The sequence below is a fragment of the Schistocerca serialis genome, chromosome 5 (assembly GCF_023864345.2).
Source record: "Schistocerca serialis cubense isolate TAMUIC-IGC-003099 chromosome 5, iqSchSeri2.2, whole genome shotgun sequence".
NCBI classification, from domain to species: domain Eukaryota; kingdom Metazoa; phylum Arthropoda; class Insecta; order Orthoptera; family Acrididae; genus Schistocerca; species Schistocerca serialis.
Genome location: NC_064642.1, coordinates 254,582,514 through 254,726,692, shown reverse-complemented (window position 1 = coordinate 254,726,692; position 144,179 = coordinate 254,582,514).

Sequence of the window (144,179 nt, the reverse complement as noted above, 5' to 3'; positions counted from 1 at the left end):
AACTTCAGACACGTAATAAGACCAAAAAATGCGAAGTCATATACTTGTACCGTTACATCGATGACATGATATGCCTCACAGATGAACCACACATACATGTAGAAAGGCTGCACAATGAAGTAAACAACTTACAACCACAATTCGCTTCGCATTAGAAACAGCAACAGACAACCCACTAAAAATTTTCTGGATCTCACCATAAGAGAACGAACAACAGCCACGACTTCACAATATTCAGGAAACTGATGACCACGAGCTCACCATTCAAAATCTGTCGTACCACCCGCTAGCGCACAAGCATGCAAACTTCAGATTCGTGCTCCACAGATTGAAAAGAACACCCATACGCAAACAGAATTACACACAGGAACTAAACACAATAAAACAGATAGCAGCGGAAAATTGGTGCAAGCCTCATATGATACAGAAATTAAACCGACAAATTTACTAACAGAAAAGGAACGAATGCACATCACACACACAAAACCTTTCACAACAAAGAACAACACAACACACAAACAACGACCACATGCAAGACACAACAGTGCAATAACACACACACAAAACAAATGGCACGTACTCACCTGTAATAAAATTGTCCACAGGATAGGCAACATATTGAAGAAACAGGGACTTCAAATTAGGATAGAGGACAGTCAACACAATATAGAAAAAACTCAGAACACAGAAGACACCCACAAATAAATTCAAGAGTATAAGAACTCACATGCATTATATATAGGACAAACACGCAGTAACTTTAAAACAAGATACGCAGATCACCTCAGAGCCTAAAAGAGTAACAGCACTCAAAGCATAATTGCTGACTACCTAGTAACCAATAACCACCACCCAACTACAATAGCAACAGATTTAAAAATACTGCAGTCCAGCTACAGCCTATACCACGAACTGACAATTGAAGAGAACTTCCACATACAGAAGGCAATAGCATAAGGCAAACAAGTTTTAAAACACTATGTAAAGGCACATTATTTAACACACTAAAGGAAATTTAGAGAAAAGGCAGCACGAACAACTAAAGGAGCTTACACACACACACACACACACACACACACACACACACACACACACACACATAGATAGAGAAAAAGTAAACAATATTGAAATTCGGCGCCGGACTCTCTCGGGAACAAATGAAAGCCAACGGGGTTAGGCAACCCAACAATATAGTTGTGCTCACCGCGTTTTGCGAAGTGGAAATGCGCTCGTAAAACGAAAATACACGAAGTACATTAATATTTGTGTACAGTGTCCTCAGAATTGAAAAAAAGAAGGATCAGTCACAACAAAACTTGAGTAGTGACAAATATATACGCAAAACGTTTTGCCACACCAGAATCACGGTTTTTAAAAATCAAGGGACGTGTTAACTCGCCAATGAAATTCACTTTTTACATCGTTTGGTTTGCAGATGACAAGCTCTCGGAGCAGGGAACTATACAGATGGTCCTGCAAAGCTATATAATTTAAAATCACGCTAAGAACAAAAGCGAACAAAAACTTTCTTTAGGTGTCAGTTTCCTAGATCAGTTACAAAGTAAAATGCGTTCACTGCTTACAGTTTTCAACCAAGAAAACCCACCGATGTTGGCACAGAGGTGCCGAAACATGTTTGGGTAACAGAAAAGACAGTCTTTTGCATAAAAGGCGGAACCTGTTTCCAATAAAGGTTTTGACGGAAAAAAGAGCATCGCAGATACTCACAGGCGCTGGCAGAATGTCGAGAGAGACGTGGCTGTGAACAAAAGTACGGTGAGCCGCTGGATGAACCGCAACAAGGTCGCGCAAATCCTGTCCGAACTCTCGCCTGCGAACCGGCGACACAGCTATGATACCCGAAATATTGGAACGTGCAGACTCTCTCATTCGAGGCGATCGGCGGATCACGATCAAACAACTCGCTGCTCAACTGGACGTTTCTGTTGGCAGTGCTGACACACTCGTCCACCAGTTGGGGCATTGGAAAGGTGTGGCTGATGGGCTTCTCGCCGCCTAACAGAAGACCATAAAGAGCAACGAAGGACTATCTGTCCGGAATTACATGCGTGTTACGAGGCTGATCGTGACAACTTACTGTCGAACATTGTAACAGGTGAGCCGCGCGGGATTAGACGAGCATCATGGACAGTGCGGCTGATCCCGGCGGAGGTTCGAGTCCTCCCTTGGGCATGGGTGTGTGCGTTTGTCCTTAGGACAATTTAGGTTAAGTAGTGTGTAAGCTTAGGGACTGATGACCTTAGCAGTTAAGTCCCATGTTCGATGCCCTCCCTCATGTGACAAAAATGGCTCTGAGCACTATGGGACTTAACATCTATTGTCATCAGTCCCCTAGAACTTAGAACTACTTAAACCTAACTAACCTAATGACATCACACAACACCCAGTCATCACGAGGCAGAGAAAATCCCTGACCCCGCCGGGAATCGAACCCGGGAACCCGGGTGTGGGAAGCGAGACCGCTACCACACGACCACGAACTGCGGACCCTCATGTGTCACGATTAACTCTGAAGTCTATTGTGCTACCGTCAGGAGATTGAAGAAAGACTCTAGCGTGTTCGTCGCCATTTTATGCAACTTCCCGTTTTCAACGACGGCACAAGACCTCACGCAAGTCTGCGCACCCGAGATGAGATCACTTCATTCGACTGTTCTTTCTCATCCATCCTACAGCCCGGATCTAATACCCTGCGACTCCCATCTGTTTGGACAACCAAAGATGCACTCCACAGGAAGCAGTGCGTGTATGATGTGGAGGTTACTGTTGGAGCAAGACTTTGGCTCCGACGTCGACCAGTAGACTGGTGCCGTGCAGGCGTACAGGCCTTCCCAATACGTTGGTGTAAGGTCGGCGCATTAAACGGATCTTACACTACTGGCCATTAAAATTGCTACACCACGAAGGTGACGTGCTGCAGACGCGAAATTTAACCGACAGGAAGAAGATGCTGTCATATGCAAATGAGTAGCTTTTCAGAGCATTCACACAAGGTTGGCGCCGGTGGCGACACCTATAACGTGCTGACATGAGGAAAGTTTCCAACCGATTTCTCATACACAAACAGCAGTTGACCGGCGTTGCCTGGTGAAACGTTGTAGTGGTGCCTCGTGTAAGGAGGAGAAATGCGTACCATCACGTTTCCGACCTTGATAAAGGTCTGATTGTAGCCTATCGCGATTTTGGTTTATCGTATCGCGACATTGCTGCTCGCGGTGGTCGAGATCCAGAGACTGTTAGCAGAATATGGAATCGGTGGGTTCAGGAGGGTAATACGGGACGCCGTGCTGGATCCTAACGGCCTCGCATCACTAGCAGTCGAGATGACAGGCATCTTATCCGCATGGCTGTAACGGATCGTGCAACCACGTCTCGATCCCTGAGTCAACAGATGGGGACGTTTGCAAGACAACCATCTGCACGAACAGTTCGGAGACGTTTGCAGCAGCATGGACTATCAGCTCGGAGACCATGGCTGCGTTTACCCTTGACGCTGCATCACAGACAGGAGCGCCTGCGATGGTGTACCCAACGACGAACCTGGGTACACGAATGGCAAAACATTTTTTCGGATGAATCCAGGCTCTGTTTACAACATCATGATCCGTGTTTGGCGACATCGCGGTGAACGCACATTGAAATCGTGTATTCGTCATCGCCATACTGGCGTATCACCAGGCGTGATGGTATAGGGTGCCATTGGTTACGCGTCTCGGTCACCTCTTGTTCGCATTGACGGTTTTTTGTACAGTGGACGTTACATTTCAGATGTGCTACGACCCGTGGCTCTACCCTTCATTCGATCCCTGCGAAACCCTACATTTCAGCAGGATAGTGCACGACCGCATGTTGCATGTCCTGTACGGGCATTTCTGGATACAGAAAATGTTCGACTGCTGCCCTGGCCAGCACATTCTCCAGATCTCTCACCAATTGAAAACGTCTGGTCAATGGTTGCCGAGCAACTGGCTCGTCACAATACGCCAGTCAGTGCTCTTCATGAACTGTGGTAGCGTGTTGAAGCTGCATGGGCAGCTGTACCCGTACACGCCATCCAAGCTCTGTTTGACTCGATGCCCAGGCGTATCAAGGTCGTTATTACGGCCAGAGGTGGTTGTTCTGGGTACTGATTTCTCAGGATCTAAGCACCCAAATTTCGTGAAAATGTAATCACATGTTGGTTCTAGTATAATATATTTGTCCAATGAATACCAGTTTACCATCTGCATTTCTTCTTGGTGTAGCAATTTTAATGGCCAGTGGTGTATGTTGGAAAGTCGGGTTTTATAGCCAAGAGTGGGGAAGGAATTAGATGGTGTATTGGAATCCTGAATAAACCCAAAATGTACTGCATTACGTACTGAGCTCCTCCAGTAGCAAGAGGTGCGAAGTGGAGGGAGTTGATGTTTAGTAGCTTAGCGAGGCAGGGCTGCCCGGGCGGCGGTGAGCGCGCGTGGACGCCGCAGCCGCTGTTTGATTTAGCGGCCGACGGCGCGCCCAGCCCGGCGTGTTTATGCAAACACGCGCCGCTTAGGCGCCCCCTGCTGCGTCTGCGCTTCGTGTCAAGCACCTGCTGCGGCCGACTCTCACCTTCTGCCGCAGGTCATCTTCCAGCGTTACGAAGTCTGCCGGAAGGGGAACGTGGATTCACAGTGGACGTCAACGGAACTGATCGGAACGCGACATCACCGTCAAAAGGTGGTGTGATTACACCAATCGGAACGTCAGCAGGACGTCACTCCGCGTAACCCAGTACCGAACGGTGAAGTGAGGTTATCGGATACCAAAAGTCGGAATGTAATATCCGAATTACTGAACTGGGAAAAGTAAAAAAATGGCCAAAGCAATATCGTATCCCGGCAAGAATAGTGATACAACTCAAAACTGCAGCAATAGAAAAATCGGATTAAGGAATTCTATAAAACTTATATTGCAGTGGTATTAGCGTCCTTTGAATTTCAAGAAGTAATTTTGGCTGTATATTCTAGTACAGACTACACAACAGTAAAATGAATATGCAGTTCTGTACTCGTCGAATATGAGGGATTATCAGGTAATTATTAATCAATTTATGGGGTTGCGTCAATTTTCTTGATTTTCTCAAAACTTTTTTGTTTTTGTTAAGACACCTCAGGGTGGTCCATTGATAGTGACCGGGCCAAATATCTCACGAAATAAGCATCAAGCGAAAAAACTACAAAGAACGAAACTCGTCTAGCTTGAAAGGGGAAACCAGATGGTGCTATGTTTGGCCCGCTAGAAGGCGCTGCCATAGGTCAAACGGATGTCAACTGCGTTTTTTAAAAATAGGAACCCCCATTTTTTATTGCATATTCCTGTAGTACGTAAAGAAATATGAATGTTTTTGTTGGATCACTTTTTTCGCTTTGTGATAGATGGCGCTGCAATAGTCACAAACGTATAAGTCCGTGGTATCACGTAACATTCCGCAAGTGCGGACGGAATTTGCTTCATGATACATTACCCGTGTTAAAATGGACCGTTTACCAATTGCGGAAAAGGTCGATAGGTTCGCCGGATAGTTACATTATTTAAGGAAACAGGAAGTGTTGAGCCACATGTGAAACGTCAACCACGACCTTCAACAAATGATGATGCCCAAGTAGGTGTTTTAGCTGCTGTCGCGGCTAATCCACACATCAGTAGCAGACAAATTGCGCGAGAATCGAGAATCTCAAAAACGTCGGTGCTGAGAATGCTACATCAACATCGATTGCACCCGTACCATATTTCTATGCACCAGGAATTGCATGGCGACGACTTTGAACGTCGTGTACAGTTCTGCCACTAGCACAAGAGAAATTACGGGACGATGACAGATTTTTTGTAGGCGTTCTATTTAGCGACGAAGCGTTATTCACCAACATCAGTAACGTAAACCGGCATAATGACAGATTTTTTGTAGGCGTTCTATTTAGCGACGAAGCGTTATTCACCAACATCAGTAACGTAAACCGGCATAATATGCACCATTGGGCAACAGAAAATCCACGATGGCTGCGACAAGTGGAACATCAGCGACTTTGGCGGGTTAATGTATGGTGCGGCACTATGGGAGGAAGGATAATTGGCCCCCATTTTATCGAAGGCGTTCTAAATGGTGCAATGTATGCTGACTTCCTACGTAATGTTCTACCGATGTTACTACAAGATGTTTCACTGCATGACAGAATGGCGATGTACTTCCAACATGATGGATGTCCGGCACATAGATCGCATGGAAATTGAATAGCATATTTAATGAGAGGTGTATTGGTCGTCGAAGCACCATACTATGGCCAGCAAGTTCACCGGATCTGACGTCCCCGGATTTCTTTCTGTGGGGGAAGTTGAAGGATATTTGCTATCGTGATCCACCGACAACGCCTGAAAACATGCGTCAGCGCATTGTCAATGCATGTGCGAACATTACGGAAGGCGAATTACTCGGTGTTGAGGGGAATGTCGTTACACGTATTGCCAAATACGTCCAGGTTGATGGACATCATTTTGAGCATTTATTGCATTAATGTGGTACTTACAGATAATCACGCTGTAACAGCATGCGTTCTCAGAAATGATAAGTTCACAAAGGTACATGTATCACATTGGAACAACCGAAATAAAATGTTCAAACGTACCTACGTCCTGCATTTTAATTTAAGAAACCTACCTGTTACCAACTGTTCGCCCAAAATTGTGAGCCATATGTCTGTGAGTATTACAGCGCCATCTATCACAAAGCGAAAAAAGTGATCCAACTAAAACATTCATATTTCTTTACGTACTACATGAATATGTAATAAAAAATGGGGATTCATATTTTAAAAAAACGCAGTTGATATACGTTTGACGTATGGCAGCGCAATCTAGCGGGCCAACCATAGCGCCATCTGGTTTCCCCCTTCAAGCTAGACAAGTTTCGTTCTGTGTAGTTTTTTTGTTTGACGCTTATTTCGTGAGATATTTGGCCCGGTCACGATCAATGGACCACCCTGTATATTGGAGATCACCTCTGAGCAGCACGTTGCAAGGCATCCCAGATATGCTCAGTAATGTTCATGTCTGGGCAGTTTAGTCGTATCTGGACGTACGAGTGGTCCCATATCACCCCAACTACACACGCCCCACGCCATTACAGAGCCTCCATCAGCTTGAACAGCCCCCTGCTGGGATGCACGGTCCATGGATTCATTAGGTTGTCTCCATATCCGCACTTGCCCATCCGCTCACTGCAATTTGAAATGAGACTCGTCCGACGAGGCAACATGTTTCCAGTCTTCAACAGCCCAATTTCGGTGTTGACGGGTCCAGGCAAGGCGTAATGCTTTGCATCGTGCAGTCACCAAGGGTGCACGATTGGGCCTTCGGCTCCGAAAACTCATATCGATGATATATTGTTGAATGGCTCGCACGCTGACACCAGTGGATGGTCCAGAACTGAAATCTGCAGCAATTTGCCGAAGGGTTGAACCTGTCATGTTGAACGATTCTCTTCAGTCATCGTTCTTGCAGGATCTTTTTCCGGCCGCAGCGATGTCGGAGATTTGACGTTTTCTGGAGACAAGATATTCACGGTACACTCGTGAAATGGTCGTACGGAAAATTCCCACTTCATCATTACCTCGGAGTGCTGCGTCTCATAGCTCGTGTGCCAACTATAACATCACGTTAAAACTCACTTAAATCTTGATAACTTGCCATTGCAGCAGCAGTAACCAATCTAACAACGGCGCCAGACACTTGTTTTATATAGGCGATGCCGACCGCAGCGCCGTATTCTCCCTGTTTACATATATCTGTATTTCAATACGCAATACCAGTATCTTTGGGGCTTCAGTGTGTAACTTTTTCATACTCGGGAGCCCCAAAATAAATTTTAATCAAAAATGGTTCAAATGGCTCTGAGCACTATGGGACTTAACATCTCAGGTCATCAGTCCCCTAGAACTTAGAACTACTTAAACCTAACTAACCTAAGGACATCAAACACATCTAAGGCCGAGGCTGGATTCGAACCTGCGACCAAAGCCGTCACGTGGTTCCAGATTAAAGCGCCTAGAGCCGCTAGGCCACAGCGGCCGGCTATCTTTTAATCGAAGCTTACATTAGAACACTTTAGAAGTTTTAAGTGCCATTGAAATATATGGTCTGAGGCATCCAGAATGCTCCAAAAAATGGTTTTAGGTCCTAACTTTCCCAAATCTTTTCAAGGTTATGTCCCGTTTAGACCATCAGTGATCTGTACGCTATCTATTGAGCCTTCCTCCCCACTAATTTAGTGCTGGTGACGCCCGTGCCGCGCACGGGCAGTGTAAGTTAATTTCCGATGTCAGCAGACAATGCCGTAGTTCCACCGTCAAAGTCAACGTCAAAATTTAGTTCACGAGAATCGTTAATGCTGACGTTCCGTTTTGTTCCCTTGACAGCCTGTGTGAATGCCACCGTTTGAAATGCGTTGTGAAATGTTTGGACGTTCAGTATCGTTCCGTCAAATGCGAATCGATCTTGTTCCGTAGGATAGCTAGTAAATATCTGATATTTCCTGCTTTAAATTCCAGGTCCCGTGCTCCATAATACCTTGTTGTATCTCATCTATCTCACAAGCAACCCCTTGAGAGCGAGGTCGCAAAAGGTCAGTGATGTTTACGGCATTCGACGTCCCACATGTGTCTACCACACAACCACTATATTGGTTGTTACGGGTAACACGCGACGGAGTGGAGGTACCCGCCTGTAAGGCCAGCATGAGGCTACGGAGCGCAGTTGAACTGCTTAGTCGACGAGTAACTCATAACAGTGCTATAGTGCTAGTGGTGTTGATACGAAGCAGAGCAATGGCAAAGATAAACGGAGCAAACATCGCATTATATCTACAACAACAGGTGCCGGAGTTGACATTTCGTCAGAATGGAACCAAAGGAATTTCGTAGAGTGAGAAAGAAGTGGCAGATGAAATATTAGCGCTTCTGCAAGGCAAGTCATTGGAATATGTGGTGTCGTATACGCTCGACTGTGCGGACAATGTACCTGAGGAGTACAGAGAGAACGATACGTGCTTAACAAGTAAAAGTGATACTGAAACAGGTGTCGAGCCATGTGGTTCATCATCCTTGTCGGACAGGGAGCCAAAAAACCCGTCTTGAGTGAAACGTAGTAAAGGACAGCCGTTGTCCAAGGAGCAGGTACTAAAGATAATTACGTACATGGGAAATCACACGCAGCATAGTACAAAAACAATTATGAACAGATTTCGAATAGGTCAGCAGCAATACGATCGTGTAATGCGTAATAAGGATTACGGATATTCAAGGCAGGGCAAGGCGCACATGTTACGAAAACTGATGTTTTCGCCTTTTATGGAAGCTGTATACAATTTACAGGATGTGCACAATAGTGACCTGTTACGTTTTGCACATCAAATTGCGCCCGACATAGATTACAGTGATTTCAAGGAAAGTAGTGGATGATTCCATAACTTCAAACAATACTATAGAATTGAAAGACGTAAGAAAACGAAATTTCAAAAAAAGCATCAACTTGGCAATGCACAGCAAACTGTCGAATCGGCCCGAAAATTTGTAGATGAGATAAATAAACTTATCCCATCGTTCAGTAAGGAATTTGTTTTCAACTCCTACTCATCGAGATTTTAAGAGGAAATACATATGAAAGGAATCCTGGAAATTAGAGGTACCAAGAGAGCTGTACCGAGATCAACTAAAATCAATGCCTTAACTCATTCGTATACAATTGTGCCTACTGTTAATCTGCATGGTAAATTGGCTTGAAAGTTATCTGTTGTACTGCGAGAAGTTGGTCACCTACGATTCTCTCTCGCGTGCGTAATATTGCAAGGGCAGTAGGGAATATTTACATGTTCACAACAAGCAAGAGTGGAAAAATGGGCATAAGAGAACTACAATTATGGCATGAGCACTGCTTTTGGCTAATAGCTGGTCAACTTGCTTTTACTTAATCCACAGTCTGCGTATAAAAATCATACTCCTTTAGAGCAAACTATCCGTCCTGAAAAGTGTGTGACGCTGCAATTCCTACCACCTGAACCAGTCGACAAATTCAGCCTCTGGATGTTTGTTTCTTCCGTGCCTATAAAACATACTATCGCATTATCTGCAGCTACGTCTGAAAGGACAACCAGTTTCAAGATAAGCTTCATGGCAGACTGCTTCGCATTCCCTTGTATGCCATCAAATTCCATCAGTACTGATCACCGCGTTACACCAGTAAGATTCTACAGGGTGAAAAGTACTTAAACCGACAAACTCTGGGAGGTTGTAGGGGACATCAAAACAAATATTTTTCCCTAATGCCATTTTTTTCCTATAAGGATTATTTAAACCGGTGGAGGCCGTACTACGCTCGTCAGTTGTTAGAGGCCGTATTACGATCTTCAGTTGTTAGAGGGCGTATTACGCTCTTCAGTTGTAGGCAACTGCTGTCCACCAGCGTAGTAGTGCATTGTCTCTGTTTACTAATGGAGCGATACATATGGAGTGAGTACACTGATGTGGGTGGTGCGTACTACGTAGCGCACCACAACGGACGAGCTGCACGGCGGGTTTATCAACAACAATATCCTAATCGCCGTATCCCGCATCATACGACCTTTGCTGCTGTGTACCAACGTCTGCGTGAGACCGGGTCATTTAGCAGATTACCTGGACAGGGACGCCGTCGCGCGGTAAGAACGCTGCAATTTGAGGAAGCTGTCTTGCAGCATGTGGAGCGGCATCCTTCAATCAGTGCGGTTCTTCGTTAATGTGTGGGTCGGTGTTGTTGGGGACTGTTTAATTGGGCCGTACCTGCTGCCTAGGCCATTAAATGACAGGCACTATTACAATTTTCTCGCCAGAGCTTTGACAGAATTGCTGGAAGACGTCCCGCTCCCTACAAGACAGCGCATGTGGTTCCAACACGACGGGGCGCCGGCACATTTCGGTCGTCGTGTGCGTCGATTCCTGGACCGACGGTTCCCAGAAACGTGGGTCGGCAGAGGTGGTCCTGTACTATGGCCTGCTCGATCCCCAGATATGTCCCCTCTGGACTTTTTTTGTGTGGGGCTAGATGCGCAACCCTGTTTACGCAACTCCTGTTGCATCAGAAGAGGATCTGGTTGCCCGGATAGTAGCAGCAGCACGAACAATTCGGGATACTCCTGGGAGTTTTGCTCGTGTCAGACAGAACATGATCCGACGGTGTAACCTTTGTTTACCTGTCAATGGAGGCATTTTTGAAAATCTACTGTAATTGAAATTGGGTTGTGTTAATGCTTTATCTCTTGGTCATAAAAAATGGAAAAGTGTTTGTTGGTTTAATTAATTTGCGACCAGAGAAATCTTCCTCATAGGAAAAAATGAGATTAGGGAAAAATATTTGTTTTGATGTCCCCTACAACCTCCCAGAGTTTGTCGGTTAAATACTTTTCACCCTGTATAAGCGCTCCTTAAGACTGGATAGCTAGCTGTATGTCCTGGACGGTTTGTAACTCCCACGGAGTTCGCTTCGATCTTGATGGTGCGAACCTTTGTGACTACTGTGGCATGCCATGTTTCATTTCATGTTCGTGGTGCAAGTTAATGGTTTGTTCAGAAAAATTCTTGAATGTCGACGAAGTCCATTTTGTGAAGTGTAATACACACACCCCATAGAAAATTGATCTCGGCATCTTCCGGCTTCTCATTTTCTGTCGCCCTCCTGATGCACATGGTAAGTCATTAGCAGCCAATGACTTTCCTGTCATATTTGTTAACACAACACTTTCAGTTGAGCCTTACTGAAGATTGAACTCGACATAGCACACAAAGGGTTTCTCGTCAGCCACAACTCAAAGCAAAAGCGATGTCTCTCATTTTATATGTAGACACTGTGCCTGTGCTCCTCCATCTCAGGTCGCTCTCATCATTTCGACGAGCGACAGGCTGGTTTATTCTTTTATTTGCTCTACGTATCTTATCACTCGTCGACCTCGTCACCTCCGATCGACCTCGTCATCCCGCTCATTCAACCTCTCCTGTTTTATCCGTCTTGTTTGCTTGTCGGCGCAACTGACACAATCAATTACACAATGCGGTTGTGAAAGCTGTAGTATACAGCACACTCTAGATTTTGTGTTTCATAACCGGTTACGGCTCTTAATAAGTAATTTCAGATATCTTTTAACAGCCCACACAGATAATGAAATAAAAATAATAACTGCGACCCAGAATACTCTATGCACTTGCTACTTACAATTCAGAAAGTTGTCATCTGTTCTTCGACAGGTACACTGCCGAAGATTTCAGAAAGGAGATTTCTCGTTAGGACTCGGATTAATATATGAATCAGATAAAATTAATTCTATTACAAGAAGAAAGAACACTCTATAGACGAGAAACTAATTTAAGAATTCTCCATTAAAGCTCGTTTGACCCTTCCGCAACAAATTTTATACTTGGTTTACAGCGTGTAATAAGATGAGCTTATTCAGCACCATGATTCATTCTGAAGCCCAGTAGGGATGCTATTACTGCCTTTGTACTGAACAGATATGGGTGCACACAATTTTATTGATAAAACATAATATTAAGAGCAAACAAAGACATGTTTAATATATTTAACTTTGTGTTTACTCTGAACGCTTCTTATATCATTGCTTTATTAGGTCGCCAAAATCAACAGAACCCTTATTAAAAATTATATTTGCTGACGCGGTTCGGAGATATCTCATTACAGTAATAGAATCAATAAATGAAACGTTATTAGCATGAAAGTGCAAACCCGTCATATACATGACATTAAGAGGAGAAAGATTTAAAAATATTCTCAATTAAGTTTACATACAATATAAAATGCCTAAATCCCTCTCCACCGAGCAGATCTCTACGTCCAGTCACCTACCAGATTGCATCCAAAGCTCTACTAAATAAGACAGATGACCGAAAAGAACACACAATCGGCGAGTACCAAGCGGGACAAGTTTTAGCTTGAAAACAATCCTAAGGATCAGAACAATGCGGAACCTTAACAAAGTCGTTAAATTCACTGATTTAAAAAAAAAAAGTTTACGATTCTATAGGTATACAGTCAGTATTTCCAACACTGTAAAAAGCAGATATAGACGAAACCACGGGGCAATAAGCGGAACAGACACTTCAAGACACAGCTTCAGAAGTTAATTCCTGGGAGAAGTCTCTGAACCATTCAGAATGAAACTGGTGTTCGGCAGGGCCATGGCGCCTCTCCGAGTCCCTTCGATCTGGTCTTAGACAAGGTCGTGAGAGAGTAGGATAAAGAACTACAAGAGGAAAACGGCGGAAGAATCCATCTTGGACAAGAAAGAGGAAAATTTCAGGTGAAACGTCTCGCTTTTGCTGGCCATATTGCAATAATTTCTAAGGACAAACCAGATGCAAATATAATGATAGAAACACTTCACGAAATTACAGCTAAAACCGGATTACAATTACCGTATGAAGAAACGAAATACATTGAATATAAACACAACAGAGAGAAATACTAACACAACACGAAAACATCAAAGTAGTTGATATGTTTAAGTATTTGGGTCAATGAATACAGTCCTACAGATTACACGCAGATAACACCACAAGTAAAGAAAGTTCTAAGATAATGGAATTAGTCAACAAACTTACCCAAAACCGATCAGTATCATTCCAGGCAAAACTTAAAAAGTGCAAAACGTAATTAAACCGGAAGCACCTTTCGGATCTGAATGTCTGACAGTGAATAAAGAAGGTGAAGGAGAAAAACTGGAAAAGAAAGAAATGACAATAGAAAAAATTTTAGGGCCAGGAAAGAACAAAGATAACAGATGGACGAAGAGGAAAAATGAAGATCCACAGAAACATAGACACAATCAAAGACACAATAAGAAAGAGGAGATTAAAGTTTTACGGTCATATTTACAGAATCAAGACAATACGCTAACGAAGAAAATTTTTAGTTTCATTTCCGAGTTAAAAAAAACACCACTGGATGTCTGGGAGAAACAAGAAGGGATTTCCAGAATGAGGTTTTCACACTGCAGTGGAGAGTGCGCTGACATGAAATTTCCTGGCAGATTAAAACTGTGTGCCGGGCCGAGTTCGAGTCTCGGTCCGGCACACAGTTTTAATCTGCTAGGAAGTTCCAAGAAGGATTTGTGAAAACTTAACATACAGGACAGCGTAAATTTAAGATTACATATAAATACTGCAAAATTTCCTTCCGACAACAAAAAACCACAACCATGGAGAGTGATGTCAAATGAAAAGAAGTAGGCATCAGCCAACGCATGATGAAGTTCAGGAAAGATAAAAAGAAAAAAAAGATTGTACCTTAGCCGTAGGATTTAAGCGGTCTATAACTGGCCATTTTCTATAGTGAAAAAAATGTCTTAATACACAGTTTTGTGTCAAATTGTTAAATTCTCAACATCGGTGCTCAACTGAGGGCGGACTGCCGTTTAAAAAACTAATTACGAATATATTTCACCAAGTGGCATAATTATATAGTTGTACTAGCTTTAAAAGCGTACATAAAAGTAGGCGAACTCAGTTTCGTAAATACCTTTACGGAAAGTGAAAAGATATTAGGAGCGAGCACTGATAAAGCAAATTAAAAAGTACTATTCAAACGTGTATAAACAGAAAAAAATGTTCAAATGTGTGTGAAATCTCATGGGACTTTCTGTATTAGCAGAAGAGCCAACACCGTGTTAAGAATGGAGGCCGAAATGCACGCGTTTTAGCTCACGTAGGCTGGTGTGTGGAGGGAAGACTCGTATACTGACGTGAGCTCTGGAACGTGACAAGAAATGAGAATTCAGAAAGCGGACGAAATTAATTTGATACTTAACTTTAATCCATTAATGATGAACGTCGCTCTTGACGGTACATGATTCACAATATTATCTGCTCAGAATACATTCTTGAAGATAGTTCTTGTAGGAACTGGATATGGCGCCTTGCTAGGTCGTAGAAAATGACGTAGCTGAAGGCTATGCTAAACTGTCGTCTCTGCAAATGAGACCGTATGTAGACAGTGAACCATCGCTAGCAAAGTCGGCTGTACAACTGGGGCGAGTGCTAGGGAGTCTCTCTAGACTAGACCTGCCGTGTGGCGGCGCTCGGTCTGCAATCACTGATAGTGGCGACACGCGGGTCCGACGTATACTAACGGACCGCGACCGATTTAAAGGCTATCACCTAGCAAGTGTGGTGCCTGGCTGTGACACCACAGGACTTTACTGCTAAGGTCATCAGTCCCTAAGCTTACACACTACTTAAGCTAAATTATCCTAAGGACAAACACACACACCCATGCCCGAGGGAAGACTCGAACCTCCGCCGGGACCAGCTGCACAGTCCAGGACTGCCGCGCGCAAGACCGCTCGGCTAATCCCGCGCGGCGTGTAAACAGAATTATACCAACAAATCACTTGGTTCATTTGAGGGTTGTAGGTGCAAGAAAACGTACTGTTTAACGGCCTTTATTCTATAGGACAGATAAGTACGGCTAAATTACAGGCGTTTAAGAAACCTAAATGCATTAAAAACAATCTCAGGTTTGCATGCTGAAATGGATGCAATTTCCCTGTACTTATCAGTTCACTCTGGTTTTCCCTCAGATATTTTCGTAGCTTCTGGATCAAGAGCACCGCTTCGAACGATATGCAATTAGAAATAATTCCATTCCGTCGAGTGAGTTTTGTTTGGAATGCTTACGTCAAACTGTCATAGTATCACGAGAGGTTCGAGAACTCAGCCGGCTGACCCAGTATTGTCCAGCGGGTAGAATAGTCCGTGTGGCCGGCTACCTAACAGGCAAGCAACGGGGCGAATAGGAAGACAAAAAACATCAAGTATTTCTGACGCAGACAAATTGAATGAGCCGTTCCGCCAAATATCGCGTTTTTCCTGCCGTTTTCCCTTCTTTACGGCGTGCGCGGCTCGATAGAGCTGCCGACCTGTTCGGGAAATTACATCCCCCGCGCGGCAAACCCAGTTACACACGGTGGACTTTCTCTCTTCCCGCTGATTACGTTTCTGTTATTTCTTTCTGCCGGTATTCGGTCGGGCCGTTTCCTATTCGCCGGGGCCGGCGCAGACAGGGCACTCGACGCAGCCGCGAGCCTGGGGGTGGGGTATTATTCCTGTCGCTGTCGACGCGGCTGCCGGCCGTGGTATTAACTCGCTCCGGAGGTGATGGACGTCACGACGCAGCTCTCGCCCTGTCCTCGCGCACAGGGATGCGACCAACGCTCAGCCACACGTCCCGGCTGATATTGGACCGTTGGAATCTGACACCCAGACGACAGCGACGCTCTTTACGAATTAAAACTGTGATTCATATGGCCTCTGTACGCACACGCGGTAATCAAATACACACCGCATAACAGAGTCACAGGCTGGCTAGCTTTTCTTTTGTTGCCACTACTGCAAACCAATCCTATAGTCGCTGCAGCAGCTATAAACTAATACGGCATAACCGCAGCTACCACAAAACAGCACGATGGTAGAATACAAGATATGGTTAGTAGCGATAAAGTGGTACGCAACATCTGCACATTATACACTGTTCAAACGAATTATCGGAACATGTGAATCAGTCGGCCGCGGTGGCCGAGCGGTTCTAGGCGCTTCAGTCTGGAACCACGCGACCGCTACGGTCGCAGATTCGAATCCTGCCTCGCGCATGGATGTGTGTGATGTCCTTGGGTTAGTTAGGTTTAAGTAGTTCTAAGTTCTAGGGGACTAATGACCTCAGATGTTAAGTCCCATAGTGCTAAGCCATTTTGAACCATGTGAATCAACATCCGGTATGCGGATACAGGCGGTGCCGTTGGTTTTATTGTATGGCTTGAGATATTTTGTTTGTATGCAACAATTAAAATCATTCGCAATCTACACTGAAGTGACAAAAGTCATCGGATAGCGATATGCACATACAGGGTGTTACAAAAAGGTACGGCCAAACTTTCAGGAAACATTCCTCACACACAAATAAAGAAAAGATGTTATGTGGACATGTGTCCGGAAACGCTTAATTTCCATGCTAGAGCTCATTTTAGTTTCGTCAGTATGTACGCTCAATGGAGCACGTTATCATGATTTCATACGGCATACTCTACCTGTGCTGCTAGAACATGTGCCTTTGCAAGTACGACACAACATGTGGTTCATGCACGATGGAGCTCCTGCACATTTCAGTCGAAGTGTTCGTACGCTTCTCAACAACAGATTCGGTGACCGATGGTTTGGTAGAGGCGGACCAATTCCATGGCCTCCACGCTCTCCTGACTTCAATCCTCTTGACTTTCATTTATGGGGGCATTTGAAAGCTCTTGTCTACGCAACCCCGGTACCAAATATAGAGACTCTTCGTGCTCGTATTGTGAACGGCTGTGATACAATACGCCACTCTCTAGGGCTGCATGAGCGCATCAGGGATCCCATGCAACGGAGGGTGGATGCACGTATCCTTGCTAACGGAGGACATTTTGAACATTTCCTGTAACAAAGTGTTTGAAGTCACGCTGGTACGTTCTGTTGCTGTGTGTTTCCATTCCATGATTAATGTGATTTGAAGAGAAGTAATAAAATGAGCTCTAACATGGAAAGTAGGCGTTTCCGGACACATGTCCACATAACATATTTTCTTTCTTTGTGTGTGAGGAATGTTTCCTGAAAGTTTGGCCGCACCTTTTTGTAACACCCTGTATACAGATGGCAGTAGTAACGTGTACAAGGTGTAAAAGGGCAGTGCATTGGCGGAGCTGTCATTTGCGCTCAGGTGATTTATGAGAAAAGGTTTGCGACTTGATTGTGGCTGCACGACGGGAATTAGCATACTCTGAAGCGGAATAGTAATTGGAAGTAGACGCATGGGACATCCCATTTCGGAAATCGTAAGGGAATTCAGTATTCCGAGATCCAACGGTGTCAAGAGTGTACCGAGAATACCAAATATCATGGATTACACCTCATCACGGTGGCCGACGACCTTCACTTAACGACCGAAAGCGTAGAGTTTTGCTGATACAATAGCCCAATACTTAGCGATCATATACAACTGCTCACTCGTCGAAAGATTCGTACACCGAGCGCGGTGGCGCAGTGGTTAGCACACTGGACTCGCATTAGGAAGTCGACGGTTCGAACTCGCGTCCGGCATTCTGATTTAGGTTTTCAGTGATTTCCCTAAATCGCTTCAGGAAAGTGCCCGGATGGTTCCCTTGAAAGCGGACGGCCGACTTCCTTTCCCATCCTTCCTTAATCAGATGGGACCGATGACCTCGCTATTTGGTCCCCTCCCCCGAATCACCCAATCGAGATCCGTACGTAAAGATCGAAAAATTGCGCAAGTCACAGCAGTACCGAAGAAAGAAATAGGAGTGATCCGGTGAGTTACAGACCCATATCACTAACGTCGGCTTGCGCAGGATTTGGAACATATACTGTGTTCGATCATTATGAGTTACCTCGAAGACAACGATTTATTGACAAATAGCCAACAGGGATTCAGAAAATATCACTCTTGTGAAATTCAACTAGCGTTTTATTCTCACGAAATAATGAGTGGTGTCGGTAGGGGATGTCAAATTGATTCCATATTTTTGGATTTTCGGAAGTCTTTTGACGCCGTTACTCATAAGCGACTCTAATCAAATTGCGTGTGGTATCGTCTCAGTTGAGCGACTGGATTCGTGATTTCTTGTCAGAAAGGTGACAGTTTGTAGTAACTGACGGAAAGCCATCGAGTAAAATAGAAGTAATATCTGGCGTGCCACAAGGAAATGTTATAGGCCCTCTGCTGTTTCTGATCTATATAAACGATTTAGGAGACAATCTGAGCAGCCCTCCTAGATTGTTTGTTGATGATGCGTCATTTACCGTCTTATAAAATTATCGGATGATGAAAACAAACAGGAAAACGGTTTAGACAAGGCATCTGTATGGTGCGAATAGTGGCAATTGACTGTAAAGAATGAAAAATGTGACGTCATCCAGATGAGTACTAACAAGAATTCGCTAAATTTCAGTTACAGGAATAAAACACAGAAATCTAAGGTTGTAAATTAAAGTAAATACTTAGGGATTAGAGTTGCGAATAACTTAAAATCGAACCGTCTCATAGATGATGTTGTGGGGAAAGAAAAGCAAAGACTGCGATTTATTGGCAGAACACTTATAAAATGCAGCAGATTCAGTAAAGAGACTGGTTACACTACGCTTGCCGGCCCTCTTCCGGCATGTTGCTGTGCGGTGTGAGACTCGCAACAGAACGGATTGATTGAGAAAATAAAAAAAAATCAAAGAAGGGTAGCTCGATTTGTATTATCGCGAAACAGGAGAGAGAGAGTACCACTGTTACTAGTGGCAATCATTACAGCAAAGAAGATTTTCGTTGCGGCAGTATCTTCTCATGAAATTTCACTCACTAGCTTTGTTTTCGGAGTATGAAAACATTTTGTTGGCACCGACCTACATGGGGAGGAATGATCACCATTATAAAATAAGAGAAATCATTGTTCTCACGAAAAGATTGAAGGTTTCGTTGTTCCCGCACGTTGTTTCTGAGTAGAACGGTAGAGAAATAGCTTCAAAGTGGTTCGATGAACTTTCTGCCAGGGAGGTCATCCCCGTTTTCAAGAAGGGACGTCGAAGAGATGTGCAGAACTATAGACCTATATCTCTAACGTCGATCAGTTGTAGAATTTTGGAACACGTATTATGTTCGAGTATAATGACTTTTCTGGAGACTAGAAATCTACTCTGTAGGAACCAGCATGAGTTCCGAAAAAGACGATCGTTTGAAACCGAGCTCGCGCTATTCGTCCACGAGTCTCAGAGGGCCATAGACACGGGTTTCCAGGTAGATGCCGTGTTTCTTGACTTCCGCAAGGCGTTCGATACAGTTTCCCACAGTCGTTTAATGAACAAACTAAGAGCATATGGACTATCAGAGCAATTGTGTGATTGGGTTGAAGAGTTCGTAGATAATAGAACACAGCATGTCATTCTCAATGGAGAGAAGTCTTACGAAGTAAGAGTGAATTCAAGTGTGCCGCAGGGGAGTGTCGTAGGACCGTTGCTATTCACAATATATATAAATGAGCTTGTGGATGACATCGGAAGTTTAATGAGGCTTTTTGCGGATGATGCTGTGGTATATCGAGAGGTTGTAACAATGGAAAATTGTACCGAAATGCAGGAGGATCTGCAACGAATTGACGCATGGTGCAGGGAATGGCAAATGAATCTCAATGTAGACAACTGCAATGTGCTAAGGATACATAGAAAGAAAGATCCTTTATCATTTAGCTACAATATAGCAGGTCAGCAACTGGAAGCAGTTAATTCCGTAAATTATCTGGGAGTAGGCATTAGGAGTGATTTAAAATGGAATGATCATATAAAGTTGATCGCCGGTAAAGGAGATGCCAGACAGATTCATTGGAAGAATCCTAAGGAAATGCAATCAGAAAACGAAGGAAGTAGGTTACAGTACACTTGTTCGCCCACTGCTTGAATATTGCTCACCAGTGTGGGATCCGTACCAGATAGGGTTGATAGAAGAGATAGAGAAGATCCAACGGAGAACAGCGCGCTTCGTTACAGGATCATTTAGTAATCGCGAAAGCGTTACGGAAATGATAGATAAACTCCAGTGGAAGACTTTGCAGGAGAGACGCTCAGTAGCTCGGTACGGGCTTTTGTTGAAGTTACGAGAACATACCTTCATCGAGGAGTCAAGCAGTATATGGCCCCCTCCTACGTATATCTCGCGAAGAGACCATGAGGATAAAATCAGAGGGATTAGAGCCTACACACAGTCATACTGACAATCTTTCCACGAACAGTACTAGATTGGAATAGAAGGAGAACCGATAGAGGTACTCAAAGTACCCTCCGCCACACACCGTTAGGTGGCTTGCGGAGTACGGATGTAGATGTAGAACTTAATTGTGACTTGCAGAGTAATCATGTAGATGTAAATGTAGTGAGACTGGAACGGATGATGAATAACAATAGGAGCATTTGCAGCACAGAATGATGTAGGTAAATGTGGTGTTCGCAGAGCGCCGTTCAGCGCGGCACAGATGCGTTGCTGAAGGGTTCGGGTGTGGCGCGGCTGGAGAGGCCCGGATGTGTGGGACGCTTAGCAGGCAGCGGGCGGCGGCGAGCAGCGAGAACGACCCCTCAGCAGCCGCCGCGCTGTCGGCTGGCCCGGCCCCCCTGATTAGATAAACACCGCCACGCTGAGCCTGCAGCTCCGTCCTGCAACAAAAAACCACACACTCTCTCCTTGTACCGCTAGACTGCATTTTTAAAGCGGCGGTACGTCGTGACCAGTCAACCAGTTCACAGTATTGATTCAAAAAGAGAGAATAGATTTCAACTGAAAAACAACAGTATCAGAATAGAGTCCGCCTTGATGCAAAACACCTCGTTATTTGTTTACTTATTTATTTCCCGAACTAATTTCGCCGACAAATATCACCATCATCAGTGGGTTTTTTAAATCTAAAACATTGCACAAAATAGCATGGCCGGCCGGAGTGGCCGTGCGGTTCTAGGCGCTTCAGTCTGGAACCGAGCGACCGCTACGGTCGCAAGTTCGAATCCTGCCTCGGGCATGGATGTGTGTGATGTCCTTAGGTTAGTTAGGTTTAATTAGTTCTAAGTTCTAGGCGACTGAGGACCTCAGAAGTTAAGTCGCGTAGTGCTCAGAGCCATTTGAGCCAAAATAGCATGGTAATACAAACATAGTAACACATTATTACATTTTTACTGTTCGTTTTTCTAAAATATTGTTTTATATGGATATTTTCACAGTACCTTATTTATTGTATGTTATGGCTTTTTTTTAAAAAATTATTGTCGCTGCTTGCGGCATATTTTCTATGCTTTTTTCTGTCGCCGTTTTTTTTCACAGAATACATCATGTCATCTGCAACTGTGTGAGTGGCTGTTAGTAAACAAATACTAAAAGGTGAACTTAGTATGGCAGCAACATACACTTGGTATTGGGGTAGTGTTGTCGAATCCAGTTATGTGCTGTGTACTGGACTGTTACTTAGTTCTTCGTGCATTCACGTTCGTTGGACGGCATTTGGCTGATTCTATACACAGAAAAACAAAACTTTCGCACTTTATTTATGATCAAGAACACTACGCCAGCCGCACGGGATTAGCCGAGCGGTCTGAGGCGCTGCAGTCATGGACAGTGCGGCTGGTCCCGGCGGAGGTTCGAGTCCTCTCTCGGGCATGGGTGTGTGTGTTTGTCCTAAGGGTAATTTAGGTTAAGTAGTGTGTAAGCTTAGGGACTGATGACCTTAGCAGTTAAGTCCCATAAGATTTCACACACACACACACACACACACACACACACACACACACACACAAACACAACGCCAGCTTGCTGTTCGCGTGTGTCGAGAGAGGCGTATCGCAGGTTGGGAGAAGTTTGTGAAAACTGTAGCGGGAATTACGACGACTTCTGTTCCTTATTTATGTCTCTGTGTGTGATGGGAAAGTGGTTCTTTTGCGTGCGTGTGCTTTCTGTTCTGTGTCCTTGGTCAGTTCTCTCAGAGCGGTAAAGAGTATGTTGTTGCGAAGTGTTGTGTTTTCGTTTATAACATTTTTCCCTTCCACTAAAGCCTTTCGCATGTAGTAATTTCCTTCTGCCGGCCGCGGTGGTCTAGCGGTTCTAGGCGCTCAGTCCGGAACCGCGTGACTGCTACGGTCGCAGGTTCGAATCCTGCCTCGGGCATGGATGTGTGTGATGTCCTTAGGTTAGTTAGGTTTAAGTAGTTCTAAGTTCTAGGGGACTGATGACTACAGTAGTTAAGTCCCATAGTGCTCAGAGCCATTTGAACCATTTTTGAATTTCCTTCTGTTGTTAGTTGTCGGTATAGACTGTTGCTGTGTTTCAGAATGTGTAGATCGTTTTCGATATTATTAGTGTTATGGCTTTCGTTCATTAGGTGTTCTGCGGAAGTTGAACGTGTGCTGTCATTCTTTAGAGCTCTCATGTGCTCTGTGTTCCTCGTTCGGAAGTTTCTGCTTGTTTGTCCTATGTTTTGGGCCTGACAGGAGTTGCATGTGAGTTGATATATTCCAGCGTTGCTGAATTTGTCTGGGGTTTTACTGGTTGGTCTTAGCCTTTTCTGAACTGTGTTGTTTGTTCTAAATGTTTTTGGTATCCCTTGCTTTTTCAAGATGTTTCCAATTCCATGTGGTATTTTGTTATTGTATATTAGTGTGTACCATCTGTCTCTTTCCTGGTGTGGTGTGGCCTGCTGTGTTGTCTGTGTGTACTGCCTCTGGGTTTTCAGGTCCCTCAATTGTGCTCTGGAGCGGCTGGCCGCTATTTTTAAGTTTCATTTTTACCTTGTTGTTGAGTTTGTTTATGATGTCTGTTTTGTAGTCTTTTTCAACAGCAATTTGATTACATTTAGTACTTTTATGGTTTAAGAGGTGTTCTGTTTATCCTGTGGAGCATGTGTGTGAAACTGGCATATTTATGCACTGTCGGGTGGTTGGATGAGCTGTGGATAACAGTGCTTGTGGATGTGGTTTTTCTGTAGATGGAGAACTCATGTTGCTGGTTGTTTCTTGTGATTGTAAGAGCCAATAAATTTAATTTCTTGTTTTTTTTTCTGTTTCCATTGTGAAGTCTTGTAGATGAAACACATAACAGAACAGAAGAGCTACACAGTAACATCAACACAGTACACCCACAAATCCACTTCACACACGCGAAAAGCAAAATGGAGTAACGTTCTTTATCTTAAACAAAGTGTGAAAGTTTTGTTTTTCTGTGTATAGAATGAGCTAAATGCTGTCCAACGAACCTGAGTACACGAAGAACTAAGTAACAGTCCAGTACATACCAGATAACTGGATTCCACAACACTACCCCAACCCCAAGTGCATATTGCTGACATACTAAGTTCACCTTTTAGTATTTGTTTACTAATAGCCACTCACACAGTTGCAGATGATATGATGTACGCTGTGAAAAAAACGGCAACAGAAAAAAGCACAGAAAATATGCCGCAAACAGCGACAATAATTCATAAAAACATGCCATGACATACAATAAATAAGGTAGTATGAAAGTATCCATATAAAACTATATTTCAGAAAACGAACAGTAAAAATATAATAATGTGTTACTGTGTTTGTATAACTATGCTTTTTTCTGCAGTGTTTTAGATTTTTAAAAAACCACTGATGGTGATATTTGTCGCCGAAACTAGTTTGGGAAATAAATAAGTAAACAAATAACATGATGTTTTGCATCAAGGCGGACTCAGTTCTGATGTTGTTTTTCTACGCAAACAAGGACCAAATGGAAGAGTTCCAACACAAAGATTTCAACTGCTTATTACAGACAACTATACAATGTAGAAACATCTTGTGCATGTCACTGGTTAGAGGAAGTTTGAAAGTTTTGACGCGGCTATGCTGTTGTTTGAAGCAATATAACGACTACACCACATAAGAAATAATTTTGTGTGTTGCGACGTACGTGAAGTCAATCCAGTGTTCAAATGCAACTTGTATTCTGCCGTCGATTAAGCAAGGAACCGACTCTGCACAAGCAGATTTATGCCTGGCATACAAAATTCCTGGAAGACGATTACATATGCAAAGGGAAGAGCACTGGCCGGCTGTTGTGCGTCTCCGAAATGCGTTCACACGGAGCCCCACGAAGTCCACAAGAGAGGAGGGTCAGAAACTTCAACGGCTTTAAACAAAGGTGTGGCGTGTTGTGAAATCGCGATTATAAAGACGCGTTACAAGTTGCAGTTAATGCAGCAACGGTGTCCCGGCGATCAAAACAAAAGCTATGAATTTTGCATTTTAATTCTCCACCATATGGCAAAGCACACTTTTTACGAACGGCCCATCTTTACGAACAAATCAACTTTTAATCTATGGAGTAAAGTAAACCACCATAATGTAAGAATTTTGGCGTCACAAAATTCTGGTGACGTCGTCGAACATGAAAGAGACTCACCGAAACTGAATGTGTTTCGTGTCGTTTCTGTTCACAAAGTTTATGAACCTTTCTTTTTTGCGGAGAAAACTGTGATAGGAATGTCATACCAGGATATGCTGCAAAATTGGTTGTTTCCTCAAGTTCGCGAAGATTCCGTTGATTTCATTTGCCTACCTGATGGCGCCTCACCTCACCTTCAACTTGGGGTGCAGCGTGATCTTAACAACACCATCCCATAACGTTGGACTGGAAGAGGTAGAAACAAAATCTTGTTCATTGCTTTTGGCCTTCAAGGTCATGAGACCTCTCACATTACGATTTTTTTCCAATGGGTTTACATAAAAGCCAGAGTCTCTGTCCCACGTATGGCAGCTACTTTTCAAGAGCTGAGAAATCGAATTGTTGAAGCTGTCGATCCAATAAACAGGAACCTATTGATTCGTATGTGGAATGAAACTGACAACCGTTTCGATGCTTCTCGACCAACGCATCGTGCTCATGTTGAGTTTATGGTGGAGTGTCTGTGCGAACATAAAACTTTGAAGCTTCCTCTATCCGATGACATCCACAATTTGTTTCTATCTTTCATAGTTTGTCTGTAATAAACAGTTGAAACCTGTTCTTTCTTTTTGAATCATCTTGAAGTAAGCCCACCTGACAAAATACGTCACCTCTTAAAAGAGCACACTGACCGCTTTGGGACGCTGTAGATGGTGTGGAACTGGTACCAAGCGGACATGTGCCCGTCCAACGCTGACGTATGTCTTGGCGGTGAAGTAGTTTGCTTGTGCCAATCGGTTGTATGTAACCAGAGCAATAATGTGGGTAGGAGACCTAACAGAACAGCAGAAAGCAGCTACCATGTTCCACTGTACCCATGATCAAAGGGTGTATGAAGTGTCTTGATTTCTTGTAATATCAAGCAGACTCTCCAACTTGCCTACAAGGAATGGCGCACCATTTGCAGCCATCTAACATGGATTAAGAGCAGTGATCGTAAAACAGTCCTAAACGACACTGACTTGAAACAGATGTCACACCTTGCCAATGACGATCGTTACAAACCCGACAGGAGCTGCTGTTTTCAGTGAATGAAGGTCCATCTCGACCACTTTCCTGGTGAAGTTTCCGAAGGGAATAGCATTCACTGAACATTTGCAGTCGAGCACTCCGAGTAAGCCCATTGCTCACGGCGCCAATGCCTTCAATGGACAAAAAAGCACAGAAACTGAACAGAGGGTGACAGGCGTGTACTGGGATCCAATGAGTCTCCATTTTGCCTCTTTTCAAACGATTCAATGCGTCTATTACACCGACGTTCCAATGAAACCTTTAACATCCGACGTATGAAGGGTGTAGTTCAGGCCGGAAGTGGTTCCGCGATTTTTGGGGGTGTTTTTGGTACCATTATTTGAGTCCAATCATTAAAGTTACCGTAGACGTGAACCAGATGCTGGTTTCAGCATCCTGATTGACCAAGTGTTGTCCTTTCTTCAAAATCTTTATAATGACTATGCTGTTCAGTCGCTTCTTCACAGGGCTGCACGCACATGTTCCAAGACTGACGAACAGTCAGTCGTCCTGTCTCACCTCGGATGGTCGCTAAATCAAGGTTTCAAAAAGCGGCAGGAATGCAGCAATCAATAATTAAATTTGTTTGGCAAAGTCCTTAAGTACATCATTGAACCAAAACTTCACAACACATTTATTAGACAACTTACTGCTACAACAAAAGTTGCCATCGATGTGGCAAAAACTCTAAGACCTATATATTTCTATTGTCTACTGTCAAACAACAATTTATGAGAGATGTTTATATTTTATTAATAGGATTAAGTAGGAATAATTAATATTTGTCATGTTGGAAATAATTGTGGTAGCAGGGAATGTCTGCACCAAAGTATTGTTGGCAAGAGAGGCCGCACATTGATATAATTTTAAAAAGGGCGGAAGAGACAGCGTATGGATACATTTTAAGAAAAAAGCGGGAAAGACCGCTCATTGATACATTTTGTAATGGTAGCAGGGATTGTCTGCTCCAGAAAGCATTGTTGGTAGGAGGGACCGCACTTTAGCGTTCGTAGGAAGTCAGTAGTAAGCGAGATGTGAAACGAGAGGTTGAGAGGAGCGGTGTGCCTGCCAGCCACTAGCTATGATTTACAAGAGATTATAAACGGATGTACAGAGACATCAGCTAACTATTATCATAAGAGGAACTAAGTCCCAGTTGAACGTTTGTAAAATCATTTCATTCAGAATATAATTAATTTTTTGCCAGTAATATTGCATTACTGATTATAATCCATCTCAAAAACCATCAACGTAAAACTTCGAAAAATTTTATTCTTGTCAAGAAAAAGTTTAACAATGAATTACGTAACTTCAGTCAAATTAATTAAAGAATAACGTCAACTTTGCTATTAAAGAATAACGTCAGGTTTGGTAATAAATACAGCCACTTATTATGACAGCCCACCAGCAGCTAATAGAGTATAGTAAAACAGAGTAAGTATATTCATGTCGCAGTCCGATGTAGCAGTCTGATGGCGATCCAGTAACAGTAAAAAAGGTAAGGAACAGTTTTGGGTTATTGCAGGTAACGACTGAGGGCCACGTCGACACATTCTATGTTTCGTCGAAATAATCAGAAAACAACTTTTAATAAGCAGCATTTAAATTTGTATGCGAAGATTGAGAAAGAGAATTAATTTCAATGGGAACATTTCATTTGTTATTATTATGCAAGAGATAGAGATCCTAAGGGAAGGTTTCATAGGTTACTGTGAAAGGGAAGATTGCGTAACAAAAGAGATATAGAGGAGACGGGAAGGTTTCAACTCCAGTAAGAAAACGAAATGAACTGACAGTAGAAGTTGCAAAAATTATTGAAAGGGAATTACAGAACAGAAAAATATACAACAAACAAATGCAAACTAACTGCAATACTCTCAACAGCATAAATCAGAAATTATTAACACAAAAAGCAGTAGTAGTAAAATCTGATAAAGGAAGTACTACAGTTATTATAAATCACAATCAATTTGTAGACAAAGTAAAGACTTTTTTCAAAACTTGCCAAACAACCCCACCAATAAATATGCTGTACAAACAAAGAAATGCATTAAAATTGTAATATAATACCAACAAACCAAGAAAAAGCATCCATGATCATGAACGCGCAACCTAAGATAAATAAACAGTTATTCCAGTCTGCTTGATTATTAACTGTATTGACAACCCAACTTATCTGACACGTAAAAAACTTAACATATTGCTAACTAAGATTAATATGTAGGACATCCGTAACTGAGAGGCATGATAATTGATGTAGAGACATCCGCTTCAGTTTTGCTAATTACTTATTGAAACCACGGGCGGTTTCGGGATTTTAAAATCCCATCATCAGATGTATGAAATTATTTTTCTTTGGTAACGCATAACATGCGGTCGGGCCAGTCAGTGTAAGAGCTCCAATCACTGCACATTGGCGGAGGCCAGTTTTCGCCACCATGCACTGACTGGTCCGACCACATGTTATGTTACCAAATACAATAATTTCACGCACCGGCCGTTGTTTGAATAAATAATTAGTTAAACTGAAGTGGATCTCTCTAAATTATCCTTGCTAGCCAAGCTCTATACCTAAGGCAAAAAGAACCCAAAAAACCATCAAGAATGTTAGCACGTGCCTTTAAAAGCCAGATGGCCACTACTCAAGAAAATTATATGTTACCATACATTTGTAGATGCCACTTTGGTACTACAGATGGAAACGATGAAGGCCTGCAAACAGTTCATCACGAAATCAACAACTTGCATCAGAAAATTAAATTCAAAATCAAATCAGAAACAAATTCATAAACTTTCTCGACCTTAAAATAAGCAATATTAACAGCCATCAAGTGTTTGAAATCTACAGAAAACCAACTTCTACAGACAACGTAAGTGAAGGAAGTTTTTGTCACCCAAAATCGCAAAAATATGCCTATTTCAACCCAACGAGTAATAGATTAATCAGTTTACCACTCGAACACCAAGCAATAGAAAATGAGCCCACAATAGTTCAATGTAAAGCACAAGAAAATAATTTAAAGTCGAATATAGTGCATAATCTGTATGAGAAACAAACGAAACCTATAACTAAACGATATAAAAGGAGATAAAATTAACAAAAGGAAACAAAACTAAACAAAAAGGAATATACGTACCAATAATACATTTGGGGACACACATCAAATAAAATAAACCAAATATTAAAGGAAACATCCATAATATTAGCATTCCGAACAAACAAAAATCTCAAGACGAAAATTCCATCTTGAGAAACCAAACTTCCTGATTTTCTTACCCACGCGGTTTCATGTAACAACAGCAAGAAATTCTATCTCAGTTAAATGCGACGAAACTATACCACTAGATTTAAAGAATACACAAGAAAATGCGACAGCAATCAATCAAGTTTTTACTTACATCTAAAAAACCAGAACCACAAAGCAGAACATATCGAAAGCGCATTGCAACGTCTACAAGAAATACCAAGATGACATTCTATGTACATTTTGAAAGAATCAGAGATACATACGCGCACGAAAAATCATCCCAACGAAATTCTTAATGAACAAATCAATTTTAATCACAAAAAAATTATCTAGAAAATTTTGGCACACACAGTAAACGAAAATAAAATATAACCGTAGATACAAATCACACCAAGGTTATAATCAATAAAGCACAACTAACATCATTGACAAGCAAAGATTACACGTAAACATAAAGCTTCAATGAGAATAAACTATCAGTCTAGTTGTCAAAATATTTAATGGGAATAAGATTATACAAAATAGAAATTACGTGATTTACAACTGTCTAGCAACAAACAGACTGTCAACAGTTTATTGACTGAAGAAATATGGGTGTCTATTCCAGCTAGACGGAAGTATACAGTAAACTGACCTTTTTGTAAGTAGGCTCACTAATTGTAAAATCTAGAGATTCACTTGAGAATGACGTTACACGCGAAACAAGATTGTAGTAAGGAAGAAGCACTACCAATTAAACTATTTGCAGCTTGCCTGGAATAATTCATTATAAAAAGATCTGAAGTTGTTCTAAAATGGAACGAAACCGGTAATCGTTATAAACACAAATGCCACTGTAGACTGAACTAAAAAATATCAAAGAGGAATAAGCAAACAAAAATTTCAGATGACACGAAAAAAGTGATGTACAAGAGAAAATATTAAGAGTAAATGAGAACAGAAGTCAGATCTGAGCTAACAAACCTACTGCGAAACGTTTGTGAGAAAATGTCAGGAAGTACAATGTGAGAATTAAAAGAGAGTCAATCGAGAATAACCGAAGTATAAGGCCTCTATCAGAACGTGTCGGGAAACCATACCAAAGGTGTTTGAAGATTTGAAGAGTCTGAAGTCCGATAATGGGCTCTGAGAATGAGTGCATTCTGCAAGCACTACCAAGGAAGGAGAGAAATAAATTCGAGTTGTGGAAACGAATAAATACCTGGAAATGATGAAATAATAGTAGAGATGTGGTGAAAGCAGTAAAATGTTTAGCCTTTAACCAGAGAGATACACAACTTGGCTTCATTTGAGGGTGCATCACAGTGAATGATCTACAGGTGGCAATGAAGCTATACAAAATAGCAACGAATATCAACATGGGATTTGTATACTACATGGAGGTTGGATTACTGTCATAACGAAGCAAGCACTACAATCATGTATGCGAGATCATAATTATCCAGAAGTTTGGATGAGGCCTAGCTGCAGAAGTGGATGATAAGTGAGTGAGGACGATGATCATTGCAGTTCACTTTTCAATTTAGCTATTCACGCAAGAGCTTCCCCGAGGAGACGAAATCAACATATGTTTCACCGCCAGAATACGACAGAGGAGGAAGTAAAACCAAATGGGACATCATGGTTCCGAGCAGACTTTGAACGAGTGAGAATTTCTCTTAATAAATAGAAAATCGGCTATAAGTTCGGGGTACATCATTTGTGGAAGAGTAGTTGAGCTGTCATAGGAGGCCCTTCAGAAGAACGTTACAGGTAACTGAAACTGACGTCTGTAAATCCACAGTAGATATTTTCGTCACTGTCAGTCATCCATACGTACAAGAACTCGATACCACCACAGGAAACCAGCTAACAGACCAAAGTGTTGCGATACAGCACTTGCCACGAAAGGCAAAGGTCCCAGGTTCGAGTCGCAGTCTGGCACACAGTTTTATTTCCCAGGAATTTCAAAATCAGTGCACATTCCGCTGCAGAGAGAAAATTCATTCTGGAAACAATCCCCCAGGTTGTGGCTAAGCCATGTCTCCGTAGTACCCAAATTTCCAAGAGAGCTAGTCCCGAAAGGCATGCAGGGAACTGCTATGAAGTTTGAAAGATAGGAATTGAGATACTGGCGGAAATAAAGCGGTGAGGGAGGGTCGTGAGTCGTCCTTGGGTAGTAGGCGGAGCCGCCGGCCTCCTGAAATAAAACAATATAAAAAGCACTGAATATAGATTTGTGCGTTATATTTTGAGAGCAGTCCGCACAGAACCGCTCTCCACAAAGAAAAAGGACAAACAACAAACAGTCTGAAAGAAAAGCAAAACGGAAGATAACTAGTCGGTAGAATACTTCCCGCCCAAAGCAAAGGATCCTTATGCTAGTCCCGGTCCAAGAACAGTTTTTAAAGTTTCAGATCAACGGACAATCCGCTGCTGACGGAAAAGTTACTCTGGAAACCAAACTACTGTATAATGGAAATCGTTATATATATATATATATATATATATATATATATATATATATATATATATATATATATATATATATATATATATCGGCGACAGTGATGAAGTACTTTATAAACTTAGTTGTCTCGATCGCATTTATTTATCTGCATAGATTACTACGGCCTGAAAAGCAATAGATAATCAATTAAGAACGAAGATTATGAAATTTCGCCAGAGGGGCTACGTACAGCCTGCAAAGACTAATATGTGAGGATTTATTCGTACAACAATCCCTCTGTGATTAATTTATGAAAAGGTGTTAACACAGGAAATTTACACGCATTCTGTATTTTTGTGCTCAAATACTAACATTTAATTTCGAACAGCGAGAATAGACAAGAAACGGTGGTCCTGCGGCTAAACATTCAGTTACAGTGGCGCGAAGATTTTGACACGATCTCTCCGAAGACAGCTACAAACATTGACCTTATGGAGAAAATTCTTAACAGGCTGGAAAATTTTAATAACCGTAATTGATACAATAATGACATTGGTTGTACGTTGTCAGAAATAGATGTATTCGAGCATTGCACGGTCTATATGTAATCGGTGATTTTTTAATGATCACCTACCGGTTCTGTAGAACGTGGAAATTACTTACATAGACTTTCACTAGATCTGTTTCTATCCACTTGCAGCACCTGTATTTATTCATACGCCTCTTGAAGTAACTCCGAGATCAGGGCCAGTAGATCACTCTTTGTCGACCGGACACCGTGTCATCCTCTGCCATATGACGACAGTATGGAGGGGCTCGTGGTCACCACACCCCTTGCCGCCCTCACAGCTTCTAGACCTTGGGAGGACTTTGGCAGTATTGGGAATCGCACCCAGGCTCTCAGAAAGGCATTCAGAGAGGCTGGTCGCTCAGCCACAGGGACTGACATAAGACTCACAGTCATAATTAACGCTTACTCATATGCATAAGTAGTCTTAAACAGCGTTAGCGCTCATCGAAAGTCTATACTTAGACTGAATACAACAAATAATACAAATTAATCTAAATTCAACATGAATTATAGGTATGATTATTATGTTCATCTACGTCTATATGGATATTCAGAAAATCACATTTAAGTGCCTGGCAGAGGGTTCATCGAACCAGCATCACAATTCTATAGTATTCCGATCTCGTATAGCGCGCAGAATAAACTAGGACCTATATCTTTCCGAGCGAGCTGATTTCCCTTATTTTATTATGATGATCGTTTCTCCCTATGCAGTTCGGCGTCAACGAAATATTTTCGCATTCGGAGGAGAAAGTTGGTGATTGAAATTTCGTGAGAAGATTCCGCCGCAACGAAAAACGCCTTTGTTTTAATGATGTCCACCCCAAATCCTGTATCATTTCAGTGACATTCTCTCCCCTATTCCGCGTTAATACAGAACGTGCTGTCCTTCTTTTAACTTTTTCGATTTACTCTGTCAGTCCTATCTGGTAAGGATCCCACATCGCGTGGGAGTATTCTAAAAGAGGACAGACAAGCGTAGTGTAGACAGTCTCTTTAGTAAATCTGTTACATTTTCTAAGTGTCCTGTCAATAAAATTCAGTCTTTGGTTAGCCTCCTTCACAACATTTTCTATGTGTTCCTTCCAATTTAAGTTGTTCGCAAATGTAGTTACTAGGTATTTAGTTGAATTTACGACCTTAAGATTTGACTGATTTATCGTGTAGCCGAAGTTTAACGGATTTCTTTTAGCACACATGTGGACGACCGCACACTTTTCATTATTTAAGGTCAATTGCCCATGTTCATGGAAAGCGTAAGGAAAGGATATGGAATGCTTTAGATAATGGTTGCGTGGTACCAAAACATAAAGCACGCTGATGTAGCAGGGCAAATGTACACCGAAACAATGAATCTTATTGGACACACAAAATTTCCATCCCTTTTACAAAAGACGTAAATTTGTAACAACTGCCCCTCATACCTCCCAATTTGAGACTTTTTGGGTAATAAGTCGAGTGCTCCTATTTATTATATATTTTATTTCTATGCTATTACACCGTTATCCATCAGTCATGCAGTAGCCTCCACATTTGATTGTATGTTATTTTTACTGTTGCCTTTCCCTCTTCCTCTTGATATCTTGAAGACAGAATTGAACTTAACTCTCTAGACGACGAGGCAGCTTCTTCCGCATGGGGAAATAATGGCCATATACACTACAGGGATCGATGCTGAGAGCACTCTTATTCTTTTTGTGTATGTATATGATCTGAAATCACACATCTAATAAGCATAAATCTCTTTTCTGACGTTTCATGAATTGTAATGAAGCCTAATGGACTAACGTCAAAAATTCAACACGTAGATAAAATTTTCTTGATAATTAATAGGTGGTTCTCTGCAAATGGAATATCATTGAATTAGGATAAAATCCACCACACGCAATTCTGTACTGCCCACAACTTGACAACATCATTAGAAATGATGCATAAGGGTAAATATATAAGCATAAACGAATATTATAAATTATTAGGTGAACTGCACATGTCATGTACAGATCTTCTCAAACGTTTAATCTCTGCAACTTTTGTGTTACAGATACTGTCAGATTATGGAGATTAAAATGCCGAAAACTTGATATAGTTTTCCTATTCTCATTCACTAATGTTTTATGACATATTTTAAGATTACTCAGCACTGACGAAAAAAGTGTTTTTAACACAGAAGCTTGTAGTAAAGATTATATGTGATGTCCACTGTAGAGCCTGTTGTGCACAGCTCTGTGAACAGTTGCGCATACTGACAATGGCCTCACATTGTATTTATGAAATTTGTCTTCAACAATCAATCACAGTTCCAAAACAACAATAAGCCATAAACACAGTACTGGAAGAAGAAATGAATTACACAATTCATTACTCACTTTTAAGAGCCACAGAAAGTAGTAAGGTATTCTGCCCTAAAACACTTCGACCACTTAGCAAGTGATATAGAGTTTATATGTAACAAAATTAACTTTAAATTCTAGTTGAATTCATATCTGCTTGATAACTTTCTACGCCATAGAAGAATTTCTGAAAGCATAATAATGTAGCATGTGTTCTTAAGAGAGAGAGAGAGAGAGAGAGAGAGAGAGAGAGAGAGAGAGAGGTAGAGGGTGAGAGAGACTGAACAAGGGTAAGTATAAATCACTATATATGAAAAGATTAGTTTTCGACGATCATGTAAATATTAAGCATGTTGCCATCTTTTTCACTGAAAAGATGAACTGTGGTTGTAAGCTGTTTCGTTCCACGTGATAACGAAAGATTGCAATTGTTAATGTTCCAAGGAACGCGCAAACAACGGAAACTATACTAACGGGGAACTAACTAACCGGCTGCTGTGACCGAGCGTTTCTAGGCGCTTCAGTCTGGAACCACGCGGCTGCTACGGTCGTAGGTTCGATTCCTGCTTCGGGCATGGATGTGTGTGATGTCCTTAGGTTAGTTAGGTTGAAGTAGTTCTAAGTCTAGGGGACTGATGGCCTCAGATGTTAAGTCCCGTAGTGCTTAGAGCCATTTTGGAACTAACTCAACGGAGTGTCGATGTTTCTCGTTTACAGTGAGCTCTACTACCCGTGCCGTCAGTGTCCCGGGCCCTTTCGCCTGTCTCTGATAACGACTGGCTCCCGGCCCTGATAACCTCCGATACACGCCCTTTCGTCCGCTACAAATAGAAAGGCGGCCATTCCTACGGACGCGTATCCTGTACACATCAAATAGTTCGATTCCTTTCCACGGTTTCCAATGTTGAACTACACGCAGTTCAACACGACTGATACGACACACGCTTCATGTCGGAGCAACGGAATGCTACTTAATCGCGAACGACCACTACTCTTTACCTACTTGCAACGTCATTAAACGATTTCAGTATTTGAACAGAAAACGCATAAAGTAAACTACCATTCTCCTAAAGCGTTTCTCCCTATACGAGGATGAAACATTTGGTTTCTGAACGAAACCCATTCGACCACAGCCTGGCAATTTTCCGGTCGTGAATGCTTAGATTCGTAGAAGAGTGGTTTGTCGCAGCCCGCCACACTAGCAAACCTCTTTATTTCTGGCTAAGTATTACAACTTACATTCATTTCAATCTGCTGACTACATTGATTGAGTTTCACAAGAGATCAGTTTCCACTTTTTCCGATGTTAATGAACGATGGCTGCAATTGCTTATCTTTTGCTTAATTTTGCAGGGCCATATCACTAGATTGACTGTTTTCTGATCATCACGGTAACTCGTAGCAACAGGCGCTAATTCACTGCTGAAGTTTTTGGTTCACTCAACAGTGACGTGGACAACTTTAAAATCACAGCAAAAAAGCGCGCAAGTAAATATTATTGAGCTACCTACATGTTCTCCCACATTGTACCCCATTTGCAGCATTCTTGCTCCCGCCCAGGATACGCAGTCACCACTTTTCAACACATTGGCCTCCTCACGGTTCCGTCCAACTAACGTCATCGAAGCTCAATGTGCGGCGACCTAATAATCCGTACTGATTACGGTATGATCTTCCTACGTGACGAGCAAGTTTTCTGGTTTATAACTTTACAATTTCAGCAACATTCGACCTACTTCTATACTCGATATGGTAAATATGAAAACGTGTGAACCTGCGATGAACAGTGACATAATGTCACTGTTCTACAGGCTAGGAAAGAAGTTCTCCTGTTTCTGTAACCCGTAGTTAGTATCAAATATTACACTACTGGCCATTAAAATTGCTACACGAAGAAGAAATGCAGATGATAAACGGGTATCCATTGGACAAATATATTATACTACAACTGGCACGTGATTACATTTACACGCAATTTGGGTGCAGAGATCCTGAGAAATCAGTACCCAGAACAACCACCTCTGGCCGTAATAACGGCCTTGATACGCCTGGGCATTGAGTCAAACAGAGCTTGGGTGGCGTGTACAGGTACAGCTGGCCATGCAGCTCCAACACGATACCACAGTTCATCAAGAGTAGTGACTGGCGTATTGTGACGAGCCACTTGCTCGGCCACCATTGTCCAGACGTTTTCAATTGGTGAGAGATCTGGAGAATGTGATGGCCAGGGCAGCAGTGGAACATTTTCTGTATCCAGAAAGGCCCGTACAGGACCTGCAACATGCGGTCATGCATTATCCTGCTGAAATGTAGGGTTTCGCAGGGATCGAATGAAGGGTAGAGCCACGGGTCGTAACACATCTGAAGTGTAATGTCCACTGTTCAAAGTGCCGTCAATGCGAACAGGAGCTGACCGAGACGTGTAACCAGTGGCACCCCATACCAACACGCCGGGTGATACGGCAGTACGGCGATGACGAATACACGCTTCCAATGTGCGATGTCGCCAAACACGGATGCGGCCATCATGATACTGTAAACAGAAACTGGATTCACCTGAAAAAATTACGTTTTGCCATTCGTGCACCCAGGTTCATCGTTGAGTACATCATCGCAGGTGCTGCTGTCTGTGATGCAGCGTCAAGGGTAATCGGAGCCATTGTCTCAGAGCTGATACTCCATGCTGCTGCAAACGTCGTCGAACTGTTCTTGCAGATGGTTGTTGTCTTGCAATGACTCAGGGATCGAGACGTGGGTGCACAATCCGTTACAGCCATGCGGATAAGATGCCTGTCATCTCGACTGCTAGTGATACGAGGCCGTCGGGATCCAGCACGGTGTTCCGTATTACCCTCCTGAACCCACCGATTCCATATTCTGCTAACAGTCATTGGATCTCGACCGACCTGAGCAACAATGTCGCGATACGATAAACCACAATCGCGATAGGCTACAATCCGACCTTTATCAAAGTCGGAAACGTGATGGTACGCTTTTCTCCTCCTTACACGAGGCATCACAACAACGTTTCACCAGGCAACGCCGGTCGACTGCTGTTTGTGTATGAGAAATCGGTTGGAAACTTTCCTCATGTCAGCACGTTGTAGGTGTCGCCACCGGGGCCAACCTTTTGTGAATTCTCTGAAAAGCTAATCATTTCCATATCACAGCATGTTCTTCCTGTCGGTTAAATTTCGCGTCTGTAGCACGTCATCCTCGTGGTGTAGCAATTTTAATGGCCAGTAGTGTATTATGCACGTTGGTAGCTATTTTATTTCTTAGCAGTTGTTGGAATCAATTGTTGGAATTCATGTTTACATGTTCTCGGAGTCGCAGTCGAGTTTTAATTTGTAGCCATGGCAGATGTGAGCAGTCATAGATACACTACTGAGGGGCGCTTAGTGACAAGTATGTTGGTGCACGAATGTCAACACACAGGACAGACAATGAAACTCATTATGGGAGCATTACAGAAAAGACTTAATAAGACTCAATTGCTTTTGGAAGTGTTAAAGACAGACCGCGGTATGGAAGGAAGAAGACACAAGAAGAAACATGTGTTGGAGTCTCTGCTTCGATTGAAAATCTGCTATGAAGTCGACACGTAAACGTGCTTGGGAACTCCGTATGCCGAGAACAAGAACGCGAGATCACATGAAAGAAGATCTTAAGGTCAAACCTTTTCGACTGATATTTTTAACCGAGTTATCGGAGAGAGTCCGAAATTAGCGCGTTTTAGCATGCCGTGCTTTTGTTAACTCGGTTTCCAAATGCAGTGAACCGTGCCAAGGTTATGCTTCAGATGAATGTGGTGTCTATCGCAGCGTGTGCTAGAAATAATGTCGTTTGGGCCAAAGAGAATCGTCATTACATAGTCAAGTTAGAAAGGAATCCGTCTCACGTAATGTAACGGGCAGCAGCGACATCACATCTGCTTGGACCGCATTTTCTTGAAGGGACTGTAAATGGCGCGAGTTATATTAACTTGCTGTAAACATGGTTATTAGCTCAGCTTGAGGAAAGGGGCCCCATAGAACGTATATGATTGCGGCGCCTCCCCACTACACTCTTGCAGTGTGCGAGTTGCTAGATGAACACATTCCCGGACGGTGGGTACGCCCTGACCTCACCACGCATGACTCCTCGTAACGGGGACTCATTATGACGCAAGTTTCTGCACGTCGTTATGCTACAAACGGAGAACTGCTCAATGCTGATGAGAATGTTAAAAAAAAAAGAATGTTCAAATGTGTGTGAAATCTTATGGGACTTAACTGCTAAGGTCATCAGTCCCTAAGCTTACACACTAGTTAACCTAAATTATCCTACGGACAAACACACACACCCATGCCCGAGGGAGGACTCGAACCTCCGCCTGGACCAGCCGTGATGAGAATGTTCCACTAACCTGTACGTTCTTCTGATTATGATTTTTCGTAGACCAATTTTCTTTTGCTATTCTTTTCTTGAATCTCTTCATTTTATATTTTAAATATCTGCTTAATGTTTAATATTCTTCTATAACATTTCATTCCTCATGGTACTGATTTCTTCTTCAATGTTTTTCTCTCGTTGCATGTTTCACTTCCACACAATAATGTGTCCCAAACTTATAATTTCAGAAACTTCTTCCCAATATCAATTGCAAGTTTGATACAGTAGTGGTTTTCTCTCTCTAGATCTCACGCCTTTCTTGACTCATCCTGAGGAAAAGTAATATTGCTTCATAATAAATTCTTTCCTCTGTACTTTTTTGTTTTAACTTCTGGCAAGTATTCTTTGTGCTACAGTTTCTTCCTTTTTGTTTATCCTTGTTTCAAATTATATGCCAAAAATCAAACAATTGTACTCAACATTCTATGCATTCATTCGTTTCTTCCAGACAGGTAAAATCATCTGCATATTTTAGCCTAGTTGGTATCTGTTCCCTTTGCAATTTTATTCACTTTTGAAACATTCTTTCCCCCACCTATGCTGCTCCATGCTGACTTACTTACTCTTACTCCTGGCCTGTCCGCCCCCGGTAGCTGAGTGGTCAGTGGGACAAAATGTCAATCCCAAGGGCCCGGGTTCGATTCCTGGCTGGGTCGGAGATTTTCTCCGCTCAGGGACTGGGTGTTGTGTTGTCCTAACCATCATCATTTCATCCCCATCGACGCGCAAGTCGCCGAAGTGGCGTCAAATCGAAAGACTCGCACCCGGCGAATGGTCTATGCGACAGGAGGCCCTAGTCACACGACATTTACATTTATTTTACTCTTGGCCTCACAAAGTGCACTCGGTTTTTGGCCCCGTCGAGTTGCCTTCTCCTCAGCCTTCTGTCCTTGATATCTTCTTCCCTTGCTCCAAGGATCTGAAGGTCTTTGGCCTCCTGGTGTTTCCATTTTATTTCTGGACCGCCTAAATATGTTTCTCTGACACTTCTTTCAGTCTTTATCTTTATTCTCAACTATAGATGTGGCCTATTCCAGTCTCTTCGTCTTAGATTCCAAAACAGCACCTCGTTCATTATGTCTCCCTTAGTTGCCTGTTCTTTCATTTTCATCAATCTCATTCCTCAAAAATTCGTCCAAATATCTTCCGCAGGATTTTATTTTCAAAAATCTTAATCTTTTGCTCTCTATACTTATATGTTCTGCATATTTATGTCCCAGAGAAGCACTAGTCTGGTCAAAGATTTATTTGTCCTTGTTTTAGTTCCTCTTGCAAAAACATTGGATGACGACCTAAATTTCCAGTGATTAATGCTACATCGTCTGAAAAGGCCAGTGCGTTCATTATTATTCCCATGCTAACACCTTCTTCTGCTTCGCTTGATGCAACCTGTGGTGTCACAGCCAGACACCACACTTGCTAGGTCCATTTAGTAGTCGGCCGCGGTCCATTTAGTACATGTCGGACCCGCGTGTCGCCACTGTGTGATCGCAGACCGAGCGCCACCACAAGGCAGGTCTCGAGATACGGAATAGCACTCGCCCCCAGTTGTACGACGACATTGCTAGCGACTACACTGACGAAGCCTTTCTCTCATTTGCCGAGAGACAGTTAGAATAGCCTTCAGCTAAGTCAATGGCTACGACCTAGCAAGGCGCCATTAGCCTTACATAGTTTGATAGTTATCGTATGAAATGTCTCATCAAGAACGATGTATACAACAAGGATTAAAAGTTAAGTAATAGCAGCTACGTACTTTTCTTGCTGCCATTCATTACGTATCCTGTTTCAGACCTCTATCTAGCCTACGTGAGATTACGCGTGCCTTTCGGCTACTTCAGTGTGGCGTAGCTGTCTTGTTACGCCACAACACAACCAGTGGTTCTTGCATTATTATGTTGAACAAGACCGGTCATATTCCATCCCCCTCGCGTGACTCCTGTTTTTATGCCAAAAGCCCTGAAATATTTGCCATCCGTTTCACTACTCGTTGCTTCATATTCATACAAAACAAGGCGTACTTTTTATGGAGAAATGAGACCGGACGGTCGTCCTGTAATTTTCTGTGCCTATTCTCGAGAAATCTCTACGTGTCGCCACGCACTAGACTCGTACTATGGGCGATTGGAGCGCAAATACTCGCTGGCCGTCCCGCCTCACGTCAAGCTTATGTCGTGTTGTTTGTCACGACAGATATCCCTCCCCAATCGAGTGTGTGCTCCGACTCTGATGACGTGTAGTCGATATATCAATGCAGTTTTCCATCCATCCGGAATTTCTTCAGTTCACCAAAGGCTATACGTGACTGGTGTAACTTGTTTTAAGATTTTTGGGCCGGGTGACTTCAGGGGTTCTGCAACAATTATGTATTTGCCTGTTTCTTTTAATGTGTCTGGCAATTTCCTCTTCATTTGGCGGTTGTGCAAATGGATTGGCTCTTAGACGAATTTCCTGCAGAAATATCTCTATGAGCTCAGGCAATTTAGAAGTTTTTTGAAATAGCGGCAAAGATCTCTGCATTCTTTTTTCCTTGTTGAAGCACAGAATTTAGTTGGCAGCTTCGTTTTAATTTTTTAAATAGAAGTTCCTTGGAAGTCTTGAGTTTCACAGAGTTGACTGTTCTAGTATTAGCTTTCTGTTTGTCTAATTGTTATCGAAACTTCTTTTCTATTTGCCAGGAACGTAATATACGTATTTTTTGATTTTTGATTATTCTATGTTTCTAAAGCTTTATGCTGGGATTTTTCTGCCTCTTTACGATCTTCATTCGACCAAGGAGGTGTTTTCGTTTTTTCTAACGGAATTTGGTTTTGAGCAGTTTTCATGAGCTTGTGCTTGAATTGTTTCCAGTTTTGTGCTTGCATTTTGTCGACTTAGTTTGCTAAAAGGAATTGTTGGATTTTACTAGTATGAAATTTAGAATTTACTGACATCCTTTGACTGGTTTTAAATTTAGCTACTCTCGGGTTACGTAGTGGACTATGACAATGTTTACTTCACTGCATAACTGAGTGTTTAAATTTTCATGCGATGTGATCAATTTGTAATTCAACTATGTTTTTGTTGTCCACCATGCTTATTCTTAAATTCGATTGGGTTGAAATTTCTACACAATTCCGCCAGTATATTTCCACTGCGACTGATTTATTTGTGCGCGGGGAATTATCTAATCGTTTTGAAGAATTTTCTCTCTTTCCCTATCTGAGCATAAAAACGCCCATTAGAATTTTCGCACGATTTTGTTTTATTTTTATTTCTTTTGTTTTTGAATGCTTCAGTCAAGGACACCATCCTGGTAAACAGATGGCTTCTCTCTGTTATCTCTCTAGATAGGGAAATTTGGTTTGCAGACAATAATTTATCATTTTATTTAAGCAACGATTAAGTTCTACTGACCTGATATTTTCAAAATGTTTCAGCTTCATTCACCCCTGGGAGTAATACAAGGACAAAACTTCGGCATCCAGTAGCCTCCGTACCTATGAGACGTTAGCTACAAGGGGGAAAAAAATGTGAAGAGGACTTTGAACCGACCCAGCGTGTGAGACTACTTGTCACAACCGTTTTAACGGCCATTGTGTGAAGAATGTATTGTGTTCACAGCTTGGCGTTCAAGGGTGGGAATCTGCAGTGCTACGTTATGCAAGGTGGTAAGGAGGAGATCACTGCACGGCTTCCCCACTGCCGTTCTGCTGAGCAGGTTCTGGAACCGGCAGTGCCCGGGCGGGCAGGCGGAGGGCGCGAGCCGCACACACTACGTGCACCAGGCCGAATCCACGGTGGGTGCGATGTCGCGTCAGCGACCCAGGGACCGATGGGGTCAAGGGACTTCAGATCTTCAGGCAGGAGTCTACTGAAAAAACCGCTAAACATGGATTCAAAAAACATCTTTCATGTGAAACCAAACTCGCACTTTTCTCACTTGACATCCCGGAAGGCACTGATCAAAGCAGTCAGGTAGATGCAGAATTTCTTGACTTCGGAAAAGCATTTGAGTCAGTACCATACCAATGCTTATTAACGAAAGTATGTTCAGCGGAGTGTCGAAATTTGTGATTCAATTGACGATTGCTTGGTACCGAGTACACAGGATGTTAATTGCAAAGGAGAGTCGTTGACAGGTATAAACTAATTCCAGGAGTGCCACAGCGAAGGGTGTTGGGACCCATGACGTTAATGTAGTTTTTTAATGACCTGGCAGACACTGTAACGTTAATAATAACGTAAGACTTTGACACGTTCCCTTTGAAAATTTTTATAAATGACAGTGCTTGAAAACCTCTACGTTATTTGATTTTCAAACATCTGAGCAAAACTGAACGTACTCAGACATTTCTCTCTTTACATATTCTGATCATCACTGAACTGACACACAATATTTTTTTAGCGCAACGCAATCTGACTTTCAGTAATTATATATATATATATATATATATATATATATATATATATATATATATATATATATATATATATCAGTTCATGGCATCCGGTCTTACAAATTTCGTGTTTCTGACAGACACACGTCCAGATCGTCCGCTCTCAAAACTCTACCATTTCTCTTCCCACATCCACCACTGCTGGCGGCTCGCCTGCAACTGCGCAGCGCTACGCGCTGTTCACATCCAACTGCCCAACACCACAATAGCAAATATTCGAACAATGCAAATCAGCTACAGACTGCACACAGCACAGTCAGTGATTTTCATACAGAGCGCTACGTGGCGTTACCAACACAAAAACCTAAACAGCCTACTTACATAGCCCCCATGCTCCCCACAAAAAATTTACAAATTGTTTTGGGCAGTGGCCAATACATATTTGTCAAAAACTTTTATATTAAATGTAACAAATATATCAAATGCACACACTTATCGATACAATGTTTGTCAAAAGCAAAAATTTTCTCACAGTCCATAAAGACCGTTCTGATCATTCATCACAGTAGTAATTGCAGTTTTTTTTCAAATCTGAGCAGTAAAAGAAAATGCACATGGTAGTTGTTGATTTCCATGCAGTATTGAAGAAGTAGTGTTGTCCTTCAAACGGAAAGACAGTGCTAACTCTTGACATGCAGACAGGTAATGGGCGACAACTGAGCAAACACACAGCAGAGTCAGTCGAAGTTTTGAAGAATATTAGTAGGTAGGTCATCACAGAGCAGCCCACTGTAGTCCTGGTAGAGAGTATGGTATTGGTGAGCCATCAAAGGTACAGACCCACTGCAGTCCTTGTAGAGATAATGGTATTGGTGGACCATCAAGGGTGCATGCCCACAGTAGTCCTTGTACACATGGGCAGCAGCCATCTGTTGCGGCTGTGTGGGCGCACAATCACCATCAAAGTGTCTTGCAGACAATATAGCACGTCCATAAACCACCACTTGTGCACTCACAAACTTTTTGGAATGTCCTTAGAACCAGCAGTGGTGTTAACCAGTTCCTTGCTGAATTATCCACATACGTGCAAATGCTAACAGTCCCCTTTTTTCCTCACATGTTGTGCATGTACTATGACCAACAAAAACGTGTGCAGTGAAATGAAACTTAATTTGAAGAACTGGTGTCTATACAATTATAAATTTACAACATAAGAATACAATTACAAAGGTACAAAATACATCATTAAAGAACATAACAATACAGATAATATTTGAAGTAGTACAGGCTTTACAAAAGAATAGAAATAAACATATACATCAGTGTTACAGGAATTATGACATAAGTAAATACATAAAATAAAAGAATAGTTTTCGAAACACTAATTTCACACATGAGCATTGAAACAAAACAGAATTAATAATGTCTAAACATCTTTAAAAAGTAAATAACATAGTATTAGAAAAATTCTACAACATAACTCTTATCAGATAAACATATAAAGACAGGAAGAACACAAATATACAAGGGTACACAAACACATAGCGGAATAACACAAAAGGAAAGGACAGGGTTTGTTTTCAGTGAGACATCTGGTACCGTAGACAAAAAAAAATTCCCTTTCTAAGCCTGTTGTCTCTAATCCCTACTGTTTTGTTCGTATCCTCTTTCAAAATCAATGTTTCTCATTGTACAATACTCATTTCTGCCCAAATATTTTTCATATAACTTCTCAGTGCATTCTTTCCCTATTCTTCATAGTTAGTTTCTTATATAGTGTACCCCTCCCTTAAGCTAACTTACATCTACTGAGCTCAGATATATATACTAAGGGATGAGGCAATGCCGCAACACATAACAAATTAACACAAATAGCAATGACAAAAAAATGCAAATTGGCAAAGCAAGCAGCAGTATATCTAAATTGGCAAAGCAAATGCAACATCACAACTAATATGAGCCAATGTGCAGCAACAAGAAAAATATATCAGTAGTAAAACTGGCTTAACACAAGGTAAAATTCAGTAGAACAGTGCCTGACAAACAGCAGCAGCAAATGCAATAACTTATATCTAAACATGACAAAGCTCAAGCAGAAAAAATATTACTGTAAAGATAGGAAATGTCTAATACCTATGTCAGATCTTAACACTAGAGTGATGCATCACAAAAACTCACTCTGCAAAAAAGTTACCAAATTGTTGAAAAAATTATGTATGCAATTCCTGTGAAGGGAAATGTCTATTTGTGCTCTCTTTTCTAAGAAATTAGATCAGAAAATTGTTCTTTACTGGGTCTGTAGACAGAAAATGGTGATATTAGTACATCTATTAAAGTTTATTTTAGCCAATGTTGCAGTGCAACTAGAAACTAGATATGAAACAAAATGAGCAAATATATACATAAAGCAAGGCATGAAAGGCCAATGGCATCTCATAAGGCAGTAAAAAATCTCTCAACTAGCAAGACAATAGATGTGAAATGTTTCTCATCATTTCAGTAAATATCAGAAAGTACAAGCTCCAAACTGCAATCATATGTTTTCAAGCGTCGTATTTGCGATGCTTTCTACAAAGGAATGTCAATATCGAGGTTCATGGCCTCTCCTTTTTTTGTTGTGCCTCTGAAAGGCACTGCTTTTTTTTCCAGGCGACTGTCACATAGCTGGGCGCCTATAGCGGATTACGTCAAGGTCACTTAACTTTCTTACCGAAATATTTACGACAGCAGGTTCCGCTACAGTGACAGTCTCATATAAAAAAATTTCACAGGTCGAAAAATTACAGTAGAAATGTGTAGAAACGAAATTTCATGAATAGCAGTGTTGTGATACATTCATGCATGGACACACATGGCATAACTCTTAAAGTACGATTCTTGGTTTCCAACATCCTTTTTCACAAACCAGAGTCCCTAACATCTACTCATCATTCATATAAATATACACACGTAATCACATTCCTCATATAGCATCAGCTTATTGATCATAAACATACCTCAACAGCATAATACACATTGTCGTCGTAACAACATCATCATAACAGATCAATCACATCTCAAAATCGTCGCAGCTCCTTTCAATAATTACAAAACCTTCAATAAAGTCATCTGCCTCAGACATACTTCACAAATCATGATTCCTTACCAAATACAACATTCAAAGCTCTCAGAGTATCACAATGGTTCTGAAAAAATATGAAGAGTTCACAAAGTACAGACAAAATACAATTTCATAAGTGTGAAGTTATCCAACTGTGTAATTGCGTAAACATGTGTCACTGACGTAGTAAAAAAAATGTTTGTCTCTCTCAGTTAAATGATCAGATAGCTGTGTAATTCTATGTTAGAGAAATATGGTACCGATGAGTAAAGTTGTAGAAGCAAAAACCATATTAGCTAGGGCCCCTGAGGATTAATGTAATTATACCCTCAGATGTTACAGATTACAGCAATGGAATGAAATGTATTACGGAAAACCTTTTTATCTTTGTAATAAAATAATCTTTAATAATAAATGTTTTAAGTACAAAATTAAATACTCAAATACGTGTAATGTAGCAATAAACTGTGCGTCTTGTTGTAAGATAGCCTCTGTCATTACTTAAGGGTATACAATGGGCCAAGTGTCGTAATTATCGTCGTCCATAAGCAAAGTTCTGTAGAAGTCAATGTACTTACCTCGTAATAAAGAAAAGTGAAATGCTATGCATATTGATATTGTAGTTATTACGTACATTACCGTGATCAAGAAAGTACTATACTGTAACGTATTGTTGTGCTACGGAAAAGGCTGTCTCATTGTAGCTATAACACCAAAGTTACTACTAAAACATGTTTTACTTTCCAGAAGAAATCAGAAAAACTGTGCAGATATAAAACATATACAGAGCAAAAGCAATAATATAAATTGTGTCACTCATTAGTAGTGTCGTGATATAATCGTGTAGCTGTCTAAGAAACTAACCACTGTGTCATCTGGTATCTCTCAGAAAGTACTTTAAATCCAGAATGTATTTTCAAGTAAACCAAAATGTTGCATTAAAATCTCATTAGCAGTACTGGTATATGTTCTAAAGTATGTAAGCCTTATAGTCGTTATGTAATCGTGCAACGAACAGGGAAGAATGCACACACAATAACACCGTGTCGTCTGTTCACTACAGAAATGCATTCGTAATTACTGTCTAAATAAGTTCCCTAGGTTCTTGACTGGATAGTTAACTTAAAACATAGTCGCATGTTAACAGTTTCTAAGTGTGACAAAGCGTACTAGTAACGTGAACTGAAAGATTTTATGGCAAAGTCTAAGTTAAAAAGCAGATTATCTCTCAATAAACGGTTTTACATGTGAAATGTGGTGCAATCCTTTACTCTTCCTAGTACGCGGAGTTTCAACTTCAGCGCAATTGTCATGTGGTCTACGTTGGCTTCTGTAAGGTCGATTGTAAATCAGGAAGAATTTGTGACTCAAGTGTTTCTTCTTATGTGACAATGAATGAGCTTTAATGAGAACTTTCTGACCAATATACAGTTTCTTTGCATTTGCTTTGCCGTGTAGTTTTCTCCTTTTGTCTGCAACAGAATTTATATTTTTAATAGCCAAATCTTTGTGTCGAAGTTTACGTGTGTTCGGAAAATGTACAAGCTCTCTGATTCTGTTCGGTGGTTCTTCGTTCTTCAGTACAAGAATAGGTGGTAAAGCAGTGGAGTCATGAGGCATTTCATTCAGCACGTTTTAAAATAAGTGTAAATATTTGTCCCAATACTGATGCTTTCTGTGACAATAAAGTCTGCAAAGCTTATTGATTTCTTTCATAATCCGTTCAGACGGGTTACAATGTGCTGAGTACAATGAAACAAAAACCCGTTTGATTTTATGATTCCGAAGCATGCCCAACCAAACAGCAGATCTGAATTGCGGTCCGTTATCTGAAATGACGTTACTACCGTGTCCAACTTCACGTAAGGAATTTTTAACAAAGGCGTTGGATACAGACCGTCCAGTGGCTTTACGTAACGGAGTGAAAGAAACAAATTTTGAAGTAAGTTCAACAGCTACTAGAACGTACGAAAATCCATTTGATGTTCTGACAAGGGGTCCCAAGAGATCAACACCAGCAAATTCTTTTAATTTAGAAGGAATGATAGGAAACAACGGAGCACGATGTGAGATAGTAGATGGTTTAGCCTTTTGACAAAGTTTACAAATAGACAAGACTCTTCGAATTATCTTTCCCGTATCGTTAAAATAACAAGTCGTCTGAAGAATATGATAACATTTTCGTGGACCAAAATGTGCGTAGCTGAAATGAATGTACCAAATGAGCTTAATAACAAAATCGTCGTGAATGCAAACTACCCATAGCTTGTCATCAACAGTGCAGCGTTTGAAGAGTATGTTCTTTCTAAGCAGATAATAATGCCGAATCTGCGTGTTTGTCCTTTCATGCCATTTACTTTCGATGTCTTTCCAAATTGGATCCTTATCTTGTTCATGCGCAATGTCCTTTAAAGATGTGGTGATGAAGTTTTCAAACGCAACTTTCTGAATGTAAAGAATACTGAAATTTTTTTCGAGCTTGCCGCCTTCTGTGTTACTTTTCTCAAGCACAGCCGGTGCACGTGATGGTGCGCCTGCAACAATGTTGTCCTTGCCGGGAATGTAAACTATTGTGAAGTGGGATTCTTGCAGAAACTGTTGTGGATTGGCAAGACAGCCAACCCACTATGAGGAAGCCGAAAGGCACGCGTTTAAGCTCACGCAGGCTGGCGTGAGGTCTGGAACAGGACAAGGAATTGAGACTAGCAAAAAAGGTACGTAGCTTCTGGAATACTTAACTTTAATCCATAATTGGTGAACATCGCTCTTGACGGTACATGTTTTACAGCATCAATAGTAACTGGTAATGGCGCCTTGCTAGGTCGTAGCAAATGACGTAGCTGAAGGCTATTCTAACTATCGTCTCGGCAAATGAGAGCGTAATTTGTCAGTGAACCATCGCTACCAAAGTCGGCTGTCTAACTTGGCGAGTGCTAGGAAGTCTCTCTAGACCTGCCGTGTGGCGGCGCTCGGTCTGCAATCACTGATAGTGGCGACACGCGGGTCCGACGTATACTAACGGACCGCGTCCGATTTAAAGGCTACCACCTAGCAAGTGTGGTGTCTGGCGGTGACACCACAGAAACAATGCCCAACGTTTTAACCTGTCATGATTTAATTTTGAAGACATAAGAAACTGCAATGCACGATGATCACTGTATATTTTTACGTGCTTACCAGAAAGAAAGAAACGGAATTTGTTAAATGCCCTAACGATAGCTAAAGCTTTTAATTCAGTAACGGAATAATTTTTTTCAGATTTTGTTAGCACTCGGCTAGCAAAAGCAATGGTTTTCTGAACAGTAGTGTCATTTTCTATAGCTTCTTGAAATAAATGGGCACCAAGACCGACTTTAGAAGAATCTGTGCTAAGGCAGAAATCTTGTGACAGATCTGGATGAGTTTGTATCGGCGCATTAAGTAGCACTTTTTTCAAAGAACTGAATTCCAACTGTGCCTGTTCGTCCCAGTTTCAAATAGTATCTTTTCGAGTGAGAGAACAAAGCTTTGGTGTAACTAGAATTTGTATATTCAGAAAACGACGGTAAAAATTTACGAGACCTAGAAAAGTGCGGACTTGTTTTTTTGTGGATGGAACTGGAATGGCTCCCATTGCTTCTAACTTTTCAAGATTCGGCTGCATACCTTCAGAAGAAATAATATGTTCCAAAAACTTAACCTTTGATCTACCGAATTCAGACTTTTCCAAGTTAACTGTAATTCCAGATTCTGCAAAAATACGTAACACACTGTTGAGGATGCGATTATGTTGTTCCCATGAGGCTTCTGCTAATAGAATATCGTCCACATATAAGATGATGTGACGTTTTAAGAACTCAGGTAATATGGAATTTAGCCCACGAACGAATGCAGCTGAAGAAATGTTCAAATCAAAAGGGAGTTTCCGAAATTGATAACAAACAAAGAAAAGCTGTGTATTTTCTACATTCTGGGTGAAGTTCGATCTGATAAAAGCTGGATCTGAGATCAATGGAAGACAACACTTTTACACCATTAAAATTTTGAAGAAGTTCTTCCAACGTTTGCGGCCTGTCTCTTTCAGGAATGATGATAGTATTGATTTGTCTCGAATCTAAGACAAGCCTGATCGATCCATTTTTCTTCTCAACAACATGTAATGGATTGTTGTATGAGACTACTGCAAGCTCGATAATGCCCTCGTCAAGCATAGATTGTATTTCTGTTCTAACACGGTCCCTATAATGTGCCGGAATTACGTATGGTCTAACACAAAACTTAGTATGCTCACGAACACGAAATTGGTATTGACATTCCTTGATTGTTCCTGTTTCGTGAGTAAAAACTGTGGAATGTGCTTGTAAAATCTCAAAAAGGTCCTACCTATCAGTGTCATTACAATTCTCAATTGCTTGAATTTTATTTTGAATTAACTCATTAGCATCAAATACGCCGTCGATATCATCCCTGTCAATACTTGCAGAGTGATTGTTAGTGTCAAGTTACGTCAAAAATTCCGAACTGTTGTCTAACAGGAGGTAAAGCCGATTAATTTCCACGTCATGGTTTGAGAGCCAATCTTCAAATTTCAATGCTATTGACTTACTTTCTTTCTCTAAATTTATTTCAGCATTGTGAAGGTTTAAGATTGCTTTGTATTCATTCAAAAAGTCTACTCCCAATATAATTTCTGTTGACAATAATGGAACGAGAAGGAAGTTCAGAGGGAAACTGTGGCTTTGACAAAAGAATTCTAAGTTGGTTTGTTGGTGTACATCTACACTTTTTCCAAAGATTGCACCTTATAATTTAATCTTACGTAAAGGAAGCGTGGGGCAATCGTTCGATTTGTTGCATTTGCTAAACGCTGTTTCACTAATTACTGAAATGGGACTGCCAGAGTCAAGTACTGCCGTAAATTTTACGTCATTTACTGTAATGTGAATTACAGGATATGCAATGTTCTGTTTTACGTCGTGTTCCTGGAGTAAGATGTCCCTAATGTCTTCCATTTTTACGTAATTACTAGCCACAGCAGCTACGTCGTCAGCTTCGTAAGTACTTTTTGTGGCTGCCAGCGATGTGAGTCATTGCCTACTGTCTCTTTGTTGGCGTGCGTCGTTATTGGGATTAGGAGACCTAACTTCTATAAATTCACCTTGCCGAGAGGGCCCTGCCCTGTTTGAATCCCGCCAATTCTGATGAAATTCAGGTGTGTCGTTATGATTATATCGTATGTCGTCATGTCGGTAGTTTCCATAGCTTCTTTCTTGTTGGTACTGTGGTGGAGATTTTCTCCCGGAATCGTAACTGTGTGGTGGACCGTTGAGTCTGAAGTTATTCTGTCTCCCTTGATAATAATTATGTTGGTTCCCATATTGTCTGTTTCTCTGATTGTCTCTGTTATAGTCATTACCGCAGAGAGGTGATCTTTCCCTGTAATTATTATTACTCTGCCAGCGGTTGTGGTGTCTATTTTGGTCACGATTTGCATTGTAAGAATAGCCTTGTCGTGTCCAGTTATAATTTCTGTCGTCGCGGAATTGTGACGGATGTGACCTGTAATTGTTGTGTTGCTGTTTTCGCGTCCCGCGATTGTCAGTGTCAATTTCTAATTCTTGTAACAGTCCCTGAAAAGCTGTCGCCTTTGCAACGTCCTGCCAAAATAATATGTCATAAATGTTCAGGCAATTTGATTAAGCAAATGCGAATAAGTTCTGAGGGGCTGTATGGGTTTGACAGATACTGATTCTTGTGCAACATGTCTTCAAAATATTTGACACGACTGGAAAATTAAGATTGTTCGAAATGTTTCATCATTATGATGCTATGTTTTACCCGATCTTGAGTAGCTTGAGACCAATATGCTGAGAGGAATGCATGATAAAATTCTCCTTCACTGTGACAATCGCAAATGACCGATCGCATTCTTACAGCTGGTTCGTTCTTTAAGTAGCCACACATAAATTCTAATCTGCGCTCCAATGACCAGTTGGGAGGAAAACAATGAGAGAATTGATGAAGCCATGCTTGTGGATGAATGTCGTTGCCAGAATTCTTAAATGTTTTGAATTTACGTGTAGTAATGAACAGCATATAGTCAAATTCATCATGTGGGCGAGTCGCATATCGGTCATTGTTACTTCATTTCGGCGGTTCCATCTCAAAATTCGGTGTACCTTGCCAATTTCTTTCTTAATTTCCGAAGTGCCCTGTGTTATTATTTTGTGGCTGTTCCATATTTCTATGCCCCTCTTCCCGTATTGAAGCGCGAGTGTCCTCTGAAATATGTAATTCTTTTATTACCTGTGTCAACTGATCTTGTACTTCCCGGATTTTTCTTTTGTACTGTATATTAATTTGATTCTGATTTTGTTTGAATTTTCTGATTTGTTCATATCCTTCTGTGTCAGTGAAGGCTACCGTCATGTGTCATTCAGATCATCATCTACCTTTGTAGATAAGTTAGTGAACTGATCCGAAAGTTCGGCTACTTTCTCCGATAATGAACTGATTTCCTCAGTGTGTTTTTCTGAACCAAGTTTCAGAGTGTCCATTTGTGTTGAAAGCGTATCTACTATGCCCTTTACGTTTCCTTGGGTTTTTGCAAGTTGCGTAACCGAATCGGTAGATGCAATTGAATCAATTTTAGCTTGCAAGGTGTCGTGATTTTCATGAACAATAGTTTTCAGTTCGTTTATGGCTGCTTCGTATGACATTTCGATTCGATTTTAAGTAACTCAACAGTTAAACCTTCACGTGTTTGTTCAAGTGTGGTGTCTAACTTTTGACGATTTTGTTCCATTGTGTCTAACTTTTGAAGCTTTTGTCCCATTTGTTGCATTAATTGTAATAACAACACACTGGTGTCTGAAACGTGTTCCTCAGTGCTATTCGGCAGTGCGTTTGAACCGGCAATATTTGCATTTTGAAAAGCAGAAAAGATGTCTTGACTTATTTGAGAAAACGGTGAGGACGCAAAACCTGAATCTACAGTATTTGCAAGATTGTGTCCTGTCATTTCGGAATCCTGAGGCGAGCTGTTGCCGACCGATCTATCGAGAATGCTTCCCTGTTCACTAATTGTTTCACTGTCTACACCATTATTTGCTGCCTGGTCCATTTCCCTATGCACGATTACCAAATTACACGCTGCTTTCGTCTTCACTGTCATTTCTCAGTTTACTTTGGAGCATAGTATTACGTTTTTCACACGCCATAATTGTCACAATATTTCACACGATAACACAGAAGAGCACAATTTGAAGAGTAAAATAAGAAAACACATTAACATTGCACTGAAAATAATATCTAATTAATTGCAAGCACGGCTGCGAATTTTTTGGTGCACATCTACATGCATGCCACAACTGTTTTACAGTACAACAATGAAAAACTACAACTACAAAGAAGATTATCTCTACAATTACGCGCTAGCAATAAAGAATAGCTACACTAATTACACAGACTACAACCAGAAGATTCCAGTGAGATATCCTCGGATAAGGGCCGACATATGAAACGTCCCCTATGAAAAATTTTATAAATGACAGTGCTGGAAAACCTCTACTTTATTTGTTTCTCAAACAGCTGAGCAAAACTGAACGTACTCAGACATTTCTCTCTTTACATATTCTGATCACCATTGAACTGATACACAAATTTTTTTTAGCGCAATGCAGTCTCACTTTCAATAATTCCTACAAAAGAATGGCCCTGACTAACAACAACCTATACCTTTCATGAGTCACTTACCTCACAAAAATCTTCATTACTCAAACTACTGCAATACACAATACACTGTGCGCCAATAGTGCCAGCTGAATAAAAGATTCTAACTACTGAAGGGACTAACTACTGATAGGCATAGTTAGCAAATGAAAGATTTTGATAGAGAACAAACAATGTATTTACCTTAATAATGTTGAAAAGTTATAATATGTATATCAGTTCATAACCTCGAGTCTTACAAATTTCGTTTTTCTGACGGACACACGTCCAGATCGTCCGCTCTCAAAACTCTACCGTATATCTTCCCACATCCACCACTGCTGGCGGCTCACTTGCAACTGCGCAAAGCTACGCTCTGTTTACATCCAACTGCCCAACACTACAATAGCAAATATTTGAACAATGCAAATCAGCCACAGACTGCACACAGTACAGTCAGTGATTTTCATACAGAGCGCTACGTGGCGTTACCAACATAAAAACCTAAACAGCCTACTTACAACTTCTCGTATATGATGCAGTTACCTAAAGGGTGGTCCCGTGATGATGTTTCAAACTTTCAGGGATGATGGAGAAGGGTAAATGTATAAACTTGGGATAAGAGACCCTGGTCCGAAAACGACCGTGACGAAGGTTATTAGCGAATATCGGTCTGATGCCCCTGACGGTGGAATATATGTACCGATACTGTTGTTGTTAATATTTTAGGGTAGATAATTTCCATAGGTGCTGGTATGGACCAAAATAAGAAACAAATGTGCAGTAAATATGGGGTCTAAAATGCATACCTTAAGAACAAGGACACTTGTTTATCTTCGCTAATGTCAAACATATGTCTTTCACCGAACAATTGCCCGTACCTCTTCAGATTTGCAATTTATAGCCCCGATTCACTGGACGTTTGTTTCTTTTTTTGGTCCATACTACCGCCCCCAAAAATATGGAACCCAAAGAGCTTGCGGTAGAAGAGATGTGTTTCACAGTTTTGAGGCTGAACAAGTGCTCTTAACTTCTAAGGTATGCATTTTGGAAATCATGTTTACTAGTTGATTTTGTTAATTTTTTTGGTTTTGCCCGATACTACCAAATAAGAAAGTTGACTACCCTGTAATCTTAGCAGCCACGGTACCGGTACATATATTCCAAGAGGTATCACGACGAGTTTTGCTTATAACTTTTGATTCGGTCGTTTCCGTACCAGGGTCCCTCAAGCTTCTCCATCATCTCTGAAAGTTTGTAATATCATCACGCAATCACTCTGTGTAATGATGCACTGTGTGAAAAAAGCTGCCCAGATATTCAATCTGATTTGATACGATTTCAAAATCAGTAGAGATTGGGATCTTGCTTTAAGAGTTGTGAAATGTGAAACTGTGCACTTCAAAAAACTCAAAAACATAAAATGCCACGACTACAAAATCAGTGAGTCACGTATGGAATGAGTGAAGTGGGAATACATGGTTGTAATAATTTGTGGCGAAACGAAATGGTACAATGAAGGCTTTCGCGACCGGATGTTTCAGCTGCCGAGAATTCTTCCGGGTTGTGTGGCCGTGATCCATGGAACTCTTCTGCCCCTGACGTTTCGCTACGTTGGACATCTTCGGAGGTACTCCTGGTTGTGCTGTATCTTGCCGACTGACGAGTCGGACGTCGAAGAACGGCTTAAATACCGTGGAAAGTGGGCGTGGTCTGGATTTCACGTGATAGCAGAGATAAACCTTGTCAAGGATAAAATATAACTATCGATCATAGTACGTCAAAGATAAAAACTTCTCATCGATTCTGTAGCGCCACTGTCCATATATAGCTGAATTTCATAGCTTCTTCTTTTCTGTTAAAATTATCCCCATGTTTATGTATTTCGATGGCTTCTCAATATAGCCGTGGATAATAGTCCGTCATAGTACATAAAACTTTAGTTTTAAAAATTTCACTACGTGATCACCCGACTAAAGAGCATGTTCTGCTCTGTTTTCCCTAATCGGCAAAGACTTTTACGTTCCTTCAACCTTGTAATCACACTTCTCTTTGTAGTTCCAATGTAGTCCCTACCACATGTACACTGAATCTTGTATACAACATTTGCAGACAGAAGGGGACGTTTGTCCTTAACGGACGAAGTGTTTGGCCTATTTTCTTAGTTGGTCTGAAAATCGGTCGAACGTTATGTTTCCTTAAAATCTTGCCGATTTGATCCGTTACTTTTTTGATGAAGGGGAGAGAAACCGTGTCCTTCCATCGCTGTGTCCTACCGTTGTCCTTAGGCCTCCTGTTATTCGGTCGGAAAACTCTATTTATTTCCTTACTAAGGTACCCATTCTTCTCAAAAGCCTGTTTTAGATGTTTTAACTCGGCGTTCAGGTATCCGGCGCACAAATCCTGTTAGCTCTGTCCACTAGACTTTTAATTACACCTCTTTTCTGAAATGGGATGATCACATAGGCTCGATTTTAGTTACGGTAGGTTGTACACTTACTTTTATTTGCAGGAGACAGCTGAGATCCAGTCAGTCTGTAGAGGAGGCGCTGGACGATCTAAAGAGGCAGACACTTGAAGAAAGATTCTAACTTCCCAGCGATAGCTTTCTTACAAATTTTTAAGGACACGGAGATGCCGCGTTCTTTTATGAAACAGCGTCACCATCGCTTGACAGAATTTGACAGGGACCTCATTGAGAGTCTCTTTTTGGCCGGCTGGACGAATTGTATAGCAGTCACCTTTGTGTGGCACTCTCTTATGATGTAAGTAGGCTGTTTAGGTTTTTATGTTGGTAACGCCACGTAGCGCTCTATATGAAAATCACTGACTGTGCTGCTGTGTGAAGGCTGTGGTTGGTTTGCATTGTTGGAGTATATGCTATTGTAGTGTTGGGCAGTTGGCTGTTAACAGCGCGTAGCGTTGCGCAGTTGGAGGTGAGCCGCCAGCAGTGGTGGAAGTGGGGAGAGAGATGGCGGAATTTTGAGAGCGGACGATCTGGACGTGTGTCCATCAGAGAGAGTAAATTTGTAATATTGGATATCATGGACTGATATATATATATATATATATATATATACGAGGCCTGTTCAGAAAGTAAGCTCCGATTGATTGCCAAATTGAAACCACAGTGAACATCAGAAATGTTTTACTTGTAACAATTAGCTACACCTTTCAGCTACTTCTCTACGTAGTCGCCGTTCTGACTTAGACTTTTGTCATAGCGTTGTACCAACTTTTCAATAGCCTCATCATAGAAGGCAGCCGCCAGTGCTTTCCGCCAATTCTCCACGCTGGCCTACACCTCGTTGTCTGTGTCAAAATGTTGTCTTCAAAGACAGCGGTTCATGTGACCAGAGATGAAACTCAGGGGGAGACAATTCCGGACTGTATTGTGGGTAATCTAACATTTCCATTTGAAAACGATGCAGGAGCATCTTCATTGCCCCTGCAGAATGCGGCTGAGAATTGTCGTGAAGACGAAACAGCACGACTGTTATGTAATGTTAGCTGCATAGCTTCAGGCGAAATTTCTCACCAGGCCCTCGTACTTGGCGGCAGACACTATTTTCTAGACATCTTTACGCAGTCACTGCGAGCTCAGAAATGAGAAGAGCGACGTGATGCTAACTGGGGTTATACTAGAGACACTACCCAACACATCTGTGCAAAGCTTTATCGGATTTTCATAGTCGTTTCCATTTCGCGACTGATCGGAGCTTACTTTCTGAACGCCCCTCGTATATATATATATATATATATATATATATATATATATCAGTCCATGATATCCAATATTACAAATTTACTCTTTCTGATGGACACACGTCCAGATCGTCCGCCCTCAAAATTCCGCCATCTCTCTCCCCACATCCACCACCACTGCTGGCGGCTCATGACTTTTGAACACTATTAAGGTAAATACTTTGTTTGTTCTCTATGAAAATCTTTCATTTGCTAACTATGCCTATCAGTAGTTAGTGCCTTCAGTAGTTTGAATGTTTTATTTAGCTGGCAGTAGTGGCGCTTGCTGTATTGCAGTAGTTCGAGTAACGAAGAGTTTTGTGAGGTAAGTGATTCATGAAAGGTATAGGTTAGTCAGGGCCATTCTTTTGTAGGGATCACTGAAAGTCAGCTTGCGTTGCGCTAAAAATATTGTGTGTCAGTTTAGAGTTGATCAGAATAGGTAAAGAGCGAAATGTCTGAGTACGTTCAGTTCTGCTCAGCTGTTTGAAAATGAAATAATGTAAGAGGTTTATCAGCACAGTAATTCACTAATTTTTCTGAGGGGAGGTTTCAATGACAGACGCTCTTTGGTGGACCGCATGGGAACTTGAGGGCTGGCATAGTCGAAGTCAGCGCTCCGGTTGACAACGTCTGACGACGAGAAGCGATGATCGCCGTATTGTACAACAGGCACAACATAAAACACTAGCACCTGCCACACGAAAAGGAATAATGGATTCCTTGCAATATTCTGTACCATTCTACACCATTAATTGGAGTCTAACAGCAACTGTACTAGGGGAATTAATGTTCTCCGCGCAGGCTATCGTTAACACGACAACAGAAATGGATGCGGTTGGAGTGGTGTCATGGCCGGAAAGCATGGGCTCCAGATCAACGGCGTCGCATTGAATTAGGCGATGAATCATGGCCCGTGGCTCTGCACTACTCCAGGTGACCGTCATCGGCGAGCATGACGGCGACCTCAAGAGAAGCCTTTTGGAGAGACACAGCAGTGTTACTCATGGAATCATGGTGTGGGAATCCATCGGTTCTGGCTTCAGACTGAAAGAACTCTGACAGCGCAATGGTACGCCACGGACATCCTGCATCCTCATACACGGATGGAGAAAAAATCGCACCAAGAGGGAGCTGTGCGACATAAACGAAAGTCGGTGGGCGTGTTTCCGCATTCTGAATGATGATATCTGTTCAGATTGGTACGTGGGTCCCTTTTCGTACCATACTTACAAATTCAAATGGCTCTGAGACTATGGGACTTAAACATCTGTGGTCATCAGTCCCCTAGAACTTAGAACTACTTAAACCTAACTAACCTAAGGACATGACACACATCCATGCCCGAGGCAGAATTCGAACCTTGCGACCATAGCGGTCACGCCTAGAACCGCACGGCCACACCGGCTGGTCATACTTACACATCAGATCTTAAATATCATAAAAGAGGAAGCGGGATGGAATCATGGTTGGTAGTCACAATTTATAATTAATACAATTTATTGACATTACGCCTTTTAAGGAATTTGACGGTTACAAATTGTGGATAAGCCACTAGATAAAGCTTTGCAAATACAGTTATAAACCCAACGTACTCAGCACACAAATAAACAGCCCCTTAAGAGACAGTTATAAATAAATTTGCCAGGCATTTATAGAAATGAAAACAATTACCAGTAAAGGGTGACTTAATGACACTTGAACACTAGTCCCAAGCTAATTTCCAATTACATAACATGATAGAACCACTTAAATAAAAAACTACAGCAGAAACACTGATCTTTAATAATAAATGTTCACGTACTCAGACGTGTTAATAAAAAATTACTAGAAAGAGCTGCACAAGGAACTCAGGAGATGGTATGCAGCTTAAGGTTTAGCCAGTTACCAGTCCCTAATATTTAAGGAAAGAGGTTCATATACGAACAGCTTACATACAACATATACTTATATATTTACCAGCTTAATCCGCCTTGGCGGACGGAAGAACTCTGAAACATAGACACACTTAGCAGAACCTTTGACACGATATATGGATAAGCGTCACACTACTGACAAATCGTAACTTTGACCTTTAGCATTTTACACATGGGCGACTGTATTAATAGAATGCAGACTTTGAAAACGCCAACATAAAATCATTTGATTACATGGGACACAAATCACTAGTAAAACTTCTGAGAAAACTTTCAAATAACGGCCACCAATTAACTAGGCCAACTGAACTCTTCCACACCATCTTCAAGATCGACTATGAAAGTCTCACCGAAATAATAAAGTTTAAATGGTTCTGAGTGCGTCGGTCAACAAAACCTAATTTCGGCCACTTACTTCATATCACGTACACAATACGAGGGAGCGGGTTCCACAGCTTCATCGCTTCACTTCAAATTTTGTTCCCAGCGAAGTCACAGAACTTGTATCTTCAAGCTGCCTATGTCGCCAAACCGCCCAACCAATTTCACGCCACAACATGTAACGGTCATCACGCTCGTTCGGCAGCCGTTGACACTCGTCTCCCAGCGAATGACACGAGTTCTCGAGAGTTACCAGTGAAGGCTTACAACCAACTCGCTTCGCCCGCCAACCCGGAAGATAAGACACGCGAAAAGCAAAGATAGCTTAGGTCAACCACAATCGATCTCAACGATACATAAACAAATTAACACTGGCGCCAGCTCGCCACGGCTCACAGATTTCGTACCATTCGCAAAAGAGACGTAGTAGCAGCGTCAGTATGAGGATGCGAATCGGGTTTGCCTTAAATACACGCTGTAACGGTTATGAGCGATAGTTACCTTTGAGATTGGACATGTCAGCCAAGGACGCCTTTAAGACAACGAAGACGCCCTTATCACCAGGTCACCGCGTATGAACGAAATCGTGTGATAGGACTACGAGAAGCTGCTTGTTCCTTCCTCGATATTGCAGAAAGAGGTGACAGTGTACTAGACTGCTGGCAGCGGTTATCTCGTGAGCATACGGTCGCAAGAAGACAGGGCTCCGAACGGCCACGTGGCACTACCAACAGGGAAGGCCACCGTGTGCAGCATATGGCTCTGTCCCATCGTAGCGCATTAGAAGCAGCAATCTGAGCAGCAGTTGGCTCTGCAGTGGGACCACGAACTCCTACAAATCGGTTACTTCAAGGACAGCTCCGAGCCAGACGCCCTGTACAGCGCATTCCACTCACCCCACACCGCCGCCACTTGCGACTTCATTTAATGTATTCGCAGGTGCGAATATGGACAACCATCAGCTGTATGATGGAATGACGACAACAAAAATTTGTGCCGGACCAGGATTCGAACCCGGATAGGCCGCTTATCATCAGCGATCTCCTTACCATTTGGCTACCCGAGCACGACTCACGGCCAGACCTAAAACTTCCATATGTCGTCGGCCATGCGTCTACAACCTGTACTCCTACATCCATTATGTATATTCCCGTACAGGGGAGAAATTTTTACTTGAAAGTAGCTTCCCCGGTGTACATGTACAAGGGAACCTTGCATAGGAAATCGGAATAACACACTTACTGCAATACCGTATTAGCGACTTCAGTGGTGTGAAGAGAGAGTTCATTGGAGGGTAGGGTGGAGGTCCAAATGGTTCAAATGGCTCTGAGCACTATGGGACTTAACTTCTGTGGTCATCAGTCCCCTATAACGTAGAACTACTTAAACCTAACTAACCTAAGGACATCACACACATCCATGCCCGAGGCAGGAGTCGAACCTGCGGCTGTAGCGATCTCGCGGTTCCAGACTGCAGCACCTAGAACCGCTCGGCCACTTCGGCCGGCTGGGGTGGAGGTACGTTGTGTTTTCTGATGAAAGCTGGTTCTGCCTCGGTGCCAGTGGTGCCCGTGCGTTGGTCAGAAGGGCGCCAGGTGAGGGCCTGCAACCAACCTAGCTGGGTGTTAGACACGCTGGACATACACCAGGGGTTTTGGTTTGGGGTACGATATGGTTTGACAGCAAGAGCACTCTCGTGGTTTTCTCACGCACCCTAGTTGCAAATTTGTACGCCAATTTGTTGATTCGATCAAATGTGCTGCCATTCATGAACAGTATTTTAGGGGACGTTTTCCAGCAGGAAACTGAAAAAAAAATCGACAAGAGAAAATGGAAAACGTAAATGGCCAATTTTCTGCAAGTCGTTGCCCCATATTCGATCTTTTGGGGTACTTTTACTTTGTCGAATCAGGTAACTGTTTTTCAAAGACGTCGAAGTGTAATTTATAGAAGCAGCAATACGATAAAATGCAGAACAAAACTCAAGACATAACTCTCCCCTCTTTCCCATAAAAATAGCGACGTTTAAAGTACTGGGTGATCAAAAAGTCAGTATAAATTTGAAAACTAAATAAATCACGGGAGAATGTAGATAGAGAGGTACAAATTGACACACATGCTTGGAATGACATGGGGTTTTATTAGAACCAAAAAATACAAAACAAAAAATGTCCGACAGATGGCGCTGCATCTGATGAGAATAGCAATAATTAGCATAACAAAGTAACACAAAGCAAAGATGATGTTCTTTACAGGAAATGCTCAATATGTCCACCATCATTCCTCAACAATAGCTGTAGTCGAGGAATAATGTTGTGAACAGCACTGTAAAGCATGTTATGGTGAGGTATTGGCCTCGGATGTTGTCTTTCGGCATCCCTAGAGATGACGGTCGACCACGATACACTTGCGACTTCAGGTAACCCCAAAGCCAATAATCGCACCGACTAAGGTCTGGGGCCGGGGAGGCCAAGCATGACGAAAGTGGGGGCTGAACATGCGATCATCACCAAACGACGCGCGCAAGAGATCTTTCACGCGCCTAGCAATATGGGCTGGAGCGCCATCCTGCATAAACAGCGAACGTTCCAGCAGGTGTTTATCAGCCAGGCTGGGGATGATGCGATTCTGTAACATATCGGCGTACCTCTCACCCGTCGCGCTAGCAGTTACAAAACCAGAATCACGCATTTCCTCGACGAAAAAAACCCCGATAACGGTAGATGTGGTAAATCCAACCCATACCGTGAATTTCTCGTCGTGCAATGGAGTTTCCACGACAGTTCTAGGATTTTCGGTAGCCCAAATTCTGCACTTGTGGGCGTTGACAGACCCTCGGAGCGTGAAATGAGCTTCGTCGGTCCACAACACGTTACTCCACCAATTGTCATCTTCCGCCATCTTTTGAAACGCCCACACTGCAAATGCCCTCCGCTTCACTAAATCGCCAGGTAACAGTTCATGATGCCGATGGATTTTGTACGGATAGCATCGGAGGGTACGCCTCAGTGCCAACCAAACAGTAGTGTATGGAATGCCGGTGCGACGTGCGACTGCACGAGCGCTGACTTCCCCGTGCATAGACGAACCTGCTAGTCTCCATTTCTTCCTGAACTATCTCAGCAGCATTACGCCTTGCGCTCGGTCGGCCACTACGGGGTCTATCGTCTAAACAACCCGTGGCTTCGAACCTCGAAATCATTCTCGCCACAGCTGCATTTGTCAACGGACCTTTACCCGTTCGAATCCCCTTCCAACGGCGATAGGATCGTAACGCTGAACTATCGCATTCCCCATTCTGATAATACAGCTTCACTAAAAGCGCCTTTTCAGGTAACGTCAACATGCTGCGACTGCTGGCGCATCTGATTCTCTCTCTCATTACAGCTTCTTTTATACACGATTGTCATGCGCAGTCACTGACGTTTTGCTGTCCAGCGCCATCTGTCGGATATTTTATGAACTTAGTTTTTTTCGGTTCTAATAAAACCCCATGTCATTTCAAGCATGGCCTCGTGGTGACTGGGTGTTGTGTGATGTCGTTAGGTTGGTTAGGTTTAAGTAGTTCTAAGTTCTAGGGGACTGATGACCATAGATGTTAAGTCCCATAGTTGGTTGGTTGGTTGGTTTGGGGAAGGAGACCAGACAGCGTGGTCATCGGTCTCATCGGATTAGGGAAGGATGGGGAAGGATGTCGGCCGTGCCCTTTCAGAGGAACCATCCCGGCATTTGCCTGGAGCGATTTAGGGAAATCACGGAAAACCTAAATCAGGATGGCCGGACGCGGGATTGAACCGTCGTCCTCCCGAATGCGAGTCCCATAGTGCTCAGACCCATTTCAAGCATGTGTGTCAATTTTTACCTCTCTATCTACGTTATTCCGTGGTTTATTAAGTTTTCAAATTTATACTGACTTTTTGATCACCCAGTATATCACTTTTTGCAAATAAGGGACATGTCCCTTCAAACGTTTGTGGCAGGTTCATTTCAGATCGAATACAAATTGTTTATACACTGAGGTGACAAAAGTTGTGAGATATCACCTGATATCGTGTCAGACAGCATGGCATGCAGTCAACAAGTCGTTGCAAGTCCCATCCTGAAATACTAAGGCGTGCTGTCTCTATAGCCGTCCATAACTGCGAAAGTGTTGCCGGTGCAGCATTTTGTGCACGAACTGACTACCCGATTATTTCTCATAAATCGCGAACAATTGTGGCCTGGTAACATGGAGGATTGTCATCTATAAGAACTCCATCATTGTTTCGGAACATAAAGTCCACGAATGGCTGCAAATGGTCTCCAAGTAGCCGAACATAACCATTTCCAGTCAATGATCGATTCAGTTGGACCAAAGCACCCAGTCCATGCAAACACAGCCCACACCATTATGGAGCCACCACCAGCTTGCATAGTGCCTTGTTGGTAACGTGGGTCCATGGATTCTTGGAGTCTGCTCCACAATCGAAGCCTACCACCAACTCTTAACAAATGAAATCGGTACTCATTTGACCAGGCAACGGTTTTCCAATCGTTGAAGTCCAACTGATATGTGAACGAGCCCAGGAAAGGCGCTGTGGGCGATGTCGTGCTGTTAGCAAAGCCACTCGCGTCGGTCATCTCCTGCCATCGCCCATTAACGCCAAATTTCGCCGCACTGTCCAAACGGATGCGTTCTTTGTACACCCCATATTGATTTCTACGGTTATTTCACTCGGTTTTGATTGTTTGTTAGCACACAATTCTACGTAAACTCCACTGCCCTCGATCGTTAAGTGAAGGCCGTCGGTCACTGCACTGTCTGCGGTAAAATATTGTTGTGTACATAGTTCCGCATAGTCAGCGCGTACACAACTTTCCCACTAGAGCGTGCCCCGCTAAGCAGAACAGCGCAGGCGCAGCGCTCGTCCGTCTCCGCTCAAGGAGATGGCGCTGCCATAAAGACGGACCAAATTCTACTTCCGCCGATCCGCGTATTAATATGTAACGCAGCCAATGAGATCGCTGCTAACGTAGAACCTCTTCTCCTCGCGGATCACACCTGAATGCGCGAGGTATTATAACGAGTGTACAGACCTCCGATTAGTCAGTCTGCATCAGTCTGCATTAGTCTGCATTTGTCTGTACCAGTCTTTAGTCAAGTTTCAGTCTGCGCCTAATAAGATTATCATATTCCTGTACATAGCCATGAAACGAAATGTATAGACACTTTGTCAAGTATCAGAGATATGTGAGAATAAGATTAACGTACCAACACCAAAGGGACTTCAGATTGTCAATTGTAAATAGCATCCAGAACCAAGTTAAGTTATTTTTATGCTTGTTATTATTTTAATAAATGTTTGTGAAAATTAATCAAGTTCTGTTTAAAGTTGGTCACCGTCAATCTGCTACTCTAAGCGTGCAAGTGGCATTTCTATCGTGTGACCAAACGGCAGAAGATAAACACACCACGATAAGACCACGGGACATATTGTTGACACTCGCCTACTTCGTTAGAGCGACACGTCAAATAATCTGATGGTGTGTGTACCGAAGGTCTTACAGTACGCACACCACAAAAATAAAGCCTGAAGCTTGGTATTCTTTGCACACCTTTGAGACTGTGGATTCCCTAACGATTTCCGAAATGGAATGTCCTATGCGTCTAGCTTCAAGTACCATTCTACGTTCAAAGCCTGTATCGTGTGGCCATAACCACGCCGCAAATCGTTTCACATGAATCACCTGAGTACGAACGACAGCTCCGCCGATGCATTGCCCTTTTACACCTTGTGAGCGCTTTACAACCGCCATCTGTGTATGTCCGTATCGCTATCTCATGATTTTTATCACCTAGGTGTATGCCTATGAAGCGTGTCTTTTGTATAGAACCTGACGGTACTAAGGGTAGTAATAAAATTGTAATTACAACCTCGTAAAACAAAGCTTGTTTGCAGATCTCTATCTGAAGTGCTGGTACACAATAAATTCCCAGCATCACAGTACCGCAGCACACCGATAGATAGCCGAAATAAAATTGCGTAGGCCCTACTCCATTACGAGCGAGCGGTGTAGACCAGTAATTCGTTTTCTGCATTTGAAGGACAACGACGCTACAGGAGTCCTTGCTAAGTTGGTGAACATGTGCGGTAATAATGCACCGTCATACAACACATTGGTTAGATGGCACAAACAAAATGTGAAATGACGAAGAAGAAGAAGCAAACCGTCTGTCTGTGAGGAACAGGGAATTGCAAATAAAGTGGATGGAGGTCCTGGTGCACAAAGACCGGTGAGTAAAAAGCGAAAATCAGTCATGTATCAGTAATCAAGGTCTGGCGTGACATTTTGAACATGGAAAGATCGCCGCCTACCGGGTTGCGCGACTTCTCACATCCATTCAAAAAGACCACCGAACCGAGGCAGCAGCGGGAATGTTGTGAAAGGAGGAAAGGAAGCTGTCCTATTTGCCATGAAGATTTTCACGAAGTTTTGATCATAAATATGACGAAGTTTCGATTTGATAGATGTACTCAGTGTCTTTATATCGATGTACTGTTTGTAAGACTGTGACTGGGATCAGACCAGAGATGTTGGCAGAGAATTTACTTCATTTTGAAGAGAGTAGCAGAGTTAGTGTGTGTTGGACAGTCTGGCAATGTGACTTGGTTTGGAAATGACGGAAGTTGACCTGGTGTGTAGTGGAGGCGGCATTATTTAAAATTGATTTTGTAATAATATGCATTGAAGAAAGGAATTGAGCAAATATTAAAGGAAGAAAAACAAAAGCCAACCTTTAAGGAAATCCAGTTTTTTTTACGTGTATTTACAGCTGTGTAGTCTCTTATTGTTAGAACATTGTGTATGGTTGAAGTTTCCTGTACAAATTTTATAGTGAAGCACATGGACTTGTTTGACAGGTGAAACAAGTGTCAAGGAAGTTAACTGTACACAGGAAAGTCATTAAGAAATATTTTGCTAACTTGTCTAGGTGTGAAAGCGGTATGAATGGGTTTATTGTTGTCAAGGGTCAATGAAGCGTAGTTAAACCAGGGTCTTTGTTCTCATTTATCAGTCGTTAAGATTAGTTCCCCATTTTCAATTTTCCTTTCATGACTGTGTTTGCATACTCGCATTGGGCATCGGGAGTTGTGTACTGACAAGCATTTTATGAAAAATTGTAAGATACCGTCTTGCACTGCACATCGCAAGTACGGCAAATGGGGTTTCGATTTTTGACAGCCTCGTCATTACCCTAGTAGTGACAGGTTGTAGAACAGACGAACGTTCTGTGCACACAGCTAGGCTAATAAATTTATTTGCCATCGAAGTTCACGTCCACTGTAAGGCACAGTGATTGTCAGATTGTATTTGTGAAAATAATATCGGTATCAATTTAGAGGCTTAATACCAATGAAAGATTTCGGAACAGTGCTATCTACCTTGTGGGTTTTCAACCAGTTTATTAGAGAATCAAATACGTTAATTTTTATGAGCATTTGCTGTGTAATTACAATAACAGTTCTGGTACAAAGATTGTTTGCAGTACTAAAGATAAAGATTAGCAGTATTCAGGGCCAACATTTTAATCAGAATCATTTGTTTTGCAGTCAGACAGCATGCGTAAATGTCATTGAAAACGGACTTCATTATCGTAGACGAATTGTTTCGCGTACCGGTTGGTCTGAATTTCGCTTCGTGTAGCGTGAGCTCCACACATTGCCATTCAAATTTAAATTTTCACATTCTTCCGTAGCCCCTCACCAAAATTTACATAGTTCCATATTACAATAAGTTTTACATTTTTCTCAGATATCAATATGGGACTTAACAAACACGAGTTTAAGTATTACAATAAACTTACAGTTGTAACTGTGTCAATGCAGTCCACATGTGTGTTTAGCTCCCTTATCACCATGGACGAATGCTGTTTATATCGTTTTGATCCCGAGAGTAAATGGGAAAGTAAACAGTGAAAATACCCACGAAGGAGTTATACAAATTGGTCGCAAACTGATATTCATACAGGTTGCGACTGAAAACGCAAAAATGTAAACTCTGGGGGCCAATGAGTGATGTATGGCGCAGAAGCGAAATTTCAGCACACAGCTAGCAAGGATAGTAAACAGACGACATGTCGATACCAGCGCCTAAAGTCTTTGAGAATTTAGAGTGTATATGCGTCATCGAGCAAGGTGTAGTGTTTTGGGGCTGTCGCGCCAACAGATTATTCTTTAAGGGGCTAGCCGTCATACTAGCGAAATCTCCTGGCCAGGTTGCCGAAAGCTGTTTCGTCAAGCCGGAGCGTCGCTTGAACCTGTTTGTGTGGTGGTCGCGGGAGGGGTGGGGGGGGGGGGGCAGGGGGAGAGGGCGAGGGGAGCGAGGTTTACTCCACAACAACGCCCCACCTCATTCTGCATGGGACAAAGTCACACATACTACATCTAATTTTGTCTCGACCCGCTTCTTCCCATTTTCCCTGGCATGTGAACTGGTGGCTCTTCCCCTCTCCTCGGATAACGAGATAGTTGTGTGGAAGGCATCTGCAGATTGACGACAATGTAATTTTTGGGGTGGAACAATTCCTGAACAACCAAAAAGCAGAGTCCTTCAACCAAGGTCTCCACCAGGTCGTCAACTGCTTGGAAGAAATATGTCGCATTGAAGGGTGAAGACGAGGGTGATTTGGTAAGACTGGTAAATTTCCATGAAAGAATTGAACATTTTTGTTGCGTCTTTATGATTAGTAAGCTCGATTATTCCAAGGACCGTAAAAAAATTTCAACAATGTACAGCAAACAGTTCATTGTTGACAGCCATCTGTATTGGTCAGTGTGTCGACTGCGAAAAACCGAGTTTCGTGCTGTTATTAAAGATTTTCATTTGAGTGGTTGCACTGCCGCACAGATCAAAACAGAATTCGATGAAGTTCAGGCAGACTTTGCATCATCACTGAAGACCATTTAGTGGTCGGACAAGCACTGAAAACGAGGAACACTCCGGCCGTCCAACTGAGGTCACCACAAAGAAAACGATTGACAAAATCCATGACTTGGCGCTGTAAGAATGTCGAATAAAAATTCGTGAGATTGCTGGACTGTAGGTATCTCAAGCGAGCGAGTGAATACTATTTTGAATGCAGAACTGGCTACGAAGAAGCTGTGTGTGCAGTGCGTGCCGCAACTGCTCACAGTTGACCAAAAACCAACCCGGCACATCATTTCAGCACAATGTCTGACGATGTTTAATCGCAGTCTGCAAGATGTTTTGCTCCGATTTGTGACTGTTGATGGGACCTGGATCCATCATTACACACCAGAGTGAAAACGACAGTCAGAAAGGGGGTCAAAGGCTCATGAAAGTGCTCTGAGAAAAACAAAGACTATTTTGTCAGCTGGTAAGGTGATGGCCACTGTTTTTTGAGAATCCCAGGGAATAATTCTCACATTTTACTTGGAAAAAGGCAGAACCTGACCCTATTATGCTAGGTTGTTGGATCATTCAAAAATTGTATTGGCTGAAAAAATACCTACGTTGACACGCAAAAAAGCGCTGTTTCACCAGGATAATGCACCATCCTAAACATCACCGATAGCAATGGCGAAAGTGCATGACCTGGGTTTTGAACTGGTTCCTCGTTCATCCTATTCAGCGGGATTAGTCGCATGTGACTTCTTCCTGTTCCCTAATTTGAAACTTTGGGTTGCTAGAAAGAAATTTTCATCAAATGAGGAAGTGATAGTTGCAGTCAACTAGTATTTTTCATAGTTTAACAGAACCTATTTTTCCAGTGGGATGAAAACACTGGAGAATCGCGGGACCAAGTGTATATCCCTTAAAGGAGACTAGGGCGAGAAGTAAGGTGAGCTTCTTCACGAAACAAACGTTTTTTCTCGCTCTTTTGCCAGACTTATCAAACCAACCTCGTATGTACTGGAGGACTACAGAATCACCATCCTTCATGACCGCAGTTTGATGTTCTAAAGGCGATAATAAACTTTTATGTGTACATCGAGTATCGACGATGGAAAGACATTCAAAATCTGAACAGCACTTATGGTACATATTTGTTGACGTTACTGAGGAACCACAGCGATCGTGCTTAATATTTTGATAAAACGCAATTCAGATCGCACTAAATTATTTACTTTTAATTCCGGTAAGTTGAAACGACCATCTTCGAATCAGTGGCTCCAGATGACGTGAGGAGCCGGATCAGAGAGCTGCTGTCAGCAGCAACTGGTACCTGTTATCAACTGCCTAAGTCAAAACCGGTTACCTGGATTACAAATAAATATTTTATTGAAGTTTGGACTGCGTTTTATCAAAAAAAAAAAAGTTTACAGGAAAACTTGGCGACATTCCAAAGTAATGTGACCTAGGAGGAAATGTGTTTTGGCGACAGAAATCCTGCTCTGAACATCTGGATGCTCTTAACACACCTCGGTTTCAAATTCATCGACCTATATTCTTCATTTCCTTGTAAGATAAACAGTGATAAGCTACTTTTTTTGAATTCTGTGCCCGGCGGGGTCAGGGATTTTCTCTGCCTCGTGATGGCTGGGTGTTGTGTGATGTCCTTAGGTTAGTTAGGTTTAAGTAGTTCTAAGTTCTAGGGGACTGATGACCACAGATGTTAAGTCCCATAGTGCTCAGAGCCATTTCAACCATTTTTTGAATTATGTGTTACTCCTTCTTGAGGCATCAGTTTTGTTTTGCTTCAAATGTCACCAACTATTTTCCCGAACTGTTCTTCCTTTGCCATTTCGCTGCCTTAGAATGAGTCATTGCATTTTTACTCCAGATCTATTTATTATATCTTTAGTTTTCATACCGATTCTACGAATTATAATTGTGTTCTTTCCAACTGCCTCCCCATCACCTTTGTTCCTATTTTATTGCTTTCTCGTTCATGCTTCGTCTTTGATTTAGATGTGAAGATACCGTACATTACTGTCGTATTGACGAAGAAATCGATGATTTCTCTCTTAAGCAGTGATGTTTAGCGAACCTTGTAAAACTGATCTTTTGGCATGAATCATGGAATCACCGAACTGCAAACAAAAAGAGAGCGAATAACTGTAGCATCCCTTTCCGTGAAAAAGTGACGAAGTTCGAAACGCAGAACTCATCCAGGAATATTATGCTGACTTCTATCACGGACGCACAGAAATAATCTTAGAAGCGGATCGTATTTTAATAACAGGAGCAGTACGCATAGAAAAAGTTCTAGGCGACTGATGACCTCAGAAGTTAAGTCGCGTAGTGCTCAGACCCATTTGAACCAATCTATACTTACGGATTTTTAAGATAGAGGCAAAAACCTGTTGTGATTGTAAACATTGTCTGTGATTGTGATTAAAATGAAGAGAAGTGTTCATCTATTTGTTGTAGCGTACTGAGAAGGAAACGTCTACTCTCAGTTATGGTGCGGATGTTTCTCTTTGGGCGTACATTAATCAGTAATTTCAGGTCAAGATAATGCATTTAATTAATCCTAACATATTTCACATAACTAGTTTATACGGTACACTATTTAAACGTTTACTAACGGAAACAGCAAGTAGAATATTATCGATTTTTGTCCTTTGTTAGGCTTCGTACCTCAATAGGTAAAAACGGAACCGTTATGGAATCACTTTGTTGTCCGTTGCCCGACTGTCTACCCGATTGTTAAAAGCCCTTTTTCTCACGATCTGGTCGACGTATCAAGTTAAAAGTTATTTCACATACCAAGGTCTACGGTCCATTGCCAGTTTAAAAAATTGAAGCATCTAACTCAATTCAGTCGAAAGATACGGCGATTTATACGACATATTTCGATACTCGCAAACTCAGTCATCAAAGCCTACAGAGTACTTCACCTTGGCCTAGACTCATTAAGTTTGGCAAGAAGCAAGGTTTCACAGTCAAGTAAAGGAAAACATTAGAAATTTGTTATATATAACTATATCTCACGACAAATAATATAACTATATCTCACGACAAATATAATTCTTTTATCATTTGCTATCCAATTCAAATTTAAAATTAAAACATTTTCGAGAGTCTTGGAACTATCGGAACCGATATGTTACCAGTACCAATGTCGATAACAGGCAAAAATCGTCGAGATTCTCGATTCACAGGCTGGATGGACTGTCTATGTACATATTCAAGTTTGTGCAGAACCTCAGAGAGCGAGTCCTATTCGCACTTGGGCAATTTTTGTATGAGAAGTCACAAGCAGCAAACTGGGTGCGTCTCTTGCACTACGAAGACTGGCATGCATACCTGTCTGTACTACGTGTATCAGCAGAGATTAGTAAATGCATTACGTGCGGCGTACTTCTTTGATATACAAGTTATTCGTACAAAAATATTATCTTGTAGAATGAAATTTAACACTCTGCAGCAGAGCGTGCACTGATGTGAAACTTTTTGGCAGATTAAAACTGTGTGCCGGAGCGAGACTCGAACTGAGGACCATTGCCTTTTTCCGCTCAAATGCTCTACCCTCTCAGCTATCCAAGCACAACTCACGTGCCCGCCTCACAGCTTTACTTTCGCCAGTACCTCGTCTCCGCAGTATCCTTCTGGAAGAAGTGCTAGTTCTGCAAGTTTCACGGGAGAGCTTCTGTGAAGTTTGGAAGGTAGGAGACGAGCTACTGGCGGAAGCAAAGCTGTGAGGAGGCGGCGTGAGACGTTCTTGGGTAGCTCAGATGCTAGAGCAATTGTCCGCGAAAGGCAAAGGTCCCGAGTTCGAGTCTCGGTCCGGCAAACAGTTTCAATCTGTAAGGAAGTTTCAATATATTCCTGTAGTTATTTCAGCTGCCCTCTTAGAAAAAAACAAATGGTTACCTGGAAGAGGCTAATAGCCCCGTAAATCTGTGATGACGCGACGCTCGTTAAACACTTCCTGCTACGATGTAAACACTTATCTGTGAGAGCCATAGTTACTACGATAGCCAGGCACAGTGAGATAACATCGTATTACGGTTGATGTTAACGTGACGACACACACTGAGACACACATATGAACCAGTAAAACGTTTCATGGGCGTAAATAAAATTCTTGTTCGTGTTACACCACTATTGAACACTTCTCCTGCAAGTTAAATTACAAAGGAGTTACACTGATGTGACAAAAGTCATGATATACCGCCTAAAATCGTGTCAGACCGACTTTTGCTAGATGTACTGCAATAACTCGGCGTGGCATGGACTCAACAAGTCGTTGTAAGTCCCTTACACAAATTATTGAGCCGTGCTGCCCCTACCCGGGAAGGCTTCGTGATCAGTGGGGTTGGTGAGAGCAGCTCGAGTCTTTTGGTGGTGCGGGGCCCAACGGTCAACCGTGATGACAGTGGAGCGTCTGGTTCACAAGTGGCACTGTCTGTCCCAACAGGTGATTTCTGTTAGAGGCCATCCTAGCGTGGTCTGGAGCAGACGGCTGCTTGGAGTCGTTTTCGCCAGTTCGATCCTAGCGAAGGCGGCCCAACCTCTTGGCGTCTTAAGGAGCCGAAAAACGGTCCCGTCCTGTCCAAGCTAACTGAATTGCCTTTGCCTCTCGCCTCTCCTCCTCTTCTCTCCCCTTCTGGTGGGTTTTGTGCTACCTTCACGCATGATCAATCCCACTCCAATAAGGTTGTTTGTTATAACTAGTCGAGCGGTCTAAGGCGCTGCAGTCATGGACTGTGCGGCTGGTCCCGGCGGAGGTTCGAGTCCTCCCTCAGGCATGGGTGTGTGTGTTTGTCCTTACGATAATTTAGGTTAAGTAGTGTGTAAGCTTAGGGACTGATGACCTTAGTAGTTAAGTCCCATAAGATTTCACACACATTTGAACATTTTTTTGTTATAACTGTTTATTGAAGGCTGTTGTCATGCCTGTCCTCACCCCCGGCCCCCTCCCCTTTTTAAAGATTAGTTGTTTGTTGCTTATGAAAAACGTGTACTTGGTTTCAATGTGTGAAGGGTGTTTTGTAAGTAATGGCAGCTGTGTATGAGATATTATCCTAAATTTATTTAGTGAAGTTAACTGTCTGTTATTGTGCATATAGTGGTCACTAATCTCGTCTGGAAATCTTAGATCATACTTATTAATAAGGTTATTTGTTAACAGTGTTTATTGAAGGCTACTGTCTTGCCTGCCTCCCCCCTCCCCTCTTTAAAAATAGTTATTTGTTGCTTACGAAGACGTGTAGTTAGTTTCAGCGTATGAAAAGATGTTCTATAATTAATGGCAGCTGAGTGTGAAGAATTTTGCTAATCTTACTCATGGCATTAAGTGGTTACCGACCCCGCCCCCCCCCCCCCCAAGAAAAAAACTGTACCTGTTGCTAAATAAGATAATTTGGTAAAGCTTTTTATAGAAAGCTGCTGTCTTGCTTGTGTCCCTTTAAATATAATTGTGTGCTGCTTATAAAAGTTTGTAGTTCTGTTTTCAATGTAGTGACCGGTGTTTTTATAATTCATGGCAGCTGTATATGAGAAAATTTGGTAAGGTTGATCAGTGCATTAAGTAGTTAGAGATTTCCAACAAAACTGTTCCTGGTTCTTTAGTGAGATAATTTGGTAAACCTGTTTATTGAAATCTGCTGTCTTCCCTGTCTCCCTTTAAATGCCATTGTTGCCAACTCATAGAAATCTGTACTTCTGATTTCAATGTAATCGCAGGTGTTTTTTTATAACTAATGGTAGCTGTATACGAGAAATTTTGCTAAGCTGCATTATGTGGTTACTGATTCCCCAATCCCCTAAAAATACTGTATCTGGTTGTTTAATAAGGCAATCTGGTGAAGCCGTCTTTTGAAAGCTACAGTCTTGCCTTTAAATATCATTGTGTGTTGCCTATAAAAATCTGTATTACCGATTTCAATATAATGATGGTGGTTTTTATAATTACTGGTTTCCGTATATGAGAAATTCCCTCAACTTAGGTGCATTTGTATGATTGTAACCGTGCATTAAGTCATTACCGATTTTATTTCGGTAAAACTGTTTACTGGAGACTGTTGTTTAACCTGCCTCTCTTTAAATATTATTATTTGCTATGTGTAAAAAGAAAAAAAATGTTCTCGGTTTCGACGTAATGAAAGATATTTTGGTAATTAACAGTAGCGGTGTCTGCGACATTCAGCTCACTTCTCCGTGGACTTACGCCTGCAGCTGACTATTTAGTCAGCGTTGGTTGTTGGTTGCAGCTCTGTACACTGATATCTATTTGATGATAATTGATCAAAATTGTGGAAACTGTTTAAATAGTATTTGTGTGGTATTGGTCTTAGGAAAACTATTTTTTGCTCTAAGTCTATTGAACGTTGTAGCAACCATATGGGGACTCTGTTTTTCCGTTTGGGGACACCTCCTGAACCTTCGCACCCCAGTTTCACATATGAGGCGACAGTCTATGTACAAAATTAAGTTTGTGCAGAACCCTAAGAGGGCGAGTCCTACTCGTACGTGGGCAATTTTTTGTATGAAAAGTCACCATTAGCAAAGTGGGTGTGTCTGGTGCACTAAGAAGATTGGGATGTATACCTGCCCCTATTACATATATCAGCAGAGGTTGGTAAATGCATTACGTACGATTTACTTCTTGTATATATTAATGACGTGTAAAAAAGTATATTTTTGTATTCGTTTGAGTTGCCTTCGTAGAAGAAAAGAAATGGTTACCTGGAAGTGGCTAATAGTCCCGTAAATCAGTGACGACATTTGCGATGCGCGTTAAACGCTTACTGCTATGACGCAAATCCATAATGGTGAGAGCCATAGTTCCTCCCAAAGTAGCCAGGTTGAGTGAGATAACATCGTATTACGATTGAAATTAACGTGACACACATACGAAACAGTAATATATTTAATGAGCACAAATAAAATTGATGATCGTTTTACACCAGTACTGAACACTTCTGCTGCAAGTGTTAAATTACAAAAGAATTAGACTGAGGCGACAAAATTCTTGGTGTACTTCATAACATCGTGTCCGACCTCTTTTTGTCCGACGTACTGCAGCCACTCGACGTGGCGTGGACTCAACAAAACTTTGGAAGTCCCCTGCACAAATAGTGTGATCTGTGCTGCCTCTACAGCCATCCATAATTGCGAAAGTGTTGTGCGTGTGGATGTTGTGCACGAACTGACTTCTCGATTATGTCGACTATTATGTTTGACGGGAGGACGATCTAGGTGGCCAAATCATTCGCTCAAATTGTCCAGGATACTCTTCTAGCCAATCGCGAACAGTTGTGGCGCGATTACATGGCGCATTGTCATCCATAAAAATTCCATCGATTTCTGGGAAGTCCACGAATGGCTTCAGATGGTCTCCAAGCAGCCGAACATAACCGTTTACATTCAGTGATCGGTTCAGATCGACCAGAGGACTCCGTCCATTCCTTATAAACACAAACCACACCATTATGGAGCCACTACCAGCGTGAACAATGCCTTGTTGACAATCTGAGTCCATGGCTTCGTGGGGTCTGTGCCACACGCGGAACCTACCACCAGCTGTAGCCAGCTGAAATCTGGTTTCATGTGACAGACTACGGTTTTCCAGTTTTGTAGGGTCCTATCGATACATCACGAGCCCAGGAGTGACGCTGCAGACGGAGTCGTGCTGTTAGCAAAGGCACTCGCGCCGGTCGTCTGCAATCATAGGCCATTAATGTCAAATTCCGCCGCACTGACCTAATCGATAAGTTCTTCGTACGCACCCCATTGATTTCTATGGTTATTTCACTCAGTATTGCTTGTCTGTTAGCACTCGTAACTCTAGGTAACAGTCGCTGCTCGCGATCGTTAAGTGAAGGGCGTCGTGCACTGCGTTGTCCGTGGTAAGAGGTAATGAAGTCTGGTATTCTTGTCACACTCTTGACACCGTGGTTCCCAGAATACTGAATTCCCCAACGATTTCCGAAATGGAATGTCCAATGGGTCTAACTCCAACTACTTCCATATTGAAAGTCTGTTTCGTGCGGGCTTAATCACGTCGGAAACCTTTCCATACGAATCACCTGAGCACAAACGACAGCTCCGCCAACGCACTGCCCTTTTGTACCTCGTGTACGCGATGCTACCTCCATCTGTATACGTGTGTATCACTATCCCATGACTTTTGTCACCTCAGTGTATAACCGAAGCGTAGTACCTCTGCCGGACTGAAGACTGGGAGGTGGTTGGGGTTGGTCAGAAGCCGGTATCAGGTGTTCACGGATTACGGTCATGTCTGTTGAATAAGCCATCATGGCGCTATTATTAATGGGTCAATTACTGGCTGTTATTAGCCGCACGGTCCCCAGCTCTAGAGGACTGGGCAGACGTACTGCCCGAAGGACTGGCATTATTGGCAAGCACTGAGTGCACCTATACCTAGTGGCTTGGTTGTGACCGAATCACGAAAGAAATGCGACGAACTGGGTGTATATGTTATGTACTTCTGATAATCGTACTTAAGAAACGTAAGGCTTCTCCATTTTCCCTGTGAAGTTAACTGTTGCTGGTCATCAGAAGGCTAAAGGAGCAATCGTACTTCTAAGTAAGAGGAAATATCCAAGTCAGTGGTAGTCAACCTGGTCTTTATCGCCCGCAAGCGGGCGTTCCAGCTTTCAGGGTGGCGATGGGTAGTGGGCTTTTGGGGGTTAAAGATGTTTTCTTTAAGTTTTCAGTATTCAGTAAATGATTATTATTATCTGTTTTAACTTACTGCAACTTTTTTGTAGTTACTTTCTTACTTTATGAATCACCAATACTATAGAATTGGTGGCCGGTTTGAAAATTTTGCTACTAACAGATATACTAAAGTGGACGTAGGTAAAAAAACGGTAACTACCCTCGATCTAAATTATGTGATGGAGATGTGGCATCAGTTGCAATAGCAGAAGAGACAAATATTGTACAGGTATACGTGCAATCCTCAATTGATACCTGTCCATACTTAGAGATACAAAGAGCAGTGGCAGAATACGGACATGCCACAACTTTCGTACTAGCTGCAGCGCCAAACGCTGAATGCACCTTACTTTACAGGTGATCGCCCGTGTTGAGGTCCTCCAGAAGCTGACAGTAGACTTACACTTTATACGAAAAAAAAAAATGTTCAGTCTAGTAGCTCTTCAATAGACCTTAAAAGACATCATAGTCGCCGTTGACTGTATAAAATATTTAGTGCCATTTTCAAGTAACACTGCAAAAGTTACCTAAACACAAAAAAATACAAAAGTGAAGCACAGGGTGTATATACATAATTAAGCAAACATTTCATTATGATAGTTGCGTAATTATAAAAACTGATGACAAATTTACGTAACTTACATTCTGTCAGAATATAAGACTATCTGCCTGTGCACGTAGCAAAGATAGTGCACACCAAGGATACAATTTATAAGCTTTATATCATAAACGCTTTTCATCTGTTGACATCATATAGCTTTCTAAATAGTGCTATGATTGTAAGGGGCAGTAGGATAGGATGGGAATATTTATTTATAACATGTACATTTCTCACCAATTTTTATAATTACGCTACTATCTTAATGAAATGTTTGCTTAATTATGTAGATACAAATCACCTTTGTATTTTTTTGCGTTTAGGTAACTTTTGCAGTGTTACTTGAAAATGGCCCTAAGGTCGAAATTGCAGTTGTAATAATAAATATTTTATACAGTCAACAGCGACTATGATGTCTTTTAAGAAATATTACATGACTGTGAATCCCAACCATACTGGCTGACAGGAATGCAACTCCTGACATAAATAACAGGGAAATTCAACAGCATACAACGAACGTCGTTCACAAAGTAATTGCTTCAATATTTGTAGAAGTATCAGCGTTTGACATCCCATCGACATCGTGGGCATTAGAGACGCAGCACCAGCTCGATTGATTCAAAGATGCGAAAGGAAATCGGCCGTTATCTTTTAAGAGAACCGTCACAGCGTTTGCCTGGAGCGATTTACAGAAATCCCAGAAAATCTAAATCAGGATGGTCAGATCCGTCGTCCTCCCGAATGCGAGTCCAGCTTGCTGACCACTGCGCCACCTCGCTGGGTCGAAATCTACGACGGGCATGCAATCAGTAAGGCAACATGTGTTCTTTTCTGAAAGCTGATTGGTATTGTTAAGGATTCCAACACACGACATTATTCCCCCCTCGTCTGGCTACAAAACCCTATTTCTTAACTGAGTCTCCATCTAATTCAGCTGCTACAGGTTGTTTCAAAAATGACCGGTATATTTGAAACGGCAATAAAAACTAAACGAGCAGCGATAGAAATACACCGTTTGTTGCAATATGCTTGGGACAACAGTACATTTTCAGGCAGACAAACTTTCGAAATTACAGTAGTTACAATTTTCAACAACAGATGGCGCTGCAGTCTGGGAAACTCTATAGTACGATATTTTCCACATATCCACCATGCGTAGCAATAATATGGCGTAGTCTCTGAATGAAATTACCCGATACCTTTGACAACGTGTCTGGCGGAATGGCTTCACATGCAGATGAGATGTACTGCTTCAGCTGTTCAATAGTTTCTGGATTCTGGCGGTACACCTGGTCTTTCAAGTGTCCCCACAGAAAGAAGTCACAGGGGTTCATGTCTGGCGAATAGGGAGGCCAATCCACGCCGCCTCCTGTATGTTTCAGATAGCCCAAAGCAATCACACGATCATCGAAATATTCATTCGGAAATTAAAGACGTCGGCCGTGCGATGTGGCCGGGCACCATCTTGCATAAACCACGAGGTGTTCGCAGTGTCATCTAAGGCAGTTTGTACCGCCACAAATTCACGAAGAATGTCCAGATAGCGTGATGCAGTAATCGTTTCGGATCTGAAAAATGGGCCAATGATTCCTTTGGAAGAAATGGCGGCCCAGACCAGTACTTTTTGAGGATGCAGGGACGATGGGACTGCAACATGGGGCTTTTCGGTTCCCCATATGCGCCAGTTCTGTTTATTGACGAAGCCGTCCAGGTAAAAATAAGCTTCGTCAGTAAACCAAATGCTGCCCACATGCATATCGCCGTCATCAATCCTGTGCACTATATCGTTAGCGAATGCCTCTCGTGCAGCAATGGTAGCGGCGCTGAGGGGTTGCCGCGTTTGAATTTTGTATGGCTAGAGGTGTAAACTCTGGCGCATGAGACGATACGTGGACGTTGGCGACATTTGGACCGCAGCTGCAATACGGCGAACGGAAACCCGAGGCCGCTGTTGGATCACCTGCTGCACTAGCTGCGCGTTGCCCTCTGTGGTTGCCGTACGCGGTCGCCCTACCTTTCCAGCACGTTCATCCGTCACGTTCCCAGTCCGTTGAAATTTTTCAAACAGATCCTTTATTGAAACTTCCTGGCAGATTAAAACTGTGTGCCCGACCGAGACTCGAACTCAGGACTGGCAGAAGTAAAGCTGTGAGTACCGGGCGTGAGTCGTGCTTCGGTAGCTCAGTTGGTAGAGCACTTGCCCGCGAAAGGCAAAGGTCCCGAGTTCGAGTCTCGGTCGGGCACACAGTTTTAATCTGCCAGGAAGTTTCATATCAGCGCACACTCCGCTGCAGAGTGAAAATCTCATTCTAGATCCTTTATTGTATCGCTTTTCGGTCCTTTGGTTACATTAAACCTCCGTTGAAAACTTCGTCTTGTTGCAACAACACTGTGTTCTAGGCGGTGGAATTCCAACACCAGAAAAATCCTCTGTTCTAAGGAATAAACCATGTTGTCTACAGCACACTTGCACGTTGTGAACAGCACACGCTTACAGCAGAAAGGCGACGTACAGAATGGCGCACCCACAGACTGCGTTGTCTTCTATATCTTTCACATCACTTGCAGCGCCATCTGTTGTTGAAAATTGTAACTACTGTAATTTCGAAAGTTTGTCCGCCTGAAAATGTACTGTTGTCCCAAGCATATTGCAACAAACGGTGTATTTCTATCGCTGCTCGTTTAGTTTTTATTGCCGTTTCAAATATACCGGTCATTTTTGAAACACCCTGTATATGCCACCGCTGTGGGAGGACCTGTACGCCCGCGTGGAACCACTCTACTGATCGACGTCGGAGGCAACATCTTGCTGCGTGCACATCATCCAGGTACTGCTTCCCCGGAGTGCATCCTTCATTAGGTCACACATGTGAAAGTCGGAAGGTGCGAGATCCGGGCTGTAGGGTGGATGAGGAAGAAAAGTCCAGTGAAGTTTTGTCAGTTCCTCTCATGTGCGCAGATTTGTGTGGGGCCTTAAGTTGTCACTGAAAAGGAGAATTTCATTTTTGTGCCTACGATCTCCTGAAGTCGTTTCTTGAATTTCCTGAGTCCTGGACGTGCGGATGATCGGATAGGTTTGCGCGAGATTGTTTCGATGGAGACAGACGCCTCGCCCAACGACTCAGCGTGTTTTGTTCTCTACCAGATGTCCGTAGACACTCTGCAAGCGCCTACGATGCTCTGGTTTTCTGCCAAAAGAACTGCTTGGAACGAACCTCCGTTACAGAATCCATTTTGAAGGCTGAGTATAGGGCCGCCAGCTTTGGGAACTTCATGAAACTATAGGGGCTGAAGCGGTAATATTCCACGATGTTCCACAAGATATTCCTCTGCAGCAGTTTCAGGGACTGAGCTCAACTGACTGTTCTACGCATCGTCAACGTCAGCTGATGGTGCTGTCTGAAGACGGCCTGAGCCTAGGCCGAAACCGGTCATTTTAATAAAGTACCATCGCGATCTAGTCTGATTTTTCACTGATTCTATGTAGATTACAGTATCGCTGCTTCCCGAAAATGTTCGCAAAATTTTTGTATTAAATATCGTCGGAAAACATCAGTGTCGATTTTCTCGAGAAGGTTTGAGAGTTACATCGAAATCCTTTGGCAAATTGATATTTGAGTTCTGAACTTCACGTACTGTAAATATAAAATAATACAAAATTCCTATTGCTGTGTTGTCTCATTGTAAGAAATAATTGATTTTTTTCAGGTGTTGTTGACGGGACTATAATCATTCTTACAAATAACTTGTTCCAAATGTAGTCAGTTTAGCCGGTTAGCTTGTTAACTGATATTTTCTCTGGTTTCAAAACAGATATAAATGTGGGAAAATTTGTCCAGATGGGCACTGGACCAAATAGTGATGATTATCCGTACATTTAAATCGTAAGTATGTACGTTCCATACTTTTTCATAAACCACTGGAACTATTTCAATCAAACAAGAGGCACATATCACCTGCCATCTGCGAAAAAACACTTTGGAGATAAGAAGCACTTACCTCCCATAGATGTGACAGAGATTCAGGGTACTCTCTTGTCCTAGGGGTGGGAAACTTCCCCTGAAGGCGGAACAATCAGCAATGATCAACGACATGAGGATGCAGAAGGCAATGGAAACCACTGCATTAAACACATGTAACGTGTATCAAATGGTTCAAATGGCTCTGAGCACTATGCGACTTAACTTCTGAGGTCATCAGTCGCCTAGAACTGTGAACTAACTAAACCTAACTAACCTAAGGACATCACACACATCAGAGCCCGAGGCAGGATTCGAACCAGCAACAGTAGAGGTCGCTCGGCTCCAGACTGTAGCGCCTAGAACCGCACGGCGACTCCGGCCGGCTAACGTGTATCCACAGGACATGTGGCCTGTAATTGAAGAAGTGTCATGATGATCTCTCCGTTGGCAAAAGATTCCGGAATAGTTACCAATTCGGTTTTCAGATTATAAATAGACTCTTTCTTATTTTTTAGATTAATTTTAAATGCTCTGTCATACTAAGATAATTTTACTCTATTTCTGTCAATTCCAATCCTTAGCTTCCTTGAGCAGTAATCTTAATCATCATGAATAAGGCTCTGTATCTACCCCATCCAGTAGCTTAATGAAGATTAAACACATTTTATTTTTACATTACACTTTAGTCTGTTATACTCGCCTTGCTACACCATTGCTAGCTCACAACTGCTCTTACTGCCACCATAGCTAAGTTACAACTACTCTGTGTTCACTGTGTGCAGATCTGCACGTTGTTGATATCAGTCATACTATATATATATATATATATATATATATATATATATATATATATATATATATATATATATATATATATAGGAGATAGAGAAGATCCAAAGAAGAGCGGTGCGTTTCGTCACAGGGTTATTTGGTTTGGTAACCGTGATAGCGTTACGGAGATGTTTAATAAACTCAAGTGGCAGACTCTGCAAGAGAGGCGCTCTGCATCGCGGTGTAGCTTGCTCGCCAGGTTTCGAGAGGGTGCGTTTCTGGATGAGGTATCGAATATATTGCTTCCCCCTACTTATACCTCCCGAGGAGATCACGAATGTAAAATTAGAGAGATTAGAGCGCGCACGGAGGCTTTCAGACAGTCGTTCTTCCCGCGAACCATACGCGACTGGAACAGGAAAGGGAGGTAATGACAGTGGCACGTAAAGTACCCTCCGCCACACACCGTTGGGTGGCTTGCGGAGTATAAATGTAGATGTAGATGTAGATATATATATTGCCTCATCAGTCTTCTGACTGGATTGATGAGACCCGCTATGAATTCCTCTTTTGCGCCAACCTCTTCGTCTCAGAATAACATTTGCAACCTACGTCCTCAGTTATTTGCTGGATGTATTCCAATCTCTGTCTTCCTCTACGGTTTTTGCCCTCTACAGCTCCCTCTAGTACCATGGAAGTCATTCCTTCATGTCCCTTCTCCTTATCAGTGTTTTCCACATATTCCTTCCCTCTCCAGTTCCACCTAATTTCCAACATTCGTCTGTAGCACAACAGCTCAAATGCTTCAATTCTCTTCTGTTCCGGTTCCCCCACAGTGAATGTTTCACTACCATGCAGTGCTACACTCCAGGCGTACATCCTCGGAAATTCTTCCACAAATTAAGGCCTATGTTTGATACAATAGACTTCTCTTGGCCAGGAATGCCCTTTTAGCCATTGCTAGTCTCCATTTGATATACTCCATACTCTCCGTCAGTGACTTTTTTACTGCCTAGATAGTAGAATTCTTTAATTTAATCTACTTCGTGACCATCAATCCTGAAGTTAAGTTTCTCGCTGTTCTCATTTCTGTTATTTCTCATTGCTTTCGTCTCTCTTAGATGTACTCTCAGCCCATATTCTATACTCATTAGATTGTTCATTTCATTCAGCAGATCATGTAGTTCTTCTTCACTTTCACTCAGGATAGCAATGTCACCAGCGAATCGTATCGTAGATACTCTTTCACCTTCAATTTTAATTCCACTCCTGAACCTTTCTTTTATTTCCATCAATGTTTCTTCGACGTACAGACTGAACAGTTCGGGCGAAAGACTACATCCCTGTCTTACATACTTTAAATCCGCTCGTTTCGTTCTTGGTCGTCCACTCTTATTATTCCGTCTTGGCTCTTGTACATATTGTATATTACCTGTCTTTCCCTATAGCTTACCCTATTTCCCTCAGGATTTCGAACATCTTGCACCATTTTACATTTTCGAACTCTTTTTCAGGTCGACAAAGCCTGTAAACGTGCCTTGATTTTTCTTTAGTCTTGCTTTCATTATCAACCGCGTCGTCAGAAATGCCTCTCTCGTACCTTGACCTCTCCTAAAGCTAAATTAATTGTCATCTAACACATCCTCAGTTTTATTTTCCATTCTTCTGTATATTATTCTCGTAAGCAACTTGGATGCATGAGCTGTTAAGCTGATTGTGTGATAATTCTCACACTTGTCAGATCTTGCAGTCTTCGGAATTGTGTGGATGACATTTTTCCGAAAGTCAGATGGTATGTCTCACACATCCCTCACACCAACGTGAATAGTCATTTTGTTCATACATCCACGAACAATTTTAGAAATTCTGATGGAATGTTATCTACCCATTCTGCCTTATTTCCTCTTAAGTCTCCCAAAGCTCCTTTAAATTCTGATTCTAATACTGGATCCCCTACCTCTTCTAAATCGACTCCTGTTTCTTCTTATATGACACCAGACAAATCTTGCCCCTCATACAGGCTTTCATTGTATTCTTTCCACCTATCAGTTCTCTCGTCTGTATTTAACAGTGGAATTACCGTTGCACTCTTAATGTTACCACCCTTGCTTTTAATGTACCGAAGGTTGTTTTAGCTTTCCTGTATACTGAGACTGTCCTTCCGACAAACATTTCTTTCTGGATTTCTTCACATTTTTCATGCAGCCATTTCGTCTTAGCTTCCCTGCACTTCCTATTTATGTCATTCTTCAGCGGCTTGTATTTCTCTATTTCTGAGTTGCCCAGAACATTTTTGTACTTACTCCTTTCATCGATCAACTGAAGTATTTCTTCTGTTACCCATGGTTTCTTAGCAGTTACCTTCTTTGTACTTACGTTTTTCTTTCCAACTTCTGTGATGGCCCTTTTTAGATACGTCCATTCCTCTTCAACTGTACTGCTTACTGAGCTATTCCTTATTGCTGTGTCTATAGCCTTAGAGAATTTCAAGGGTATCTCGTGATTCCTTGGTACTTCCGTATCCCACTTCTTTGCGAAATGAACCTTCATGTCTATTGTCCTAAACTTCAGCCTACTATATTGTGATCTGAGTCTATATCCGCTCCTGGGTACGCCTTACAATCCAGTATCTGACTTCGGAATCTTTGTCAGACCGTGATGTAATCTGACTGAAATCTTGCCTTACCAACTTGCCTTTTCCAAGTATATCTTCTCATTTTGTGATTCTTGAACAAAGTATTAGCTTTTACTGGCTGAAATTTATTACGGAACTCAATTAGTCTTTCTTCTCTCTCATTCACTGTTCCATGCCCATAAGCTTCCGAACCTTTTCTTCTACTCCTTCCCCCCTACATCTGCATTCCAGTTCCCCATGACTATAAGATTTTCACCTCCCTTTACGTACTTTGTTACCCTTTTAATATCCGTATATACTTGCTCTATCGCTTCATCTTTAGCTTGCGACGTCGGCATGTATACCTGAGCTGTCGTTGTCGATGTTGGTTTGCTGTCGATTCTGATAAGAACAACCCTATCACTGAACTGTTCACAGTAACACACTCTCTGCCCTACCTTCCTGTTCATGACGAACCCTACTCCCGTTATACCACTTTCTGCTGCTGTTGGTATTGCCCTATACTCATCTGACCAGAAATCCTTCGCTTCCTTCCATTTCGCTTCACTGACCCGTACTATATGTAGACTGAGCCTTTGCATTTCCCTTTACAGATTTTCTGTTTTCCCTAGTACGTTTAAGTTTCTGACATACCACGCCCCGACTCGTAGAACGTTATCATTTCGTTGATTATTCATGCTTTTGCTCATCGTCAACCCCCCCCCCCCCCTTGGCAGTCTCCTCCCGGAGATCCGAATGGGGGACTATTCCGGAATCTTTCGCCAATGGAGAGATCATCAAGACACTTTCTCAATTACAGGCCACACGTCCTGTGGATACACGTTACATGTATTTAATGCTGTGGTTTTCATTGGCTTCTGCATCCTCATGTCGTTGATCACTGCAGATTCTTCCACCTTTAGGTGCAGTTTCCCACCCTAGGACAAGATGTTGCCCTTAACATGTGTCCACTCCTCCCTGCTCTTGACATGGCCGTTGGCTGATGACAATTCTTAATTATCCACATTTCTCGATGGAATTTCTAGCAGGGCAAACAATTGTAGAGCATTTCAGCGAATCTTCAGCGAGCAGTCATTGTGGAAAGTGTTGTTCTAGCTGTAAGAGAATTTCCAGAGACAGCATTTACTTTCGATTGAAAGAAAATATTCTGAAAATTTTGATTCGGCTCCAAAAATTGGGATTAAATTTTTTTTCGAACAATGTTTCAGTCTCATAAGCAAGTGCGCCAACAGATTCCGAGAATATTCCCGTAAAAATTAGGAATCTTACATCTCAGTTTCCACTTTTACTTTCAAAGTAGCCCCCTCACACTTGCATGCAGCGCTTCCAGCTATTTTTCTTTGTTGGAAGCAGTGATGGAAATTTGCTCACTGAAACGTGTTCAAAATTACGTGCGATACCGTTCGAATCTCTTCTATGGAATCAAAACGTCGTCCTTGCTATTTCAGTTTCAGTTTCGGTAAGTGGAGGCAACTGCAAGGGGCTAGATTAGGCGATTAACCTTAGTGGGGGACAGTTGCTCCGTTGTTCTTTTGCCAGGAATTCCCTCACACTAAACGAGGCGTGTGCACGTGCATTGTCATGATTCGGCAGTCAGTCTTTGTTCTGCCCTCTCTGCGACAATTTGCGTCTAATATCTTCCCCAGTCTCCTCAAAAAATCAGAGTAGAGCTTCCCTGTGGATGAGCGCAATAAGAAACTTCGAAGATTATTGTTTGGTTTCAGGGACATCGACGAGTGATCGGCAGTTATGACCCGAGGAAAGAAATGTGAATCATTTGGAACTGTAGTTTTCAGCTCTGTGCACACCTAAACACTATGGTCTCGTCGGTCAGCGTTCAAAAGCTGAGGAACGAACTTTACTCTCATGTTCAATTCATCAGTTAGAATGCGTTCACATGTCCCATATGAGATTCCAATGATTTCGCAAACATCACGGACTGCCTGCCTATTGTCCTTATGAATCAGTTTAGGTACTTTCCAGATCGTTTCCAAAGTTGTGTTTAATGAAGATCGATTCGGGTATCTGAGATCCTCCACAAACTCCGGGCCATCTTTAAATAGCTTAAACTACACAGGTGTTCTTGGTTGGCACAAAGCTTGCTCATCAGAAGCCTGCCTCCCTTGGCGTGTGGTAGGCTCAAGTGGCTCTGAGCACTATGGGACTTAACTTCTAAGGTCAGCAGTCCCCTAGAACTTAGAACTACTTAAACCTAACTAACCTAAGGACATCACAAACATCCATACCCGAGGCAGGATTCGAACCAGAGACCGTAGCAGTTGCGCGGCTCCGGACTGAAGAGCCTAGAACCGCTCGGCCACCGCCGCCGTAGGTTTCAGCTTCTTAAAACAAAACTTATTGCAGAACCTTTATTCCTTTAAGTCAGACAGACTTAGCAAAACACGATTAAAGAGATCGCCAAGAACGTTCACGCTGTTGCACTCTCAATGACGCCACATGGCAGACTGGACATTGAAAGATGCAACTAGGTTACCTGGCGGCGGAAATTCGTACAGCTAATTGTATGGGCGCAATACCGCTTGTCTAAACGAACAAAGTCAATGCCTTGGTCGGTATTTACTGAAGTGCTACCGATCCCTCATGCCATACACATCTCTGTAACGGATGCGTCTCATTTCCAAGTTCTGCGTTCCATAATTGCTAGTGATCTGTACTGCATTTCTATTAGAAGCTACTGAAAATTTTTTGTATGGTTGGTCGAAGGCTAAATATAGCTTACTGACACCGTGTAGAAGTTGACGGACTTCTGTTTCAGAGAGGGTTGTGGCAACTCTTTTAACACGTGGAGAATAATCGTTTCTGCTACGCAATATCTGTAACGTTTTAGGCGAACAACAAGTGCAACAACCTCATTTTTATTAGTGAAGCATGCGGGCCTGTCTGTTCGTAAACACAGCGGGTGAAGCGAAACAAAGGGAGCAGCCAAATCTTGGGTTACACAGACGGCCTGTAAAGGACGCTCGCTCAGAATGCGGTTAAGGTATGTGGCCTCATTCCAGCCACAGCGAGTCTTGCCGAGACTACGAACACGTGAACGTGTGCTGTGTTTGTACGCTTGTGCAGTCCGCAAAGCCTGTGGAAACAGGTCTGAGCAGCTAGTGATACACGCGTCTGGGACCGGACTTCACGTAGTCCAGTAAACAAAGGAAAACTGTGTTGAAAATTAGCGTAGCCGCAAATTTTTGTACCGTGGTAGGAGGGAGTGTCATGGACAACATATTAAAAATCCTCACCATTGGGGTGCGAACGTTAGAGGATGTTGGAGAGCTGGGGAGGGAGGGAATGGCGTTTAAACGTAACTTTTTAAAGTTTTTCTTAAATAACTCGAAAACCACGACCTCCAGCGAAAATGTTTCCCCATACAAAACTAAACTACATTACATCTCCTACGAAGAGATCCTATTAATTTTGTCTGTAGTACTAATAGTTTCTACGATGACGGGGTTGTAAAAAATTCGCAGATTATAGAAAAAGTGTCTCAATAGTATAAAATTAATGTTTATTGTTAAATGATGTGAGTTAAGAACAAATATTAAGTACAACGGCTAAGTACAATAGATTCGTATTGAGGGATAAATTGTGTTCTAGGGGCGTAACGGGATGCAGCAGGCGGGAATGGTGGGTAGGTAGGTCGCCAGAATGACGACATGCGCTTCTCTCCGTCATAGGTCTGCTAACTGAAGAGGGAGCACATTGTCTACCCCAACACCTCACAGGGAGCAACTGCAAAAATGGTTGAAATGGCTCTGAGCACTATGGGACTTAACATCTATGGTCATCAGTCCCCTAGAACTTAGAACTACTTAAACCTAACGACAGCACACAACACCCAGCCATCACGAGGCAGAGAAAATCCCTGACCCCGCCGGGAATCGAACCCGGGCGTGGGAAGCGAGAACGCTACCGCACGACCACGAGATGCGGGCAGCAACTGCACGGTGCACCATAAACTTACACCGATCCCACAGCGCGTCTTATGAATAATTGGCGACGCAAAATGTGTTAATACTACATGGATGACAGATATGCGTTAGTAAAAATACTAATGCAAGGAATGAATTGGAGAGAATCTACCTAAAGATCTGGACACTGTTCTACACTCCTAAAGTGGAAATTGATTCTTAGTCATCCTGTACGGCAGCTGTTGCGCTCTTCCAGGAGAGGTTATTTTTCCCAGCACGAGCGCTGCTCGCTTTTTAGGTTACAGGCTGTACCTCCATAGCATTTCCCGTCCAGTTCTCTTATGTGAGCAGGTAAAATAACTTCACTGAGCTCGTGTTTATATGGCGGAGTTAATTTCAGTTGTTTAACTGGATACTTATTTATAATTGTTAAGTTAGCTATTATGTAAGAAAGCTGAAAAGCTGGAACTGTCAACTGTCTACCACACTGAAATGTCTGTTCCAACTCTCACAGGCTGTTAGTACTTATTCGGCAATGGTGATATCATTGTCTCCACTCTCACTTGGAGTAATTTTCGCACCATGAGGGGTATTAAATGCATAACCGCAGCCCCAGTTCTCACAATATCTGCAGAGGCCCAGAGGCTTGAACTGTCTCCCTCTGCAACAGAAGTAGATCACCTAGTAGTTACAGAACTTCAGATATTTCAACGTTCAGTACAGCTGATTGCTGTTCTAGGCTTGAACGTGATCGGTCCCATTCCTTCAGATATATTCACACTCACCTTGGAAGACATATGTGGATGTTTGGTAAGTAGCTCCAATAAAGTAAAGTCGTATGCCACGAATCTCCGGGAGACTCCGAAGGGTAGATTAAGTCGCCTGAATTGGAAACGTGTCTTCTATCCTTTGCGAATTAGAGTGCTATGTTGTAAGTGAACCTGTTAAGTGTAGACGACTGCAATGGTGTATGTGCAGTGTAGTGTCATGTTCGTGTTTCTAGATGATGAGATAAGGGTGAGGGTGAAGCCTGGTGTCGCCACATAACCTACTCCCCTACTCCTCTGGAAGAGCAAAGGGCTCGCCGAGCTTAAAGTCCCCATCCAACAGACGGATTACTATCAACAATACTGCATGTCCTCACTTCATGAGGCACTGCGGAGAAGTTTGGAATTTAATCCAGGGCATTGGCGCAAAGACTGATGGCCACGTACCACATCTCCTGTCCATTCTGTCGCTAAGGCAAAGCGAAAATTGTAAACAGCAAGCGGCGTACCTCGACGGTCATCCATCCAAGTGCTGGCCACACCCGACGGTGCTCAACTTCGGTGATCTAGTAAGAACCGGTGTATCGACATTGGACCGGCCGCATAAAGCATTAAGTTTTAGTTCATTACCTCTTTACTACTAACTGTATTTGCGACACATTTTGCAGACAGTATTCACTTATACCACAAAATCTAAAAGAAGAAATAAATCACCGTACGATACATAATTCAGGAGAGACGACGTCTTAAACATTGAAATTCGTGAAAAATTGCAGGAAACTACGACGTTTAAATTTATCAATTCGTTATTACTGAGCCGAATCTTAACATTCCTGATAGACAGTATCCACAAACGCCATTGATGGTCCCTACAAAAATACATCATTGTGAGACAGACAGTTGAGGAGATATGACGTCAAATACTGAGATGCGTGGAAAACTATTTTCGCAACACATTACGCAGACAGTAGCCACATTCGCCCCTGAATGTACCTAGAAAAATGCTCTGAAGTACCAAAGAAACTGGTATAGGAGTGCGTATTCAAATACAGAGGTATGTAAACAGGCAGAAGACGGCACTCCGGTCGGCAACACTTATATGAGACAACAAGTGCCTGGCGCAAATTGCTAGATCGGTTACTGTTGCTACAGTGGCAGGTTAGCAACATTTACGTGAGTTTGAACTTGGTGTTATAGTCGGCGCAAAACCTCATGAATCCATGGACCCTGCAAGTCAACAGGGGACTGTTCAAGCTGGTGGAGGTTCTGTAATGGTGTGGGGCGTGTGCAGTTGGAATGATTTGGGATCCCTGGTATGTTTAGACGCGACTCTGACACTGACACGTACGTAAGCATCATGTCTGATCACTTACATCTATTCATTTCCATTGTGTATTCTGACGGCTTTGGAAAATTCCAGCAGGACAATGCGACACGCCACACGTCCAGAATTGCTACAGAGTGGCTCCAGGAACACTCTTCTGAGTTTAAACACTTTCACTGGCCACCAAACTCCCCAGACATGAACATTATTGAGCATGCCTTGCAATGTCCTGTTCAGAAGACACCTCCACCCCGTCGTACCCTTACGGATTTATGGGCAGCCCTGCAGGATACGTATCTTGGGTACGTATCTTTCGTCGAGCGAACGGTTGTATATGATTGTTTGGTATGGAGCTAATGCATTAGCATACTCCGAAAGGAACCTAATTGGTACACAGTCTGGACCAGAAGACTTGCTTTTACTAAGTGATTTAGGTTTCTTCATTACTCCAAGGATATTTACTTCTACGTTACTCATGTTGGCAGCTGTTTCCGATTCGAATTTTGGAATATTTACTTCGTCTTCTTTTGTGAAGGCATTGCGGAAGGCTGTGTTTAGTAACTCTGCTTTTGCAGCACTGTCTTCGATAGTATCTCCATTGCTATCGTGCACAGAAAGCATTGATTGTTTCTTGGGACTAACATACTTCACATACGACCAGAATGTCTTTGGATCTTCTGCCGGGTTTCGAGACAAAGTTTCGTTGTGGAAACTGTTACAGGCATCTCGCACTGGAGCCCGCGCTAAATTTGAAGCTTCTGTAAAAGATCGCCAATCTTGGGGATTTTGCGTCTATTTAAATTTGGCATGTTTGTTTCGTTGTTTCTGCAACAGTGTTCTAACCCGTTTTGTGTACCAAGGAGGAGCAGCTCCGTCGTTTGTTAATTTATTTGGTATATATCTCTCAATTGCTGCCGATACTATTTCTTTGAATTTAAGCCACATCTGGTCTACATTTATGTTATTAATCTCGTCATTGCGGAAGGCACAACGGATCAATACAAGTAAGCATCTATCCTTGTGGACCATGTCCACCCTTACATGCAGATTTGTTTTCTTCCTTGACCCCATGGCATATATCAGCAGGACAATGCAAACTGTCAGTCACGTCGCAGTGTAGTTCGAAGAACACCAGGATGCGTCTACTGTGCTCCCCTGGCCACCAGACTCCCTGTATTTAAACACATTTGAAATTCCGAGTAACACTTCGATCAGGCTGTTATCCCGTGGATCCTCTACCGAGAAACGTAGCGCAGCTGGCCAAGGAGCTGCAATCACCACTATTCCACATCCCTGTCGGTACATCTGCGTCATACTTTTGTATCACTAACTGAGTCCTCCAACCCTGTTCCACTCGAGAACTGTGAGTGGGAAGAGTTGATTGTCTCATCGTGGTCATTAGACGAGACAAGTGTGGGGCGAAGTAATATGTTGTCCGGCTCTTCCCTGGAAAGTGGTCTCTCGAAATTTCAATAGTAAAGTGATGCACAACGCCGCTCTTGTAACGTCTGCCAATGGAGTTCGTTGAGCATCACCTTTAAAACTCTTGCTCCGGCTAAACGATCCCGTGACGAAACGCGCCGCTCGTCGTTTGATCTTCTTTAATTCTTCTGTCAGTCCTACCTGGTAGGGATCCCAGACAGATGAACAATACTGTAGAATCGGTCGAACAAGTGCCTTATAAGCCACTTGCTTCGTGGATGAGTTGCATTTCCTTAAGATTCTTCATATGAATCTTTTCCCATTATTTTCTTTATATGGTCATTCCGCTTAACGTCGCTCTGGATAATTACTCCTAGGTACTTTACGGTAGATACTGTTTCCAGCGGTTTGACATCAATAGTGTAGCTAAACAGTAGTGGATTACTTTTCCCTTGTATGCGCAATATTTTACATATATTTACGTTCAGAGTGAACTGTCAGAGCCTTCACCATTCATCAATTCTCTGGAGATCATTCTGCAAACCGTCACTATATTCTGGCGTAGCTACTTTGCTACAAACAACCGCACCAGCTGCGAACAGCCTTAAAGAGCCTCCGACGCTTTCTGCTAGATCATTTATACAGGGTGAGTCACCTAACGTTACCGATGGATATATTTCGTAAACCACATCAAATACTGACGAACCGATTCCACAGACCGAATGTGAGGAGAGGGGCTAGTGTAATTGTTTAATACAAACCACACAAAAATGTACGGAAGTATGTTTTTTAACACAAACCTACGTTTTTTTAAATGGAACCAAGTTAGTTTTGTTAGCACATCTGAACATATAAACAAATACGTAATCAGTGCCGTTTGTTGCATTGTAAAATGTTAATTTCATCCGAAGATATTGTAACCCAAAGTTGACGCTTGAAACCTCCGACGTTCAGTTGCGTGTTGTAACAAACACGGGCCACGGGCGTTTTATAGGACGTGCAGGACGCATGAATTGGCCAGCCCGTTCTCCTGATCTTACACCTCTGGACTTCTTTCTGTGGGGTACGTTAAAGGAGAATGTGTACCGTGATGTGCCTACAACCCCAGAGGATATGAAACAACGTATTGTGGCAGCCTGCGGCGACATTACACCAGATGTACTGCGGCGTGTACGACATTCATTACGCCAGAGATTGCAATTGTGTGCAGCAAATGATGTCCACCATATTGAACATCTATTGGCCTGACATGACGGGAGACACTCTATTCCACTCCGTAATTGAAAACGGAAACCACGTGTGTACGTGTACCCCACCCCTCATGGTAATGTACATGTGCGTCAGTGAAAAAGACCAATAAAAAGGTGTTAGCATGTGGACGTAATGTGCTGTTCCAGTCCCTTCTGTACCTAAGGTACATCACCGTTCCCTTTTGATCCCTACGTAGTTCGGTGTTCTCCGATACACACGATCGAACGGCGGAGGAGTGGTACTCAAGCGTCAACTTTAGGTTACAATATCTCCGGATGTAATTAACATTTTACAATGCAACAAACGGCACTGATTAAGTATTTGTTTATATGTTCAGATGTGCTAACAAAACTAATGGGGTTTCATTTTAAAAAACGTAGGTTTGTGTTAAAAAACATACTTCCGCGCATTTTTAATGGTTTGTATTAACCAATTACACTAGCCCCTCTCCTCACGTTCGGTCTGTGGAATCGATTCGTCAGTATTTGATGTGGTTTACGAAATATATCCAGCGGTAATGTTAGGTGACTCACCCTGTATACATATTGTAAATAGTAACGATCATATCACACTTCGTTGTGGTACTGCGGAAATTAAATTTACATCTGTCGATTTTCTTCCGTTAAGAGCGACTTGCTGCGTTCTATCTGCAAGAAGGTCTTGAATCCAGTCGCAGGTCTGCTCCGATACTCGACAGGCTCGTATTTTTTTCACTAAACGGCAGTACTTCTTGAAGTCAAGGAGACGGCAACAGCCTGAATGCCGTTGTCTATGGCGCTGTGGATCTAATGGAGGAACAGTGCGAGCTATGTTTTGCAGGATCTCTTGTTGCGAAATTCATGTTGATTTTTACAGAGGAGATTTTTGCTCTCCAAGATTGTCATATTTCTTGAGCATGGAACATGTTCCATAATTCTACAACAGATTGACGTCAATATGACACTAAAACTGCGTGCATGTGTTCTACGGCCCTTCTTATAAGCGGGAATAACCTGCGTCTTTTTCCAGTCGATGCTACCCTTCGTTGCTCAGGCGATCTACGATATATTACTGCTAGAAGGGGAGCAACTTCTTTTGCATAATCTTTGTAGAATCTTACAGATATCTCATCTGGCCATGACGCCTTTCCACTGCTAAGCGATTGTAGTTGTTTTTCTATTTCGTGATCTGCTATCACAGTATCTGCCATTTCGACGTTCGTACTACGATGGAAAGGATGGAGCGTGTTACAATCTTCCACGCTGAAACAATTTCGGAAGAACGAACTCAGTATTTAGGCCTTCTCTCTGTTATCTTCCGTTTCGGTTCTGGTACGGTCACTGAGGGAATAAACAGATGATTTTGACCCACTTACTGACTTTACATACCACCGAAACCTTTTAAGGTTTTTACTCAGATTTGTCGACAAAGTATTACTTTCAAAGTCATTGAACGCCTCTCTCACTATTCTCCTTACGCTCATTTTCGTTTCCTTCAGCTTTTGTTTGTCAGGGTTTTTACTTCTTTTGAATCTGAGATGAAGTTATCTTTGTTAAGTAGCAGTTTTCTAACACGGTTATTAAATCATGGTAGGTCTTTCCCATCCCTTAATACCTTACTCGGAACATATTTGTCTACTGCATACTGCACGATGCCTTTGAATTATTTTCCATTCGTTTTCCATATGTTCGTCCTCATCACCGAATATTTGATGCTGAGTGCTCAGTCACTTCGAAATTTGTGTCCGATCACTCTTGCTATGCACAAACATCTTCCTAACTTTCTTAACATTCTTTGCAAGACCCGTTGTCATAGATGCTATCACAGCCTTATGATCACTGTACCTCCCTCTGCGTGAAGTGATGCGGTAAGTTCAGGTGTGTTTGTTGTCAGGAGGTCTAAGACATTACCCTCACGAGTTGGTTCTCTAACTATCTGCTCAAAGTAATTTTCGGACAAGACTCCAGAACAATTTCGCACGAATCCCTGCCTCTGGAGCCAGTTTTGATAGCATCACACTCCAAATCTATACCTGGCTAGTTGAAGTCACCCCCAATTACAACGGTATGTTTAGGAAAACTACTAACGATATTCTGCAAGTTCTGTCTCAAACGCTCTGCCACCAAGTATCCTGAACCAGACGATGTATAAAAGCATCTGATTACCATTCTGACCGATGTTTGATACTTAACTTCACCCAGATTAATTCACAATCGGAATCCGTGATAATCTCGCTACATTTTATCGAATTCTTTACTGTAATGAATACACTGCCACCACAGGCGACTAACCTATCCTTACACAGATATTCCAATCTGAACTTAGAATTTCCTTCTTATTAACGTCTGGTTTCTACCAACTTTCTATCCCTAATACTATCCACTGTGTATTATAACCTTCAGTAAGCGATACTAATTCCTTGGATGCTCCTGCAGTTTACTAGAATCATATTAACCTTTTCTATCTCTGATATGCGAGACGAACATTCTCTGAGCACATTGTGGTTAATTTATCAGACAAATCGTCTTTGATGCCAAGGGAGGGTTTCTTTAACCTAAACAAGCCCCATGAGCACGCCACACGTACTCCATTACCGTAGTAGCCGCTTCCTGGGTGTAGTGTACGCCTGACCTAATAAGGGGAACCCTACAATTCTGCTTCCGACAGCGGAGATCGAGAAATTCGCATTCGATACCGACGCAGTGTCGTCTGAGCCTCTGGTTTAGACCTTCCACTCTGCTCCAAACGAGAGGACCTGGGTACGATCAAACCTGGGTACGATGCTACAAATAGACAACTTAGTCTGCACCCCGCGTGCGGTGCTAGTTGCCTTAACCAAATCAGCCATCTGTAGAAAGGAGCCGAGAATGACCTCAGAACTCAAGCGGCAGGCGTCATTCGTCCCCACGTCTACATCTACATCTACATTCATACTCCGCAAGCCACCTGACGGTGTGTGGCGGAGGGTACCCTGAGTACCTCTATCGGTTCTCCCTTCTATTCCAGTCTCGTATTGTTCGTGGAAAGAAGGATTGTCGGTATGCTTCTGTGTGGGCTCTAATCTCTTTGATTTTATCCTCATGATCTCTTCGCGAGATATACGTAGGCGGGAGCAATATACTGCTTGACTCTTCGGTGAAGGTATGTTCTCGAAACTTTAACAAAGGCCCGTACCGAGCGTCTCTCCTGCAGAGTCTTCCACTGGAGTTTATCTATCATCTCCGTAACGCTTTCGCGATTACTAAATGATCCTGTAGCGAAGCGCGCTGCTCTCCGTTGGATCTTCTCTATCTCTTCTATCAACCCTATCTGGTACTGATCCCACACTTGTGAGCAGTATTCAAGCAGTGGGCGAACAAGCGTACTGTAACCTACTTCCTTTATTTTCGGATTGCATTTCCTTAGGATTCTTCCAATGAATCTCAGTCTGGCAACTGGTTTACCGACGATCAACTTTATATGATCATTCCATTTTAAATCACTCCTAATGCGTACTCCCAGATAATTTATGGAATTAACTGCTTCCAGTTGCTGACCTGCTATTTTGTAGCTAAATGATAAGGGATCTTTCTTTCTATGTATTCGCAGCACATTACACTTGTCTACATTGAGATTCAATTGCCATTACCTGCACCATGCGTCAATTCGTTGCAGATCCTCCTGTATTTCAGTACAATTTTCCATTGTTACAACCTCTCGATACACCAGAGCATCATCTGCAAAAAGCCTCAGTGAACTTCCGATGTCATCCACAAGGTCATTTATGTATATTGTGAATAGCAACGGTCCTATGACACTCCCCTGCGGCACACCTGAAATCACTCTTACTTCGGAAGACTTCTCTCCATTGAGAATGACATGCTGCGTCCTGTTATCTAGGAACTCTTCAATCTAATCACACAATTGGTCTGACAGTCCATATGCTCTTACTTTGTTCATTAAACGACTGTGGGGAACTGTATCGAACGCCTTGCGGAGGTCAAGAAACACGGCATCTACCTGTGAACCCGTGTCTATGGCCCTCTGAGTCTCGTGGACGAATAGCGCGAGCTGGGTTTCACACGACCGTCTTTTTCGAAACCCATGCTGATTCCTACAGAGTAGATTTCTAGTCTCCAGAAAAGTCATTATACTCGAACATAATACGTGTTCCAAAATTCTACAACTGATCGACGTTAGAGATATAGGTCTATAGTTCTGCACATCTGTTCGACGTCCCTTCTTGAAAACGGGGATGACCTGTGCCCTTTTCCAATCCTTTGGAACGCTACGCTCTTCTAGAGACCTACGGTACACCGCTGCAAGAAGGGGGGCAAGTTCCTTCGCGTACTATGTGTAAAATCGAACTGGTGTCCCATCAGGTCCAGCGGCCTTTCCTCTTTTGAGCGATTTTAATTGTTTCTCTATCCCTCTGTCGTCTATTTCTATATCTACCATTTTGTCATCTGTACGACAATCTAGAGAAGGAACTACAGTGCAGTCTTCCTCTGTGAAACAGCTTTGGAAAAAGACATTTAGTATTTCGGCCTTTAGTCTGTCATCCTCTGTTTCAGTACCATTTTGGTCACAGATTGTCTGGACATTTTGTTTTGATCCACCTACTGCTTTGACTTAAGACCAAAATTTCTTAGGATTTTCTGCCAAGTCAGTACATAGAACTTTACTTTCGAATTCATTGAACGCCTCTCGCATAGCCCTCCTCACACTACATTTCGCTTCGCGTAATTTTTGTTTGTCTGCAAGGCTTTGGCTATGGTAATGTTTGCTGTGAAGTTCCCTTTGCTTCCGCAGCAGTTTTCTAACTCGGTTGTTGTACCACGGTGGCTCTTTTCCATCTCTTACGATCTTGCTTGGCACATACTCATCTAACGCATATTGTACGATGGTTTTGAACTTTGTCCTCAACACTATCTGTACTTGAGACAAAACTTTTGTGTTGAGCCGCCAGTGATCGCTGATTCCCTGTTCTGCGTTAACTGTTTCGAATAGTTCGGGTCTGTTTGTCACCAGAAGGTCTAATATGTTATCGCCACGAGTCGGTTCTCTGTTTAACTGCTCAAGGTAGTTTTCAGATAAAGCACTTAAAAAAAATTCACTGGATTCTTTGTCCCTGCCACCCGTTATGAATGTTTGAGTCTCCCAGTCTATATGCGGCAAATTAAAATATCCACCCAGAACTATAACATGGTGGGGAAATCTACTCGAAATATTTTCCAAATTATTCTTCAGGTGTTCAGCCACAACAGCTGCTGAGCCAGGGGGCCTATAGAGGCATCCAATTACCATGTCTGAGCCTGCTTTAACCGTGACCTTCACCCAAATCATTTCACATTTCGGATCTCCGTCAAGTTCCTTCGATACTATTGCACTTCTAATCGCTATAAACACGCCTCCCCCTTCACTGTCCAGCCTGTCTGTGCGGTATACATTCCAATCTGAGTTTAGGATTTCATTACTGTTTACGTCTGGTTTCAGCCAACTTTCTGTCCCTAGTACTATATGGGCGTTGTGACCGTTTATTAATGAGAGCAGTTCTGGAACCTTTCTACAGACGCTCCTGCAGTTTACTATTAGCACATTAATATTGTTATTCCCTGTTGCATTTTGCCTACTCCTACCTTGCCGCGTCTCAGGAGGCGTCTTGTCGGGCCTAGGGAGGGAATTCTCTAACCTAAGCAGCCAGTCGCGCCCAGTGCGCTAGACAGAATTTCGCTGCCTCTTTTCCTGCCCGTCTCTCAGCGGCCGGCGCTGCAAAAGATAGTTATTCAGGCTTTTGACGGAAGATCACATTAGTGTGACTGGACGGTGTATTTTCCGCCATTATCAGCCACTACCAAAGAAAGGTAGCGCTTCCTGCCGTTGTATCTGCGTTTACGATACAATTCTTCAAATGTCTCTGGCATTGCTTGTATACAAAACAGCCTCTATGACTCTCGTCGCAGGTGGTTCTCTTCTTGTTCCTTAGGACTGGGAGACAATATTGTGCCTGAATTTACTTCTTTTTCGTAAGGCGGGGTGTAGGTGAAATATTATCTATAAACAAAAACAATTCTTCGCAGAAATACAGGAATCGAAGACATGTCAGTTGGCTTTGTCAGCTGTCTGCCGGTATTACTGATCAGTATTCGACACGGAAGAGTTACCGTAAAAGTCATGAAGCTGATTCAGCGACGTTGATTAAACTTTCACTCATATGTTCCGTCGTGATTTTGCGAGTAAAGCACTAGAGGCCCCGTGTTCAGTCCCGGCTATCGGCGGGAAGTTTTCCTCGTTTCAGTCCCTTCAGGACAGCCACAGGTCCACTCAGCCTGCTGCCAAACGAATACCAGAGATGTAAAAGCCGGCCGGGCCGATCCACCGTCTCCTTTCCACTGCCGCGGCGAAGAGTGGCTTTGCTCTACCAGTGCCAGTAACCCTGTCATGAGCTGTGCACCACGGACTTAACGTATATTCTATTGCTTCCTTCTCAATGTAGAATTTATCAAACTGGTTACGAGTCACACTTGAGGACCAGAGATAAATCCGTACGAAATGCACGCTTCTAGAAGATATAAAAGAAACTATAGTGTTGATACCCGTGTGGTGCAATCTCTAGGAAGATCGTATGTCTGAAATGAGCTCTGTATGAGAAGTTAGCTACAAACATCAAAAAAGTTTTGCATCACCTCGGTTCCGAGAGTTCCGGAACCTGTACATAAAACTGGAATAGAGGTCAACATAAACAGCATTTCTCCTCTTTTTATTGGTCATGAAAACCACACATTGCATTCGTAAAGCGAGACCTTCAGAGGTGGTGGTCCAGATTGCTGTACACACCGGTACCTCTAATACCCAATAGCACATCCTCTTGCATTGATGCATGCCTGTATTCGTCGTGGCATACTATCCACAAGTTCATCAAGGCACTGTTGGTCCATTTATCAACGGCGATTCGGCGTTGATCCCTCACGGTGGTTGGTGTGTCACGTCGTCCATAAACAGCCATTTTCAGGCTATCCCAGGCATGGTCGATAGGGTCCATGTCTGGGGAACATGCTGGACACTCTAGTCGAGCGATGTCGTTATCCTGAAGGAAGACATATACAATGGGGCCAAGAACTATCGTCCGTGAAGACGAATGCCTCGCCAATATTCTGTCGATATGGTTGCACTATCGGTCGGAGGATGGAATTCACGTAGCGTACTCTACAGCTGTTACGGCGCCCTCCATGACCACCAGCAGCGTACCGCGGCCGCACATAATGCCACCCCAAAACAGCAGGGAACCTCCATGGTAGCTATGCCACTGCGCTACCTGTTGGCGGACGACGGTGAAACCATTATCAACAGCGAGCGAGGTGGCACGGTGGTTAGTACACTGGATTCGCATTCGGTAGGACGACGGTTCAAACCCGCGCCTGGCCATTCTGATTTAGATTTCCGTGATTTCCCTAAATCCATTCAGGCAAGTGCCAAGATGGTTCCTTTGACAGGGCACAACCGATTTCCTTCCCATCCTTCCCTCATCAGATGGGACCGATGACCTCTCTGTTTGATCCCCTCCCAACAAACCAACCGATCAGCGATTATCAGAACGTCTATTATCCCTCATACGGCATATGCCGTCAGCTCATCAAAACCGACGTCGTTTTTCCAGTGAACAAATTTTTTCCGGCATTGTAGTAACAAAGGGGTAGAGAGTACAGTGCAGTTTGCAGCTATGTGGAGACAGTCGGTAGTGTTACTGCAACGTGTCGATGACGGTGGTCCACTACGTGACGTAGAGGCGTTGGCAGGCGCGTTGCGTCCTTGGTAGGCCGCGGCTGTAGCAGACCTGTTTGCCAACTGCGCGGCGGCTGGCGGCTGGCGGCTGCGAGCCTTCTGCAAGGACAGCGCTGGTCACTCACCTCGTCACACCAGTGGCCGCGCTCCAGACTGCCTCCTGCGGTCCAGCAGCGGCTGGCAGCCCACACTAGTTCCACTTCTGTTAGACGTACATCACTGTCACATTCCAGGCTAAAGATACTTTTTATTGGACACATCGCAGCACAAAAAAGGCACATAATTCCTGGACAGAATTCTGAATGTGAAAGAAGAGAACTAGCTTTTATACTTACGTGGCAACGTCAAAGACATTTAAGTCGTAATGTCTTGACATAATCGCGCATTTTTTTACTTACACTACTGGCCAGTACAATTGCTACACCACGAAGACGACGTGCTACAGACGCGAAGTTTAACCGACAGGAAGAAGATGCTGTGATATGCAAATGATTAGCTTTTCAGAGCATTCACACAAGGTTGGCGCCGGTGGTGACACCTACAACGTGCTGACATGAGGAAAGTTTCCAACCGATTTCTCATACACAAACAGCAGTCGACCGGCGTTGCCTGGTGAAACGTTGTTGTGATGCCTCGTGCAAGGAGGAGAAATGAGTACCATCACGTTTACGATTTTGATAAAGGTCGGATTGTAGCCTATCGCGATTGCGGTTTATCGTATCGCGACATTGCTGCTCGCGTTGGTCGAGATCCAATGACTGTTAGCAGAATATGGAATCGGTGGGTTCAGGAGGGTAATACGGAACGCTGAGCTGGATCCCAACGGCCTCGTATCACTAGCAGTCGAGATGACAGGCATCTTATCCTCATTGCTGTAACGGATCGTGCAGCCACGTCTCGGTTCCTGAGTCAACCGGTGGGGACGTTTGCAAGACGACAACCATCTGCACAAACAGTTCGACGACGTTTGCAGCAGCATGGACTATCAGCTCGGAGACCATGGCTGCGGTTACCCTTGACGCTGCATCACAGACAGGAGCGCCTGCGATGGCGTACTCAACGACGAACCTGGGTGCTCGAATGGCAAAACGTCATTTTTTCGAATGAATCCAGGTTCTGTTTACAGCATCATGATGGTCGCATTCGTGTTTGGCGACATCGCGGTGAACGCACATTGGAAGCGTGTGTTGGTCATCGCCACACTGGCGTATCACCCGGCGTGATGGTATGGAGTGCCATTGGTTACACGTCTCGGTCACCTCTTGTTCGCATTGACGGCACTTTGAACAGTGGACGCTACATTTCACACGTGTTACGACCCGTGGCTCTACTCTTCATTCGATCCCTGAGAAACCCTACATTTCAGCAGTATAATGCAGGACCGCATGATGGAGGTCCTGTACGGGCCTTTCTGGATACAGAATTGTTCGACTGCTGCCCTGGCCAGCACATTCTCCAGATCTCTCACCAACTGCAAACGTCTGGTCAATAGTGGCCGAGCAACTGGCTCGTCACAATACGCCAGTCACTACTCTTGATGAACTGTGGTATCGTGTTGAAGCTGTACCTGTACACGCCATCCAAGCTCTGTCTGACTCAATGCCCAGGCGTATCAAGGCCGTTATTACGGCCAAAGGTGCTGTTCTGGGTACTGATTTCTCAGGATCTACGCACTCAAATTGCGTGAAAATGTAATCACACGTCAGTTCTAGTATAATATATTTGTCCAATGAATACCCGTTTACCGTCTGCATTTCTTCTTGGTGTAGCAATTTTAATGGCCAGTAGTGTATTAGTATTAGTACCTATGCCATGTATTATAATGCATTGTGTTAAGTAAAGTAAAATGATACACGGTGTCATGTCATATAACATGAAACATGCAATCATATCATACAACATGGCATTTATCATGTCGTGCAATATGACACAATGGGCCATTAAAGTTTAGGATGCATGCGTCTGCACTCTGGAATATTTCCTATTATAAGGCAGCCCCACTCTCAGATACTTTCCACTATCGATGCATCTTACTCTCTAGAAAAAGGGCGGCCAAGATTTCGGTTCGCGGGCCATGCTCTGACATGAGTACCATACGTATCAGCCTCACTGCACATTTCCGCCACCGCCACAGCATGCTGTCTGAGAGCGAGGAAGAGGAAAACGTGGAAACTGCGAACGCACCGCACTTAAATGGACTTGGTGCGGACAATTTCACAGAGTTTAGAACTCCTGTTGCCACGTAATTGTGACTTATTTAGTTTCACAATCGAAAAAAGGGTGTGTCACATAAATATGTCGATCGAAATATTATAGCACTTTCGCAGCCTCATTAAGGAAACTTGGACACTCTACCTAAGGAAAGCAATGTAGTTGTCCTGAACAGTTTTAACGTAATTAGGTTTGTCATTATATTTCGAATTACCTTGCAGGTCAGTTACATCTGCATATGCACAAGGGCACTTTCAACTGAAACGGCAAACGGTATCGTAAACAACTCGAAAATAGATGTAAGACTGACATTGTCCACAAAACCTTTATAAAACCATCCTTGTAATTCTTTCAAGGCCAAATGAATTCTCCAAACCTCGCACTTTCTTCAAAGCCAGTGAGCTTACGGAACTGGTCTCTCTTTGTTAGAATGTGTCCCCTCTACAACACGTTTTTCTTTTTAAATGCATCCCCATCAAATTAGAAAGAAGTTACCATGCAGTGTGGGCAGCGTGCAGTCAAGTCCGCTTAAAAATACGAAGTTTGTATTCCATTCCGGATGTTCTAATTTTCGTCCTTCTCTCCTGCTTCCTTAAAAAATTCAACAACAGTGAGTTTTAAATCGAAAAATCGTTCCAGGGATGTCCCTTTGCTTAACCAACTTACTTATCAGTAATATATGAAGTCTGGTACTCTTCGTTCAGTTCCATTGAAAATTGTTTGCAACACACAATGGAATAATGCGTAGGACTCCTGAAATTTTACCATTGGCATTACTAATTTCTTCACGTGCTGTATGCTTGCAAATTATGTACAGAACAATGAATCCCGTTTGTCTATCGTTGTAATTATATTCTTTCTGTATGGTATTGTAGTGTCGGGTCACAGCAAATACGCAGTACCCGTCGCTTGTGCGAACTCACAGTTCTCATCCCTCTCTTCTGTCATTACCCTGCATTTTAAAGGATTAGGAAGACAGCTCACTAGAGTGCCTCCTTTTGCTCAAACAGCAACTCGACCTGTGAACGCCCTTCATACCACAAACGAGTAGCGAATGTTAAACAGCTCTGACAGAATGATTCTGCCGAACTCAGTGAGTTCTGACGACCGAAAAATGCCGCACCGCAGCGCCAAATGAAATGTCGCGGCCCACACACGATTCACGTCCGACGTTTGACACTCTGTGGCCGGCCCTGTTCTAGAAACACATAAATTTGCGTCTGTTTGTTCTTACAATCCTCACCATGGGGTCAGGTCGGTCTAAGAGTGCTCACGGTGCTGGGGAATTATGGTAAACTCGTAAAAAGGCGGGAGTGTGTCAAGACGTCATTGGGGGAAGTGGCAACAAAACGACTATTCACGTTGGTGTGTAGAACGTATCAGTCTGGCGACATACCATCGGACTTTCGGAAAAGCACCATCCACACAATTCCGAAGACGGCAAGAGCTGACAAGTGCGAGAATTATCGCACAATCAGCTTAACAGCTCATGCATCTAAGTTGCTTACAAGAATAATATACAAAAGAATGGAAAAGAAAATTGAGGATGCGCTAGATGACGATCAGTTTGACTTTAGGAAAGGTAGGGGGATGAGAGAGGCAATTCTGGCGTTGCGGTTAATAACGGAAGCAAGACTAAAGAAAAGTCAAGACACGTTCATAGGATTTTTCGATCTGGAAAAGCGTTCGAGAATGTAAAATGGTGCAAGATGTTCGAAATTCTGAAAAAAGTGGGGCTAAGCTATAGGGAGAGACGGGTCATATACAAAATGTACAACAGCCAATAGGGAATAATAAGAGTGGACGACCAAGAACGAAGTGCTCTGATTAAAAAGGGTGTAAGACAATGATGTAGCCTTTTGCCCCTACTGATCAATCAGTACATCGAGGAAGCAATGATGGGAAAAAAAGAAAGACTCAGGTGTGGAATTAAAATTGAAGGTGAAAGGATATGAATGATACGATTTGCTGATGATATTGCTATCCTGAGTGAGACTGAAAAAGAATTACATGACCTGCTGAATGGAATGAACAGTCTCATGAGTACAGAGTATGGACTGGGAGTAAATCGAAGAAAGACGATGGTAATGAGAAGTAGTAGAAATGAGAACAATGAGGATATTAATATCAGGATTGATGGGCACGAAGTAGATGAAGTTATGGAATTCTGCTACCTAGGCAGTAAAATAACCAATGACGGATGGAGCAAGGAGGACATCAAAAGCCGACTAGCAATGGGAAAAAGGGCATTCCTGGACAAGAGAAGTCTACTAATATCAAATATCGGCCTTAATTTGAGGAAGAAATACCCGAGAATGTACATCGCGAGTACAGCATTGTATGGTAGTGAAACATGGACTGTGGGGAAACCGGAACAGGAGAGAATCGAAGCATTTGAGCTGTGGTGCTGCAGACGAATATTGGAGGTTAGATGGAATCGGAGAGGAAAGGAATATGTAGAAAATAACACTGACAAGGAGAAGGGACAGGATGATGAACATCTGTTAAGACATGAGGGAATGATGAGGGCCTGGCAGAATACTGATGACAAAAAAAAAGAAAAAAATCTGGACAACAGATAAAGATTATTGGATAAAAAAAATTCGTTTTAATTTTATTTACCTACCTTCAAGCAAAGTTCCAACCGATTTAAAAAATGGCTCTGAGCACTACGGGACTTAACGTCTGAGGTCATCAGTCCCCTAGAACTTAGAACTACTTAAACCTAACTAACCTAAGGACATCACACACATCCATGTCCCCGGCAGGATTCGAACCTGCGACCGTAGCAGTCGCACGGTTCCAGACTGTAGCGGCTAGAACCGCTCAACCACCCTGGCCGGCGAACCGATTTCGTACAAGTTTAAAGTGCGGATGTGGTGCGCTTCAAAAAACCCCAGAAAATGTGTTTTTTGCACGTAAAAACCAAACGAAGCAAGATTTTTTCAAAATGTTATCTTAGACCAAGGTACAACTATCAGTCTCGCTCCATTCTGGAATTATTTAAGGACGACTGTTTTTGCACGTAAAATCCGAACGGTTCACATACAAATGGTGCCATTATCTAAGCATTAATTTCAGGCCGTTTAATATCTTTTGTATAAGGAATTAGTCAATTCGCACAAATTCCTTGGGCGGTAGCTGCGGTTCGACGTTCAACCCTTGCTTTATACACTGTAACATAGCGATGAGAAAATAGACGTCCGAATGGCCATACAAATGGCGCTAGTCCGTGCTATACCAAAATGTTTTTACCCGATGTTCCTAGCTCAAACAGGATGCGTGCATAAATATCCCCTCCCCCTCACCACAACCCAGCGATTCTGCACGCGGCCTTTTTCAGACATTTTTTGCAGCGCTTCCACGCTGTAACGATATTTCTTGCCCACCCATTCAAGATGTACCTTTGCTGCGAGACTTTATGTGCCTCGACCAGTTCCGACACATTTTTAGGCACAAGCAGGTGCGCAACCGACAAATACTAAGGTGCAGGAATGGCAGTCTGCTCAAAAGAGCTGTAAATATATTTGTGCTTGATTTCGTAGTCGGGGGTTGTAACTCCACAGATTAAACTAGTTGCAAACTATTGGCTCGTTTTGAGAGGAAATCATTAATTGAAAGAAACAGAGTAAAGATACTACATCTTCATTTTCCTAACACGTGTCAGCTTGTCTGACATATTTCTAACCCAAAATTCCTATTTTTGTATCTAGCAGACAGTGATAGCAGAAACATCTTTGGCTAGTAACAGAGTACAGTTTGAACTTCCTTGTCTGGAACGGTTGTACTTAAAAAGGGCCATGACTTTTTCATTATTTGTAGGTCAAAAGGCAATTTAAACAATATTATTGTTGGCTGGAAGCCAGATTCAAATATAAACATATTACAGATTTCAATGGCATCCCTCGAAGAATGCCATCTATTTTGGTATGGATTTAATTTTTATAATAACTAGATTGAACAGAGTTTACACGAAGAAGACAATATGAAGACGCATAAAAACAAGCACTCCGTCTTCAGGCCACCAGTGGCCTACCGGGACCATCCGACCGCCGTGTCATCCCCAGTGGAGGATGCGGATAGGAGGGGCGTGGGGCCAGCACACTGCTCTCCCGGTCGTAAGATGGTATTCGTGACCGAAGCCGCTACTATTCGGTCGAGTAGCTCCTCAATTGGCTTCTCGAGGCTGAGTGCACCGCGAAAAATAGCAACAGCGCATGGCGGCCTGGATGGTCACCCATCCAAGTGCCGACCACGCCAGACAGCGCTTAACTTCGGTGATCTCACGGGCCGTTGCGCAAAAAAATAAAAATAATTATATTACGGCTGGACTTTAAAATTATCAAAATAGTGAACTCATGCCTGTCCTCTGTTGTAAAGATTCTTTCTGGCATTACAATTTTTCGATGGTGTATTTCCCTGAAGTAACTAAGGTTCTAATGTGGCAGTATTGAGTAATCTAGTAGTAATACAGTCCTTTAATTGTGTTCGATTTCTTGTACTGATGTAGTGTGGCCCCCTGCATCGTTTGTCGTCGTATAATCTATCTGATAAGTGATGAAATAAAAATGATACAGCATGATCTACAAAAGCAGTCATACGTTCAGTCAGGTTCTGCAAATGTATGTTTGGCGTCAAATACATTGGAGAACTATAAGAAAAATTAATCTAAATACAAGCAAAATAGTGCGTAAATCAAGTTATGAACCAAAGGAATATCAGTCAGGAGGAGTAGGTCTGTTACAGATGTGCTATGTGCAATCAGTATTTTACGCATAAAAGTCAACAGGTAACTGGAATTATATCAAAAATGCCATTATCTGTTTCACGGAAAATACTGTGCACATTCTGTGAGCTTTGTTATAAGCAGTTATCTCAGTATTTTGTGTCACTCCCCTGAATGGATCAATTATAACGGTAGAACCTTCGTAGCCGTGTTCCATAATTCAGAGGTGGTTGCATCCTAGGCCCTAAATGACTTCTGGGCTTTTTCATTCAATCCACCAAGCATTCGCATGTCGTTCACTTTCTCGTATTTGACGACCTCGTCACCCAGAAGTAATCTACGGCAAAAACGTTCATACACTTCAATGGTTTCCTAACTCGCTTGTGCATCAACTGTAGTCTTTCCAGGTGTTCCTTGATTATGTAGCCATTCTTTCCGCAGCTAGGGTCACATAAAAGAAAACAGTTAAATTATATGGTAAGAACCAAAAAGGAAAAAACTGTAGCTGAAATGAAGCATATTACAGTTGAAGAGATCTATTGACCAGTTGATAGCAGATAAAAAAAATGGGCGAACTTCTCCACTTTGCAACCAGTGGAAATTGCATTCGGAATTTCTTAGCGTCCGATCTGTCCTGAAAATTTGTTACTTTACTCAAGATTCACGTAGAACACACGACATACTGTTGTGAAGTCAGTGGCTACCTCCCTCTTATCAAAGTACAAACAAACCCTCAGATAGAGAGAGAGCTACGTGATAAAAGTCGCACATCACAGAGCTGCATCTACTTCTACATATATACTCCACAATCCACGGCATGGTGCTTGTTGGAGAGTATCTTCCACCACTATTAGTCATCTCCTTTCCCGTTCCACTCGCAAATCGAGCGAAAAACGACTATCTATATACCTCCGGTCGCACCCTAATTTCTCTTATCTCATCTTTGCGGTTCTTATGCGAAATGTAAGCTGGCCGTTGTGGAATGGATTTGTAGTCAGTTTCAAACGCCGGTTCTCTAAGTTTTCTCAGTAATGTTCCGCAGAAATAACATCGTCCTTCCTCCAGGAATTCCCACTCGATCTCACGAACCATTTCCGTAATAGTCGCGTGTTTATCGAACGCACCGGTAAAAAGTCTAACATACTGCGTCTGAATTGCTTCGATGTCATCCTTTAACCCGACGTGGTGTGGATCCCAAAAACTCGAGTAGTATTCAGGATAGGGCCATACTAGTGTCCTTTACAGATGAACCACACTTCATCAAAGTTCTCCCAATATACCGAAAACGGCGTTTCACCTTCGTTTCGTCCTTACGTGCTCGTTCCATTTCATATCGCTTAGCAATGTTATGCGTAGATGTTAGTCGATGTGGCTGTGTGAGCCAACACTATAAATGTTGTATTCGAACATTACGGAAATCTTTTTCATACTCATCTGGGTTAATTTACATTCTTATATACGTCACAATTTTGCATATGTCTCCTTTTACCTCCTACAACCACTCAACGGTGAGACTTTCCGTACTCCACAGCATTATCAGCAAACAGTCACAGATTGCTACACACCCTGTCCGTCAGAACAGTTATATTATATAGACTACTAACGAACCCAGCAATGCTTCGCATTTGCGAAATACGAGAATTGGACCTCATTCTCCCTCCCTCTCTCTGTCCATCTTCTTATCCCCCTTCTCTCTTCATCTCTTCCTTCCTCTCTCTTTCCATCTCTTCCTTCCCCTCTCTACGTCCATTTACTCCCTCCCTCGTCTGATCGCATTCTCTTCCCCCTCTCTTTGGTTTTGACAGAAAATTTGTACATTATTGTTTAAAACAATTTATATGCCCTCGGATCATACAACACCTCACTCCATTCAGTAAATCATAAAAACTTCACACATACACAACATTTTAATGTTTGACTGGGACAATGTTTTTGTCAAAAAACAGAAATTTTAAAAATGGGCTGATATTTAATATGCGTATCACAGAAATAAAATCTCAAATTGTTATATCTTCATTCGAAATACATGCAGAAATCATTTCTTTTGTATTTCTGGAAGCCTTACGTTTTTGAATACCTATACTACTTCTCTTCGTGCATTAAAGCTATTAAAACGAAACGTCGTAGCGTTTAACATATGATGCAAAATCCTGTGAAACGTTTATTTCCTGAGGTTGTTTTAAATTTAATTACATATCTGATATGAGTAAATCTGAGTAAATTATTATTCAAGAACTTGATTACAAAGCGAAAAAAACATCAAAATATTATTACTTTGTGGTTTGTCTGTGCTTAAAATTTTATCAAATTGTTTTACGTACAATCAGAGATATCAAACAATAGCTACCTTACTGTATTTTCGTGTATGTAACCTCCCCCTCCCTCCCCCCTTAAATGCCTAACACAGAGTAATTTTTGCAGAAATAAAACTGCACAATAATACACCCTTTTTATTTCAGCTTTTTTGTAGCTTCTTTTTTGTAGACATAGATAGCTTACTTCGCTCTGAAGAGTTGGCAACGCTGCGAAGGACATTAATATGGTTCCAATCCTCCGGCTCCGTCCAAGGTTTTCGGGAGCGTATGCCGGAACTGGTAAGTTCCTCCCATTTATTCCCACTTGGAATCCCCCATTTGCTCCACTATCAGTTTGACTGACCAGAACCGCGATTCTCCAATGGATCGGATCTTGAACATCCCCCGCCAGTCGTAGGAGTGGAGAATGAAAAGAGTAGAAAAGAAAAATGTAGCCCATGTCAATCTGAATGTCTATTAGAGTATCGTGTTAACAACGACTAGTCTTTATGTACAGTATACTGCAGGTAAGAGGGGTCCTATCACACTTCCCCGAGCACTCCTGATAATAACCTTGTCTCTAATCAACACTCACCATCGAGGGCAACGCACTGGGTTCTAATACTTAAGAAATCTTCGAGCCATTTACTTGTCTGGGAACCTATTCCATATGCTCGTGTCGTCGTTAACAGTCTGCAGTGGGGCACCGTAACAAGCGCTTTCCGGCAATCAAGGAATATGCAGTTTGCCTGTTGTCCTTCATCCTTTGTTCGTAGGATGTGTGAGAAAAGGGCAAGCTGAGTATTTTTACGAGAAATGCTTTCTAAAACCATGCTGATTTACGGTCTGATGCTCTTCTGTCTCAAAGAAATTTATTATATTCGATCTGAGAATATGTTCAAGATTTCTGCAGCAGACAAATGTTACGGATATTGATCTGTATTTTGCGGATTAGCGATAAATGCGAGCTTAAGCAACGGACCAATACCATATAGTATTGTCTGTAAAACCAAATTGGTATTCCATCTGGACATGGCACCTTGCTTGTTTTCAGTTCTTCCAGTTGCTTCTGTACCTCAGGGATGCCTATTACAGCGTCCTCCTTAAGGAGGTCTGTTGTAACGTATATGCAGCAAATGTGTGTAATGCAGCTGCAGCCAATATTGCCTATGTTCGTCTGTGAAATAGGACTCGATAACCAACCTGAGCTATCAGTAAACGGAATCTAACCTCCGCCACACACCGTCAGGTGGCTTGCGGAGTATGGATGTAGATGTAGATGTAGATAACAATGAGTGCTTGTTGTATGAGTGTCAGTTTCACTGTCATTTAAGCCCTCAACAGATCGTTACATGAAAGACTTGAAACTAACATTTCGATAAGCTATCCGACTGCGTATTTGAATATGAATTTACAGGTGATACAGAATCTGACTTGTGCAATGGAATTTACTGGATAAGAATACATGACATGTTGTGGTGTGTCTCTGATTTGGCCCAAGTTTTGCGCTCACCTGTTTAGATGACTGCCTTTTTCCGTGTGGTTTACAGCAATGCGCAGCAGCATGCAGCAGCAGTGGCTAAAGCTTGTTGTTACTAAGAATGATTTTAATAAAAAGGAGTTTGCTTGGGTCCTGTTAACTACTAAGTACCTTTTGAGAAAAGATTTCATTAAGTAAGTCTATTAAACCTCCGAATCATCACGAACAAGTATTAATAACGATAATGACAAATGACATGTGTCAATAATGCCTGAGTGCCAGATTAACAAATCATTTCCATTTCAAAGTTACATTAACATTTAGTAACCACAGCATATTATTTAGATGTGGAGAATAATTATTATTATTTAGAGGATAAGGATGCTTCTTCCACTGACAAGCAAAACACGGGATTATTGAAAACTCGGACTACCAATCAAGATCCTAACCCTGCAATTGCTTTTGGACTATGCTTCCGAATTTTGTCTTGAATTCCATCTTCAAGCGAAGCTAAACCATCTAAAATCTTCTGGCTATATAAACGAAATCAGGCCTTGAGTGTGGTAAGATCTGCCATCACCGACGTGAGGGCAGCGCGACACGTCTTCGTCTCCAAGCTCTCGACCGATACTACTCTTCCGCTCTCACAGACAGACCTCGTCTCACAATAATGCTTAGAATCTTCCCATGTTTGGCCCTCAGCTTGTTACCATCGATATCTGAGTGCTTACGCAATAGCGTTAAGTTGAATATATTGTTCTATGTAATGGAGAGTTCTGACACACTCCTTACCATCGATATCTGAGTGCTTACGCAATAGCGTTAAGTTGGATATATTATTCTATGTAATAGAGAGTTCTGACACACTCCTTACACTGTACGACGGTAAAAATGACGGTATGTTGGTACGATCCTCCTGCATGAACGATTACTTAAATGTGAGATTCAAAGCTTCGGCTTTCCACTTGCTGTCTTCTGTTGCCACACAGAATGCTCAGCGAGTTACTGGCTAGAAGCAATCGACCCGCTTAGCGGTTTTACGTAGGGTTCTTGGCAAGATCTTTTGCTAAGGTATGACGGTGATTGTATGCCTTGCGCGTCGATCTTTTTACAAATGCACGAGTTTCTACTAACTTTTCCCCGTCACCGTTTGTGGGTTCGTTTTGGAACAGAGAGTGCAACAATCCCTGCCTCCTCAGCAATTTCCGAATGTTGTTATTAAACCACGATGACTGTTTTCCGGTCTTAATCCACTTACACGTCATATACGCCTCCAGGGCGCCATCTAGAATCCGTTTAAATTTTGCCCCTAATTCCTCTAAGTCCATCGTACTGGAATTAAACGATATCCATGCTTTTCTAAGTGAGATGCTAACAACTGTTTATCTGCTCTTTCTAGCAAAAATACGCTCCCAGGCTTCTCAATGGACTTATTTTATGTATGATATCAGATCACTAATACCTGTCTCCGTATCGACACAGTCGATATGGTCAGGTCTGTCTCAAGCTACAAGGCCCAAAATATTTCCATTGCGTGTAGGCTGCTCAAGGCAGTTTTCAGAAAACGTGTTCAAAAGAAGTTCACAAGACTGCCTGTCCGTACCACCTGCAATGAATTCACAGAAGTCGCCTGCAATTAACATCTCATGATGTCGGTATTTCCGCACTATTGAGCGTAGACTTTCCTTGATTGATTCTAAAATTGTCACGGCGGTATCGGGTGGCCAGTAAAAACATACAATAATGAACTTGAGTTCTCCTAGCTAGACCTGTTACATGCGTCCAGACAACTTCACAGGCCAAATTACAACCTCTATAGACACAATATTTTTCGTCATTTAATTTTATTTTTGTCAAATGCAATGAACACTCCGGCTCCTATGACATCTAATCTCTAGTTTCGATATATGTTCATGGCTCACTTTCAGCTAGTTCTCGGTTCCGAAAATAATTTTAGAGTGGCAACTTTCCTGGAGGGCATTAAATTTACAAAATTTGTTACGAATACTTTGACAATTTAATGTTAAAACTTAGATGGTCGGAGTGTTTATTTTATACGTGGTCTGATTTCGCTCTCTATCTACTGACTGGCGACCGTTCATATGCACTCCTGAAACTCTCTGCTACGCAAGTAGCGGTTTCCTTTATGTAGGGCACCCTGGGTCTATCAAGGGGAGTCCTACAATCCTCCACTCCATAACGCACATCCAGAAATCTGTGGCCAAGACTGTCACACAATCTACGACGCCTTTGGTTGAGACCCTCCACTGAACTTCAAACAAAAGGACTCCGATCAATTCTGCGAATGATGCTACAGGTTGCTAGATCTGCTTGCACCCTGCGTGTGAGGCCAGCAGTCTTCACCGCTCTCGTCAGTCTCCTGTACGAACTGAGGATGGCCTCAGAACTCAAGCGACAGTATCATTAGTGCCAACGTGAGCCACAACATACAGACGTCTGCATACTGCAGGCTCGATAGCTGTACACACGGTCTCCTCCGTCTCTCGCAAGAGGTAGCCCGACAGACATACACACTGGATTTCTTTCTGTCCCTGGACGCTGCTTCCCTAAGTGGTTCCACAATGAGGATAACTTTAGAGCTCCCAATAACCGAAAACCGCTGCCCATGTGTCCCTGCTTGGACTCTGCTCAAGAAGCAACCACCTGTCCATTCACAGGGTGACGGGTCTCCACAATGAACCTCCGCCTCGAGCGACGGGAGCGTGTTACCAGCTGACACACCTTGCAGTGAGGGCAGATCCACCTCGTCAGATACACTGCAAAGTGCCTAAGCAGCAGAGCCCATGGATGACATCTGAAGTGTCCCATGAGATGAGCGGACTCCAGGTCGCAGCTACATTTTGTGGCAACAGCCAGAAGACGATTGACCGTAGCCAAAAGTCTTCAGCTGATCCTGAACAACGGGCAGCTCATCCTGCGTCCATACACAACAAACGCACATACTATCCTAAGAAATAACTATAAAAGCATACAAGCTTCCTACTTTCTTTTGCAACCAGGACTTTAATAAAAATGGCAAGGTAATGTTACCAGGATGAGATTTTCACTCTGCAGCGGAGTGTTCGCTGATATGAAACTTCCTGGCAGATTAAAACTGTGTGCCGGACAGAGACTCGAACTCGGGAACTTCGCCTTTCGTGGGCAAGTGCTCTACCAACTGAGCTACCCCTAGCACGACTCACGCCCCGTCCTCACAGCTTTACTTCAGCCAGTACCTCGTCTCCTACCTTCCAAACTTCACAGAAGCTCTCCTGCGAATCTTCACAAATATGTTTTGTAACAGAGTTTGGACGTCTGGGCGCCAGTGACCTGTCCTATGGAAATTCGCGGAAAGCTCACAGTTGTCTCGTCAGCTTCCTGCTTAACAAGGACCCATCCTCTGCTTTATTGCCGTTCTTCAATATTCTGCCCATTGCAGTGGCGTCTCCTCAGCGCTTGTCAGCCGACCTGGATGCAGATGCTGACCGACTGGCGCCATCCAACATGTCTGCACAATGAGACCGCAGAATTCAGCAGTCCACAAATGTTTTCACCCAGGTTCCACAGACAAAACGCTCCCCTCAATACGCAGTCGCCGTACGCTTTTACTGTAGTCATTTAAATCAGCACCGTAGTCCTTTAAATGCAGGTAAAGCTTACAGCTATTCTTTCACTAGAGCACACAAGCAAGAGCGTTAACCACTGCCCACCATTTCATCATGATGTATGATGTCAGATCGTAATAAAGATCATCTTCCCTAAGAACATTAAGTAGCATGACACCGGATCAGAAGTTAGAGTGCGCTGCAATCTCTCAAGCACACAAAGAAAGCTAAATATGTAACTTGCTACCTTCCTGATATGTCACCAACGAAAGCTGATGCCTTACTGAGCTGTGGAGCTGGCCGTTCAAAAAAAATAATTGCGCTACAGAATGCGTGAACGTACACTTATAGTGCAATACTGCACACACCTCTCACACTTGTCTTCGTCTGGGGGAAATTGCATGGTAGCGCGAGAAGTGCATGTACTGACTACATGTATATGTGTCGAGGCTAATGTTTGGCAGGAATAGCTACAAATTGTGACCATCAGTGGTCAATATCACTTGTCCTGCAGCTCTCTTGAATGGGGTGGTGAGAGCTCTATGTGCTTCGCAGTTGCAACCACTGAAGCAAACTTACGTGTTGTAAGTGACATGAATACAGCTGGTTCTAATTTGAATAGCTGAATAATTTGCTTCTAGAATTAAGTAGACTGTTGTGCACAATATCTTATTACCGGAACAGGTCTCATTATCGTGCGACAATTTCGAAACCTACCGTAAATGTGGGCTACTTGAGCCGAGATTTCGAAACTTCTGACATTATATTTAAAAATGAGCACATCAGATTTTTTTTCACCGTCATACATTATATTATTAAACTATCGTTTATTATGGATACTTTAATGTGCAGTACGCATGGTTTGTGACGTAGTAAATATTTTCATTTTTTTATTTTATTTGGGCTCAACCTTACGGTTGGGTTATTTGAACCCAGACTGTAATTCCTATAGACGCTGCCATTTGAAGGCAGTTTGGGTCCAAGTAGGTTGATGGTTATTTGAATAACGTAATGTCTGAACATCCAGTGAACTTCCAAACGTTTATTTTAAGGGGAAATATTAATTTTGAACATTAATTTTGAACAACGCCTTTTAGATATTGTACAAACAATAGAATGTAGGGATATAACAATATTTAGAGTCCAGTTAAAGAAAACAAACGTCTTTTATTAATTTTGGGGGTTCTATTGTCATTACCACATCTTCAAATTTATACAAGACACCCTTATTTTTGGGCCACCTCTAGGCTTTTAGTGTAGGCTCCAAACAGTCGACTCTAACACCTTTTGCTTCTATAGCGAGGATGACTCCTGGATAGTCCTTCTCGTTCCATTTTACCAGAACAAACTTGCCTACTTTTAGGTCATCTTTCGTTAGAGGCGCCGGTTATGGTGTTAATTTGCCTTTGGTTTGGCAAGAAATCATAGACAAGTGTCCTATATGTTCATCACTATTGTGGAGGCCGATATCGCTGTCACCTCCTGATCTCAAACTGAATGCGTCATCTTCTTCTGACGTGGAGTCTTCCAATTTTTGTTTTCTTTTTAGTATTGTGGTCGTGGTTGTTTTTGAAGATGTTTTCATTTTTGGACTTTCGTCCTGGTGTTGGGTGTTTTCCACGGAGGCACTGGTATTACTGGTAGAGCAGAAATCAGACATATTTGCACTCTGTCAAGGTGGCACTTGGAGTTTCTTCCTCGTAGTAGAACGAGGTGTAACAAACTCGCCCCTCTTCTCTTGAAGTCATTGAAGAAATGCATCCCCAAACATAGACAAGTCTATATTTGCCTTGGATTTGTCTTGATTTGGCAAATGGCATATGATCTGATTTTCATCTAGCGGCACCAGTCCAGCTTTCTTGAAACCTACCTTTAGGCTGCTTTTCATGTTTGGAACAATTTCTTTTAAAAGAGTTCGCAACTGCATTGGGAACTGATCCTTTGGAAGCACACCGATTGTTTTACCTTCATCTGATTGTTTCCAACGGGCAAGAACATCCTTCCACCTCATTTTGAGAGGCCTAAAATATGCCACATCCATTGGCTGAGTGGGGTGGGAAGAATTAGGTGGAAGAAAAACAAAGTGCACATTGATGCTGAGGTGTGAAGTAAGATTGTCATCAATTACAACCTTCTTACCTTCTTGTTTCTTAACAATTGTAAGCAGATGACTGGTAAACCAGTCCTCAAAAATTGCTAGATCGATCCACCCATGCTTACTGCAGTTATATCTAGTCCCAGGTGGGCCACCTCCCGTCCAAGTTGACCACAGATTTTCGGCCTTATATATGATATAAGGTGGAATGGGCTGTCCAGCTGCGTTGCCACAAAACATTACACTTATGCTGGATTTTGTTGTGTTCATAATCCGCTCGGGGTATTTAGCACCCCTTCGACAAATTACTTTTTTCCTACCCAGATCATCACTCATATTGGTTTCGTCAAGGGGGGGGGGAGGGGAGATCCTTAAGCAGATTTCCCATATTTTGAACGTATTCAGTGATGATCTTTTCATCGACAGCCGCTCTTGTTCTTTTTATGTTAGCTGCAAATCGAACTGAAAGACTGGAATGCCTGTGTAGGAAGGACTTAATCTCTTCCAGGCAAGTTATTCTTAAAACAACCAATGGTACGTCCCTGTCGACCTAAGTAAGTTTTTATGACAAATCTAAAATCAAGTTCGTCGCAAGGAAACCCAAAGTCACACAGCATGTGGAGGTGGGTAGCAAATGTAAGCTCCTCTTCATCCGTAAAAACTCTCGGGTACCCCGGTTTCCCTGGATGTTGATTTTTTAGTTTCCTCTTGATAGTGGCTCTGCAAATATTATAGAAGCTCTGTGCTTCTTGTTGCGTCATCCTCCTACTACTTACAGCTTCCAGGCATTCTTCCAACTTTTCAGGAGTTAAGTCAGCGTATGTCTGTTTTCCATGTAGTCTTATATATTTATAAGGCATTGCGTCAGATAATCCTGAAAGAAAACAACCACAAAATTAGGATTTCCGGTGCGGAACCTTAATTCTTCTGGGCAACTCGAGCCCAAACTTATTAATACACTGAACAGCAAGAAATGTGGTTACGAGTTACTTCAGCCATGGGCTCAAGTAACCCGTATTTGCAGGTAACGTGTACTAGTTGTACTTAACCACATATTGTACAATTAATGAGTTATTCAGGACATGAACTGCCCTCAGTTGGCTTTGATGATAAACTAAATATGAAATACATGTACTTACCTCCAGTTTTAGGCAATTCCTGATATCTCTACAGACGAAAGTTTGCAGAGTGAAATAAGCAACAAAACACGTGTCTAGGTAGCATAACCAGAGCTGCTACTAGTGGCGACTTCCCAAACCTCCTAGACTCACGCTATGGTCTGCTTAGTGCTGCTGCCTACCAGCGAAGCGGTAAACTACGTGGTTATACTGATGTTGAGAGTGCGCAGAGAACGAAACAACATTTTTCTGTTTTGGGCTCAAGTTAGCCTCCAGGGCTCAAGTAGTCCGCGTTAACGGTACGTACAGTACTTCATGAGGTGACAGTTTTTGATGCTGTTGATGTTGATCCGTCCTTCTGGTTGTGACACAAGTTCCAAGGTCTCTTTGATACTGTTAGAGTGGAGTAGGTTATGTGTCGGCACCGTTTTGATGTTTCTTCCTGCTTTTATTTATGCACAGGTCAGCAGTCCCTGTAAAATTCTTGAAAGAACCATTTTTCCCCCATTGAGATTGTTTTTATATTTAAAATACACAACTTACTTCGTACCTTTTATACCTACAGCCATTTTTATTCGGTTGCCACTTCAATTATGCTTTATAACATAAATAAGAAAAATTCCGGCTTTTGTCATTGCATGTGTTATTTGTGTCTACCACACATGTTTCGCCTGTTCATGTTAGACATGAGTAGTGGTATCCTTTTTTAAGTATTTTTCACGCATCTGTTCATTCTTCTGTATGTACTAGATCCACATAATATGGATTTCCAATTGATAGGTCATGTTTAAACATTTCACTGCACATTAACAATCGTATTGCCAATTGCACAAGATATTGCTAACAGGCTGTAGGGCAGACTCATTGACATTGATACGTAAAAACGAATATCAAGGTTGATGCATAGTATGAATAGACGAAACTTGCTTAAGACAGAATTTTTTCTTATTTACATGATGAACCATACTTAATGTTTAGTGATTAGTTAATTTAGTTTCATCGAAATGGCATTACAGAAAATATATGGTGTGTGCTTGCAGCATGTCATGATCCAGCACAAAGAACGGCATGTGACAGCATCCCTAAAAGGGATCCAACAAAACCACATGAGCTGCGGGAACAACAGCCACAGTTGTGAAATTTTGTATGCAGAATGAAAAGCTGGCCAGGTGCGAGTAAGAATCGCGCATTGGGGGTTCCGTTCCAACTTGACAATACGGACAATTCATTCATCCCGAAAATGAGGATCTCGACCATTTTTGCTTCTTATCGATACTGGCAAGGTATAGGTCCCAGGCAATCGAAGATTTTCAAAACTTCTTAATTTTAAGAATAGATATGTGACATAAGGTCTGCAGCAGGCAGGCGCCCAATATTATAATAATCGGTAGTTATCTCCATCCAGACTGCTGAGTCGCTATGGTGAAAGTCAGGCATCAGACAAGAAATTGCTTTATTTATCATATGTCACGTTTCGGATTTTATCCATCATCAGATATTCTGGAGCGATTATTCCACATAGAGATGACATTTCAAGTATCAAGTTTTGTGTGAAACGAACATTCGCAGACAAGTCTATGTGCAGTAATCGCTCCTGGCTGTCTGACAATGGACAAAATCCGAAATCCGCCATATCAGCAATAAAGTCATTGATTGCCTGATGTTTGACTCTTACCATTGCGACGCAGTCAGCTTGAATGCAGAACTACTGACCGTTTTAATTTCAAGCTTGATGTCGGATAATAAATGACAAAAGAAATATGTTTTCGTACGATGTAATTACAAAGTAACAATTTTCGGATTTTTTTCCCTATATTTGTACTGTGTAACCTGCCTTCTTGCCAAGGTTCATTTTGTAGGTCAACGGGAAGTGCCCTAAAGGTTTCGATGAGTCAGTTTGCGAGCATTAAAATATTTGACATAAATGGCTGTATCTTTTGATTGCACTGACTTAGAATCTTCAATGTTTTACTCCAGCAGGGGACCATGAGTTCAGAATGTGACATACATTTCAACTTGATACGCCTGCCCGTTCCTGAGAAAATGTCTTTTTAACAGTCGAACGGACAACGGAGTGATCCTATAAGGGTTCGGTTTTTACCGACTGAGATATGGAACCCTAAAAATAACAATAAAAAAAATCTGCAACCAGTATGCGCATTTTCTCACAGTACCAGCGTACCTTTTCACCAGCATACCTATTGTAGTGTCCGTCAATAAAAGGAACGTATCTCATTTCTGGTATGTCGGTATGCTTCACTCCTTCCGTGAAAAGCAATGCCTCCAGGCAGTCGCAGGTGCGCGATACCAGGGGCGACAATCGCTGCAGCTGGCTTCTCCGGGGTCGCCGCGGAGGCCGCTCGCACTATTACAGCCACACGGGCTCTCCGAGTTCAAGGCACTGACAAGTGCTTTCACGCAGTAATATAGGAGATGGCACTTGTACAGATAACTGAGCCACAAACTCCGGCAGACCTCGACGCAATTCCCCAAGGTGCCTACCCCAACTGTCGTCTTTCAGTTTCATTCCATCAAGCCATCCTGCTGCCAGACACACCCTTACAGTGCTGGCCACTAAAACTGAAATACCGCGTGGTGGCATGCAGCAAACGTCAAACTGCCATGCACTGTGCGCTAGAGTGTGCGTGTTCTAAGGTGGGCGTGTCAACTTGGTTTTTGTAGTTATCCATGTGCACGTCAGAGAGACAGAGCAAGTTATGTTACTGTTAAACAACCTTTGGTCTCGTTGAGGTACAGACTTCGCCATTGTGCAGTCTGATGCATTCTTAGTTGAAATGCGGTAGGTGGTGGACGTATTCAGCAGGGCTGTGTTGACTTGTGTTTGTTAGATGACGAAAGATTTATGGTAAAGGCCTGTAAGGATGAATATGATGTATATTCTGGAAGGTGAAAAGAATATAAATTTTGAATGAATTTGAATTTTTGAAGAAAAGAAGTTTGGGGTAAGACTGCAGCAGAGCATAGCTAGTTTGTCGGAATGATTATTGTCAACTAGTTAACTTTGTTCCCGGCCGGAGTGGCCGAGCGGTTCTAGGCGCTACAGTCTGGAACCGCGTGACCGCTACGGTCGCAGGTTCGAATCCTGCCTCGGACATGGATGTGTGTGATGTCCTTAGGTTAGTTAGGTTTAAGTAGTTCTATGTTCTAGGGGCTGATGACATCAGAAGTTAAGTCCCATAGTGCTCAGAGCCATTTGAACCATTTTAACTTTGTTCACACGCTCAGAGCTGAGAGAAAGAACACCCCACATCTCTGAGTCATGTATTAAAATATCAACTGATTAAGCGGTTTGTTTTATAGAAATTCTCAGTTAACGTTGTACCCTTTTCAAATCATTGTTCTGATCAATGTTATGTGCGATGATGACTCGAAATTTTACTCTGTCTTTTTGAACACACACTTCTATCCAAAATCGTTTTCTTGGAATATCATTTCACAGCAATAATTACTCTCTCATCCCACTGCTGAAAGAAGGTTTATCATTCTGCGTTACCACATTGCACCATATGGTGTGCAACAGTTTGAATACTGTCTGGTAATTTTATTTAAAAATAGCTAGCTAGCTTAGAGGCTGTATGCTTGCTGTTTGCTGTTGTGCTTTCAAGAAATTGTAACAATGTTATCAAGACGCGAGGTAAGTGGAAATTTTGTTTAGGGCCAGATAATTGTTTTACTTCAGTTGCGCATTTAGTATAAAGATAAGTTGTACTCAGACCTCTTACAGCTCAATTCCGATTATTTTCTGTTTAGTCACAGGTTAGCGTACGAGTTAAAGTTGGATAAGAGTTTGCGGGTACATAGTTTTGGTAATACGCAGACTTTTTCTAGAGTGGGAGGTAAAATTTGGACTAAATTTCATACATAAACACATAGTGCGGAGCTTACAATATGATAAGGATTTTAGAGCAATCGACATCCACATTCTGCATACAAGTAAAGTTAACGCAGCGGGTTTCACAAACGAAATAGCATTTTGAATGTCGTTCGTTAGCAGGTGGTGTTACTCCTCGAGTATGCAGGAAAAATGTCTACCAGCACTGACAGCCTCATTGTGGGCTATGGAGACAGCTGTTCACGTTGGTCGAGGTCCCACGACTGTGATGCTACTATGGAGCCGATTGCTTCAGAAGGGCCATTCTCAACGTCATGCAGTTATCCACGCGACTAGCGCCCGAGATGACGACATACTGTTCACTCTGCCATGCAGGATCGAAGAGCCACGTCACGGAACTTAGGAAATGGGGGCCTGTTTGCAGCTGGACAAGTATCCACAAGGACAGAGCGACGACGTCTGGAGCACCACGCACAGTGAGCAGGGCGGTAACTGCTGCTGGCCGAGGTGGCCGAGCGGTTCTAGGCGCTTCAGTCCGGAACCGCGCGACCCCTACGGTCGCAGGTTCGAATCCTGCCTCGGGCATGGATGTGTGTGACGTCCTTAGGTTAGTTAGGTTTAAGTAGTCCTCAGTTCTAGGGCAATGATGGCCTCAGTTGTTAAGTCCCACAGTGCTCAGAGCCATTTTGGTAACTGCTGCAGCTCTCCTTGATGCGGCAGCAGGGAGGCTCGCGTCGGTAGTGGTTCGGCCGGCGACAACGCGGGACACAGGACTGACGCCACGTCGTCTTCTCACACGAGTTTCAGTGCTGCGTATGGATATGTGAGGAGGCTCCGAGGAGAGAGAACGTTGCCATCGATATAAGGCCCCAGCACCGGGCGTCCAGTTATACAATGTCATTGGATACAGTGAACTAACTTTTTATTTTCTTTGAGTCATCAGTCTGATGACTGGTTTGATCGGGTTCACCACGAATTCTTCTCTTCTTCCACCCTTTCCATCCGAGAGTAGTACTTGCATCCTACGTCCGCAATTATTTGCCTTCTGTAACCGAATCTTTTGTCTTCCTCTGGCAGTTTTTTTTAAATCCTCTACTATCGTGGAAATTGTTATCTGAAGTCTTAATAGATGTCCTGCAATCCTGTCCCTTCTTCTTGTCAGTGTTTCCATATATTCCTTTCCTCGCCGCTTCTGCGGAGAAACTCCTCATTCCATACCTTATCCGTCCACCCAATTTTCTTCTTCTGTAACAAATCTCGAATCTGTACCGGTTTTCCCACAGTCCATGTTTCACTGCCCTACAGTGCTGTGCTCCAAACGTACATTGTCAGAAACTTCTCCCTCAAATGAAGACCTATGTTTGGTACTAGTAGACTTCTCTTGGCCAGGAATTCAATTTTTACCAGTGTTAGTTTACTTTCGATGCCCTCCTTGCTCCGTCCGTCGTGGGCTACTTTGCTGCCTCCTCTACTTTGTGATCACCAATCCCAATGTTAAATCTCTCGCTGGTTTTTTTCTAATTGTGGGACCAAACTGCTGAGGTCATCGGTCCCTTGGCTTTCGAACTACTTAAACTAACTTACGCTAAGGACAACACGTACACACATACACACACACACACACACACACACACACACACACACACACACACACACGCCCGAGGGAGGACTCGAACCTCTGACGGGGGGAGCCGCGCGAACCGGGACAATACGCCTAAGACCTCTCGGCTCTCGCTGTTGTCATTTCTGCTACTTCTCACTACTTTCAGCTTTCTTCGATTTACTCTCCGCCAATATTCTGAACTCGTTAGACTGATCATTCCATTCAACAGACCCTGTACCATTCCTCACTTTCACTGAGAATGGTAGCATTCATATTCTTTCACCGTGGCAATTGAATCGCAATGTAGACAAGTGTAAGTGTAATGTGCTGCGAATACATAGAAAGTAAGATCCCTTATCATTTAGCTACAATATAGCAGGTCAGCAACTGGAAGCAGTTAATTCCATAAATTATCTGGGAGTACGCATTAGGAGTGATATAAAATGGAATGATCATATAAAGTTGATCGTCGGTAAAGCAGATGCCAGACTGAGATTCATTGGAAGAATCCTAAGGAAATGCAATCCGAAAACAAAGGAAGTAGGTTACAGTACGCTTGTTCGCCCACTACTTGAATACTGCTCAGCAGTGTGGGATACATACCAGATAGGGTTGATAGAAGAGATAGAGAAGATCCAACGGAGAGCAGCGCGCTTCGTTATCAGGATCATTTAGTAATCGCGAAAGCGTTACGGGGATGATAGATAAACTCCAGTGGAAGACTCTGCAGGAGAGACGCTCAGTAGCTCGGTACGGGCTTCTGTTGAAGTTTCAAGAGCATACCTTCACCGAAGAGTCAAGCAGTATATTGCTCCCTCCTACGTATATCTCGCGAAGAGACCATGAGGATAAAATCAGAGAGATTAGAGCCCACACTGAGGCATACCGACAATCCTTCTTTCCACGATCAATACGAGACTGGAATAGAAGGGAGAATCGATAGAGGTACTCAAGGTACCCTCCGCCACACACCGTCAGGTGGCTTGCGGAGTATGAATGTAGATGTAGATGTAGAATTTGTTTTATTTCCGTTATTGCTTCCTCTATACATGGTGTTACAAAAAGGTACAGCCAAACTTTCAGGAAACATTCCTCACACACAAATAAAGAAAAGATGTTATGTGGACATGTGTCCGGAAACGCTTCATTTCCATGTTGGAGCTCATTTTAGTTTCGTCAGTATGTACTGTACTTCCTCGGTTCACCGCCAGTTGGCCCAATTGAAGGAAGGTAATGTTGACTTCGGCGCTTGTGTTGACATGCGACTCATTGCTCTACAGTACTAGCATCAAGCACATCAGTACTAGCATCAACAGGTTAGTGTTCATCTCGAACGTGGTTTTGCAGTCAGTGTAATGTTTACAAATGCGGAGTTGGCAGATGCCCGTTTTATGTATGGATTAGCACGAGGAAATAGCCGTGGCGCGGTACGTTTGTATCGAGACAGATTTCCAGAACGAAGGTGTCCCGACAGGAAGACGTTCGAAGCAATTGATCGGCGTCTTAGGTAGCACGGAACATTCCAGCTTATGACTCGCGACTGGGGAAGACCTAGAACGACGAGGACATCTGCAATGCACGAGGCATTTCAGTGCAAATGTTCTCTTTACGGATGAGGCTTCATTCCAACGTGATCAAATTGTAAATTTCCACAATCAACATGTGTGGGCTGACAAGAATCCGCATGCAATTGTGCAATCACATCATCAACACAGATTTTCTGTGAACGTTTGGGCAGGCATTGTTGGTGATGTCTTGATTGAGCCCCATGTTCTTCCACCTACGCTCAATGGAGCACGTTATCATGATTTCATACGGGATACTCTACCTGCGCTGCTAGAACATGTGCCTTTACAAGTACGACACAACATGTGGTTCATCCACGATGGAGCTCCTGCACATTTCAGCCGAAGTGTCCGTACACTTCTCAACAACAGATTCGGTGACCGATGGATTGGTAGAGGCGGACCAATTCCATGGCCTCCACTCTCTCCTGATCTCAACCCTCTTGACTTTCATTTATGGGAGCATTTGAAAGCTCTTGTCTACGCAACCCCGGTACCAAATGTAGGACTCTTCGTGCTCGTATTGTGGACGGCTGTGATACAATACGCCATTCTCCAGGGTTGCATCAGGGCATTAGAGATTCCATGCGACGGAGGGTGGATGCATGTATCCTCGCTAACGGAGGACATTTTGAACATTTCCTGTAACAAAGTGTTTGAAGTCACGCTGGTACGTTCTGTTGCTGTGTGTTTCCATTCCATGATTAATGTGATTTGAAGAGAAGTAATAAAATGAGCTCTAACATGGAAAGTAAGCGTTTCCGGACATATGTCCACATAACATATTTTCTTTCCTTGTGTGTGAGGAATGTTTCCTGAATGTTTGGCCGTACCTTTTTGTAACACCCGGTATATTGATTCAACCGTGGAGACGAGAGACCACCTCCCTGTCTTAAACCCTTCTTAATCTGAGCACTTTGTTCTTGGTCTTCCAGTCTTATTGTTTCCTATTGTACATCAAACGCCTTTCCCTATAGCATACCCTTATTTTCGCAGAATTTCGAAGATTTTGCATACTGTTGTATAGTCGAACACTTTTTCCAGGTCGACAAAGCCTATGAAAGAGTTTCGGTTTTTCTTAAGTCTTGCTTCCATTGCAACCGCAACGTCAGAGCTGCCTGTTTGATGCCTTTACCTTCCCTAAAGCCAAGCTGATTGTCATCTAACACATCCTCAATCTTCATTTCCATTCTTCTGTTTATTTTTCTTGTCAGCAACCATGCATGAGCTTTTAACCTGATTGTGCGCTAATTCTTGCACTTGTATGTTCTCGGTATTTTCAGAAATGCGTGGATGATGATTTTCCAAAAGTCTGACGGTATATCGCCATCTGATAGATTCTACTCATCAACATAAATAGTCGTTTTGTTTCCACTTCCGCCAATGATTTTAGAAATTGCAATGGACTGTTTCCTTCTGCCTCATGCGACCTTTAATCGTCCAAAGCGCTTTTAAATTCTGGTTATAATATCGGACACTATCTCATCCCTGTCAACTCCTCCTTCTTCTTCTTGTATCACGTCATCACACAAATCTTCCCATTCACAAAGGCCTTCAGTGTACTCTTTCCACCTATCCACTTTCTCCTCTGTATTTAACTATGGAATTCCCGTTGCATTCTTAATGTTACCACTCTTGCTTTTGAGACCTTCCAACAATCATTTCTATTTCGATCTCTTCACTTTCTCATGCAGTCATTTCGCTTTAGCTTATTTCATTCCTAAGTGACTTTTATTTCTGTATTTGACTTGTACTTCTGTATTCCTGAATTTATCTGAAAGTTTTTCTACCCCTTTTTGTCTTCACACTTACGTCTTTGTACCTATGTTTTCCTTTCCATCTTCCGTGATAGCCCTTTTCAGAGACGTCCATTCCTCTTTAACTGAACTGCCTACTGAGTTATTCATTGTTGCTGTATCTATTGCCTCGTAGAACTTCAAGCGTATCTCTTCAGTCTTCAGTACTTCCGTATCCCACTTCTTTGCGCATTGATTCTTCCTGACTATTCTCTTAAACTTCAGCCTACTCTTCATTATCCGAGTCTGTATCTGCTCCTGGGTACTCCATACAATCCATTAACTGACTTCGGGATCTCTGCCTGACCATGATGTAATCTAACTGGAATCATCTCGCCTCTTCTACTCTTTTCCATATGTACTACTCCTCCTGTGATTCTTCAACAGAGTATTCGCTATTACTAGCTAAAATTTACTGCAGACCTCAATTAGTCTTTCTCTTTTCTCATTACTACTACCAAAAAAGTATTCTTTTATGTTCTCTTATAACTCTTTCTTCTACTCCTTCGCCGGCCGGTGTGGCCTAGCGGTTCTAGGCGCTTCAGTCTGGAACCGCGCGACCGCTACGATCGCAGGTTCGAATCCTGCCTCGGGCATGAATGTGTGTGATGTCCTTAGGTTAGTTATGTTTAAGTAGTTCTAAGTTCTAGGGGATTGATTACCTCACATGTTAAGTCCCATAGTGCTCAGAGCCATTTGAACCATTTTTCTACTCCTTCCTCCATGACCACATTCTAATCGCCCTGACTATTATACTTTCATTCCCCTTTACTTAATGAGTTACTCATTCAATACCCCTTACTAATTCTCTGTCTTTTTGTCTCCTACTTGCGCCATCGGCATGTGTACCTGAACTGTGGTTTTTGGTGTTGGTTTGTTGTCGATTCTGATGAGAACAACCCTATCGCTGTTACCGTTCTCAGTAACTCTACCCTACCTTTCTATTCATAACGAATACTACTCCCGTTATAGTACTTTCTGCTGCTGTTGGTATTATCCTACACTCGTCGGACGAGAAATCCTTGTCTTATTTCCTTTTCATTTCACTGACTGCCGCTATATCTATATTGAGCCTTAGCATTTCCGTTTTCAGATTTTCTAGCTTCCCTACCACCTTCAAACTTCTGACATTCCACGCCCCGACTCGTAGGACGTTATCCTTTCGTTGGTTATTCATTCTTCATAGTGACCTCCTCTTCGACAGCCCTGTCCCGGAGGTCTGAACGGGGAATTATACCGGAACCTTTTGGCAACGAGAGATCTACGTGAAACTTTTTCAGTTACAGGTCACATGTTTTTTTGGATGCACATTGTGTGTCTGTAATGCAGTGGTTTCCTTTGCCTTTTGCATCCTAGAGTCTTTGGTCATTGCTGATTCATGCACCTTCTAGAGCAGTTTCCAACCCCAAAGGCAAGAGAGTGCCCTGAACCTCTGTCCGCTCCTCCGCCCGTTGTCAGAACGAAGGTAACTTTTCATGCCGAAAGTCTTCGACCTCAATTGTTGATGATTTATACTCAAAATTTGAGCATTGGTGTGATTCGAACCCGGAACCCAGAACGTTTTTATTACTGATCAAAGACGCTACACCAAGATCACGTGTTATTTTTCATATGCGACAAGCGTAGCTGGTAATTAGGACAGCAGCTGTTGCACGTGTTACCTGTTAAGGCTAGTGGCTGTAGGATGTGGTAAAAGTCTCCGCAGCATTATCTTTCAAAAAGATAATTCAAGAACAGATGTAAAACGATAGGGAGTTGGTTGGGGAGCGGTAAGTTGGACAAATAAAATTGTTTTCCATAAATAACAATTTACTTTCTCTTAAAGAGGCTCTTAGCAGCAAAGGATAATAATTAAGATAGAAGACTAAGTTACCTTTAAGCAAATAAATTAACTTGAAACTTCTGATTAAATTTTTCAAGATTTTAAAAGCACATAAAACTTGCATAAGTATGGCAACACCTAAAATAAAATACAAAAAAATGAGTCAAGACAATATTAGTAATTTGCGACCAAGAGCTTGAGCCCAGGTGCTAACGACTGTACAGTCAATCTTGAAAAACTAAAGTAGTGACCCAGGTCCAATCAGATTGCTACAGAATAATTGACTGGAGTATAAGAAGGGAAACCAGAAATACATCTATTATTTTAAATTAAATACGCCGTTGTCCCTGGACAGGCTACAATGGTTTTTTATATGTAAATACACACATCAAAAAAGTTTTGCATCACCTCGGTTCCGAGATTTCCGGAACCTGCACAGAAAACTGGAATGGAGATCAACGTAAACATCATTTCTGCCCTTTTTACTGCTCATGAAAACCACACATTGCATGTTCTATCACCGTACAGCGAGGCCTTCAGAGGTGCTGGTTCAGACCGCTGTACACACCGGCCTCTAATACCCAGTAGCACGTCCTCTTGCATTGATGCACGTCTGTATTCGTCGTGGCATACTATCAACAAGTTCATCAAGGCACTGTTGGTCCAGATTGTCCCACTCCTCAACGGCGATTCGGAATAGATCCCTCAGAGTGGTTGGTGCGTCACGTCGTCCATAAACAGCCCTTTTCAATCTATCCCAGGCATGTTAGGGTTCATGTCTGGAGAACATGCTGGCCTCTCTAGTCGAGCGTTATCCTGAAGGCAGTCATTCACAAGATGAGCCCGATGGGGGCGCGAATTGTCGTCCATGAAGACGATGCCTCGTCAATATGCTGCCGATATGGTTGCACTATCGGTCTCGTATCGTACAGCCGTTACTGCACCTTCCATGACCACCCGTAGCGTACGTCGGCCCCACATAATGCCGCCCCAAAACATCAGGGAACCTTCACCTTGCTGCACTCGCTGGACAATGTGTCTAAGGCGTCCAGCCTGACTGGCTTGCCTCCAAACACGTCTCCGACGATTGCCTGGTTGAAGGCATATGCGACACTCATCGGTGAAGAGAACGTGATGCCAGTCCTGAGCGGTCTATTGGGCATGTTGTTGGGCCCATCTGCACCGCGCTGCATGGTTCGAAGATGGACCTCGCCATGGACGTCGGGAGTGAAGTTGCTCTTCACGCAGCCTATTGGGCACAGTCTGAGTCGTAACACGACGTCCTGTGGTTACACGAAAAGAATTATTCAATATGATGGCGTTGCTGTCAGGGTTCCTCCGAGCCATTATCCGTAGGTAGCGGTCACTCATTGCAGTAGTACCTCTTGGGCGACCTGAGCGAGGCATGTCATCGACAGTTCCTGTCTCTCTGTATCTCCTCCATGTCCGAAAAACATCGCTTTGGTTCACCCGAGACGCCTAGACACTTCCATTGTTGGGAGTCCTTCCTGGCACAAACTAACAATACGGACGCGATTGAATCGCGGTATTGACCGTCTAGGCATAGTTGAACTACAGACAATATGAGCCGTTGTGGCACTTTTGCGTATCATCAACATGGACAGATGCAATGAATATGAATGATATGATACTCTATGGTATTCTGCGGTGTTAATTCGCTCTGATATTTAGCAGTTGCATTGATTTGATTTTGTAAATGATACCGGCAATATTATACACATATATAATGCAATATTCATACAACAACTTCTCCTGTATAATTATTTTGTTCAAATTGCACACGAATCCCTCCTGACGTAGATTAGTGATTAGATTAGATTAGATTAATACTAGTTCCATGGATCATGAATACGATATTTCGCAATGATGTGGAACGAGCCAAATTTTCCAATACATGACATAATTAAGTTAATTTAACAACATAATTAAGTTAATAAAACAATTTTTTTTCTTAATTTATATCTAAAAATTCCTCTATGGAGTAGAAGGAGTTGTCATTCAGAAATTCTTTTAATTTCTTCTTAAATACTTGTTGGTTATCTGTCAGACTTTTGATACTATTTGGTAAGTGGCCAAAGACTTTAGTGGTAGTATAATTCACCCCTTTCTGTGCCAAAGTTAGATTTAATCTTGAATAGTGAAGATCATCCTTTCTTCTAGTATTGTAGTTATGCACACTGTTATGACTTTTGAATTGGGTGTGGTTGTTAATAACAAATTTCGTAAGAGAGTATATATACTGAGAAGCTACTGTGAATACCCCTAGATCCTTAAATAAATGTCTGCAGGATGATCATGGGTGGACTCCAGCTATTATTCTGATTACACGCTTTTGTGAAATAAATACTTTATTCCTCAGTGATGAATTACCCCAAAATATGATGCCATATGCAAGCAATGAGTGAAAATAGGCGTAGTAAGCTAATTTACTAAGATGTTTATCACCAAAATTTGCAATTACCCTTATTGCATAAGCAGCTGAACTCAAACGTTTCAGCAGATCATCAATGTGTTTCTTCCAATTTAATCTCTCATCAATGGACACACATAAAAATTTTGAATGTTCTGCCTTAGCTATATGCTTCTGATTAAGGTCTATATTTATTAATGGCTTCATACCATTTACTGTACAGAACTGTATGTACTGTGTCTTATCAAAATTCAGTGAGAGTCCGTTTACAAGGAACCGCTTACTAATTTTCTGAAAGACATTATTGACAATTTCATCAGTTAATTCTCGTTTGTCAGGTGTGATTACTATACTTGTATCATCAGCAAAGAGAACTAACTTTGCCTCTTCATGAATACAGAATGGCAAGTCATTAATATATATTAAGAACAACAAAGGACCCAAGACCGACCCTTGTGGAACCCCATTCTTGATAGTTCCCCAGTTTGAGGAATGTGATGATCTTTGCATATTAAGAGAACTGCTTATTTCAACTTTCTGCACTCTTCCAGTCAGGTACGATTAAACCATTTGTGCACTGTCCCACTCATGCCACAATACTTGAGCTTGTCTAGCAGAATTTCATGATTTACACGATCAAAAAATTCCAATGAGTGGTGTTCAGTTATTCAGATCATTCAAAATTTGATTGGTGAAAGCATATATGGCATTTTCTGTTGAAAAACCTGTCTGGAAACCAAACTGACATTTTGTTAGTACTTCATTTTTACAGATGTGTGAAGCTACTCTTGAATACATTACTTTCTGAAAAATAATAATGTGGACTGTATGTGCTGTTCATATCGCTTAAATTACAGATCGTACATCAGAGCTTTTATAATTTTTGGCTTCGATGGATTTAATTATTCTTCGCAAATTGATCATGAAAAGGAACCACAGAATACCACCCGCACACAACACTTACGTATGCTACCAGAAATATTTTTCTCCATGATTCGTGCGTAGTTTAATTTTGGCCTCATACATCAGCAATGAAATCTTGTTCAACAATAAATACCATCAGCACTGTTCTTAGAAGATGCAGTCTGATTCGATTAATTTTTTTTAGTTTATAAATAGAGTTCATTACCACCGGTGCACATTTATTTCTTACACATCGGAATATTGTTTGCAGTTTCAAGTAATTTAAATTTTCCGCTGAGATAAAAGTTAAGATGGCGGCCAACAAAAGACAGAGGATTTCATTTTTAATTGAGATTTTCCTTTGCTCAATAAATAATTAATCATTTAAGTTGATGCCACCAAAAAAATTATTAATACTGTTTTGCAAATTAGTTTAACACAAACCCTTGATATTTCGACCAGAAGTAGAACCGAAGTTGCTATATAATCTCAACTAACAATGGCTGCGCTTCTTGCAGCGATAGTAAGACAATTAATACAAAATTATAATTAAAAGAGGAAGTGATTTTTCAATAATTAATAATAAATAGTTTTAACGCATTTGGCTCTATTTGTTTTTTTTTACCAGCAAATGAACATAAAACTACAATAATTTTATGTTAAATGTTTTTCATTCAACAGACCTCAAATCGATTCGCATCTTGCGTCGGCGACGTACATCAGAAGTAGACGACAAAAGGGTACAAAACAAAAGAAAAGAATGACATAGATTAACAAAGAATGTGAGACAAATATTGTCTTTGTTTTGCGTAATTATCATCTTTTTAAGAAATAATTACATGAATATTATTGAGTTACGTAATTTTCCACACGTTCATATTCCACTCGTAATAAAAAAATATATATATATCGTGGATGTTATACCGTGTACCTCCTTCCTGGTGGAATGACTGGAACTGGTCGGCTCTCTGACCCCCTCCGTCGAATAGGTACTGCTCATACATGGTTGTTTACATCTTTTGGCGGGTTTAGTGACATCTCTGAACAGTCAAAGAGACTGTGTCTGTGATACAATATCCACAGTCAATGTTTATCTTAAGGAGTTCTGAGAAGTGAGGTGATGCAAAACTTTTTTTAATGTGTGTACAACTAAATTCCCAGCCCACGCCCAGTAAAATCTTTGTAATAAGTGAAACTTCTCAAAATGTTAAACATACACAGAGTACTGAACATAGGTAGAGGTAAAGCCCACTGTGAACAGGAAAATTAACTTAAATTTTAAAATACGCTACCGTCGGCAAATGCAATAATATACCAACAGTCACCTCTCGATGGTGTTAGCGAAGATATTCACAAATAACTTCAGCAAAAGGATTTGAAGTCAGCGGCCGTGAATAACTAAGCTCAGTACCTGTCACTGAGATTATTAACAAACTTATTAAAATAACTGCGGGGAGTACTAGACATTATAGCAACACATTACCTGGCAGAACGGCAGTAAAATGAAAATAGAATCGTCTTGAGCTAACTAAATTAAATGCTCAATTAGAGGAACTAACAGTTCAAACAGGGTGTACAGCCAGCAGTACAGACACTGCATACATCAGCTTAAGCCCACTTGGACAGCAGAGGGAGACAAACAAACACACATTGTGACAGTAGCACAAAGGTGTGCACACACACAAGCAGTAGAACAATAAACAACTAATAGTCAAGTGCATACATGAAACAGACTGGCTGGCTGTTTTATAAAGAAACAAGATACCTCTGTACAGTAGTGCATAAAGGTTTAATTAGCTGTTAACTTAGTTCCACGCGCAAGCACACAGGACTATACAGCAAGGCCTGCTTCCGGGCTTTCTACTGAATTCAATACAATAATAATTATGAAATGACCATTAGATCATCTCAGTATACAAACTGCATTAATCCTCATACCATTAAAATAAGACAACACATGCACCGACGAGTGGAGCAAGGTTGGCGAGCACAGGATGGTTGAAATGGCTCTAAGCACTATGCGACTTAACTTCTGAGGTCATCAGTCCCGTAGAACTTAGAACTACTTAAACCTAACTAACCTAAGGACACCACACACATCCATGCCCGAGGCAGGATTCAAACCTGCGACCGCAGCAGTCGCGCGGTTGCAGACTGTAGCACCTAGAACCGCTCGGCCACCACAGCCAGCAGCACAGGACGTACAGGCACCAAGAAAATGTAGAGCAATTATTCGAGAACGCAGCTCCCTTGACAAAATTATAGCGCACAGCTTGTACAGGCACTGACAAGCCGCGCTACTCACCATTGTGACTGCAGAGTGCCAGAATTGCCAACCGTAAATTTAATGATTCGCTCACTTCCGCCACAAGTCGTGTAACGCGCCCGAAATAGCTAGATAGAAACAGACGAGAAACAGAAACAGACGAGCGCATATGCACCCAGCAATATATCAGGCCAGCCACAGGAAGATCCCCACAAACTAGAAAGATAGCTGGGATGCACTTGTTTATTAAATTCAAAATTGCTGTCCGTCTCTGGGAACGAGATCTCACCATAAAATCCGCAGCCCTGAGGTGATACGGTTTTGCAAATCAGGTTTCCTTCCTCCAAATGTTTGAGTGGCTGACAGTTTGAATCCCAAGCGGCGTGTTGGTGACAACGGGGAGTAATGAAGAGTAGGATACAACACGTCGGTTTTGACCAATGACGTCATAAGTTAGCCACAGATTATACGCTGCAAAGATATAAAAGCACAGACTGAGAAACAAAGGAATGTGCTAGGGTTGCCCAGAAAATAATGCACCGATTTTTTTTCTTCAATTCTTTATTGAACGTAATGAGAACTACACACACGAAAGAATGGTATTTTGTCTACACGTCCTATTTTTCCACGTAATCTTCATCCCATTCTATGGCCTTCCTTGTGTGTGAAACAAGGGCGTGTATGCCTTGCCGGTACCGATCCTCGTCCTGGTGACGGAGCCCAGTGCGTCAGTGTGTGGAGCACCTCCTCATCGCCCTTGCAATCCTTCCACGAATGCGTCTGTCCCCACGAATGACAACTTCAGCTCGCTGCAACGTGTCAGGTGTGACAGCCGTGGATTGTCTCTCCGATCCTGCAAATCGTGGAGCTTCGCCGAACCGCCTTCTGGTGGCCTCAGCCTCCGTGCCCAGCGACTAACTGTACTTCTATCGACAGCATATGCTCCATAGACTTTGCACAAGCGTTTGTGAATATTCCCCACAGTTTATTTCTCTGCACGTTGCTTGTAACATACGTCACCTACAGACGCCGTTTTGAAACTTTCCTACAGCTACACTGCTACACTATCTGTCGGAAGTGACGGAAGCTTGGAGCACTCACTCAGGAGACTTCAAGTAATACATACGCAACGTTTCACATTCTTAGCATTGTTGTCGGCTGAGAAGCAAATTCGGTACATTACTTTCTGGGCAACCCTCGTAGTACAGACAAAACAACTGCGGACATAGAACCCCCTTATATCCGTATTTCGTATGTGTAAAGTCTATCAGATTTTTTTTTTCTGTAGAAAGTCCTAGTATCCTGTTTTTCAGCTGACCTGTACAGGTCAACTGAAAAATACGATATTTCCTGCTAGACTAGGATATTACTTATTCTTCACTTGACCTATACAGATCACCTGAACTACAGGTTATTAGTGGCAGCGAAAGCATCAAAAGTGACGCAAGTAACACTGGCACGGAGTACCTCAGTTGACATACTTAGGTTGTTCCTCTACAGGATATAAATTCTACGTGTGTCGGTTTTTGTATTATGTGTTTCAGTTGACCTGTACAGCTCAGCTGAAGAATAGGATACAACATTCGTAGTTCAACTGATACCAATGTTACTTATGTTTCTTTTTTTTCTCTTTTGCTTTCGCTAGTACTACTATGCTATTCTTAATTTGACATACATAGTACAGGATACGAAACAACTGCAGAGGGAACTGCAGCCGGCCGGAGTGGCCGAGCGGTTCTAGGCGCTACAGTCTGGAACCGCGCGACCTCTGCGGTCGCAGGTTCGAATCCTGCCTCGGGCATGGATGTGTGTGATGTCCCTAGGTTAGTTAAGTTTAAGTAGTTCTAAGTCCTAGGGGACTGATGACCTCAGAAGTTAAGTCCCACAGTGCTCAGAGCCATTTGAACCATTTGAGGGAACTGCACCCCTGACGCCAGCATTTTCAAAATACTGGTATTACATGAACAGTAAACACGAACAAACCCAAATACAACGCGGAATAATATCAAAGACACTAAACTCACCATGCACAAACTCCTCCAGAGAAAAGCAAAAAATCACATACCCACATACATACAAGAAACACAACATCACAGCATACAAATACATAAAAATATAAACATACATTCAAAGACATACGACAGATAAACGAAATGAAAGGCAAAAAACGAAAAACAAAACCGCAGATGAAACATTACCCAACACACCAAAAGGAAAAATGATGAAACAACACCAAAACCACGAGATGTGCCAAGGTTAATAATTGTTTTGTGGACACTTTCATTCTAAAGAATCTGCATTTGGCTTGATCACGAGCTCAACAGGCTCCCCTCTCTATCATGATAGTTAAAGTGCAAGGATAAATACACGCGGAAACAATTAGTGAAGTTATCCTGGAAATGATGGCTATAAAGAGTTGCACACACGCTATAATTTCATTAAATTATGAAGTCATTAGTTTCCTTGTAATCATTAATCAATGTCGGAGCTATTAATTGACTACTGAATGACAAACAGTTTCACCATAACAATGTGATTTATTGAGCTAAGGACATGGAAAAATGTATTATACTTTACGATAAATCCTCATAGTAAGGGCACAACGATTTGAATATTGAATAAGAAGTTGGCCACGTACTTGAAGGGGCCCCCACTCTCAAATAATGGGAAGAGCGATCTTATTAACCACTTGACTCCACACATTAAATGCTACTCCCCGATATGTTACCGGCGACATCGAGAACATGTGCTGCTGAGGGCTTGAGTGCAAAAACTCTTACCAAATTCCTACAATACCGGAGCAGCCAAGATACTTTACCACACACATATTCAGCTGTACGAAGTCGGCAAACAGCAAACAGGTGGTGCAGTCGCTGAGATATGCACCGCCGGATATTCTAAAATGCTCCGTTCCATAAGGAAAAACCCGACACGAATTACTTCCGTCCGGATGACCGAGGCAGTGCACGTTCTAGCTCGTGAAAAAGTGTGTCCACGAGGAGACACAGAGAAGAACTCCTAATACGCACCCGGGTAGTACTACGGCTAGATCCAGAATGACCTCCTTAACGCACACCGCGTTCTCACTTCCCAAGCTGAGCCATCCCAAGGTGCAGTGGAAAATTCCACTAAACTGGCGGGCGACATATACCCATCCAATGGGGCCTTGTCCCTCCAACTTCAGGACGAGGCTTTTCTGACGTCACTGCTAATGATATTTTCATGGATATTAATAAATGGTTTAAAACCAACTCACTGACATTAAAGTCATTAAAGACTCACTATATGCAATTCAGAACCTGTAAGAGGTTCCCACCCAGCATATGGCTAAAGTATGAAGAAGAGCAGATAGAAGAGGTTGACAGTCTTAAATTCCTGGGATTACAACTTGATAATAAATTCAGTTGGGAGGAGCACACCACAGAAATGCAGAAACGCCTTAACAAATCTGTATTTGCAATTCGAGTGTTAGCAGACATAGGCGACATAAAAATGAAAAAGCTTGCATACTTTGCCTACTTTCATTCCATAATGTCATAAGGTATAATATTTTGGGGTAACTCTTCAAGTCAAACAAAAGTTTTCAGGTCGAAAAGCGTGTAATACGTATTATTTGTGGAGTAAATTCACGGACGTCCTGTAGAAACCGCTTCAAAGAACTGGGTATACTAACTACTGCCTCTTAGTATATTTACTCCTTAATGAAATTTGTCCTAAATAATATATCTCTTTTTCCAACAAACAGCTCAGTTCATACATACAATAGCCGGCCGTGGTGGCCAAGCGGTTAAAGGCGCTACAGTCTGGATCCGCGCGGCCGCTACGGTCGCAGGTTCGAATCCTGCCTCGGGCATGGATGTGTGTGATGTCCTTAGGTTAGTTAGGTTTAAGTAGTTCTAAGTTCTAGGGGACTGATGACCTTAGAAGTTAAGTCCCATAGTGCTCAGAGCCATTTGAACCATTTTGAACCATACATACAATACCAGGAGCAAAAATGATCTGCACAAGCACTTAAAAGCACTTACTTTAGTTCAAAAAGGGGTCCACTGCTCAGGAACACTCATCTTCAATAATTTGCCAGCAAACATAAAAAATTTAGTTACAAATAAAGATCAGTTTAAAAGGAGCCTGAAAGACTTACTAGTGGCCAACTCCTTCTACTCCATTGACGAATTTTTTAATAGAAACAAATGATGTATTGTATATATTCATACTATTAGTATTGTTATTTCAGCTTTAAAAAAATTGACATGTTCCACATCCACGAGGATCTCCTCAGCACGGATCTATGGAACGAAAAAATAATCTAATCTAATCTAAATCTAGAGTCATCGTGAACTGCCCAATACTCGCTGGTTGTATCGGGAAAGTTAGGCCGAGACGTCAGACTGTCGTAAAGCGATTACACCGGCGCCGGACCATCGCCTTCCCAGTTGCTTCACAGTGTGTGCAAGAGACCAAGACGCAAACCTGGTTGAGTGCGCAGAGGGATGGGCGCGCCGTTATTGGCGGTGGACCCTAAAGAACTCACAGGAAGGCCGCATGAGAGTTAGCCTGCTTCTGCCTCCATCGATCCCCGCAGGTATGCTGGCTGTGCCGTAGACCCCACCCAAGTGAAAACTAACAGTACTGCAAAGAAAATACGCAGAGCTTCACACAAAGGATGTTTAGAGTTCTCAATACATATAGCATTACTCAAAATGGAGTTACTTGGTCTTCTCCCGTAGAGACATAACAAAAATGGTGATAAAAGATGGCAAAAATGAGAGGGGACAGGCCGGAAAAGGCTTGTAAAAGACATGTCACCCTTCAATCGTCACTACTAAAAGCCATCCTTTTGCATAATTATCATTTATGCCGCAGCCTTCCCCCACTCTCCCCCCTTTACCAACATGAATTTAGGTAATTTTAGTGGTTACATCTGCCCAAAACGTTTAGGAAAACACTTAAAGAGACAGTATGTATTTGGTACGCACCGCAGTCTCCCCCCCCCCCTTTTATACTTCGTTTTTCCAAAAGCAGACTCATCAGTTTTTCCAATCACACTCGCCCCCTCCGCATCGCCCATCCCCTCACAAAGACCTCTTTTACTTTATCTATTCCACACAGACTTCCTGACAAAAAGAGTACAAATCAAGACTGTTACACTACCTCACACGACAAACAGGACCACCAATATGTGATCTTCATGATATCTCTCAAGTTTTTATTCAATAAAAATCCGCTTCCGCTGCCGGTAACTTTCTTTATTCCACGGCAGGTGTCGAAGCTTAAAGCTTCATCTTCAGGTGCACCAAGTAATTATGAGAACATGAATGTGTAGTGGACGGGCCAATCAGACGTGGGGGATCACACCCACGTCAAACGAACGTAGGACCAGCAACCACAGTGCCCACCTGGACAGCGCGAGACGGCAGCGTCTCTGGCTGCTCGTCCTCCGTTTCTTTGACGTGCCTCTTATCCCCCATGCCTGACTGGCCGACCGCCATACACATAGTATCTGTTGATCCATTGTGGACATGGGACAGCGGCTGGTCATGAATTTCGCCAACAACCGTGCAATTGAGATGTTATTTTATTTTATTTTCACTACCTGTTTCGGCATTCCTTTATGGCATCTTTCTAAACCGTATCCAAAGTGCGTCCTTCGAAGACTTGATTGCAATCCTTCGAACACTTGATAGCTATGGTTTTTTGTTTTTTCTTCTTTTGAGACATGCATATGGATCCTGAAGAAGGTATGATGGAATGCCGAAACTGGTAGTGAAAATAAAATAAAATAACATCTCAATGGCACGGCTGCCGGCGAATTTCATTTTATACTGCCACACATATATATTCATAGTTATTTGGTGGTACATGAAGATGAGCTTTATGTTTCGAAACCGGTCGTGGAATGATTTTACAAAATTATTGGCAACTAAAGCAGATTTTTATTCTATAAATATGTTCCTCAGTTGCTGATGTTCACCTCATCAAATATTTTATATCACTCAGGGCCAGTTTCGAATTCCCAGACTAGGTTACACTTCGAATCGAACGTCACACTTCATCTTTGCTACACCACCAGATGTATGAGTCTTGGGTACGACGCACTGGAACACTAATCAAGCGCACATGTTTGCCTTACTCACGACAACGAACATAATCAGCTGTTAGTCCACACAATTGCAAGAAACGAATGGTAAACAACATATCTACACCTAACGCCCAATTCAGTTCGTCCTTGTTCGTTCGGTACCTACAAAGGAACAATAAAAAGTAAAAATTGTCCATAATGAAAAATAATTCTTCCGAAATACATCAAAACGACTAAGAATGAAAATGAGTACCTCATAAATTCGAACGACACGCTATCAGACAAACGTATAATCCAAAATGTGTACGTAGGCGATTTACAATTACCACAAGCGACAAAAGGCGTGCACAATATTTATCTCTTAATAACTTATTCATTTATTTCTATTTACGATTATGACGCTTCGTCACAGAAGATAACAGATTTATTATGTATAGCTGGGAAATAAACAAATTAATATCGATAACTAAAATATGACGAAATTGGTCAAAGCCGCCGAGTTGTATCCAGTTCTTCTGTATATCCTAGCAACACGTACCCAAGCCAGGCTGCCGACTTCAAGCAATTTTCAGCGCACAGAGATGTCAACGCGTCCGCAGCAACAGTGCACACCGAACTATACACAGTTCCTTCAAGAAGCAAGACCTGAGTACGCCGGATACGTCTATGTATTGCCGCTCGGTGCTGCCTGCCTGCCACCTGGCGGGGAGGCGTCCTTCATTGCCCAGTAACTGGTCAGAGCATTCGCCGTGGGTGGCTACTATCGATACAAGCTAGTGACCACGACGTATAACGCACACGGCGCAGCATGTCGTGCTGTCCTGACCTTTTTCCGTGGTTATCAGTCTTGCGGGCCATCACGATATCCCATCCTGCGCCAGCCTCTTGATTTCAGAGTAGCACTTGCACCCAAAGTCCTCAATTACTTGTTGAATACATTCCAGTCTCGATCTTCCTCTACAGCTTTACCCTCTACAGCTCCCTCTAGAACCATGGAAGATATCCCATGATGTCTTAATGGATGTCCTATCATCGTGTCCTTTATTCATGTCAGCGTCTTCCATTTCTTATTTTACCAGTCCTAATTTTCAACATCCTTCCACATCACCTCATCTCAAATGCTTCGATTCTCTTCTTTCTGATTTTCTCACAGTCCATGATTCACGTACATACAATGTTGAGCTCCAAATGTACATTCACGGAAATTTCTTCCTCAGATGTTTCACGCCGTTACACGACTAGTGCGTCTTTGGAGATGGGGACAAGGCAAACATCAGGACAACACAAACATCCATTCCCTGCGCGAAGAAAATCACCGAGCCAACCAGGAATCGAAACCGGGACACCACACTCTAGAAGCAGCAATGCTCTCCACTATATCACGAGCTGTGGACATTCTTTCTGCCAGGAATGCCGTCTTCGCCTGTGCTAGTCTGTTTTTTTATGTTTTCCTTGCCTTATCTGGTGTATGTCATTTCTCTTCCACGGTAGCAGAATTCCTTCAGTTCATCAACTTATTGGTCTCCAATTTTAGCGTATAACTAATCTCACATCTGCTGCTCCTCATTATTTTCGTATTTCTTCGCTTTATGCCCAATCCATACTCATTAGACTGTTCATTCCACTCAATAGGTCCCGTAATTCTTCTTTACTTTCACTGAACAATCACGTCAACGAATCTTATCCTCGATATACTTTCAGCTTGACTTTAATCCCTTTCTTGAATGTTTCTTTTATTTCAGTCATTGCTTCTTCTATGTACAGAGTGAACAGTGGTGGCAAAAATCTGCATTCCTGTCTTACAACCATTTTAATCAGAACACTTCGTTCTCGGTATTCCAGTCTTATTTTTCCATCTCGGTTCTTCTATGTATTGTATATTACCCATTTTTCCCTATACCTTGATTTCTTTGTTTTCGCATTTTTTCCGATTTTTGTGAATAAGTCTTCTGAATATTTCGTGGGTTTTTCAA